The 144,179-nt window shown below is 37.8% G+C and overlaps 1 protein-coding gene across 1 annotated transcript; it reads right to left on the reverse strand.

The window, feature by feature from the left end:
- Positions 1-25,415: 25,415 nt before the first annotated feature.
- On the reverse strand, positions 25,416-111,296 carry MANEA (mannosidase endo-alpha). The gene is made up of 5 exons (XM_004011265.6): positions 111,162-111,296; positions 102,250-102,828; positions 63,374-63,483; positions 31,673-31,749; positions 25,416-30,829 (listed from the first exon to the last, which is right to left on the reverse strand). Exons 2-5 carry the CDS (start codon positions 102,788-102,790, stop codon positions 30,160-30,162), a joined length of 1,398 nt encoding a protein of 465 aa, XP_004011314.2. The 5' UTR covers positions 102,791-102,828; positions 111,162-111,296; the 3' UTR covers positions 25,416-30,159.
- Between the last annotated feature and the right edge of the window lie 32,883 nt (positions 111,297-144,179).

The raw sequence follows: 144,179 nt of genomic DNA on the forward strand, positions 1-144,179 counted from the left end.
GTTAATTCATTTTAACAGAAGAGAAAATTGAATTATCAAGAAAAAAAATGTAGGTAGATTGGAATACATGATGATGGAGGTAGAAATTCTCTTCTGATGACCCCTATTTCCTCAGTGAGCTCCTGAAGACACAGACAAGGAACTGGGGTTTTAAGTGTCAATTTGTGGCTCAGCTGGCAAAGAATCTGCCTGCAATGTGGGAAACGTGGGTTTGATCCCTAGGTTGGGAAGAGCCCTTGGAGAAGGGAAAGGCTACCCACTCCAGTATTCTGGCCTGGAGAATTCCATGGACTATATGGTTCATGGGGTTGCAAAGAGTTGGACATGACTGAGCAACTTTTGTTTTCACAAGTTGCTTAATGCTGGAAAACATCATCATAATTTAGCAGCTTTAAACAATGAATATTTATCATATTCCAATTTCTGTGGGTCAGGAGTCTAAGCATGGTTAATATGATTCTCTGAAAGTCTGCAATCAAGGTGGCAGCCAAAACTATGTTCTGTTCTTATGACTTGACAGGGGAAGGATTCTTTTCCAAACTCCTGTGATTGTTGGCAGAATTCAGACTTAAAGACCAATGGATTCAGAGCCTTTGTTTCTCGCTGCCTGGTCGCCTGAGGTCACCCTCAGTTCTTTGCCATATATTTCAAATGAAGCAGCTTGTTTTATCAAAACCAGCAAGGGGACTTCCCTGGTAGTTCAGTGAGTAAGAACTCACCTGCCAGTGCAGGGGGACACTGCTTTGATACCTGGTCCAGGAAGATTCTTCATGTCTAGTGGGGCAAATAAGCCCATGTGCCACAACTCCTGAGCCTGAGATCTAGAGCCTCTGCTCTACAACATGGGAAGTCACTGCAATGAAAAGCTCACACACGGCAACTAGAGAGTAGCCCCTGTTCCTTGCAACTGGAGAAAGCCCACGTGTAGCAACAAAGACCGAGCAAAGCCAAAAATATATAAATAAATAAAATCACAGAATGGGATAAAATTTTAACAAACAGAAAAACCAGCCAGGGAGAGAGTCTTCTAGAAAACCGGACAATACAATCTTGTATATCATATTCACAGATGTGATATTTAGTCACTATGAAGAATCAAGTCACAGGCCACATCCACACTCAGGGGGAACAGACTATAGGACAACTTGAGTACCAAGAGGTTAGGAAAACTAAAGTTGTCTTAGAGTCTGTCAACTACGAAAAAGAATGATAGCTTGAATAACAGTGCCATATGAATTCAGAAAGGCTAGAACTGTATAAAAAAGATCTTCATGACCCAGATAATCATGATGGTGTGATCACTCATCTAGAGCCAGACATCCTGGAATGTGAAGTCAAGAGGGCCTTAGAAAGCATCACTATGAACAAAGCCAGTGGAGGTGATGGAATTCCAGTTGAGCTATTTCAAATCCTGAAAGATGATGCTGTGAAAGTGCTGCACTCAATATGCCAGCAAATTTGGAAAACTCAGCAGTGGCCACAGGACTGGTAAAGGTCAATTTTCATTCCAATCCCAAAGGAAGGCAATGCCAAAGAATGCTCAAACTACCGCACAGTTGCACGCATCTCACATGCTAGTAAAGTAATGCTCAAAATTCTCCAAGCCAGGCTTCAGCAATATGTGAACTGTGAACCTCCTGATGTTCAAGCTGGTTTTAGAAAAGGCAGAGGAACCAGAGATCAAATTGCCCACATCTGTTGGATCACAGAAAAAGCAAGAGAGTTCCATAAAAACATCTATTTCTGCTTTATTGACTATGCCAAAGCCTTTGACTGTATGGATCACAATATACTGTGGAAAATTCTGGAAGAGATGAGAATACCAGACCACCTGACCTACCTCTTGAGAGATCTGTATGCAGGTCAGGAAGCAACAGTTAGAACTGGACATGGAACAACAGACTGGTTTCAAATAGGAAAAGGAGTACGTCAAGGCTGTATATTGTCACCCTGCTTATTTAACCTCTATGCAGAGTACATCATGAAAAACACTTGGCTGGAAGAAACACAAGCTGGAATCAAGATTGCTGGGAGAAATATCAATAACCTCAGATATGCAGATGACATTATCCTTATGGCAGAAAGTGAAGAGGAACTCAAAAGCCTCTTGATGAAAGTGAAAGAGGAGAGTGAAACAGTTGGCTTAAAGCTCAACATTCAGAAAACAAAGATCATGGCTTCTGGTCCCATCACTTCATGGGAAATAGATGGGGAAACAGTGGAAACAGTGTCAGACTTTATTTTGGGGGGCTCCAAAATCACTGCAAATGGTAATTGCAGCCAAGAATTTAAAAGATGCTTACTCCTTGGAAGAAAAGTTAGATAGCATATTCAAAAGCAGAGAGAATACTTTGCCAACATAGGTCCGTCTAGTCAAGGCTATGGTTTTTCCTGTGCTCATGTATGGATGTGAGAGTTGGACTGTGAAGAAGGCTGAGTGCCGAAGAATTGATGCTTTTGAACTGTGGTGTTGGAAAAGACTCTTGAGAGTCCCTTGGACTGCAAGGAGATCCAACCAGTCCATTCTGAAGGAGATCAGCCCTGGGATTTCTTTGGAAGGAATGATGCTAAAGCTGAAACTCCAGTACTTTGGTCACCTCATGCGAAGAGTTGACTCATTGGAAAAGACTCTGATGCTGGGAGGGATTGAGGGCAGGAGGAGAAGGGGATGACCCAGGATGAGATGGCTGGATGGCATCACGGACTCGATGGACATGAGTCTGAGTGAACTCCAAGAGTTGGTGATGGGCAGGGAGGCCTGGTGTACTGCGATTCATGGGGTCGCAAAGACAAAGAGTCGGACACGATTGAGCGACTGAACTGAACTGAACTGAATGGGGTTTGGACTTACTATCAGAAAGACTAACATAAACAGGAATGTAGCACACAGTGTTTTTCATAATGCTAGTATCTTATGGAGAGATGGATGATTAAATTGAAATGTAAACCCTTCTTGGATCTGGTTTAAGATAAGGTGGGGGTGATTTGAACTTGGAAACTCATGGTCATAGTGAAAGTAAGCCAAGCTCTGTCACCTTCCTCATAATTCAATTGAGAGGGAGAAGTAAAAGAGCTAGTGAAAGGTGTTCTTTCCAGCTGCAGTTAGCTTACAGTATGTCATTATAGGACAAGTATATAAGCTCTAGAGTTTTATGAGTCTGGGTTTAAATCCTGATCCTATCCCTCGTGAGCTTTGCAACCCTAATTAGGTTGCTGTCACTTACTTTAACTAATAGCACATAATTCTAGGAATTAAGTGCTACAATTATTTGCATTTTATAGATGAGGAAACTAAAAGTGGAGCTAAAATTAGCTCCTTTACTCTACAAGGATATTCTGAAGGTTTATGAAACAATACAGTTAAAGCAAAACCATAGACACTCAGAAAGTATTAGCCAGAAATATTATCCTTATCTATGATTAATTAACATTCTCTAATCAAAAATATATTTAGGGAGTGATGCAATTTCAACTATTCTTATTTAGAGCTTGTAATTCATGAAAATATGTTGTAGACTACTCATAGTCCATACAGTTCAAAGCATATTATAAAATTTAAAATATGAAAATTATTGTGTTTAGATTTAAGAAATTGAAAAGAGAACTTTATTTTTCTTCTACTTTCAATTCTTCTATTAATCTTTTAAAATTAATTTTATTAGATTATTGTTGCTTTAAAATGTTTTGTTAGTTTCTTCTATACAGCAAAATGAATCCCCCACACATGTGCATATGTATATCCCATACCTCTTGGACTTTCTTCCCATTCAGGTCACCACTGGGCATTAAGATGAGTTCCCTGTGTTATATAGTATATTCTCTTTAGTTATCTGTATGTATCAATACCAATCTCCCAGTTGTTCCCCCTTTCCCTTTTGGTATCCATACATTTGTTCTCTACATCTGTGTCTCTATTTGTGCTTTGCAAACAAGATCATCTATACCATTTTTTCAGAGAAGGCAATGGAACCCCACTCCAGTACTCTTGCCTGGAAAATCCCAAGGATGGAGGAGCCTGGTAGGCTGCAGTCCATGGGATCGCGAAGAGTCAGACACGACTGAGCGACTTCACTCTCACTTTTCACTTTCATGCATTGGAGAAGGAAATGGCAACCCACTCCAGTGTTTTTGCGGAGAATCCCAGGGACGGGGGAGCCTGGTGGGCTGCTGTCTCACAGAGTTGGACATGACTTAAGCAACTTAGCAGCAGCAGTAGCATACCATTTTTTTCTAGATTCCACAACTACGTTAATATATGATACACACACACACACACACACAAAATATTTGTTTTTCTCTTTCTTCATTCTGTGTGATACTCTTTAAATCCATCCACATCTCTACTGATGACTCAGTTTTGTTCCTTTTAATGGCTGAATAATATTGCATTGTATATACGCACTAAATCTCTTTATACATTCCTCTGTTGATGGACATTTAGGTTGCTTCCATGCACTGATTATTGTAAATAGTGCTGCAATGAACATTGGGGTGCATGGATCTTTTTGAATTATGGTTTTCTCCAGGTATATGCCCAGTAGTGGAACTTCTGGGTCATATGATAGTTCTATGTTTAGTTTTCTAAGGACCCTCAATACTGTTGCCCATTCTGGGTGTGTCAATTTACATTCCCAACAACAGTGCATGAGGGTTCCCTTTCTCCACACCCTCTCCAGCATTTATTGTTTGCAGATTTTTTGATGTTGGCCATTCTGACTGGTATGAGGTAATACCTCACTGTAGTTTTGATTCACATTTCTCTAACAACTAGTGATGTTAAGTACCATTTCGTGTGTTCATTGACCATCTGTATGTCTTTGGAGAAATGTCTATTTAGGTCTTCCACTAGGTTTTTATTTTTTTGTTGTTTGTTTTTGATTGGGTTTGTTATCTTGATATTGAGCTGCTTGTATATTTTGGATGTTAATCCTTTGTCAGTTGCTTTGTTTGCAGATATTTTCTCCCATTCCAGTGGTTGTCCTTTTGTGTTGTCTATGGTTTTCTTTGCTGTGCAAAAGCTTTTAAGTAGGTCCCATGTGTTTTTATTTTCATTACACTAGGGGATGGGTCAAGAAAGATCTTGCTGAAATTTATGTCAAAGAGTGTTCTGCCTATATTTTCCTCTAAGAGACATTACTTTGCTGAGTAAGGTCCGTCTAGTCAAGGCTATGGTTTTTCCTGTGGTCATGTATGGATGTGAGAGTTGGATTGTGAAGAAGGCTGAGCACCAAATAATTGATGCTTTTGAACTGTGGTGTTGGAGAAGACTCTTGAGAGTCCTTTGGACTGCAAGGAGATCCAACCAGTCCATTCTGCAGGAGATCAGCCGTGGGATTTCTTTGGAAGGAATGATGCTGAAGCTGAAACTCCAGTGTTTGGCCACCTCATGCAAAGAGTTGACTCATTGGAAAAGACCCTGATGCTGGGAGGGATTGGGGGCAGGAGGAGAAGGGGACGACAGAGGATGAGATGGCTGGATGGCATCACCGACTTGATGGACGTGAGTCTGAGTGAACTCTGGTAGTTGGTGATGGACAGGGAGGCCTGGCGTGCTGCGATTCATGGGGTTGCAAAGAGTTGGACACGACTGAGTGACTGAACTGAAATGAAGAGTTTTATAGTGTCTGGCCTTACAGTCAGGCTTAATCCGTGTGTGTGTATTTGTGTGTGTGTGTGTGTGTGTGTGTGTGTATGTAGCAGAGTTTTATTAAAGTATGAAAAGGGACAGAGAAGCTTCTGACATAGACATCAGAAGAGGGGCGGAGAGTGCCCCCAGGCTTAATCCACTTTGATTTTATTTTTTTGCATGGTGTTATGGAGTGTTAAAAAAAGATATGTCATCCTGCTTTTTTTAAATTGAAGGATAGTTGATTTACAATGTTGTATTAATTTCTGCTGTACATCAAAGTGATTCAGTTATACATACATACATAAATATGCATAAGTATTCTTTTTTATATTTTTTCCATTATGGTTTACATAGGATATTGAATATAGTCCCCTGTGCTAAATAGTAGGACCTTGTTGTTTATCAATTCTATATGTAATAGTTTGTATCTGTTCACCCCAAACTCTCAGTCCATCCCTCCTCTGCCTCCTTTTCCAGGAACCACAACTCTGTTCTATATGTCTGTGAGTCTGTTTCTGTTTTGTAGACAGATTCATTTGTATTATTCTTTTAGATTCCACATACCAGTGATATCATATAATATTTGTCTTCCTCTTTCTGATTTCAGTTAGCTTGACAATCTCTTGGTGCATTCATGTTGCTGTAAATGGCAATATTCTGTTCTTTTTATGACTAATATTTCACTGTATGTTTGTACCTCATCCTCTTGATCCATTCATCTGTCCGTTCAGTTCAGTTCATTTCAGTCGCTCAGTTGTTCATCTGTCAGTGGACATTAATGTTGCTTCTGTGTCTTGCCTATGGTGACTAGTGCCAGTATGAACTCGATTTCATTTTGTTGAATTAGAGTTTTGTCCAGATATATGTCCAGGATTGGTATTGCCGGATCATATGGCAACTCTAGTTTTTTTTGAGGAACCTCCATACTGCTTTCCATAGTGCCTGTAGCAACTTACATTCTCAGCATCAGTGTAGGAGGGTTCCCCAGGATTTTTATTGGTAGACATTTTAATGATAGCCATTCTGATCAGTAGGAGGTAGTACCTCATTGTAGTTCTGATGGCATCCACTCTGGATCCTGATAGTTCTGCCTATAAAAAAATCTGATCTGTAGAAATGTCATTTGCAACAGTAAGCTTTTTTTTTAAAGAAAGGAAAAGAGGGAAACTAGGAAGAGAGGAAGGGAAAGAAGGGGCAAAAGCATAAAGCAAGGAAGAGACAAAGAGAAAGAAAGTAAAATATAAAAGATAAAATTTTTAAAGTTTGAAAATACATTTAAGTTTATTTCCAAAGTGCTGATTATTTTTTTAAAGTGTTAGTGTCACTAATGAATTGTTAGCTCACTTGAAGCTAGTTAGGTAAAATACGTTTCTCATATTCAGAGTAGAAAATATTTTATTTCCTAGAGCACAGTAATTATCATTAAGAAGGCATGATGCTACTAAATGGTGAATAAAAACACATTTTCTGGAGTTCTTGGAAATCTGTGCACAATAAAGAAGAGTTATTTCAGCTTATGAATTCTTGGATTTATGCCTACAAAAGTTAAAAATTCAAAAAGACTGAAGTGTTGCAGGGTATCATTAAAGAAAATAGGTATTTTCTCAGCTATTGTAATAATATATGATGCCATAGTGCTAAGAAACAAAATAACACTGTCAATTACTGAGAGACATCTTAATTAGAGAAAAGTTTTGGGAGTTTCATTAATGATAAAGAGATGACTGAAATCAGTCTATATGGCATTATAATCATGTCTGCAGAAAAGCAGATATTATTTAAATAAAATGAATATTTTATAAGGGCTATTTAGGAGAGAAGTTTAAGAAGCTGTAGCACATAGAAAAAAAAAAAAACTATATCAATCGGTATTAGATTTTACTAGATTCTGTGAGCAAATAAATCTGAAGCTCTCTCAAAACTGTCAGCTCTTATAAGACCATAAGACATCCTCAGAAATACTTACTTTTCTCCATAGAAATTAAAATTGTTGTAAAACACCCTACTACTACTCAGACATAAGGCATTTGGAAATATCACACTACCATGTCTCAGTTTATTTTCCTTTGCTTGACTAAATTGCATTCATGGAGAGAACGCCTGCAAACCCATCCATGCAGTTGTCAGGAGTACTATCTGATTCCATGGTTCAGCCACAGTAGGGGAAATCCTTGATTCTCATAAGAAACTGTACAAAATTGTATATTTTGTTGTGCAGTTGCTCAGTCATGTCTGACTCTTTGTGACCCCATAGATTGCAGCACGTTAGGCTTGCCTGTCCTTCACCATCTCCCGGAGCATGCTCAAGCTCCTGTCCTTTGAGTCAGTGATGCCATTCAACTGTCTCATCTTCGGTCATCTCCTTCTCCTGCCTTCTATATTTCCCAGCATCAGAGTCTTTTCCAATGAATCAGCTCTTCGCATCAGGTGGCCAGAGAATTGGAGCTTCAGCTTCAGCACCAGTCCTTCCAATGAATATTCAGGATTGATTTCCTTTAGGATTGACTAGTTTAATCTCTTTGCAATCCAAGGGAGTCTCAAGAGTCTTCTCCAAAACTATAGTTCAAGCATCAGTTCTTTGGTGCTCAGCCTTCTTTATGACCCAACTCTCATATCCATACATGACTACTGGAAAAACCTAGCTTTCACTACAGGGACCTCTGTCAGCAGGGTAATGTCTCTGCTTTTGAATATGCTGTCTAGGTTTGTCATAGCTTTTCTTCTAAGGAGTAAGAGTCTTTTAATTTCATGGCTACAGTCACCACCCACAGTGATTTTGGAGCTCAAGAAACTAGAGTCTGTCACTGTTTCCATTGTTTCTCCATCTATATGCCATGAAGTGATGGGATGAGATGCCAAGATCTTAGTTTTTTGAATGTTGAGTTTTAAGCCAGCTTTTTCACTCTCCTCTTTCACCTTCAAAAAGAGGCGTTTTAGTTCCTCTCTACTTTCTGCCATTGAGATTGGTGTCATCTGCATATCTGAGGTTATTGTATGTACTCAGCAATAATAGTTTCACTCAGGCATTAGCAGCCCATAGATAGTAGACTTATAGTCTTATACAACCTTATAGTTATTTTTCTCAAGCCACATTTCTTTTTTACCCATTGGTCTCTAGTATATTGTTTATGTTAATTAAACCAAAGTTCGATGATTTCAGGCCCCAAATTGTACCCCTTTATAAGGAAACGTGGGCTTCTCAGGTGGCGCTAGTAAAAAACCCGCCTGCCAAGCCAGGAGACATAAGAGACAGGGATTCAATCTTCAATCTCTGGGTCAGGAAGATCCCCTGGAGAAGGAAATGGTAACCTACTTCCAGTGTTCCTGCCTGGAGAATCTCATGGACAAAGGTGCCTGGAGGGCTACAGTCCATGCGGTCACAAAGAGTCAGAAACAACTGAAGCGACTTAGCACACGCACATAAGGAAATCCAATCCACAATTAATAAACTATGTATGAGTTTGAATTCTCAGAACACATGGCAAAAATTTCAAGACCTACATATCATTAAACTTGTTTTCCTGAAATGAAAAAAAAAAAAAAGCATACTGTGGAATTCAGCTGATGTAAACTTGGGCAAGGTATTGCTTTCGACCTCAAAACTGGTGAAAATACTAGAATCTGTTTCATAATGTATGTAATGTCCTTAAAATAGTGCTTGGCACATAGTGAGAACTCTGTTGCCTATATGTTGGGCCCTTAGACTTTAAGACTTCAGTGACTCCTCTGTGAATGTCTCTGTAACCCTTCAGAAGGGATTGAACTTTCTCTTCCTAATGCCTTCTTCATGCGTACATGTGTGCTAAGTCACTTTAGTCCTGTCTGACTCGTTGCTACCCTATGGACTGTAGCCAGTCAGGCTCCTCTGTCCATAGGATTCTACAGGGAAGAGTACTGAATGGGTTGCCATGTCCTCCTCCAGGGGATCTTCCCAAATCAGGGATCAAACCCGGGCCTCATATGTCTCCTGCACCGGCAGGTGGGTTCTTTACCACTAGTGCCACCTGGGAAGCCCATGCCTTCTTCATATCAACCTCTATTTTGAGACTCATGTGACTATATGCAGTTATATTAATCAGGACTCTTTCTGTTCCATGAAATAAACCTAACTAAAATTAACTTGATAAAGAAGATTTACTGGCTAACGGAGTGGAGCCAAAAGGCAAGCATGGTTCAGGGTAGAACTTGAGGGTTCAAAACACATTATCAAGGCTTTATTTCTTTACCTGTTTCTTCTGTTTTCTTCCATGTGTTACCTTTTTGCTCAGACAGAAACTTTCCATGTCAGACAAAATATATCTATGAAATGTTCCCCGCCTGTATTACTAGAGCTCAGCTGAGCTTGGTTCACATGCCTAGCCCTGAAGCTATCACTTAGCAAAGGGAGGAAACTCACTTGCCAGTTGATATCATATGTCCAACTCCAAAATATAGAGATTAATAATCCTATGAGGAATATACAGAGTGGTTCTTCAAATATAAAGGACAGAATTTTTATCAGTGGGGTTCAGGGACACTAGGCAATCAGAAACAACTGATAACTTGTGAAGAAATGATTCTTTCCTTTTAAGTTTGTGAACTCCTTGGACATGGACATATCACATTAATTTCATTCCTCATCATCTAAAAATAAGCACTCTGTGTATGTTAAATGGAAATAGTGGGGCATAATCTAAAGCAAAATAAAGTAGTCAAAAGAGGCTTCATTGGGAAGATAATATTTGAGCAAAGATGTCAAGAAGGTGAGGAATCACCATGGTATATGTATCAAAGCCAAGAACTAAAGTAGCTTCTGACTTTATTCAGATTTCCGCAGTTGTTTCCTGAATGTCTTTTACTGTTCCAGGATCCATCCTAGATACCATTTTCATTTCATATCTATGTGGTCTTAGTCTTCCCTAGTCTATGACAGTTTCTCAGTCTTCCTTTGTTTCATGACCTTGACAGTTTTGTGAAGTTCTGATTATTTTTCAGAATGCCCCTCCATAACAGTGAGTATGTTATGGTTTCTCATGACTAGACTGGGGTTATATATTTGGAAAGAATAATACAGAGGGAGCATGCTTTTGAAAGTTGGAAGAAAGATCCTGTTTGGTGATGGGAATGATTCACTAGGAGAGGGTAGACTTAATGATATAGAAGTGAAAGGGGACAATTGCCAGAGGAATGCCTTTGAGCAAACAAGAGGAAATAGATTTTAGAAGATACTCATAGTTAAAAGAAGGGTTGACAGAGCTTCTGAGCACAGATGATACAAGTAAGACTGTGGTGCTGGAAGACTGGGCCTATTTTCCTTTGATCAGGTATTAGTTTTCTATTGCTGTGTAACAAATTATCACAAATTCAGCAGTTTAAGACAACATATTTTTATTATCTCGGTTTCCACGAGTTAGGATACCTGGCATAGCTTAACTTGCTTCTCTGCTCAGGGTCTCACCTGCTGTAATTGAGGTGTCAACTGGTGCTGAAGACTCATGTAAAGTTCAGAGCCCTCTTTCCAGCTCCTGTAGTCTTTGGGGAATTTCATTTCCTTGAAGCTCTAGACTCATGGTGGTTTGCTTCTTTAGGCCAGCAAGAGAATATCTCTGTCTTCTGTCTTTAACCTCTGGACTTTCTTTTAAAGGTTTCAAGTGATTAGGTAGGTCCACCAAGGATTATCGACTTTTCGATTAACTTAAAGTCAACTATTAGCAATCTCAAATTATCATCCTCAAAAGCTCTTCACCTTGGCCATTTAATAAGCATAGGAATGATAACTCATTAATGTTGCCTTCTTCTTTAGAGGTAAATTATAGATCTTACCCATATACAAGGGAAGATGATTCTATAAGGGCATGGCTCATTGGAATCATCTTCAATAGCTTCTACTTTCTTAGGTAAGCAAGAAGCACGATCACACATTGTTTGGACGGAGGAGAAAGTAGTGGAGGTTTGAGGAAATGGAAAAAAGTATGAAATATATCTAAGAATGTGTGTACTCTGACTCTAAACAATCTCTTCAAGATTTGTAGGGCTTCTCCAGAATGTAGTTTTCTACTGTAACTGCTTATCCAACCCAATCCTCATACTGTAGCTAGCTACTAAATATTCCAAAAGATATTTGTGGGGCTTTGTCATAAATAGTAAGAATTAATTTTACTGTCCCTAAGATTTAGTGATCTAGGAGAAATTATGACTAATGGAGAAATGAGGTTAATAGTCAACTCATGGTCTTCTAAATCTTAATACTGATTGATATGCATGTTAATATTTACTTAAAAAAATTTGTGGTCCATGCTGTTTTAATAGCTGTGTTAAATTTAGCAAAATGTTTGGTGGAAGGAGCACAGGGATTATGCAAATAACCCAGAAACTATGACTCTCTCAAGCATTATACTGTTAAAGTAAATGACGGATTAAAAGTCTGTTTAACTAGGACACTTCTAGAATTTCTCCCACTAATATGTTAAATCAATACAATAGCCTTACTTTTATGGAAGGAGTAGAGTTTTTGCATATTGCTTCTGTTTGCTTTATAGAACGTCCCTAAAATTTACTTTGTATAAAAGGCTCATTAAAAATAATAACATATGAAATAGAGCAACAGTTTTATTTTTAATATCTTAATGAATAAAATGAAATTACATATGCCAATATTATTTGGTTACAACAATCAAATATGGAATGCATTTATAGTCTTCTTACAAGAAGCCCAAGAGGAATAGAAAAACAATAGGAAATGTTCAACACAAACATGTGGATACCATGTTTTGTATATGCAGAGCTTCATATGAATCTTTCTTCAGTTCAACAAACATCTAATTCACACCTACTCAGTGTCAAGTACTGGCACCGTAATGGTGGAAAAGATACTCACTAATTAAGGCCAGTTTTAAAAGCTCCAGGGAATGCTGCATTTCATTAAACTTAGTGTTGAATCCATGACTGTATTTTTTTTAACTTCTATTTTATTATGTTCTGTTTTCTGTATTATATATTCTTAAAAGAATTGAAACCAAAGGTATTTTCTACCCTCAAGGTGCTTATGGTAAGAGATACACATGTATGAAACTTCTTTCAAAACCAAGTAGTTAAAGTTAGACTAGAAGTGTAATCTGAGTGCCTAGCCTGGTGCATGTAGGAAAAAGGTTGGGTGTAGGGAAATAATACCACTAAAATTGAATGACAGAGTTTGTTCAGCTCTGTCTCGATTCAACTGTGGGACATTGGCAACTTCGGTACATATATTTTCTTAATTTATGAAAGAAAGCCAACTAAGAATGTTGGATGAATTGTTGCTGTTGTTGTTCAGTCGCTCAGTCATGTCCAACTCTTTGCAACGCCATGGACAGCAGCACACAAGGCTTTCCTGTCCTTCACCATCTCCTGGAGTTTCCTCCAACTCATGTCCATTGAGTCAGTGATGCTATCCAACCATCTTATCCTCTCAGCCCCTTCTCCTCCTGCCTTTAATCTTTCCCAGCAGCAGGATCTTTTCTAAAGAGTCGGCTCTTCACAGCAGGTAGCCAAAGTATGGAGCTTCAGCATCAGTCATTCCAATGAATATTAGGATTGATTTCTTTTAGGATTGACTGGTTTGATCTCCTTGTAGTCCAAGGGACTAAGGGTCTTTTCCAACACCACAATTCGAGCATCAATTCTTTGGTGCTCAGACTTTTTTATGCTCAAACTCTCACAGGAAAAACTATAGCTTTGACTATACACACCTTTGTTGGCAAAGTAATCTCTCTGCTTTTTAATATGCTCTGCAAATGTGTCATAGCTTTTCTTCCAAGGAGCAAGCATCTTTTAATTTCATGGCTGCAGTCATTGTCCACAGTGATTTTGGAGCTCGGGAAAATAGTCTGTCACTGTTCCCATTTTCTCCCCATCTATCTGCCATGAAGTGATAGGACCGGCGGCCATGATCGTAGTTTCTTAGTGTTGTTTGAAGCCTGCTTTTTCATTCTCCTCTTTCACCTTCATCACAAGGCTCTTTAGTTCCTCTTTCCTTTCTGTCATAAGGGCGGTGTCATCTGCATATCAGAGGTTATTAATATTCTCACAGTAATCTTGCTTCCAGCTTGTGCTTCATCCAGCCTGGAATTTCGCATGATGTACTGTGCATATAAGTTAAATAAGGGTGACAACATACAGCCTTGGTGTACTCCTTTCCCAATTTTGAACCAGTCTGTTGTTCCATGTCCCTTTCTTTTTCTTTTTTTTTTTTAATTTTTTTATTTTTTAAATTTTAATATCTTTAATTCTTACATGCGTTCCCAAACATGAACCCCCTCCCACCTCCCTCCCCATAACATCTCTCTGGGTCATCCCCATGCACCAGCCTCAAGCATGCTGCATCCTGCGTCAGACATAGACTGGCGATTCAATTCTTACATGATAGTATACATGTTAGAATGTCATTCTCCCAAATCACCCCACCCTCTCCCTCTCCCTCTGAGTCCAAAGGTCCGTTATACACATCTGTGTCTCTTTCCCTGTCTTGCATACAGGGTCATCATTGCCATCTTCCTAAATTCCATATATATGTGTTAGTATACTGTATTGGTGTTTTTCTTTCTGGCTTACTTCACTCTGTATAATCGGCTCCAGTTTCATCCATCTCATCAGAACTGATTCAAATGAATTCTTTTTTACGGCTGAGTAATACTCCATTGTGTATATGTACCACAGCTTTCTTATCCATTCATCTGCTGATGGACATCTAGGTTGTTTCCATGTCCTGGCTATTATAAACAGTGCTGCGATGAACACTGGGGTACATGTGTCTCTTTCAATTCTGGTTTCCTCAGTGTGTATGCCCAGCAGTGGGATTGCTGGGTCATAAGGTAGTTCTATTTGCAATTTTTAAGGAATCTCCACACTGTTCTCCATAGTGGCTGTACTAGTTTGCATTCCCACCAACAGTGTAGGAGGGTTCCCTTTTCTCCACACCCTCTCCAGCATTTATTGCTTGCAGATTTTTGGATCGCAGCCATTCTGACTGGTGTGAAGTGGTACCTCATTGTGGTTTTGATTTGCATTTCTCTAATAATGAGTGATGTTGAGCATCTTTTCATGTGTTTGTTAGCCATCCGTATGTCTTCTTTGGAGAAATGTGTATTTAGTTCTTTGGCCCATTTTTTGATTGGGTCGTTTATTTTTCTGGAATTGAGCTGCAGAAGTTGCTTGTATATTTTTGAGATTAGTTGTTTGTCAGTTGCTTCATTTGCTATTATTTTCTCCCATTCATAAGGCTGTTTTTTCACCTTGCTTATAGTTTCCTTTGTTGTGCAGAAGCTTTTAATTTTAATTAGATCCGATTTGTTTATTTTTGCTTTTATTTCCAGAATTCTGGGAGGTGGATCATAGAGGATCCTGCTATGATTTATGTCTGAGAGTGTTTTGCCTATGTTCTCCTCTAGGAGCAGGATATAAAATCAACACACAGAAATCCCTTGCATTCCTATACACGAATAATGAGAAAGTAGAAAAAGAAATTAAGGAAACAATTCCATTCACCATTGCAACGAAAAGAATAAAATACTTTGGAATATACCTACCTAAAGAAACTAAAGACCTATATATAGAAAACTATAAAACACTGATGAAAGAAATCAAAGAGGACACTAATAGATGGAGAAATATACCATGTTCATGGATTGGAAGAATCAATATAGTAAAAATGAGTATACCACCCAAAGCAATTTACAAATTCAATGCAATCCCTATCAAGCTACCAGGCACATTTTTCACAGAACTAGAACAAATAACATCAAGATTTGTATGGAAATACAAAAAACCTCGAATAGCCAAAGCAATCTTGAGAAAGAAGAATGGAACTGGAGGAATCAACTTGCCTGACTTCAGGCTCTACTACAAAGCCACAGTCATCAAGACAGTATGGTACTGGCACAAAGACAGACATATAGATCAATGGAACAAAATAGAAAGCCCAGAGATAAATCCACACACATATGGACACCTTATCTTTGACAAAGGAGGCAAGAATATACAATGGAGTAAAGACAATCTCTTTATCAAGTGGTGCTGGGAAAACTGGTCAACCACTTGTAAAAGAATGAAACTAGATCACTTTCTAACACCGCACACAAAAATAAACTCAAAATGGATTAAAGATCTAAATGTAAGATCCATGTCCCTTTCTAATGGCTGCTTTGTGACCTGCATACAGACTTCTCAGGAGGCAAGTAAGGTAGTCTGGTATTCCCATCTCTTGAAGAATTTTCCACAGTTTGTTCTGATCCATACAGTCAAAGACTTTAGCATTGTCAATGAAACAAATGTTTTTTTCTGGAATTCTCTTGCTTTTTCAATGATCCAACAGATGTTGGCAATTTGATCTCTGGTTCCTCTGCCTTTTCTAAATCCACCTTGGACATCTGGAAGTTCACAGTCCATGTACTGTTGAAGCCTGGCTTGGAGAAGTTTAAGTATTACTTTGCTAGCATGTGAAATAAGTGCAACTGTATAGTAGTCTGAACATTCTTTGGCATTGCCCTTCATTTGCAATTGGAATGAAAACTGACATTTTCCAGTTCTGTAGCTACTGCTGAGTTTTCCAAATTTGTTGGCATATTGAGCGCAGCATCATCATGAAGGATTTGAAACAGATCATCTGTAATTTGATCACCTCCACTAGCTTTGTTTGTAGTGATGCTTCCAAAGGCGCACTTGACTTCGCATTCCAGCATATCTGGCTCTAGGTAAGTGATCACTCCATTGTGATTATCTGGGTCATGAAGATCTTTTTTGTACAGTTCTTCTGTGTACTCTTGCCACCTCTTCTTAGTATCTCCTGCTTCCATTAGGTCCATACTCTTTCTGTCCTTTTTCTTTGCATGCAATGTTCCCTTGGTATCTCTAATTTTCTTGAAGAGATCTCTAGTCTGTCCCATTCTATTATTTCCCTCTATTTCTTTGCATTGTTGACTGAGGAAGGCTTTTTTATGTCTCCTTTCTGTGCTTTGGAACTCTGCATTCAGATGGGTATATCTGTCCTTTTGTCCTTTGCCTTTCGCTTCTCTTTTCTCAGCTATTTATAAGGCTTCTTCAGACAATCATTTTGCCTTTTTGCATTTCTTGTTCTTAGGGATGGTTTTGATCACTGCCTCCTGTACAATGTCATGCACCTCTGTCCACAGTTTCCAGGCATTCCATTAGGTCTAACCCCTTGAATCTATTTGTCACTTCTACTGTATAATTGTAAGGGCTTTGATTAGGTCATACCTCAGTGTTCTAGTGGGTTTTTTTTTCCTACTTTCTTCAATTCACATCTGAATTTGGCAATAAGGAGTTTATTATCTGAGCCACAGTCAGTTCCTGGTCTTGTTTTTGCTGACTGTATAGAGCTTCTCCATCTTCAGGTGCAAAGAATATATTCAATCTTATTTCTGTATTGGCCATCTTGTGATTTCCATGTGTAGAGTAGTCTCTTGTGCTGTTGGAAGAGGGTGTTTGGTATGACCAAGTTTCTCTTGGCAAGACTATGTTAGCCTTTTTCCTGCCTCATTTTGTACTCTAAGGCCAAACTTGCCTGTTACTACAGGTATTTCTTGACTTCCTACTTTTGAATTCCAGTCCCCTATAATGAAAAGGACTTCTTTCCTGGGTGTTAGTTCTAGAAGGTCTTATAGGTCTTCTTTGAACTGGTCAACTTAGGTTCTTAAGCATTAGTGGTTGAGGCATACACTAGGATTACTGTGATACTGAATCGTTTCCCTTGAAAATGAACAGAGATCTGTCTGTCATTTTTGAGATTGTACCCAAGAACTGCATTTTGGACTCCTTTGTTGACTATGAAGGCTACTCCATTTCTTCTAAGGGATTTTTGCCCACAGCAGTAGATATAATGGCCATCTGAGTCCATTTCAGTTCACTGATTCCTAAAATGTCAATGTTCACTCTTGCCATCTCCTTTTTGACCACTTCCAATTTGCCTTGATTCATGGACCTAACATTCCAGGTTCCTATGCAATATTGTTCTTTACATCCTCAGAGTTTACTTTCACCATCAGATACATCCACAACTGGGCATTGTTTCCACTTTTTAAATCAGCCTCTTCATTCCTTCTGGAGTTATTTCTTCATCCTTCTTCAGTTGCATATTGGGCACCTACTGACGAGGAATTCATCTTTTAGTGTCATACCTTTCAGTGTCGCTGGAATAACATGGACAGAACTTAACACAGTTGTTGATACACATTAGATATTTGTTAGAAATATTTATTTCCTTTCTTCCTTTGCTTTTCTGCTCCATTCTCATCCTCTTTCCAGTAGAAGTCAAGAGAGTCAATATCTCCATTCAAGAGATACCTGGAGTAGCAGGCAAATTTGGCCTTTGAGTACAAAATGGAAGCATGGCAAAGGCTAACAGAATTTTGCTAAAGAGCGCAGTGGTCATAGCACACATCCTCTTCCAACAAAACAACAGAAGACTCTACACATGGGTATCACCAGATGGTCAATACCAAAATGAGATTGATTATATTCTTTGCAGCCAAAGATGGAAAAGCTCTATACAGTCAGCAAAAGCAGGACCCGGAGCTGACTGTGGCTCAGACCATGAACTCCTTACTGCCAAACTCTGACTTAAACTGAAGGAAGTAGGGAAAACCACTAGACCATTTAGGTATGACCTAAATCAAATCCCTTACGATTATACAGTGGAAGTGACAAATAGACTCAAGGGATTAGATCTGATAGACAGAGCACCTTAAGAACTATGAATGGAGGTTTGTGACCTTGTACAGGAGGCAGTGATCAAGATAATCCATAATAAAAAGAAATGCAAAAAGGCAAAATGGTTGTCTGAGGAGGCCTTACAAATAGCTGAGAACAGAAGAAAAGCTAAGGCAAAGGCAAAGGAGAAAAGGATCGATATACCCATTTGAATGCAGAGTTCCAAAGAAAAGCAAGGAGAGATAAGAAAGCCTTCCTCAGCAATCAATGCAAAGAAATAGAGGAAAACAATAGAATAATTTGAAAGACTAGAGATCTTTTCAAGAAATTAGAGATACTAAGGGAACATTTCATGCAACGATGGGCACAATAAAGGACAGAAATGGTATGGACCTAACAGAAGCAGAAGATATTGAGAAGAGGTGGCAAGAATACACAGAAGAACTATACAAAAAAGATCTTCATGACTCAGATAACCACGATGGTGTGATTACCCACCTAGAGCCAGATATCCTGGAATGCCTAAGTGGGCCTTAGGAAGCATCACTATGAACAAAGCTAGTGGAGGTGATGGAATTCCAGTTGAGCTATTTCAAATCCTGAAAGATGATGCTGTGAAAGTGCTGCATTCAATATGCCAGCAAATTTGGAAAACTCAGCAATGGCCACAGGACTGGAAAAGGTCAGTTTTCATTCCAATCCCAAAGAAAGGCAAAGCCAAAGAATGTTCAATCCTCCACACAACTGCACTCATTTCACATGCTAGCAAAGTAATACTCAAAATTCTCCAAACCAGGCTTCAGCAGTACGTGAACTGTTAATTTCTAGATATTCAAGCTGGATTTAGAAAAGGCAAAGGAACTAGAGATCAAATTTCCAACATCTATTAGATATTCGAGAAAGCAAGAGAGTTCCAGAAAAACATCTACTTCTGCTTTACTGACTATGCCAAACCTTTGACTATATGGATCAGAAGAAACTGTGGAATATTCTTCAAGAGATGGGAATACTAGACCATGTGACCTGCCTCCTGAGAAATCTGTATGCAGGTTAGAAGCAACAGTTAGAACTGGACATGGAACAAGAGACTGGTTCAAAATCGGGAAAGAAGTATGTCAAGGCTGTTTATTCTCACACTGCTCATTTGACTTATATGCAGAGTATGTCATGCAAAATGCTAGGCTGGATGAAGCATGAGCTGGAGTCAAGACTGCCTGGAGAAATATCAATAACCTCTGATATGCAGATGACAACACCCTTATGGCAGAAAGAGAAGAAGAATTGAAGAGCCTGTTTATGAAAGTGAAAGAGGAGAGTTTAAAAGCTGGCTAAAACTCAACATTCAGAAAACTAAGATCATGGTATCTAGTCCCATCACTTTATGGCAAACAGATGAGGAAACAATGGAAACAGTGACAGACTTTACTATATTGGGCTCCCAAATCATTGCAGATGGTGACTTCAGCCATAAAATTAAGACACTTGCTCCTTGGAAGAAAAGCTATGACCAATCTAGACAGCATATTAAAAAGGAGACATTACTTTGCCAACAAAGGTCCCTCTCATCAAAGCTATGGTTTTTCTAGTAGTCATGTATGGATGTGAGAGTTGGACTGTAAAGAAAGCTGAGTGCTGAAGAACTGATGCTTTTGAACTGTGGTGTTGTGAAGCCTCTTGAAAGTCCCTTCTACCACAAGGAATTCCAACCAGTCCATCCTCAAGGAAATCAGTCCTGAATATTCATTGGAAGGACTGATGCTGAAGCTGAAACTCCAATACTTTGGCCACCTGAGGCAAAGAACTGACTCCTTGGAAAAGACCTTGAAACTGGGAAAGGTTAATGGCAGGAGGTGGAGGGGACAGAGCGTGAGATGGTTGGATGGCATCACTGACTCAATGGACATGAGTTTCAGCAAGCTCTGGGCGCTGGTGAAGGACAGGGAAGCCTGGTATGCTGCAGTTCATGGGGTCGTGAAGAGTCGGACACAACTGAGCAACTGAACTGAATTGAACTCCCAGTAGGAGTAAACTAAATGAGGAACAATAGAAAAGGTATCACTTTAAAAAAAAAAGGCCCCCATTCTTCATGCGGTTATGACATAACAAGTTTTTATTTGGCTATCCCTCTGAAGGATAATATTATTGTAGCAGAAACTCTGAGGGAAAAAAAAAAGAACCAGAAGATAAACTGTTTATATAGGCATGGAACATCTTATATACCTTGTGAAAAACTGCCGGGGTCCAGCCCCGGTGGATCCAGGGAATTCGAAGAGTGGACGGAGTCGGAGAGGAAAACTTACTTATTAATGTAAGATTAGATTAGGAAGAAATAGTGTAGTAGGAAGATTAAGTGGAGAAAGAAGGCTGAATAGCTTGGTTTACGCGGAAGACCAATAAAATTCCAGACAAGGAATTTGCACCATCTACGATGGGCCACCGGCGCTCGCTTGAATATCTAAGGGTGCCTCGCCTTAGGGTCCCTTTCGCGCAGATCTTAACAGCCAGGGCAGGTAAGTAGACTTGGCGAGCCTCCGTGCCCCAGATGGAAATTCAGCCTGAAATTAAAGTAAAGAGGAGAAGGAGAGAGACACGGGGTAAACCAGTCCAGCGACTGGCTCCGTCCTCTATTGTACAGAAGGCCTTTTATACTTTTGATAAAACATGGAGATCAATGGGTAACACAAAGTTATGCAGCATTAGCAGTCCAGACTCTCATCAAAACCAGGCTTTTCTCTCTGCATACCTAACTGTATACACAAGTCTTAGGTAATTTACATCATCTTCCAGCCAAAAGGGCCAATTAACATTTTACAGCCTTTTTTCTGATAAGGGTTTGTCAGCCAGAAGACTTATTTGTGTTGATCTTCCCAAGGTCTGGAGCCACTCTGAGAAAGCACTAAATAAAGTTACATTCTTACACAGCAAAGATAACAAGTAGAGGGAGTAGTGATTTACAGCAAAAGAGAAGCAATTAACTCGAAAGTCTAGTGTTGCTAACATCAAAACTACTATGTATCTTTTTCTACATCCTGCTTACATTGAGTAACATCCTTCCAGGTGCCTAAAAGATAAAGAATATGGAGGTCTGGCAGCAGTCATTGAGTCAACAGTGAAAACCCTCTACCAATATAATTTTTAACTCTTTAGAAAAGGCTCTGTATCTTTAAGATGCTTTTAAGCTTTGTGCCTCTCGCGGTTGGGGGGTTGTAAGCAATTCACAAGCTCTAAGAGGTCTGGGGAACCTGTTAGGCAAGCTAGAGAGCTATCAGAGGGGGTTTAACTGAAACATCCCTTTCAAATGCAGAAGACTAAAGCCCTAAATTGACTTTTTCCAGAGAATATTAGAAAAGTGGAAAAGCAGAGCACAAAAGCCGGAAGATTCTTATTTTTGAGGGGGTGGATCAGGAAATTCCAGGGGGAAAACCTGAGGTCTGATTAGCCTTGCCATCAGAGCTCTTGCTTCATGACCTTGTCACGGGTGGAATTCCTCACGCTGGCTCCCGGCAAAAAAGTTTGTGCTTTATTGTGTAGACAGGAAGCTGGGAATCACTAAATAATTTGAAGCATGAGAATGGCCTAGACTCTGACTTTGGAGGTTGATTTGAATCAGATGATACTGCAGCTTTATACACTAGTTGAGATGATATAATAGGCCAGGTGAAAAATGATGATGTCCTGGGTATGATAAGAAACAGTACACATGGAGAATAGCATAAATACTTACAAGATATCCATAGAAAAAAAGGAAGGAGTACTTAATGTCTGATGGGACTTAAGGCACAAGAGTGTGTGAGAAGGCAAAGAATGACCCCGGGTTTCTGGTGGTGTGGCGTGAACGACAGTGTGGTGAACTGAGAGGATGAGAAGGTGGGTTGAGAAATTGTACTGTTAGTGGAATTGTTGGTTATATGGTAAAGATGTGATTAACTTAATAAGAAATTGCCAAATGGCTTTTAAAGTAGGTAAAATATTTTTTGCTACTACCAGAGAATTATGAGAACTTTAGCATTGTCAGTCGTTTCAATTTTAGCTCTTGTGCCAGTGTGTAGTAATACCACATTTGGGTTTTTTAAAAAATTTTAATATATTAGATAGTTTATCTGTTTTTGTGTATGTTGGTGGAGATGTATAGCTGTGAATTTTGGCTGATGTAGAGACTCAGGTAATCACTATCCAGTTAGGATACAGAGTAGTTCTCACTCCTAAACCTTGGTGACCACTAATTTAATCTGTTGGTAGACTTGTCTTTTCCAGAATATCATATAAATAGAATCATAAAACACATAATCCGTGGAGGCTGACTTCTTCTACTTAATGCATTTGAGATGCATCCATGTGGTTGTATGTATCAGTGCACTGTTATTTATTACTGCCAAGCAGTACTGTATGAATATACCAGAGTTCACTTTTCCTTTGACCCACTGAAAGACATTTGGGTTGTTCCTATTTTGAGTATAAAAATGACAGTAATGGCCAACATTTGTTGAACATTACCATGTTTCAGGACTGTTTAAGGCACTTTATTTGTATTAACATATTTAATATTCACAATGGTAATTGAAAGGAAAAGATTAGGGTAATAAAATATAGAGTAGAAGACAAAAATTAATTTTAAAGTTGGTATAATTTTATAGAATTCTTCCCCCCATGGCAGATTTTATTTCTTGATTATAACAGAAATGAAGACATTTTCCTTTTCTTGATGCTGTTGATAACATTAACATAAGAATAATTTTAGTGCTGATTAGCGATCTTAGCCATCATCTAAACCAATCCTTTCATTATAAAGATATGGAAACTAGGCTGATCAGTTTTTAGTAAACATTTTGGTTTATTTTTGTTAAAGAATGATGAGCCATGGTTAATATACTACTGATGCAGCAAATGGAAATCTTTTTCTATATAAAATTCTGAGCTATATAATTTCACTTTCCCTTCTGGAACTAATGTATATTTGACTCAGTTCCTCTCATTTTGATTATGAGAAAAGTTCTGTCATGGATATAGCTGATCAGACATAAGGAATCAGAAAATGTAAACTGCATCACTTGAAATATAATGCTTTGTAAGTTAAAAACGTGTTTAACTTATAAGTTTTAACTTATAAGTTAAAAACTTATCATGAAAGAAAGCTAGCACCACTACACTCTCTTGATAGAAAGTCAAGAAATATTTAATCAGTGAATACTCAAAAATAAATTACATGAAGCACTGCTTGAGGCCCATCCACTCCTTGGGATGGATATAGACGGAAGGAGACATAACTGCTATCAGTAAATGGTGCATGTAATCACATACTATAATCACATGCTGTAATCACAAACTATAAAGATATTTGTAAAATTCTTATGAAACTTGATCTTCATGCATTTTAGGGATGGTGCTGATAAATACATCATATAGTAATAGTATCCTCTTTATGAGAATCCTCAGGAGGAATTCCTCTAATAGCAAAGCACCTGTAGTTTTCTCTTGAGAAATTAATTGCTGTCTCATACTATAGACACTGCACGATGTGTAGATGATTACATGTCCTTTTACATACTGGCCACTTGAAAGCTTAAATTTGTGACCACCAGTATAGCAGTGTATTTACATTATTTAGTTTTCATTTAATGCTAGGTTCAATACTTTTATTCTTGCTCTCTTTTGGGGAATATATTGCTACATGTTAAATATTCCAGCAAATCACTAATATCCTTTTGGAAACAAAGCAGATAAGAAAGGCAGATGAGTTGAGACTAAGATAGGAAGGCTGAATGGCAGGTAGGTAGGCAGAGGCAGACAGGCAGCAAAAGGACAGAAAACAGGCTTCACAAGTGGTGCTCCTGGTGGTGGTGTAGTCACTCGGTCATGTCCGACTCTTTGCAACCCTGTGGACTGTGACCCATCAGGCTCCTCTATCCATGGGATTCTCCAGGCAAGAATACTGGAGTGGGTTTCCATGACCTCCTCCAGGGCATCTTCCCAACTCAAGGATCCAACCTGTTTCTCCTGCCTTAGCAGGGAGATTCTTTACTGCTGAGTCACCTGAGAAGTAGAGACTAGAATTAAACTCAATTACCTATAGTTGTTTTTTTTTTTTTTTCCCCTACCTACTTGCCAGACATCAACAATGGATCCATATCTAAATAGCAACAGAATAAAAGCATTCCAAGTTTGTCTCAGTGAATACTTATTCAAATCAGCTATTTAGAAGTCAAATTAGGAGGAATAATAGATGATTGGCTGAGAGATATGTACCTAACTCACTTTTTGATGCTTTAATTTTTGATAAGACCTAGGGAAAGCTATCGCATAATCAGAGCCATAAGGATTCAGTTTCACTGACTTGTGTTTTGCTGTTATATACTTGGAATCTATTGTGTAATAATCATCACAGTAACTAGTCTTATGGAATTCCCTTGAGTGTTATAAAATGTTGAGGACATTTTTCGTGATACAATTTTACCTCCTTTACATCAGAAGTCACAAATTAGTGACCAAAGAACTGGTCCAACCAGAAAACATTTTTAAAATATTTTGCAATATTTGCCAACAGGTATAATTAGAAAAATCCCCAAATATGCAGACATACATCCTCATTTTAGGGACGCAAAGCTACAGCAGGGGCAACACAGACAGGAGCTGTTAGCATCTACTCCTATTAGGTTACAATTGTCCACAGTTGCTAGTACTCTATGAGGTATAAATCACATGCATTTACTTACATTACCTGGTAGTTTCCAGTAGGTTTCTGCAGTTTTGGTCCTAGGTATAATGCCTGTTTGAGAAATGTATTTTAAAATGTATTGACAAGGCAAAGTCTGTCTTCAGAGGGGAGTGGGTGCTTCTTTTCTGGCAAGAAGAGCCATTTAACATCTTGCATTCACTGCTTAGAAGCTCTCTCACTACCAAATGTGTAGTCAACCATATGCACTAGTATCATATACACATTCCTTTTAAACTTTCATCATTGATTATATATTAATTTTGTAACTATTTCTTAGAAAAAATATGTCAAATCCTTTCTGCAGAGTCAGTGTGTACATATTCTTATAAGACGAAACATTAAATAAATTTTAGTCGAGGATGACTCACGTAAAAAAATGAAATGACAAAATACTGTGTTAATGGAATATTTTATTTGCAAATTAAATTAAGCCTTAAGCTACAAACACATAATACTCATATGAAGAAAAATAAAATTTGAGTTCAACTACTATTCATATAATGACTGTCACTACATATTGTTCTACACGATATCTGAAAAACCAAGAACATAATTTTCAAGAATGTACTTTGAATAAACATAACAACATAGCAAATTTTCAAGGAAGAATTTAGCAATCAGATTTGCAGTTGACTTTTACATGATGTCAGATTGGACTGCTCTATCATAATAATAGTAGCTTAACAGTCTGCATATGGATAATATGGGTGATTAAAAAACATTATATAGAATGGTGGTCAAGAAATATAAATTTAGCGTGTATAAACTGAAGAAGTATGGCAGCTACTCTTAAGTGACTCTGTTCAAATATATATTTCTAAAATGTACTGCATGTATTACAACTGAATTTCCTTTAAAATATTTTCTCTTTTGGATTTGATATTTTCAAGATCAAGATAAAGGTCACTTTAGATACTATAATCAAATTAACATGGTGATATATAGTGTTTTCAAAATAGCTTTTGTAAAACTGACTCAAAAATACTTTTATCCATGGACATAATTCCTTAATTATTTATTTTAAATGCTGTTAAGCAGCTGAAGACTGCCACTTTGTGTTGTTTATGATTGTTGTTCAGACTTTTAACCGATTCTTTTAAAAAATCAAAAACACAAAAGCATGATGATACAATCATTAATTATAAATGAATTGTATATAGAATTATTGCTACCATGGTACATCATTATTTTGTGTAGAGAAATAATTATTTCAATGGGATAGACTCTAAAAGGCATTTTAACTTTATGGTTACATTTATGGTTATATAAATTCAATATGTAAGCTACCTTAAATGAAGTTTAGAACATACAATATAAAAGGTGCTACAAGTTTTCAGCTTAATAAATTTTCGATCTGTGACTACTTGCTTATTAGGTCTTAAATTATTCTTCCTTTTGATTCATAAATAGTAATTATAACAAGAGCAAAATCTAGTCATTCACACTGAAAACTGTTCTTCCCTTCACTGATAGTTGGAATATAACAGCACTACCACTAAGTTCTTTGATTTGACTAAGGATGAATGAGTCTCTGTAAGTAAACCAGAGTAGTACTTCAATTTTCCAGGATAGTAATCTTATATTAAGCATACAGTAACATTTAGCTTTTATGTGGATATATAATAATCAGTATACAATTTAAAGTACATTAAAAAATAAAAGAAATAGCTGAGCCAAAAAATTCTTTTTGGTTCAAGTTTTCATTTTGAAATTTTAAATATTTGTAAAAACAACTGAAATTTTGCTGGTAGTAAAAAAAAATATTGCTTCTACACTAGGGGACATAAGTGTCCACCCTTAATTCAAAACTTAGGTAAAAACTTTTAAGGACTGCTTCCACATCTAAGCCCTGTAGAGTTTATGAGCAGTCATTATGTTTAAATTTCATAACTCTGGTCAGTTTCAAAAAAGGTTTGGTTATGGCTCAGTCAGTAAAGAAGTGAAGTGAAGTGAAGTGAAGTCGCTCAGTCGTGTCAGTAAAGAATCCACCTGCAATGTGGGAGACCTGGGTTGGGAAGTTCCCTTGGAGGAGGGCATGGCAACTCACTCCAGTATTCTTGCCTGGAGAGTCCTTATGGACAGAGGAGCCTGGTGGGCTGCAGTCCATAGGGTTGCAAAGAGTCCAACATGACTGAGTGACTACGTACAGCACAGCACAGGAACTTAGTAGGTTCTCTAGTGGTTTGTTACTTTGATGTTTTAAAGTGAAACTGAAAGTGTTAGTCACTCAGGCTCCTCTGTCCCTGGAATTCTCCAGACAAGAATATTGGAATGGGTTGCCATTTCCTTCTCCAGGGGATCTTCTCAACCCAGGGATGAAACCTGTGTCTCCTGCATTACAGGCAGACTTTTTACCAACTGAGCTGGTTCAGGAAAGATCAATTTCCTAAAGGATGTCAGAGCAATACGATTATGTCCAAAGAATATAAAATAGAAAATTTTTAAATTTGGGAAATGGTTTATTATTTTTCTGTATATAACACAAATTCACAGATTTTAAAATTATGTACAGTTAAAAGATGTCTTCTTTTTAAATGCTATATAGAGTGCTGACTGAATACTACTTTTTAACTGTTAATCAGAAAGTAAACATTTCATAAATAATTTTTTATATCTAAAATTTATTCTGTGCATGCTCTTGTAAGATGAAAGTTAACTATTTTACATAACAAAAGTCATTTTTAAATTGTACTGTTAAAACAAAAAAATTAATATAGAACTGAGATCAACATTAATAACAGCAATTTTTTACAGTATCAGTCCTTAAAAAGGGAGTAAAAGAAAGACTTGGTTTTTATACAGTCAAAAAAATTAGCCTGATTAAACCTTAAAATAATAATAATTCATTTTAATCCACGCATTATATATATTACACTACTTCTCCCTTTAAACAGTTCCTTTAGTTTATTAAATTAAATAAAAGCAAATAATTTTTGTGATTATACAATCTAAACTTGTTGTGAATTAAATGGTAATGAATACCTGAGGAAGATTTTGAAGTGTTCTTCCCTAAGAATAACACAATTATTAGAGAAAATTCTTTCAAATAACTTTTTTAAAAAAAGAAAATAAACATATTCAAAGAATTATGTGTTAGTAAACTATCTTTAGAGCTGATTCCAAACATTCTTCCCTTGAGAATTAACTTTCTGTAATGAAGACAGAATCTATTTTATCTTAATTTGAAATCTGACTGTTAGTGGCTGGTTGGGGTAGTGTGTTGGGAACCACAACAAAGCTCAGAGGTGAGTCTGCGATCCTAGATGATCTATATCTGTAATGAGAGCAGGAGAGAAATGGTGGTGTCCGTGCTGAGGATTTGCTGACCTTGTTTTTTATACTTTCTCTTAACCTCAGAACTGTTTCATAAAATTGTCTATTATGGGTTCAAGCATATAACATAAGCAAAGACAAAAATTCCTGTGTGGTAGATATCTCTCTAACTAAACTTTAATAAAATATAGTAAGTAATAAAAATTATTAGGTATGACATATTTAGAGTTTATCCCTAATAAAACATTTAGTGGCAAACTGTAATAAAAACAAAAAACTTCCACAGGTTATATCAGCATGAGTGTCCCTATGAATATGGTTAGTTATAATATAGGGAGTTATTCTTATAATTTCCTCTAGAAAGTGAATTTACTAATCACTACTGTACTAATTTCCCATGGTCTGAATATTCTGAGATATGGCAAATTCTCAAGTTATAAATCAGTTTAACATTAATCATGCCTCTTTTCAAAGACATGCTAGTTTGCTTTGAAAGCACTGCTGAAAAATAACTCATTAGACAATGACATTTATGACAAATTCCACTATTTGTTTCTGAATGAACGTCCTTATATTCTGACTATATGTATTCTGTATTGCTAACATTTAATAAATATCTAAAAAATATTCATGTAAGAGCATATATATTAGTTTTTTTCTATAGTTCTAGTTACAAATATTAACTAAAATAACAGAGCTTCTTTTATTCTCTAGTTTTTATTTAAAGAGATTCATTTTTTACAGGTGATCAATTTGTCACAATATGACAACAGACCACAAGTCTTTATCCCGTTAGGTAACATAAAAGTATAATGTTTTTAGATGGGGATATTATTATATACAAAAATTTAGTCTTTTAAATAAAATATTTCCATTATTAAATGTTACATCTAATAAAAAGTCAAACAGGAATGAAATTTTATTTCGATTATCCTTAAAATCTGAAGTGCTACGTAAATTTTCTCTATTAATTTTAGTAAAAATAGCTTAAAAACTTAAAAGGTGGCAATCCAATGTTAGTATCAACTTTTTCTTAACAATTCATCTCTAATTAATATTAAATTTTAAAACATGAATAACAAAGTTAAAGATTGACAAGATATCATAAAAATAGTATTTTGGGCATTGTATTTCCATAATAATTGTAAATTGGCTATGTTTTTTTCAATAACTGAGAACTTCCTTAACTTTTATGAAAAGCCTTTATGAAAAGATTTTCCTTCTGAAGTCTGGAATTCATCGTTACAAAGTAGAAACATTAGACATGCAAAATACCTAGCAAGCTCTAGGAAACCAGAAACCTGCATATGATGATATATACTGTGTTACAGAAAGCAGGCCTTCATCTCAGTAAGGCGTAAGGCATATTTTCTTCTGAAGAATTATTGCAACGTTTTCCAGAGTCTGAATGCTAATAGGACAAAGTTGATCAGATCATTAAAATATGAACCATGTGTATTATCTTTTACATCTTTGTTCTTCAACAGACAAATCAAATATATACACGGTTCTATTTCTTTGGGTGCAGAATATTAGTTGGATTAATTGTGTGCTAACTACTCTATGAAACACAAGCAATTGACTATTGTGAAATATAAACAGCTATCAAAGCAAGATTTCAATTCCAGTCACAGATTCAGCAAATTTATGCCATAAGGAATATTATTTGCCCAACTTTTCTCTCAGTGTAACACTGTGAAAGGTGGTAATGATATTACAATCCTTAACAATGTACAAATTATTTTTATTAGAGATAATGGTAACAGTACATATTGATTTTGACAGTTTCCTTCCCATAACTGAAAACAAAAGGAATGTATTGAAATTAGGTAATTTCTATAATTATTAAACTTAAATCAATCCATTAAGAAACAGGTTGTCTGCTAAGTTCCTGGTGACCTAATGCATAAATTGCTCTTTCCTTTCTGTATTTTTCAGACCACTTGCGAGTTAGCTCTAGATAAAGACTTGGTTTATGAGGCCGGTAATCCAGGTACACGATGTTACCGGTTCTTTTGGGAACAGCTCTTTCAATCTGAGTTCCTTCATGCCACTCATTAAAAGAGGTGATGGAAATTATACTGGGGTGGGCTTGGAGTGCAGCACTCAGAGCAGTCTCATAGTATTTCCCGTTGATTCGGTTACGAGTGTTATGAGAGTTCCACGGTCGGATGCTGGTATCTATGTATCCTGGGCCCACACTTGGGATGAACATTAGGTCGAACTGATCACAAAAATATTTTATCTTAGCCCAGTTTTCATAGGATGAGCCATAAGTAAAGCCATTTGTGGCAAAGTATGTGTAAATTCCATCAAAACCACCTCGAAGAATTCCATATCTATGCTTTTTATCTACTAGAAGTGCAATAAACAATGCATCATAAGGAGAGTTGCGAATGCTCTGAGACCCTGAGCTGGTTAACAGATTGGCCCATTTTTGAGATGCTGTGATATAGGAATCATAGATATAAAACATTGGAAGAGCATTGCCGTTCTTAGTCTTGTACCTGTAAAAGGCAGGATGATTTCCATATCTAGAATATAAACATATATGAAAATAAAATGAAAATTCATGTCTTATTTCCCACGGCCAATTATTTATGTACTGAAAATGAAGGTAAGTAGTACAGTTTAAGTGTATTGTTCACCTTCTTTGTGGAATTAGCTATGTAAGTGTAATCATTAAAAATACATTTTTAATTTTACACGTTGGGAAATGAGATACTGGATATATTAAGACATTAACAAACAAGACAGTAATTACTTATATGGAGGTTTAAAAATGATGACTAACACAATAAAAAATCCATTTTTCTACATGAAGATACTGCTTTTGTGTGTGCGTGTATTCTAAGTGATGCATGCCCCAACTGTTGCTGACATGCTTCTTAATAAGAGTACGGCATCTGTCACAGACTATTATCAGTAAACTCTTAAACAAAATGAAACTGTACTAATAAATTCTTTCCCTGTAAACATACTGAAACATAAATGAAAATATTAGATGTGAATCTACCATATCTAACAGCAATTCCCATTTCATATTCTGAATTTCTTTTTTAAAAAAAGACAACTTTATATTCATAAAATTTACAGAATTTGGTAAATTATTTTTACAAATATATTACAATTTTGTAACATTTTAAAATGCTAGATGACAAACATCATAGTCTAATATACACATAAGAGTAAAAACAGCAACTTGTAATTATTCATAGAGAAATTGAATTCTAAGGAAATTCAGAAAAGTTCCTAAAATGATTGCAACATTCATTACAAAATTAAATTGATATTAATGTCATACTATGTCATTCAAATCCCTCAAATATAATTTAAATATACTTAAAACAGGAATTATAGGAGAAAAGATTTCTTACTTGTCTATAATGTACTTGACATTTTTGTACATGTTTTTATCATCTCGATTCTTATATGGTTCAATGTGAAAAGTGACCTAAAACAAAAAATATTGATAGAGAAAAAATTATGATTAAACGTAAAAATGAAATAATAATAAACTGACTTAACCTTAAGATGAATACCTTATTGAAGTTGACTTAAATAGTTGAGTAACAATGTGTTAATTATTGCTGTAGAGCAAAGTGACTCAGTTATTGCTGTAGAGCAAAGTGACTCAGTTATACATATATACACTTTTTTAATATTCATATTCTTTTCCATGGTGTATCATGGGATATCAAATATAGTTCTTTGTGCTATACAGTAGGAACTTGTTGTTTATCCATTCTCTATATACTAACCCCAACTTCCCATTCCATTCCTCCCCACCCTACAGCACCCAACAGGTCTGTTCTCCATGTCTGTGATTCTGCTTCACAGATGGTTCATTTGTGTCATGTTTAGATTTCACATATAAGTGAACAGCATGTGGTATCTGTCTTTCTTACTTCATTTTGTACGATAATCTCTAGGTCCATCCGTGTTGCTGCAAACAGCATCGCTTCATTCCTTTTTAATGGCTGAGTAGTATCCCATTGTGTATATGTTCCACATCTTTATCCATTCATCTGTTGATAAGACATTTAGGTTGCTTCCATGTCTTGGCTATTGGGAACAGTGCTTCTATGAACATAGGGGTGCAAGTATCTTTTTGAATTATAGTTTTGTCTGGATATAAACCTAGGAGTTGTATTGCTAAATAATATAATTATATTTTCAGTTTTTTGAGGAACCTCCATAGTGTTTTCCACAGTGGTTGCACCAAGCCACATTCCCACCAAGAATGCAGGAGGGTTCCCTTTTCTCCACACCTTCTCTAGTATTTGTTATTTGTAGACTTTTTAATGTTGGTCATTCTGACTTGTGTGAGGTGGCATCTCATTATAGCTTTCATTTATATTTCTCTAATAATTAGTAGGTTGAGCATCTTTTCATTCAACTACTTCCATCTGTATTTCATCTTTGGAGAAATGTCTAATTTAGGCCTTCTGCCCATTTTTGGATTGGTTTGCTTGTTCTTCTGTTACTGAACTGAATTAGCTGTTTATGTATTTTGGAAATTAGGCCCTTGTTGGTTGCATCATTTGCAAACACACACTTCCATTCTTTAGGTTTCCTTTGCTATGCAAAAGCTCATAATCTGACTAGGTCTCATTGTTTTGTTTTCATTTCTATTGCCGTGAGAGACTGGCCCAAGAAAATACTGGTACAATTTACATGAGAGAATGTCTTGCCTATGTTCTCTTCTAGGAGTTTTATGGTATCATGTCTTAAGTCTTTCAGCCATTTTGAGTTTATTTTTGTGTATGGTGTGAGGGTATATTCTAACTTCTTTGATTTACATGCACCTTTCCAACGTTACCAGCAACACTTGCTGAGGAGATTTTTCTTTGAATTATCTTCAGTTTCCTTTATTAATGTTTTACAGTTCTCAGGGTATAAGTCTTTCTTGGCAAGGTAAGATGAATACTTACTGAACAAAGAAGTTGCTAGAGAATTCTAACAAACAGTAATAATGTTTACCAAGTGCGTTCTCTTTTAAATAATTCCCTAAATATTTTATACTTTTTAACTTCAGTTAATTCTCACAACTCTATAAGGTAGTTACTATCTCCATATGAAGCAATCAAAGATAAGGCAGCTCAATGAGCTGTCACCCAGCCAGCTGGAGGCAATATAAGCAATCTGAATTCAAAGCTCAAATGTTTGATCACTGTGCAGTGGTCCATCCTATATGCTTATTCCTTTTAAAGAGTAAATAGGAATATATTCTATATTCAGAAATATCTTTATTTAAAAAAAGGCAAAACAAAGTATGATCTAGAAAAACCTGGATTCTTTTTTCATGTGGGAACATTAAGTTTACATTTAAATGAAGTCAATAGCAAATGTCTTTAAATGACAGATTCTCCTATACAATTAAAATAGCATTTTACAAAATAATATACATTTAATATGTATTATTCAAATAATTTATAACAAAATTACTTAAAAACACACTATACTGAACAATAATTTTCAGAATACTCATTATTAAATACTCATTATTGATGTGGCTTATACATCACTACAATGATGATAGAAACAGCAACCAAAAATACTTTTAAAATATTGTGCACAGAAAAATTCAATTTTTCTAATGGAAAAAGGTTATATACAAATCAAGAAAAACTAATTTTGGCTACCAAAACCGTTCTGTAGGTCATTTATTACTAGCGGAATAGATTGTCATTTAAAGGAAAGATCATGTGTACTATATCTACTTAAGATGTGCAAAACAACTATGAGAATTTTCATTTTTATTACTAATTTTACTGACTTACCATTAAAAATCTTTATGGAAATCTAATGAACATTGATAATATTTTAAGTTTAGAGTGGTTCCTATGAAGCATGTATGGAATTAGAGGCTTATGTGCTACTGCAATATAAAATATCTTTGTTTTCAACTACCTTAATTAAAGTGAAATGTATTTTGCATTAATCAGTGCTACTGTTCTCATAGAATTAATTTTAAAGTCAGACAACATTCAGTGTAACTCACTTCCCACTTTTAATAAAATTTCAGTAATATTATACAAAGAAAGGTTTTGGTAGTAACAAAATATATTCATTTCTGCAGTATACTCTAAGTCCTGCTAGGGCAGATTTTGCAGTAGCTCTGATATTTGCTTTTTAACTTCAATTGAAAGAAAATTGACAAGGATATTTGTATTTTCATACTCTTACATAATGTAACCTTGGATAATCTTCCTTTAGATGCAACATTTTCTAAGTAAGTTTTATTTTATATATAAAGATACCATATTTAAACAAATATCCTACATTAAAATGAATTTGCTTGTAAAGTTGCAAACTGTAAATGGCTTTCTTTCTATAAAATGCAGATCAATACATTTATAGTAATTCAAAAAGCTATTATTGATATACAACACAATATTATCCTTCATATTTCTAACTCATTAATGATAATGATATTTATTTGTAGGTTTAATTAATAATGTGATGTATCACCATTTCACTATTCTGTTTGGAAAAAAAATCTATTAGACCAATACTACAACTTTAAAAATGACAGAATCCTATACGTGTTTTAATCAGATGTTTGCAATACCTTTATAAGGGGAAGTAAGAGTCATATCTCTTTAAATTCATGTCTCATTAAATGGTGTTTTTCCCCCATAGCAGTAAGTTGAATTGGTGTATCACTATGCAGTTACAGGAGAAGGCAATGGCAACCCACTCCAGTACTCTTGCCTGGAAAATCCCATGGATAGAGGAGCCTGGTAGGCTGCAGTCCACAGGGTCGCACAGAGTCGGACATGACTGAAGCGACTTAGCAGTAGCAGCAGCAAGAGTCATATAGATGTTTCCTCATTTCATGCTTCTAATTTTAACCATGCACCCAAAGTGAACCTCTTAAGTGAAAACCTGATGATCCTGGAGAGTGGGATTAGAAACATGATGGCGTAAAATGCTCCTATTACTTATTCCCTTTTAAATCAACATATGAGATATTCATACATGAGCAAAAGTGCCTCCGTGGTGTTTTAGGACCTAGTGTCTTACGCCAAGGAACCTAGGAGTTGTCTCACCCACCACGAAGATGATAAGAGACAAACTTCTATTTGAGCTAGGAAACAGAGGAGTCAGCCAAACTGCCTAGACTTTTGCTCCTGTCAGGCAAACACTCGGTCAGTGAAGACCAAGGCAGGCACTCACATATGAGACAGAGAACCTGCTGAAGTCTAATCCTCCCAAAGAGAGACTTCAGCACATAACTGGAGACCAAAAGTAAGTAATTAAGTAAACAGATAAATGCTAGTTTGGTGGCAGTAGACAAACTTTCTAAGCATCAAGTTCTGCCTAAGGAAACACTGAGAGGGGAAGTGCCTGGCTAAGCCAGCTGGACTGGAAAGTGGCTGAAAAGATCCATTCTCTCCACCAGTACCTAGAGTACTAAGATATGAAATTTATAACTAGGGGAAGGGAGGATATTAGGAAAGATGCAAATAAGAACTTCACTTGGTGGGAAAGGGACTGTTCTTAGCAGCAGTCCACCTAGGAGCCACTGGGATTACCCTGTCGGAACTGCAGACACCCCCCATGTACCCAGTGCTAAACTCACTCTTTACTGCCACTCTATGTTGGCTCCATATATGGGTTCCCAAGGGCCACTGCCAAGAGAAAGCTCCAGTAGAGTGAGGGCGTGCTCAGAAACTACAAACTGGAGGTATAGCAACCCTTTAAAAAGAAAGAGAGAGGGCAGAAAAGTTTAAAAATTCACTCAAAAGAGGAAACAAAGAAGACTAAAGCAGATACAAATTCACAAAAACAAAGTAAAAACTCTAATATCAACACTACAAAAACATACCATCTGCTGAAGGCAATAAGAAAAGAGTTAAGGAGGTATCTACTAATTCATATGCAAAAACAAAAGTGCAAATCTAAAATAAATATGAAAGATCAAGGAAACATGGCATTACAAAAAAATTATCTATTTCTAGTGGTCAAACTCAGAGGCACAGAATACTGCAAACTACCTGATAGTTGAAAACAGATGTTAATCAACAGGTTACAAGAAAACTCAAGACAATTCAATAAAATCATGAATAAAACAATTCTTTATTAAAGAGAATGAAGTTTTCAAAAGAACCAAAGAAAAATTCTAGAACTAGATAGTATGCAGTACAGAGAATATTTAGCAGGGCAGAGAACATGAAGATAGAATGACTGACTTGGAGGAAAATTTTGAAATCACACAAAAGAGAAGAGAGAACTGAAAAAGAAAAAAGAGAAAAAGATTAAAGAAAGCCTACATGGTCTACAGATATTCATCCATATATTCTGAAAAATATCAGGATAAACAGGATTTTAGACACAGAAGGCAGGGTCAGGGAGTTAAAGAAATAATAGATGAGAACTTTGAAAATCTGAGGAAAGATTTGGACATACAAGTCCACAAAACTGAGTAGAGTATCCTATTATCTCCACACAAAAAGACAGTCTCCAAGATATTAAAGGTAAGCAGGGAAAAAAAAAAAAAAAAAAGAATGAACCCTACAATGGACTGCCATTAGGCTATCAGAAGATTTATCTGTAGAAACTCTAGGCCTCAGGGCAGTGGAATGACATATTTGAAGAACTGGAAGATAAAAATGGCCAGCCAAGAATACTTTATCGAGCAAAGTTATCCTTCAGCTAGAAAAGACAAGTAAAGGCTCTTCCAGAATAAACAAAATCTGAGGGAGTTCACCATCACTATACCTGCCATGCAAGAAATGCTGAAAGGAGTTTTTCAAGCTGAAATAAAAACATAAAAAATTACACAGTACTCTGATAAAGATGAGAAATACACAATTAGACTTAAAACACTGTAACTCTGTAGTAGGATGGTGTGTTAACACATTATTGTCTGGAAATGTATTAAAGGCCATAGGCAGTAGTTTCTGTAAAAATCGCCCAGTCAATGATGTGTTAACAGCTTCCCAGGTGGCTCCAGTGTTTAAGAACCCACCTGTCAATGCTGGAGATGCAAGAGATGCAAGTTCAATCCCTGGGTTGGGAAGATCCCGTGGAGAAGGAAATGGCAACTCACTCCAGTATTCCTGCCTGGGAAATCCCAGGAACAGAGCAGCCTGGTGGCCTACAGTCCATGGGGTTGCAAAGAGTCGGACATGACAGCTGCCACACAAACACTCAACTATAGTCTAAAGGTTAAACGAAAGTAGGAAAAATTACTACTACAAATTGTTAATAAATGTACAATAAAAGAGGTAAAACTTCCTTGGTGGCTCAGACAGTAAAGTGTCTGCCTACAATGTGGGAGACCTGGGCTCAATGTGGTCCACTGGAGAAGGGAATGGCAAACCACTTCAGTTTTCTTGCCTTGAGAACCCCATGAACAGTATGAAAAGGCAAAATGATAGGATACTGAAAGAGGAACTCCACAGGTTAGTAGGTGCCCAATATGCTACTGGAGATCAGTAGAGAAATAACGCCAGAAAGAATGAAGGGATGGAGCCAAAGCAAAAACAATACCCAGTTTTGGATGTGACTCGTGATAGAAGCAAGGTCTAATGCTGTTAAGAGCAATATTGCATAGGAACCTGGAATGTCAGGTCCATGAATCAAGGCAAATTGGAAGTGGCCAAACAGGAGATGGCAAGAGTGAACATCAACATTCTAGGAATCAGCGAACTAAAATGGACTGGAATGGGGGAATTTAACGCAGATGACCATTATATCTACTACTGTGGGCAGGAATCCCTTAGAAGAAATGGAATAGCCATCATGGTCAACAAGAGAGTCCAAAATGCAGTAGTTGGATGCAATCTCAAAAATGACAGAATGAGCTCTGTTCGTTTCTAAGGCAAACCATTCAACATCACAGTAATCCAAGTCTATGCCCCAACCAATAACACTGAACAAGCTGAAGGTGAACGGTTCTATGAAGATCTACAAGACCTTTTAGAACTAACACCCAAAGAAGATGTCCTTTTCATTATAGGAGACTGGAATGCAAAAGGAAGTCAAATACCTGGAGTAACAGGCGAATTGGCCTTGGAATATGGAATGAAGCAGGGCAAAGGCTAATAGAGTTTTGCTAAGAACACACACTGGACATAGCAAACACCCTCTTCCAACAATACAAGAGAAAACTCTACACATGGACATCACCAGATGGTCAACATCAAGATCAGATTGATTATATTCTTTGCAGCCAAAGATGGAGAAGCTCTATACAGTCAGCAAAAACAAGACTGGAAGCTGACTGTGGCTCAGATCATGAACTCCTTATTACCAAATTCAGACTTATACTGAAGAAAGTAGGGAAAACCACTAGATCATTGAAGTATGACCTAAATCAAATCCCTTATAATTATACAATGGAAGTGAGAAATAGATTTAAGGGACTAGATCTGATAGATAGAGTGCCTGAGGAACTATGGAATGAGGTTCGTGACACTGTACAGGAGACAGGGATCAAGGCCATCCCCATGGAAAAGAAATGCAAAAAAGCAAAATGGCTGTCTGGGGAGGACTTACAAATAGCTATGAAAAGAAGAGAAGTGAAAAGCAAAGGAGAAAAGGAAAGATATAAGCATCTGAATGGAGAGTGCCAAAGAATAGCAAGAAGAGACAAGAAAGCCTTCTTCAGCGATCAATGCAAAGAAATAGAGGAAAACAACAGAATGGGAAAGACTAGAGATCTCTTCAAGAAAATTAGAGATACCAAGGGAACATTTCATGGAAAGATGGGCTCGATAAAGGACAGAAATGGTATGGACCTAACAGAAGCAGAAGATATTAAGAAGAGGTGGCAAGAATACACAGAAGAACTATACAAAAAAGATCTTCATGACCAAGATAATCATGATGGTGTGATCACTTACCTAGAGCCAGACATCCTGGAATGTGAAGTCAAGTGGGCCTTAGAAAGCATCACTACAAACAAAGCAAGTGGAGGTGATGGAATTCCAGTGGAGCTATTTCAAACCCTGAAAGATGATGCTGTGACAGTGCTGCACTCAATATGCCAGCAAATTTGGAAAACTCAGCAGTGGCCACAGGACTGGAAAAGGGCAGTTTTCATTCCAATCCCAAAGAACGGCAATGCCAAAGAATGCTCAAACTACTGCACAATTGTACTCATCTCACACACTAGTAAAGTAATGCTCAAAATTCTCCAAGCCAGGCTTCAGTAAACATGAACCGTGAACTTCCTGATGTTCAAGCTGGTTTTAGAAAAGGCAGAGGAACCAGAGATCAAATTGCCAACCTCTGCTGGATCATAGGAAAAAAACAAAGAGTTCCAGAAAAATATCTATTTCTGCTTTATTGACTATGTCAAAGCCTTTGACTGTGTGTGTCACAATAAACTGGAACATTCTGAAGGAGATGGGAATAACAGACCACCTGACCTACCTCTTGAGAAACCTATATGCAGGTCAGGAAGCAACAGTTAGAACTGGACATGGAACAACAGGCTGGTTCCAAACAGGAAAAGGAGTACATCAAGGCTGTATACTGTCACCCTGCTTATTTAATTTAAATGCAGCGTGCATCATGAGAAATGCTGGGCTGGAAGAAGTACAAGCTGAAATCAAGATTGCCAGGAGAAATATCAATAATGTCAGATATGCAGATGATACCACCCTATGGCAGAAAGGGAAGAGGAACTAAAAAGCCTCTTGATGAAAGTGAAAGAAGAGTGAAAAAGTTGGCTTAAAGCTCAACATTCAGAAAACGAAGATCATGGCATCTCGTCCCATCACTTCATGGGAAATAGATGGGGAAACAGTGGAAACAGTGTCAGACTTTATTTTGGGGGGGATCCAAAATCATTGCAGATGGTGACTGCAGCCATGAAATTAAAAGACACTTACTCCTCAGAAAAAAAGTTATGACCAACCTAGACAGCATATTCAAAGGCAGAGACACTACTTTGCCAACAAAGGTCCATCTAGTCAAGGCTATGGTTTTTCCAGTGGTCATGTATGGATGTGAGAGCTGTACTGTGAAGAAAGCTAAGCACCAAAGAATTGATGCTTTTGAACTGTGGTGTTGGAAAAGACTCTTGATAGTCCCTTGGACTGCAAGGAGATCCAACCAGTCCATTCTGAAGGAGATAAGAAGGCTGAGTGCCAAAGAATTGATGCTTTTAAACTGTGGTGTTGGAGAAGACTTTCAGAGTCTCTTGGACTGCACGGAGATCCAAGCAGCCCATTCTGAAGGAGATCAATCCTGGGATTTCTTTGGAAGGAATGATGCTAAAGCTGAAGCTCCAGTACTTTGGCCACCTCATGCAAAGAGTTGACTCGTTGGAAAAGACTCTGACGCTGGGAGGGAAGGGGGGTAGGAGGAGAAGGGGACGACCGAGGATGAGATGGCTGGATGGCATCACAGACTCGATGGACGTGAGTCTGAGTGAACTCCGGGAGATGGTGATGGACAGAGAGGCCTGGCATGCTGCTATTCATGGGGTTGCAAAGAGTTGGACACGACTGAGCGACTGAACTGAACTGAACTGGACTGCAAGGAGATCCAAGCAGTCCATTCTGAAGGAGATCAGTCCTGGGTGTTCTTTGGAAGGAATGATGCTAAAGCTGAAACTCCAGTACTTTGGCCACCTCCTGCGAAGAGTTGACTCATTGGAAAAGATTCTGATTTTGGGAGGGATTGGGGGCAGGAGGAGAAGGGGACAGCAGAGGATGAGATTGCTGGATGGCATCACCAACTTGATGGACATAAGTTTGAGGGAACTCCGGGAGTTGGTGATGGACAGGGAGGCCTGTCGTGCTGCAATACATGGGGTCGCAAAGAGTCGGACACGACTGAGCGACTGAACTGAACCGAAAAGAGGTAAATTGTAACATCAATATACAAAACGGAGGAGCAAAATAGTGGATAACTTACGAGGTTATAGATAAGTTTGTATAAACCGAAAATGGACTGTGATATCTGAGAGATGCTTTATATAACCTCCCTTGATAACCACAAGCAAAAATTTAGAGCAGATCAACAAGAGGGGGATAAAAGAGCATATCACCATGAAAAATAATCCAATTTACAAATGTAGGCAGGAAGAGATAAGAAAAAAAGAAATAAAGACAATACAAAACCAGAATGCAATCAATAAGACTACATATAATAATTACTCTGAATGTAAACATATTGACCTCACCAGTCAAAAGGCACACAGTGACTAGATGGATAAAAAAATAAGACCCAATTGTGTGGTGTGTTATCAAGAGACCCAGTTAAGCTTTAAGGATGCACAGAGACTCAAAGTGGAGGGATGAAAAATATACTACATGCAGGTGGAAATTATAGTGGAATATCAATTTCAGAATGTAAATTTAAATAGGACCAAGTAGAAGTTGTTTATGGAAAAGTTTCCATGTGCTGTAACAATTGCGATGTTGTATTTTAAAATTATTTTTTGTGTTTCTTCTGGTTACTTTCCTTCATATCAACATCTTTACAATTCATTGTACTTATGATTACTGTTATCTTTCTTGTTTACAAAACTCAGATAAACTCAGTGATCAAATATTTTTGTTTCTTTGTAGTTTTACTGTATAATATTATTGAAATAACTATATCTCTGTTCTATTAGGAAAAATAAAATGGTTCTGCTTCAAGAGGGTGATGTAGGAAGATTATGACTTACCTCCCTCCACAGACAAACCAAATCTACAGCTTCCTCCAGAAAGAACCTGCTGGAGTGACCTCATCACATCTGGTAAATGAGAGGGAAATCAAACCAAAGCAGGTACGAAAGGCTGAGACAGAATCTCGTCATAAACCCCATCCCCAGTAGTGACATACAATCCAGAGGGAACTCAAAACCAGAGCTTCTCCCTGAGGAATAAATAGTTTGTATCCCATATCTGGCATACCAATTTCTAAGACCAGCACATGAAAGATGAGTCCCCAAGATATCATCTTTGAATATCCAAAGAGATGTAGCTCTTAAAGGGCTTGCATGCAGACACACTAAGTCCAGGGACCAGTGCAAAAGCAGCCCTAATGAAAAGTCCCAAGATTTTATGTAAAAGAAACCCATTTGCTAATTTTAAAAGCATTGGTCTGAGAGGCAAAGGCCTGCTGGGATATTCTATGGGGAAAGAGGACCAGCTACTAAAGCCAGCAGGTGCCATCCTTGAGCTCCACACCTGCCTCACTCCAGGTAGTGGGTGGCATCACCGGGGTCTCCCTCTGTCATGCTCCAGAGCACAGTATTTCCAAGAGAGGAGCTTCTAGATTTTGCAGGTGCCATGAAGGAACACTTGTTGATCACATGGATCTGGAGGCCAGGGGAGCTTAAATTGTGGTCCTATAAGACTGAATATATTCATACTTTTTAAAACCTGCTGCCTGAAGGTTTGAGTTTCAGTCAGCCACATTCAACAGAAGGCTTTCAGGTAGCACCTAAAGGACACTAGTCTTGGCATACCTTCAACTATTCAGTTCAGTTCAGTTCAGTTCAGTTCAGTCACTCAGTCATGTCCAACTCTTTGTGACTCCATGAATCGCAGCACACCAGGCCTTCCTGTCCATCACCAACTCCCGGAGTCCACCCAAACTCATCTGCATCGAATCGGTGATGCCATCCAGCCATTTCATCCTCTGTTTTCCCCTTCTCCTCCTGTCCCCAATCCCTTCCAGCATCAAGGTCTTTTCCAGTGGGTCAACCCTTCGCATGAGATGGCCCAAGTATTGGAGTTTCAGCCTCAGCATCAGTCCTTCCAATGAACACCCAGAACTGATCTCCTTTAGGATGGACTGGTTGGATCTCCTTGCAGTCCAAGGGACTGTCAAGAGTCTTCTCCAGCACCACAGTTCAAAAGCATCAATTTTTCGGTGCTCAACTTTTTTCACAGTCCAACTTTCACATCCATACATGACCACAGGAAAAACCATAGCCTTGACTAGACAGACCTTTGTTGGCAAAGTAATATCTCTACTTTTTAATATGCTTTCTAGGTTGGTATTAACTTTTCTTCCAAGGATTAAGCATCTTTTAATTTCATGGCTGCAGTCACCATCTGCAGTGATTTTGGAGCCCCCCAAAATAAAGTCTGACACTGTTTCCCCATCTACTTCCCATGAAGTGATGGGACTGGATGCCATGATCTTAGTTTTCTGAATGTTGAACTTTAAGCCAACTTTTTCACTCTCCTCTTTCACTTTCATCAACTATTAGGATCTATTAAAAACAAAATAGGCTGCTTAAACAACCACAAAGGTTTGAGACAGTTAGGGAAGTATTAAATGATAAGATTCATCTTATATACAAGGTCAGTGCTTCAAGACAGAGAAAGGTGAGTATGTCATTAAATGCACAGAAACTAACACAGAGAGTCAAGCAAAATGAAGAAATGTATTCAGAGGAATACGCTCCAAATGAAAGAACATAAGATAAAACCTCAGAAAAAGAAAACAAACTTTAAAGAGTCAGAGATAAGTAAGTAACCTGATAAGAGCTGAAAGTAATGGCAATAAAAATGCTAACCAAATTCAAGGGGGGAAGAAAGGTTGAACACAGTGAAAATGCAACAAAGAGAAAATATAAGAGGTCACAGAGCTAAATATAATAGCTGTACTGATAAATATACTAGAGAGGTTCAACAGTGGACCAGAAGCAGAAAAAAAGGGCAAGAGGCTCTTACGCAATCTGAGCAGCACAAAGCATGACAAACAGTGAAGACAAATTAAGGGACTTCTGGGACACTTACCATGTGAATGCTTACTTGATGCTATCCTATAAAGAGCAGAAAGAGAGAAAAGTGCAGAAAACTTATTGGGAGAAGGGTTAACTGAAAAATCCCCTAACACAAGGAAGAAATTACATCCAGGTCAAAGAAGCCCAAGAATGCCAAATAAAATGAGCCCAAAGAAAACCACACCAGCACATGTTATAATTAAAAGGTTAAGAACCCACACACATACAGTCAAGTAATCTATAACAAAGGAGCCAAAAACATAAAATGGGTAAAGGACAGTCTTCAATAAATGGTATTAGAAAATAGTGTTAGAAATACCATGCCCCGGAGCATGACAGAGGGAGACCCCAGTGATGCTGCCCACTATGTGGAGTGAGGCAGGTGTGGAGCACAAGGATGGCACCTGCCCTGCTGGCTTTAGGAAGTAGAGGGGGCACAGAGATCTCCGGCCTCTTTCCCCACAGAATATCCTAGCAGGCCTTTGCCTCTCAGACCGACGCTCTTAAAATTAGCAAATGGGTTTCTTTTACATAAAATCTGGGTGCTTTTCAAAGGCCTAGACAGAATACACAAGAATGAAACTAGATCACTCAAACACAACTAAGAAAACAAAAGAGAACACACACAAAAAATCAGAAATGAAAGAGAATAAACTATAACTGACAGTACAGAAATACATGGGACAAGAAGCTACCAGGAATAATTATAAGCCCAAAAAATTACATAACCTAGAAGAAGTATACACTTTCCTAGAATCATTCCAAGACTGAACCAGGAAATGACCATAACATTTAAGGAGATTGAGTTCATGAACTGGAAGAGTTAATACTGTTAAAATGTCAATACTGCCCAAAGCTAATTACATATTCAACAAAAATTGCATCAGAATACAATGTCATTTTTCACAAAAATAGAAAAAATAATCCTCAGACTTGTACAGAACCACAAAAGACCCTGAATAGCCAAAGTCAATCTTGAAACAAGAGAACAAAGTCAAAAAGGGATTAATCTCCAAAATACACAAACAGCTCATGCAACTCAATATTAAAAAACCCAACTGAAAAAATGGGTATAAGATTTAAACAGATAATTCTCCAAGAAGGCATACAGATGGCCAAAACACACATGAAAAGATGTTCAACATTGTTAACTGTGAGAGAAATGCAAGCCAAAACTACAATGAAGTATCACATCACATTGCTTAGAATGGCCATCATCAAAAAAATCTATACAAAATAAATTCTGGAGAGGGTGTAGGGGAAAAAGAACCCTTCTACCCTGTTCAGGGGAAAGTAAATTGGTACGGCCACTACAGAGCACAGTATGGAAGTTCCCTAAAAAGTTAAAAACAGAACTACCATATGACCCAGTAATCCCACTCTTAGACATATACTGTAGGAAAATCATCATTTGAAAAGACACATGCACCCCAATGTTCACTGCAGCTCTGCTTACAATAGTCAGGGTATGCAAGCCACCTAAATGTCCATCAACAGAGGAATGGATAAAGATGTGGTGTATATTAATACATACAATGGTATATTACTCAACCACACACACAAAAAAATAATGCCATTTGCAGCAACATGGATGGACCAAGATTGTCGAACTGACTGTAGAAAGTCAGACATATTAATAGACAAATATATGATGTCATTTATATGTGGAATCTAAAAAAAAAATAGTACAGGTGAAACTTACTTACAAAACAGAATCACAGATGTAGAAAGCTAACTTATGGTTACATGGTATATGAGGGGGAGGGATAAACCGGGAGACTAGGATTGACATAAACAAACTACTATATATAAAACAGAAAGCTAGTAAGAACCTACTGTTTAGCACAGGGAACTCTCATTCAATACTCTGTAATGACCTATATGGGAAAAGAACCTAAAAAATGAGTGGACATGTGTACGCCTGACTCGTTGGAAATGACTCTGATGCTGGGAGGGATTGGGGGCAGGAGGAGAAGGGGACAACAGAGGATGAGACGGCTGGATGGCATCACTGACTCGATGGACGTGAGTCTGAGTGAACTCCGGGAGTTGGTGATGGACAGGGAGGTCTGGCGTGCTGCGATTCATGGGGTCTCAAAGAGTTGGACACGACTGAGCGACTGAACCAAACTGAAACTAAGACAGCAAAATCAACTATACTTCAATGAAAATTTAAGAGTTATCAATAAATAAATGAATAAATAAAACGTGCACACACACCATGAAAATATATTCAGTCATGAGAAAAAAGGAAACACTGCCATTTGTTTACAACATGGATAAACATTATTATCATGATGTGAGACAGACCCAACAATGAAAGACAAGTATTTTATGTATCTCTTATAGTGGAATCCAAAATAAAATGAACTTGAAAACACAGAAAGGAATGATGGCTACCAGAGGCTGGAAGGAGGGGGAATGAAACAGATGGTGTTTAAGAATATATTTGGGCTTCCTTGATAGCTCAATTTGAGCATTCTTTGGCATTGCCTTTCATTGGGGTTGGAATGAAAACTGACCTTTTCCAGTCCTGTGGCCACTGCTGAGTTTTCCAAATTTGCTGGCATATTGAGTGCAGCACTTTCACAGCATCATCTTTCAGGATTTGAAATAGCTCAACTGGAATGCCATCACCTCCACTACCTTTGTTCGTACTGATGCTTTGTAAGGCCCACTTGACTTCACATTCCAGGATGTCTAGCTCTAGATGAGTGATCACACCATCGGGATTACTCAGGTCATGAAGATCTTTTTTGTATAGTTCTTCTGTGTATTCTTACCATCTCTTCTTAATATCTTCTGCTTCTGTTACGTCCATACCATTTCTGTCCTTTATCGAGCCCATCTTTGCATGAAGTGTTCCCTTGGTATCTCTAATTTTCTTGAAGAGATCTCTAGTCTTTCCCATTCTGTTGTTTTCCTCTATTTCTTTGCATTGATCACTGAAGAAGGCTTTCGTATCTCTTCTTGCTATTCTTTGGAACTCTCCATTCAGATGCTTATATCTTTCTTTTCTCCTTTGCTTTTCACTTCTCTTCTTTTCACAGCTATTTGTAAGTCCTCCCCAGACAGCCATTTTGCTTTTTTGCATTTCTTTTCCATGGGGATGGCCTTGATCCCTGTCTCCTGTACAATGTCACGAACCTCATTCCATAGTTCCTCAGGCACTCTATCTATCAGATCTAGTCCCTTAAATCTATTTCTCACTTCCACTGTATAAGCATAAGGGATTTGATTTAGGTCATACCTGAATGGTCTAGCGGTTTTCCCTACTTTCTTCAATTTAAGTCTGAATTTGGCAATAAGGAGTTCATGATCTGAGCCACAGTCAGCTTCTGGTCTTGTTTTTGTTGACTGTATAGATGTTCAAGCTGGTTTTAGAAAAGGCAGAGGAACCAGATATCAAACTGCCAACATACGCTGGATCATGGAAAAAGCAAGAGAGTTCCAGAAAAACGTCTATAACTGCTTTATTGACTATGCCAAAGCCTTTGACTGTGTGGGTCACAATAAACTGTGGAAAATTCTGAGCGAGATGGTAATACCAGACCACCTGACCTGTCTCTTGAGAAATCTGTATGCAGGTCAGGAAGCAACAGTTAGAACTGGACATGAAACAAAAGACCGGTTCCAAATAGGAAAAGGAGTACATCAAGGCTGTATATTGTCACCCTGCTTATTTAACTTATATGCAGAGTACATCATGAGAAACACTGGACTGGAAGAAACACAAGCTGGGATCAAGATTTCCAGGAGAAATATCAATAACCTCAGATATGCAGATGACACCACCCTTATGGTAGAAAAGTGAAAAGGAACTAAAAAGCCTCTTGATGAAAGTGACAGAGGAGAGTGAAATAATTGGCTTAAAGCTCAACATTCAGAAAACAAAGATCATGGCATCCGGTCCCATCACTTCATGGGAAATAGATGGGGAAACAGTGTCAGACTTTATTCTTTTGGGCTCCAAAATCACTGCAGATGGTGACTACAGCCATGAAATTAAAAGACGCTTACTCCTTGGAAGAAAAGTTATGACCAACCTAGATAGCATATTCAAAAGCAGAGACATTACTTTGCTGACTGAGGTCCATCTAGTCAAGGCTATGGTTTTCCTGTGGTCATGTATGGATGTGAGAGTTGGACTGTGAAGAAGGCTGAGTGCCGAAGAACTGATGCTTTTGAACTGTGGTGTTGGAGAAGACTCTTGAGAGTCCCTTGGACTGCAAGGAGATACAACCAGTCCATTCTGAAGGAGATCAGCCCTGGGATTTCTTTGGAAGGAATGATGCTAAAGCTGAAACTCCAGTACTTTGGCCACCTCATGTGAAGAGTTGACTCATTGGAAAAGACTTTGATGTTGGGAGGGATTGGGGGCAGGAGGAGGGGACAACAGAGGACGAGATGGCTGGATGGCATTACTGACTCGATGGACGTGAATCTGAGTGAACTCCGGGAGTTAGTGATGGACAGGGAGGCCTGTCGTGCTGCGATTCATGGGGTCGGAAAGAGTCGGACACAACAGAGCGACTGAACTGAACTGAACTGATACCTCAGTTGGTAAAAAATTCGCCTGTAATGCAGGAGACCCTGGTTCAATTACTGGGTTGGCAAGATTCTCTAGAGAAGGGATAGGGTACCTACTCCAGTATTCTTGGGCTTCCTTTGTGGCTCAGCTGGTGTAAAGAATTTGCCTGCAATGCAGGAGTCCTGGGTACAATCCCTGGGTTGGGAAGATCCCCTGAAGAAGGGAAAGGCTACCCCCTCTAGTGTTCTGGCCTAGAGAATTACCTGGACTGTACAGTACAGGGGGTCACAAATAGTCAGACATGACTGAACAACTTTCACTTTTCACTTTTACTAAGAATATATACTTGCAACTAGTAGATAATTAAGTTATGGAGAGCGAATCTAACCGTGATTATAAACAACAAAACTGTATTATAGTAAACTTGCTAAGAAGCTAGGTCTTAACTGTTCTCATCACAAAAAGAAGTGATAACTGTGTGTCATGATAGAGAGGTATTAGCTATCAATGACAGTGATATTACAATATAAATAAATCAATGTTATAATTTTAAACTTACACAATTTTATGTCAATTATACCTCAATAAAATTTTTTAAAAAAGCACAAATCTGATATGTTTTTCTGCTTCTCAAAGTCCTCTACTCCCTGCTTCACTCCTGCAGGCCCTCCATCCCCCACTGCAGTTAAAACGAGGCAGACCTTCCTACTCTCATGTGCTGCCATTGTACTCCTCCTCCAATTACTTGTGTTTGTCTCTGACCACCAAGAGATTGCAAGGTCTCAAGTATAAGGAAACTGCCTTTCTTCGTACTACCAGCATCTCCAACAGTACCTGCCACATCGCAGACCCTGAATGATTTCCATGAAACAGACAACCATCAAATTAAATTCTAGGTTTGCCATTTACATACCCATTTAGGTAACATTCATCAAGTTTTCACCATAAATTTACTTTATTAATTTAAGAGCAATAAGGTAAAAAAAAAAAAAAGGTCATAAACAGTAAACTGTTTTCCAAATGAAGCTAAAAAATCATTTAGAAAAGAACCATAGATGTAATACTCCTAATTTTAAGTTTCACATGATCAAAAATCTGCGGAAGCCTGAGTAGCAGACATTACGATGACTCTCGAGCAATAGGTCAAATAAATAATGGACAGTGATAAATCAATAGTGTAAGAAATATGATTTATATATAAAGTAGAAAAAACTTGCTCTTTTAAAATATGATACTAAATTCATTTAAATACAAGAACATCACTAGTGGCTGAGTTAGTTCTTTCCCCTATAACTCTGATTTTCTTTCTAGTTGGATAATTTAATTCAGTCAGGTTTACGGTAATGATGTTTTATAGTAATAACAACCCACAATCTGAGTATCTTCAAAGACAAACATTTGTTTACTACACATAGGTCTATGTACTGGCTAGGCTGGTTTTGTTCCAGACTATGGGTCAAGTTCAGTTTTGCTCCATATGTCTGTCATTCTGGGTCCCAGACAGAAGGAGCACCTGGGGCATGCTGTTCACATGGAAGAGGAACACAACCATGGAAACACATAATACTACCACTCAGACATGGCATACATGAATTTTTTTAACATCTCATTAGTCAAAGCAAGCCATCAGGCCAAGCCCAACATCAATGGGACAAGCGATATACTTGCTCTTCCCACAGAAAAGGAAAACAGGAATAGTTGTTGAAAATCTACCAAAACTATCTATTGTGCTTCATCAAAAGATTATTTCACTGCTGTGTTATTAATGATATAGTGGTAAATACCCAGCTGTGAAATTTATAGTCTCTACAAAACCAGACTACTCAATAACAGTTAAAACTGCTATAATACTTGTTCTAGTGAATATGCAGGCAAGTATATAAAAGAGCAGATCTCTAAATCTTTTTGAAAAATCATGATTTATATTTCAGTACTGAGCGACTTTCACTTTTACTCAATTACTCTTCCAAAAGAAATTAGTGTACATTTGCAAAATATAATACAGAATAACATTTTTATTATTGTCATTTTTATTTTTCTTATGACTTAAAAGGCACTCACTAAATGACTTTCAGTTGAAGTTAATAAATCAAAATTGCAATCACAATGTATTTAGAGATGAATATTAGTTAAAGCATTATGTAATAAAAACTAATGAGCTATGACAAAAGCTTAACTGTGAGGCTAATTTCTTAAAAACTCTCTATTCTTAAACAAACAAAGAATGAAAATAAAAACATTTTCATCTCAAAAAATAGAAAGAGTAAAACAAACTCAAGCAAAGAATGAGAAGCACATTAATCAAGAATGAAGCAGATATAATCATTAGAATACTTTAAAAGTAAAATCATTGCTTGGGGCTGGTGCACTGAGATGACCTGGAGGGATAGTAAGGGGAGGGAGGAGGGAGAGGGGTTCAGGATGGGGAACATGTGTATACCTGTGGTGAATTCATGTTGATGTATGGCAAAAAAAAAAAAAAGAAAAGAAAAGAAAAAAATATAAAATGGCAGTCAGTGTAAAAAAAAAAAAAGTAAAATCATTGATAAATTGAAGGGCCATTTTGGGGGGAAAAGGGCAAAGTAAATCTATACTAATCAAATTGGGGGAAAGGGCAGATTATTTCCTTAAAGATTAGCAGGCAAAAAGTGTTAATAATGAACCCATCTGTTTTACATTTAAGGTTTCAGGTGTGAACAGTTATGTGAATTTAGACCCAAGTTTATCAGCACAGAACTCATAACACTATTATTCTTCTATTTGTATCATATTGCCTTAGAAGTTTCAGTTATTCTAGTAATTTATTATCATTAATTAAACATTAACTTTTCCTCATATTTAGAAGCAAAGCTTTTCATTCTTTACAAAAACAAAATTTTACTACAAATAAAATTTTTATCAAATTATAAAAAATGTTATGCTGAATATCAACACAACAGAAATTACACAAAAGTATAATAAATAAAACCACCTTATCACTTCATCCTGTCATTCTACAAATGAAGCAGATAAGCCAAAAAGATGAAGTAAGTAATTGAAGATTCCAGAGTACTCAGCTGGGACAAGAACTCCAGTCTTGTGGTTCCTGGTCTATTTTTTGGCACTGGATAGAGTTCATTACCGGACACAAGGCCAAGAAATGTTTCTAAAATTTTTGCAAATTATTAGCCTGACTGGTTCCACATTTTTCTGATCATGATATATACAATCTGAAGCACAGAGAAATTAAGTATGCTGGTGACTACACCTCTTGGCCACATTCTCCTTCTGCACAGAGGCTTTAAATAGAACCAGCCAGCTATTTATATGCATCAGGACATTTCACTTTACCTTTAAGAATGTCCTGAAAGTACTAAAATTGCCAGCTCTCTTGAATTGCAGAGGCTTCTTACTTCCCATCTCCCAGGATAACAGTAGAGCCTGGACAAAAAAAGTGGCCTTTGGATCTGTTTTATGGAAAATAAATCATGTTTCTCCAGAATCGACGGACTTCCCTGTAGCTCAAATGGTGCCTGCAATGTAGGAGACACAGGTTCAATCCCTGGGTTGGGAAGATCCTCTGGAAAGGGGAATGGCAATCCACTCCAGTATTCTTGCCAGAAGAATCCCATGGACAGAGGAGTTTGGCAGACTACAGTCCATGGGATCGCAAAGAGTTGGATACGACTGAGCGACTAACACTACACTACTAACCATCCAGACTCAGACCTGATGCCAGAACCTATAGGTCTGTCTACTCACAGATTTCAAGCACCAATAAGAGCTCACTGAAAGAAACTGAGGACATGGCATATGACAGCTCTTGCCAGTCAGCTAATTTAAGAGATGCTTCCTTACCTTCAGGATTATAAAGTAGGAGGCTTCATTGACAAGAATAAAAAATTCTTGCCTATTTAGCTATTTCTCTTTCTCTAGAGTTCCATTTATATTCTGCAGTAGCTACTGAGTCTTTAAGCTGCAAAAGGAATATTAAGACTAATTTTCCACATTTTAATTTGGACATTATTATTTCAACTTGGATCCATATTATCTCTTAAAAGAACTCACTCAATTACTTGTATTGGACAAATCAGCCTATGTTCAATTTAGCTATATAAACTGCAAGAAGTTTTTAAGAGTGAGAGCAACCTGAGGGCACATAAGTCTCTAGTTAAAAGATATTCTAATTCATGTTTTCAGTAAGATTTGCAAACACACTGCATTGAAAAAGAATAAACTTGAAGAAAGAACAATCTGAGAAGTAGAATTATTAGACATGTAAATTAAGGCCCAAGGACACAAAACAGCAGGGTAGATAATTCAAAAAACTAAACCAGCATCATGAAGTTAAGATCATTAAAAAACATTCCTTTTATACCTCACTCTCAATGATTCTTGAATTATGTTAGATCTTCATATGAAATGTCTTGTTTCTAGACCCGCTATTATTTTCACTGATCTCTGTGTGTATACTGATGCTAATGCCATACTCTTAATTTCTGTCCTTTTAAAACACATTTTAGTATCTGGGAAGACAAGTTTTAAATGTTTAATAAACACTTTCCTAGCATTTATAAACTATGGAATAGACTGTCAAATTCTTCATTTAAAATCTCACTGAAACTTTTATCTGGGACTGTGTTCAATTTATAAATTATACTGAAAATGAACTACAAATGTCAGAGAGAATGGTTACTTTTGAAATTTTGAATCTTTCCATAAAATTCATGTTTTCCCATTTATGTAAATCTTCCATTTCCTTCAATAAAATGCTAACAAATCTTTCTATATCTACTGCTAATATTATTCTCAATGTAGTTTTCCCTATATTTTCTCTTGTAATATATGAATCCTATTGACTTGCATATTTCTTTGGTTCTAGTTACCCTATTGGACTTATTAAATCTAAACAGGTTTTGTAAATATTTTCCATGTACAAAAATGAAAATTTTACTTAGAATACATTTTGATACTTAAGTTAAAACCACTTTGTTCAGACTTTCTATTACAATATTAAGTGACATTGACTATCGAGGGCATTCTTGACTGATTGTGGTTTATTGAGCATTAATGTTTATCCATTAAGTATGGTATTTGATATAGGTTACTAAAGAATATCCTTTATCAAATTAAAGAACTTTGGTTATTAAGAATTCTATCAGTAAAGAGTTTTTATTCCCTCAAAAGTTTAATATCAAGATAATCATGTTTTATCTTCTTTAAATAATCAATAAAACTTGATTTACTTAACATGTGCCAGTAACTAAGTGTTTCACATGTATTGCCTTATGTAAGGTATTAATAGATTTTGTTACTTTTTCCATTGAGAAATGAGGAAACTGAGGCAAGGCTAGTAAATGGTTGAACTCGGACTGAATGCAGGCGATTTCGATTAAGATTTCATACTGCTGAATCCACTCAGATTCTTGTTAATAAACACTTCTCATATAAATTTTCCTTGGAAATTTTGCATATATTTTCCTTAAAGAGGTCACTCTATAAATTTCTTGTGCAATCCTTGTTTATTTTTTGAATCAGAATTATGTTATCATTACAGAATAAATTTGCAAGTCTTCCTTGGTAACCAGTCTCCAACACGGCCACCAATGATCCCCATCTCCTGATATTTCAAAACCCATGCATTTGTCTTGCACACTGTATGAGGATAGGTTTATCAGCAGAAAAACCAATAAAATAGGGCATACGTGACAATCACTTCCTCAGTTAGATCACAAAACACTGCACCTTCTACACTGAACTCTCTCAAGCCATCATTATGGGAGAAGCCAGCAGCCATAAGGAGACACAGGGAGTCTTGTGGACAGGCTGTCCACAAACTAAGTCTCATATGCCTGAAACATTGTAAATCAACTACACTTTAATTAGGAAAAAAAAAAAAAAGGACCGAGTCTCATTCCAACAGCTAAAAGAAACTAAGGTATGTCAACTACCACATAAGAAAACCTGAAAGTAGATCCTCTAGCTTCAGATGACTACAGTACCAGCCAACAGCTTGATTACAACCTTCTAAGAAATCCTGAACCAGACTCACCAGGCTAAACCACTTCCGGATTTCTGATCTTTAGAAACTGTGCGAGATATAAAGTCTTTGTTATTTTAAACTGCTGAGTTTTGGGGTAATTTGTTATAAAGCAATAGATAATGAGAAAACCTTCCACTGTATTTCACTACAACAAGCATCAACTGGTTCTGAAAGGTTGAACAGAATTGCTAGGGAAGATCTGGTATTTGAGGAAGATGTACATTCAATAAAAGTTTTCTAGGATACAAGTCAATTCAGATTTTTTTAAAGTTCTCGCTGCAAAAAACAAACAAAAAAAACTTTGTGTTTTCCAAGAATACTATTCATTTTTTATATATTTTAAATATGGACGTGTTGGTCACTCTGTTGTGTCCGACTCTTAAGACCCCAGGGACTGTAGCCCACCAGGCTCCTTTGTCCATGGAATTGTCCAGGCAAGAATACTGGAATGGGCTGCTGTTTCCTTCTCCAGGTGATCTTCCCAACCCAGGGACTGAACCTGGGTCTCCTGCATTGCAGGCAGATGTTTTACCATCTGAGCCACCAGGGGAGCCTATATTTTAAACATGGCAATATACAATCTTAAATGCGCTTGTATCTCTATAGGGCTAGTATTCCCTTTCAATTTTTGATATCATGTTTTGTCTGTTTTTCCTTTTTTTAATCTTCCTTATGTCATCCTTATTAATCCCTCCTTGTAATTTTCATTTATTTCATCATCCATGTCACACATTGGTATTGATAATCTTAGTGCTGTTTATTTTTATATCATACTAAATTTTCACTTTTGATCTTTACTTTAAAAGAAGTGTTATTTTCAGTTATAATGTTTTAATTAAAATTTTAGACAATTTTATACTAAAAAGTTGAAAAAAATGTTTGAGGGCTTCCCTGGTGGCTCAGACAGTAAAAAATCTGCCTGCAATGCAGAGACCCCAGTTCGATCCCTCCATCAGAAAGATCCACTGGAGAAGGAAATGGCAACTCACTCCAGTATATTCTTGCCTGAGAAATCCCATAGACAGAGGAGCCTGGCAGGCTACAGTCCATGAGATCAAAGAGTCCAACACAACTTAGCAACTAAATGATTAATGAAACGTTTATTTTGGCATTACTTTTAATGTTCAGTTGAACTGAATATGGACAGAGAATGCAGCCTGTATGGCTATTTTTTTGTGAATTTATTAAGATTAATGTTGGAACTACTACATAATCAATTTTTAAAAAGCACCCCTGGATTTTAAAAATAATTTCTATTCTCTTACTTGCTATTCATTATAAAAATTTTCTTTATAGTGCTATTCAAAATCCTTTTAATTATTACTTCTATTTGTTTCCATGATTCATTAATTTCTGAAATAAATGAAATTTTCCCACAGTTGTAACACATCTTACCATATGGGTAGAATATACTTGATCTTATGACTGCCTTCAGACTTTCCCCCCTGCATTTTTTAGGTACATGAGTGTGTGAGTGTGTGTGTGTGTGTGTGTACATGTATATATGTGCTATACAAGGTTTAAATTAAAATCTAATTTTGACAGATTTTTAGACAGTAGTTTGTTTTCAAACTATCTTAGAAATATTTAAACTCATATGGTTAAAAAAATTTATTTTTAGTAAATCTTTGCCATCGAAGATACTTAGATATGTAGATCTCACTAGATGGTTTAGTCATTTAGTTGTGTCTGACTCTTGCGACCCCATTGACTGTAGCCTGCCAGGCTCCTCTGTCCATGGGATTCTCCAGGCAAGAATATTGGAGTGGGTTGCCATTTCATTAGCTTTATAAAAGAACACTGCAATTCTCTCTTTTCTGCCATAATGAAAATAGAACATATGTAGAAACATATTAATAGAATGGAACCATTGGCAAATTATACTCTAGATGAGGTTTGGACTCAGAAATTTTTCATGAGAAAATATATTATTATAAAAGATTCTAAGTCATTATTTTCACATCAAGTTTTAATCAAAATGACTACTCCAAATATTGCAATTACTCTCCTCATATCCCAAAGAATAATCCATGAGTATTTTATTACCATATTGTCAATAATTTGATAATAAAATACCTTTAGAGGTTCTAGTTCTTGATGGCAATGTAGGGGGATCCATAACTTACCTACCAGGGACACACCAAATCTACAACTATACAGGGAACAATTTTCTCTGAAAGAAATCCAAAAACTAGCTGAGTGACTCCCACATACTAGTGGGAAAAAAAAAAAAAAAAGACTGATATTGAAATGGGTAGGAGAGGCTGAGTCACAATCTAACTATAAATTCCACTCCTGGTATGGAGACCCACAAATAGGAAGAAAACACACAACTCTTGAGCTTCTTTTTGAGGAGCAAACAATTTGAACTCTGTATCTGGTACCCCAACTTTTAAGACCTGCACCTGAGCAACAAATAACCAAAACATTTAACTTTGAAAGTTAATAGGGCTTCTGTCCATGACACACACAAGGCTATAGTGAGCTCAGAAACATTACACAGACAGTCCATGAGGATTCACTATGCCAACACCCAGGGCCCAGCCAAAAGGCAGATAATTAAAATTGCCTAGTCTTTCTGTAAAAGAGACTTGGACACTTATATTAAAGCTTCAGTTTAAGTGTCAGGCATCTAATTTAGGACATACCTAGAAGCTTACTGAATACTCTCCAAAGACCAAGAAGGCTGGCAAAAGCCACCTTGGTGTCCTCCTCTGTCTCACTCCAGGTCACCAGTATCTCCCAGAAAGAGACTTGTGCACATGTCTGGTGGCCTGGTTTTTGCTGCTGCAGCTAAGGAGGTACTACCTTGATCATCTGGCTCTGGCTGTCACAGTGGTTAGCGTTTGTCAGCCCCACAGGACTGAAACAAATGGAGAAAGAGAACATAAGCAGCAACAACTCAGTGGACAAAGCAGAGAGGTAACAGACAGGCACCCAATCTTTCTGTGAAAGAGGACTATTGTCCTATTTTCATAGATTTGGCCTGAGGGGAGGGCATCAAATTAAACACAAGTCTAGGGCCAGCTGCAATCTTGGGAACTAATTGGACATCAACTTCGCAAAGACCCTGTGCCCAGCCCCAGGTCACTGGTTATCTCTGAGAAAGGAGCTTCTGCCCATGTTTGGTGTACCAACTTTTGTGGTTGCTGTCCAGAAGAAATAAGCCTTGATGCCTGGCTCTAGTGGCTAGTGGGTCTTGAGTTCATGGATCTATTTGGATGACACAAAGGAAGAAATGGTTTTTAACTATCATGCTGGACTCAGTACACAGAGAGCAGAGTGAAAGGTCCATCTCCCAGACGTCCATGGAAAGAGGTATCTATGTATAACTTAAAAGCTGCTGCCCAAAGTCTGGCTTCCAATAAGCCCAAATTTAGGTGCTGACTGAGACCCTCCCTTTTAGGATACAGGCAGGTCTTGGTAAACCCTCAACTGCTGGGAGCCTAAGAACCAAGTAGGCAGTTTGGACAATCACAAGGATATGGGAGACAACCAAGAAATAGGACAGGGTTAAACATTAAGGTTTATCTTCTATATGAAGTAACACCTTCAAGACAGGGAGAAGAGGTTGTTTTATCTAATATAGCAGTCCCCAACCTTTTTGGCACCAAATTCTGGCTTTGTGGAAGACCATTTTTCCATGGACTGGGGGTTTCAGGATGATTCAATCACATTACATTTCCTGTGCACTTTATTATTATTATGTAAGTTCCACCTCAGATCATTAGGCATTAGATCCTAGAGATCGGGAACCCCTGATCTAATACACAGAAACCAACAGAGAATGTTAGGGAAACTGAATAAACAAAGGACAAGTTCCAAATAAAAGGGCAAGATAAAAACTTCACAAATATACTTAATGAAAATGAGATTATCATAATGTAAACGATTTACATGACAAAAAGTTCAAAATAACTAATAAAGATGCTCACCAATGTCAGGAGAACAAACCATGAAAAAAGTGAGAATTTCAACAAATAGAAAATATAGCAAAGTACTCTACAGAAATGATGAAGTTAAAGAATACAACTGTACTGACAAACATGAGGGCTCAAAATCCCTCATTAGAAGATTAGAAGCAAAAGAAAGAATCAGTGAATTCAAATACAGGGCAGTTGAATTCTTCCAACTGGAGCTGCAAAAAGAAAAAGGAACAAAAAAGAGCAAAGATAGTCTAAGGAATTTATGAGAAAACATCAAGAACACAATTATTTACATGAGTCCCAAAATGAGGAGAGAAAAAGGGGAAGAAAATTTGTGTGAAGACATAACGACTCAACACTTCCCTAATCTGGAGAAAGAAACAGACATCCACATCCAGGAAGCCCTGAAAGTTCCAACCATTATGAATTTAAGAAGACCCACACCAATGTATAATATAAATACTCAAAAGTTAAAGGACAGACTCTTTGAAGAAGCAAGAGAAAAACAATCTCTTATATAAAAGGGAACCCCTATAAGACTATTAGCATATTTTCTAGCTGAAAAATATATAGAAGGGCGTGGCATTTTAAAACTCTGAAAAAAATTAAACAGCCAAACAAGAATATTCTGCATGGCAAAGTTATCACTCAGAGTTGGAAAGAGATTTAAAGAGTTATCCAGAAAAATAAAACATAAGAGTAATGACCAATAGCTCAGTCCTACAAGAAATGTTAAAGGGACTTTTGAACATGAAACAAAAGGAAAAAATATAAGCATATATAAACCTCACTGGTAAAAATTAACATATAGTAAAATTAGAAAAAGCTAATGTTGTAAACAAGATTAATCACTTATATAAAGTGCTAACATGAAGGTTTAAAAGACAAGCAGTAAAAATAATTATAAGCACAGTAATTGTCAGTGAATAAGCAAGGTAAGATGATGTAAATGGAGACTTCAAAAATATAAAATATGAGTAAGTAAAAACATAGAGCTTTAGACTGTTACCAAAGTTAATTTGTTGTCAACTTAAAATAGACTATTATAAATATAAATTGTTTTATGTAGGCCTTATGGTAACTATAGAGCAAAACCTAGAATAGGGACACAAAAGATAAAGAATATAGAATTTAAGAATGCCACTACAGAAAATCATCAAATTACAAAGAGTAGCAAGAAAAGTAGAAAGAAAAAAAAAAAGAAATTATGAAACAGCTATAAAATTATTAACAAAATGGCAAGAACTTCATACCTATCAATAATAAAAAGTCATCTTTATCTCACCCACAAGATTCTCACTTAGATGTACAAACACACAGACTGAAAACAAAGGGATGGAAAAGTATATCCCATACTCTTGGAAACCAAGAGAAAGCTGGCGTGGCAACACTTGTAAGAGACAAAGAGGAACATAAAACAAAGACTGTAATAAGAGACAGAGGAGAAAGAAGGTCGTTACATAGTGACAAAGGGATCAATATAACAAGAGGATAGAACATTTGTAAACATGTTAGCACCTAACATAGGAGCATCTAAATATAAATACAATATTAACAGACCTAAAAAGTAAAACAGCCATACAATAATAACAGAGGACTTTAGTACTCCACAGACATCACAAATAGATATATTTCTAGAAATACAACCTTCCAAGACTGAATCATTAAGAAACAGAAAAATCTGAACAGACTGGTAAGTAACTTGAAAGGAAATAATCAGTAATCAAAAATCTCCAACAAACAAAACCCAGCATCAGACAGCTTCACTGGTGAATTCTACCAAATATTCAAAGAATTAATACTAATCCTATCAAATTCTTCCAAAAATTTGAAAAGGGAACACCTCCAAACTCATTATATGGGACAAGCAATATGCTGATACTAAAAGCAGTCAGGACACCACAATAAAAAATAGTTAAAAGCCAATATCCCTGATGAACAGAGATGCAAAAATTCTCAACAAATATTAATAAGCTGAATTCAACATGCAACAAAAGGATCATACACTGTGATCAAGTGGGATTATTTCCAGGATGCAAGGATGAATTGACACCCTCAAATCAATGTGATACACATTAACAAAATTAACCATATAATTCATATGATCATCTCAAAAAAAAAACAGAAAAAAAAGCATTCAACAAAATTCAACACCCATTCATGATACAAACTCTCAACAAAGTGAGTATAGAGAAAAAGTACTTCAACAAAACAATGGCCACATATCACAATACTGCAGCTAAAATCAGACTCAAGGGAGAAAGCCAAACATTTTTTCTCCATGATCAGCAACAACTTGGGGATACCTACTCTCACCACGTTTATTCAATACAGCACTGGAATTCATAGCTAGAGCAATAATGTAACGACAACAACAACAACAACAAATGAAAGGTATCAAATTCAGAAAAGAAGGAGAAAAATAGAAACTGTGTTGTCTCTATTTATAGACAACAATATGTTGTCTCTATTTATAGTCCCTATTTACAGACAACAATATGTGACATCCTGAAAACTCTTAAGCCTTCATCGAAAAACTTAAAATGAACAAATTCAGTAAACTTGCTGGATATAAAAATCAATATACAAAAATCTCTTACATTTCACTAAGAATGAATGAAGAAAGATAAATTTATGAAACAATTCCATTTATCACTGCATCAGAAAGAATAAGCTACCTAGAAATAAGCTTAACAGAGGAGGTGAATGATCTGCACCCTGAAAATTGTATGTTAATGACAGACATTAAAAAAACAGAAGTAGACGTTAAGCTATCCCACACTTGTGGATTGGAACAGTTAATATTATTAAAATATCCATATTACCAAAAGCAATTTATAGATTCAATGTGATACTAAAGGTATTTGTCACAGAAATAGAACAATTCTAAAATTTGTATGCAACCACAAAAGCCCTTAAAGCCAAAGCAATCTTGAGAAAAAGGAACGATGTTGGAGGCACCATACTTCATTTCAAACTATATTACAGAACTATAGTAATCAGAATAGTTTGGTAATGTCATAAAAATACATAGATCAATGGAATAGAATGCAGAGCCCAGAAATAAACCCAGGCACCTGTGGTCAACTAATCTGCAACAAAGGAGCTAAGAATATTCAATAGGGAAAGGACAGTCTCTTCAATAAATAGCATTGGAAAAACTGAACAGCCACTTGCAAAAGATGAAATGGAACTACCTTACACTATACACAAAAGACCCTGTATGCAAGACAGGGAAGGAGACGCAGCTGTGTATAACGGACCTTTGGACTCAGAGGGACAGGGAGAGGGTGGGATGATTTGGGAGAATGACATTCTAACATGTATACTATCATGTAAGAATTGAATCGCCAGTCTATGTCTGACGCAGGATGCAGCATGCTTGGGGCTGGTGCATGGGGATGACCCAGAGAGATGTTATGGGGAGGGGAGGTGGGAGGGGGGTTCATGTTTGGGAACGCATGTAAGAATTAAAGATATTAAAATTTAAAAAATAAAAAAATAAAAAAAAAATTAAAAAAAATAAAAATGGACTAAAGTCTTAAGCATAAGATCTGAAACCATAAAACTTAGAAGAAAACAAAGGTGTAAGCTCCCTGAAACTGGTGTTGGCTGTGATTTTTTTGGATTTGACACCAAAACCAAAAACAACAAAAGTGAAAATAAACAAGTGACACTACATCAAACTACGAAGCTTCTGTACAGCAAAGGAAACCACTAACAAATGAAAAGGTAACATAATAAATGGGAGAACAAAGCTGCAAACCATGCATCTGAAAAAGTGTTAACATCCAAAATATATAAACAAGTCCTATTAACACATCAGCAAAAAACAAACAGTTTGAAAAACGTGCATCACTTCTGAATAGACATTCTGCCTAGAAACATATACAGATAGCCAACACTTGAAAAGGTGCTCAATGTCACTAATCATTAGGGAAATGCCAATCAAAACCACACTGAGATATTGCCTTATACCTGTTTGAATGGCTATTATCAAGAACTGTTAGTGACCATGAGAAGAAAAGGGAACACTTGTTCACTTTGGTGGGAATATAAATTGATGAAGCTACTATGAAAATAGTATGGAGCTTCTTGAAATAATTTAAAATAGAAATATACTATCCTGCAATTCTCCTTCTGGGTACTTATCCAAAGGAAGAAAAAGCACTAACTTGGAAATACACCTGCATCATTATTTATAATACCCAGGAAATGGAAGTGCTTATGCTGGAAGCATCCATAATGATGAATGAATGAATAATGAAAAATGGGATGTGTATACACACACACACACACACACACACACAAATATTATATTATTCAGTCAAAACAAACAAACAAACCAGGAAATGTTGTCACTAGTGACAACATGAATTAACCTTGAGGGTGTTATGCTAACTGAAATAAGTCTGTTATGTCAAATATAAGTATATTATGTCTGTTATGACAAATATCATATGATCTTGCTTATATACGGAATCAAAAACAAAACAGCAATCACACACACACACACACACACACACATGCACACAAAACATAAAACAACCAACTCATAGATACAGAGAACAGGTTTGTGACTGTTTGAGACAGGGGGTGGGTAAAGTGTGTGAAGATAGTTAAAAGGCATAAACTTCCAGTTATAAAATAAGTAAGCTTCCAGGATGTAAAGTACAGCTTCGTAACTACAGTTGATAATACTGCATGGTATATTTAAAACTTGCTAAAAGAATACAACTTAAAAATCCTCATCATATCAAAAAGACAAAAAAATGGAACTATGTGTGGGGATAAAAGTTAACTAGACTAATTGGGACAATTATTTCACAATATATACATATATCAAGTCATTATGCTGAATACCTTACACTAATCTAATATTATATCTCAATAAAATAAATTAAATACCTTCAGATTATATTTATGAGCTTTATCCAAAATAGTTGGTACCAAGTTATCAGTAGGTTCTCCATTCTCATCATTCAAATCAGGTGGGTACCAAGATAGGGCTAGTACACCTAATAGAAACAACCAAAAAGAAAATAAAAATAAACATAGGAACAGAAAAGACTACAGGTTTTCTTAAAAAAAAAAAAAAAAGGCAGACAAGGACAGTATTAACAGTAAAAAGAAACATATTCAAATAATGTTATTTTGTTACTTTACTTAAATACCACTTACAGTTATTCGATTACTTTTATACTCAATACTTTAACCTTTTTCTCAGGTATTAGTATCTTTTAATTAATAGATTTTAGTTTTTAAAATAAGTTATAGATTTACTGAAAAGCTGTACAGAAAATAAGAGTTTCTGTATTCTCCTCTCCTACTCACCATCCTCCCATGCCATACAGTTTCTCCATTAATATTAACATCTTACATTAGTGTGGTAAATTTGTTACAACTGTGATGAACCAATGTAGATATATCATTATTAACTAAAGTCCACAGTTTACATTAGGGTTCCCTCTTTGTACTGCACAGTTCTATGGCTTTTGACAAATGTATAGTGTCAGGAACCCACTATTTATTACAGTATCACACAAGGATAGTTTTACTGCCTTCAAAACCCATTGCACTCCACTTAATAACTCCTCTTTCTTCTTTTCAATCCCCCAAAAAATAACTGATCTCTTTACTGTCTCTATATATTCTGCCTTTTTCAGAATGTTATATAGATAGAATCGCAAAGTAACATTTTCAGACGGCTTCTATACTGTGAAATGTGCATTGAAGTTTCATTCATATCTTTTTATGACTTGACAGCACATTCTTTTTATTGCTAAATAACATTTCACTCTATCAATATGTCATAGTTATCCATTTACCTGTTGAAGACATCAATGTTTCTTAAAAATTTTGGCAATTATAACAATAAAGTTGCTATAAACAAATAAGTGCAAATTTTTGTGTGGATCAGTATCACTTAACAGAAGACTCAAGTGATTTTAAAATTACAGTTTATCCCTATAATACCTACTTGCTTTTGAACTAATAAACTACAAAAAGAAAGTTTTAAAAACAATAAGCTTGCAAAGAATTATTAACTAGGGGAAGAAATCTTTGAAATCAACTAATTCAAACCCTCATTACCAACATAAAGCAAGAGGCCACTGAGAGCATGGTGAAAAGTGAAAGAAAGTGAAAGTGTCAGTAGCTCAGTCATGTCTGACTCTTTGCCACCACATGGAGTGTAGCCCACCAGGCTCCTCTGTCTGTGGAATTTTCCAGCAAAAATACTGGAGTGCATAGCCATCCCTTTTTCCAGGGGATGTTCCTGACCCAGGGATCGAACCCAGGTCTCCCACATTGTGGGTAGATTCTTTAGTCTGATCCACCTCTAAATCATATAACAGACTCTTTAGGACAAGAAGAAAAGTACAATGTTATCAAAAGACAAGCATGTGGAAATGAAAATAGAAAACAAAAAGGCAAAGTTAGAAACTGGCAGAGAACTAAATTTAAGTCTTAAACCTTGTGTTACCTATGTCATGTACAAACAGAAGAGCTTCCCCAGTGGCTCAGTGATAAAGAATCTGCCTGCCAATGCATGAGACATAGGTTCAATCCCTCGGTCAGGAATATCCCCTGGTGAAGTAAATGGCAACCCACTCCAGTATTCTTGCCTGGGCAATCATGTGGACAAGAAGCCTGGCAGGCTATAGTTTATGGGGTCACAAAGAGTTGGAAACAACTTAGCAACCAACCAAACAAAGCAAATACAAGAAAACCAATACAAACAGAGCAGTCCCACCTACAGAAACAAAACAGAACTTGGAGGTTAAGTTAACAGAAAAAAAGGTATCTGTCTCCTACACAATTTTATTTCATGAAAAATATAAAAACAGCAACAAGAACAGTGAGACAGAAAAAAATTATAATACGTGGGGCTTCAGGGGAGCTTTTAGTTAGCCATGAAAGCAGTCATTAAAAAAAAAAAAAAATTGATCAGGAAACTCTGTAGACAACGGATCAAACATTTAAGCTGCCAAAGTTCCCCGCTTATAAGAAGTACATCAATTTCATGCAATGTGATTGTAAACTTCATATAAATTGATTGTAAAGTGTCACCAATGAAAAGCGACAATACGAATTTTCTCAACATGGGACCTATCAAAAAAACCTGAAAAAAAAGAAATGAGAAAGAACATGAGAAAACAATATAAAGGAGAAACATACAAAAGAAAGTTTATGCCACAGAGTTCAGAAAATTATGAACATGGCATGTTTCCATGGAATTAAAAGCAAAACAAGATTCCTGTTTCTAATAGTAGATTAGGATACTCAGACCAAAATTTCCAACAAAAACAAATTATTAGATAAAAACGGGAAAGAAAAACTTCCAAAAGTCAAAGAGCTGAAGAGAGTAAAGAACTAACTACATGTCTAGAATGAAGTGAAAATGTGAAGTCAGAGAGGTAACTGAGCAAGGAAGTCAGTCTGCCCTAAGCAAAACTGGCAGAAGTAAACCAGCCCTCAAAAGCAGCAGGTGAAATCCCACATGGATAATGCACAGGAAGTCCTCTAACTCCACAGAGAATGTAAAGTAGCTAGTATTTCCTACTGTATTGGTAAACACAGATATAGAATATTTTCATGATCACAGAAATTTCTATTGTATAGCATTGCTAATACACTGATTCTCCAAACAACTTAGCAACTGGTTCTCGTCCAGTGATTTCTTCCTCTTTATCCTTGCTGAAGATACACTCTAAGGCTTAGGGAAAACGTTCCTTGTTCTTCCTTATCCTATTATTGTGTTTCAGCTGTTTTATTGTATTATCACTTCTACATGTTGAATTATATCCCCATATCGTGCTCCATAATCCAATTTATCTTTGTACAGTGTATTTTGGGCTGTGTTACTCATGAGCTTTGAATAAGTAATTGCCTGGGAACCAAGCCAATGATGGTCCTACTTTGGGAGGGGAACTGGCCCATTTAAAATGTTAATGAATCCTTCAGAATAACCTGAAAGGTTTCTCTAAAATATGTCGACCAAGTATCATTTATACGTAAAATCTACTACAGCATATTTCTACCATTCCAATTGCTAAGTGAGAAAGGATATTCTTTAAAGTCCATTCTTGGAACATTAGTATATTAAATGCAGATCACTTCATAATGATCACATCCTCCCTCCACATCACTTATCACAAGACCTTCAATATAAGTGAAACCCAACAATATTATTTTTGTTAAGCTAAGTGATTCTAAACAGGATAATACTTAAGAATACTGGTAGGAAACAGATAGACACAGAAAATCCAGTCCAATTTTGTCATCTGATAGATGTTTATCTTTAGGTAAGTTAGCCTACTGAAGTCTTCATATTTGTAAATGGGAATAAATTTAGTTCATAACCTAAAAGTCTGTTTTAAAAATCATACATGAGAGAATGCATTATGTGGAGTGGCATTCTTCCAAAAAGTAATTTAAAAAATTAATAAAAAGAATTATTAAATGAAATATGTAAGACAGTAAAATGGTAACTAAATTTGTTTTTGTTTACCTCAACAGAGCTTGTGATAGTTTCTCTTATATATGGGGAACATACTTAGTGCTTCTTTCAAACATCTCAAACATTCTTTCAAATTAAAGATTTCATAGAAAGACAGGCAAAATGGAAATGCCATTTCCATACATAAACACTTACAACTACACAGGATGACAATAAAAAAAAAAGACATTATAAAAAGCAAGAAAAATAATGCACAGTCAAAGCATTCAGTAGAGAAAGACTGGCTCAGATCTGAAATAGATGCTGATATCATTAAACAAGGAATTTAAAATTAATATTATGATTTAACATTAAAAGATCTAATAGGAACGAAGAGATGAAAACTAGAAGAACTAAATAGAAATGCTGGGGGGAAAAAAAAAACAAGCAAAAAAAATCACTAAAGGTAATAATAAAAAATGCCTTCAAAAGATTCATGAACGTCAGAGCTGAGGAAAGGGTCATGTAACTAGGCAAGTCACAGAAATTACCAAAAAAAAAAAAAAAAAAGATTGGGGCAAAAAATACAAAGCAAATGCATCCAATACCTCTGGGGTAAATTTCAAAGCTCTACCATACATATTTTTAACCTTACCATTTGAGACTGGAGAAGGGAATGACAGACAAACCACTTCAGTATTCTTGCTTTGAGAATTCTGTGAACAATGTGAAAAGGCAAAAAGATATGACAACAGAAGATAAGCCCCCCAAGTCCTTAGATGTCCAATATGCTATTTCAGAAGAGCAGAGAAATAGCTCCAGAAGAATGAAGAGGCTGGGTTGAAGTGGAAAAGACGCTAAGTCGTGGATGAGTCTGGTGATGAAAGTAGAGTCCGATGCTGTTAGTAACAATATTGCATAGGAACCCAGATTGTTAGGTACATGAATCAAGGTAAATTGGATGTTGTTAAGCAGGAAATAGAAAGAGTGAACATTGAAATCTTAGGAATCAGTGAACTAAAACGGATGTGAATGGGTGAATTTAATTCAGATGACCATTATATTCACTATTGTGGGCAAGAAACCCTTAGAAGGAATAGAGTAGTTCTCAGAGTCAACAAGAGAGTCCGAAATGCAGTACTTGGGTGTAATCTCAAAATCAACAAAAAGATCTCAGTTCATTTCCAAGACAAACCATTCAACATCACAGTAATCCAAGTCTATGCCACAACCACTGATGCTGAAGAAGCTGAAGTCATATGGTTCTAAGAAGACCTACAAGACCGTCTAGAATTAACACCAAAAAATATGTCCCTTTCATATTAGGGACTGGAATGCAAAAGTAGGAAATCAAGAGATGCTTAGAATAACAGGTAAATTGGCTTTGGAGTACAGAATGAAGGAGGGCAAAAGCTAAGAAGAGTTTTCCCAAGAGAACACACTGGTCATGGCAAACACGCTCTTCCAACAACAGAATGATTCTACACGTGGACAGCACCAGACGGTCAACAATGAAATCAGACTGACTATAATCTTTGCAGCCAAAGACAGAGAAGCTCTATACAGTCAGCAAAAGAAGACCTGGAGCTAACTGTGGCTCAGATTATGAGCTACAAATTGAAAAATTCAGACTTAAATTGAAGAAAGTATGGAAAACCACTAGGCTATTCAGATATGATCTAAATCAAATCCCTTATGATTATACAGTATAAGTGACAAACAGATTTAAGGGATTAGATCTGAGACACAAGAGTGCCTGAAGAACTGTGGACAGAGGTTCATAACATTGTATAAGAGGTGGTGACCAAAACCATCCCTAAGAAAAATAAAGGCAAAAAGGCAAATGGTTGTCTGAGGAGGCCTTACAAAGAGCTGAGAAAAGAAGAGAAGCAAAAGGCAAAGAAGAAAGGTACATATATACACAAACGAACGCAGAGTTCCAGAGAATAGCAAGTAGAGATAAGGAAGCCTTCTTAAGTAAACAATGCAAAGAAACAGAGGAAACAGTAGAATGGGAAAGACTAGAGGCCTCTTCAAGAAAATCAGAGATACCAAGAGAACATTTCACACAAACATAGGAATGATAAATAACAGAAATGGCAAGGACCTAAGTGAAGCAGAAGAGACTAAGATGAAGTGGCAAGAATACACAGAACTCTACAAAAAAGCTCTTAATGACCTGGATAACCATGATGGTGTAATCACTCATATAAAGTCAGAGATCCTGGAATATGAATCATGTGGGCCTTAGAATACACTACTAGGAACATAGCTAGTGGAGGTGACAGAATTAAAGCTCAACTATTTCAAATCCTAAAAGATAATGCTGTTGAAGTGCTTTACTCAATATGCCAGGAAATATGGAAGACTCAGCAGTGGTCACAGGACTGGAAAAGGTCATTTTTCATTCTAATCCCAATTCTAATGCCAAAAAATGTTCAAACTACCAAATGATTACCCTCATTTCACACACTATCAAGGTACTGCTCAAAATCCTTCAAGCTTGGCTTCAACAGTACATGAACCTACAGATATAAAAGCTGGATTTAGAAAAGGCAGAGGAACCAGAGATCAAATGGTCAACACTTGCTGGATCATGGAATAAGCAAGCAATCCCCGCACCCCCCCAAAAAAAAAAAATCTACTTCAGGTTCATTGACTACATTAAACACTTTAACTGTGTGGATCACAACAAACTGTGGAAAATTCTTAAAAAGAGAGAGGAATACCAGAGCACTTTACCAACCTCCTGAGAAACCTGTATTCAGGACAAGAAGCAACAGTAACAAGTGGACATGGAACAATGGACTGGTTTAAAATTGGGAGAGAAATACATCAAGGCTGAATACTGTCACCCTGCTTATTCAACTTATATCACGTGAAATGCTGGGCTGGATGACTGTAAAGTTGGAATCAAGATTCAGAGGAGAAATACCAATAACCTCAGCTATGCAAATGATACCACTCTAATGGCAGAAAGTGAAGAGGAACTAAAGGGCCTCTTCTGAGAGTAAAAAAAGAGAGTGAAAAAGCTGGCTTAAAACTGAACATTCAAAACACAAAGATCACTGCATCCTCTAGTCCCATCACTTCATGGCAAATATATGGAGAAACAGTAACAGATTTTATTTTCTTGGGCTGCAAAATCACTGTGGATGGTGACAGCAGCCACGAAATTAAAAGATTCCTCCTCCTTGGAAGAAAACCTATGACAAATTTAGAGAACATATTAAAAAGCAGAGACATCACTTTGACAACAAAGGTCTCTATGGTCAAAGCTAATTTTTTTTCCAGTAGTAATGTACAGATGTGAGAGTTGGACCATAAAGAAGGCCGAGCATCGAAGAATTAATGCTTTCTATTATGGTGCTGGAGAAGACTCTTGAGAGTCCCTCGGACACAAGGAAATCGAGCAATCAATCCTAAATGAAATCTACATTGAATATTCATTGGAAGGACTGATGCTGAAGCTCCAATACTTTGGCTACCTGCTGCGAAGAGCTATCGAACTGGGAAAGATTCTAATGCTGGGAAAGACTGAGGGCAAGAGGAAAAGGGGGCGACAGAAGATGAAATGCTTGGATGCCATTGTCAACTCAATGGACATGAGTTTGAGCAAGCTCTGGGAGATAGGAAGGACAGGGAAGATGGCGTGCTCTAGTTCACATGGTTGCAAAGAATCGACATGTCTTAGTGACTGAGTAACAACAACAAAGCAAATAGCAGGCACTAAATGCAATCATAAAAAGTTTAATTAACCCAAAGGAATACAGAATAAGAGACATAAAGAAGGGAAGAAATACAAAGACTGAAAAGATAGATTTCAATCAGTCCAACAACATAAATAAACCATATTATGAGAAAGGAAGAGAAGCGAAAGGCAAAGGAGAAAAGGAAAGATATATCCACCTAAATGCAGAGTTTCAAAAAATTACAAGGAGAGATAAGAAAGCCTTTGTCAGTGATCAATGCAAAGAAAAAGAGTAAAACAATAGAGTGTGAAAGACTAGAGATCTCTTTAAGAAAATTAGAGATACCAAGGGGATATTTCTTGCAAAGATAGGCAAAATAAAGGACAGAAATGGTATGGACCTAACAGAAGCAGAAGATAGTACGATGAGGTGGCAAGAATACACCAAATAACTATATAAAACAGATCTTCATGACCCAGATAACCATGATGGTGTGATCACTCACCTAGAGCCACACACCCTGGAGTGTGAAGTCAAGTGGGCCTTAGGAAGCAACACCACAAACAAAGTTAGTGGAGGTGATGGAATTACAGCTGAGTTATTTCAAACTATTGTACAACTGCATTCATCTCACATGCTAGCAAAGTAATGCTCAAAATTCTCCAAGAGAGGCTTCAATAGTATGTGAACCGAGAACTAGAATTAGAAACGGCAGAGGAAACAGAATAAATTACCAACATCTGTTGGATCATAGAAAAAGCAAGAGAATTCCAGAAAAACATCTATTTCTGCTTCATTGATTATAATAAAGCCTTTGACTGTATGGATCACAATAAACTGTGGAAAATTCTTAGAGAGATGGGAATACCAGACCACTTTTCTTGCTTCCTGAGAAATCTGTATGCAGGTCAAGAAGCAAGAGTGAGAACCAGACATAGAACAAAAGACTGGTTCAAAATTGGGAAAAGAGTATGTCAAGGCTGTATATTGTCACCCTGCTTATTTAACTTATATGCAGAGTACATCATGAGAAGTACCAGGTGGATGAAGTACAACCTGGAATCATGATTGCCAGAAGAAATAGCAATAACTCAAGATATGCAGATGACACAACCCTTATGGCAGAAACCAAAGAAGAACTAAAGAACATTGTGATGAAGATGAAAGAGGAGAGTAAAACAGCTGGCTTAAAACTCAACTCTCAGAAAGTGAAGATCATGGCATCTGGTGACATCACTTCATAGCAAATAAATGGGGAAACAATAATAGACTTTATTTTCTTGGGCTCCAAAATCACTGCAGATGGTGACTGCAGCCATGAAATTAAAAGACACTTGCTCTTTGGAAGAAAAACTATTACTGACCTAGACAGCATATTAAAAGGCAGAGTCATTACTTTGTGGCAAAAGTTCATATAGTCAAAGCTATGGTTTTCCCAGTACTCATGCATGGATGTGAGAGTTGGACCATAAAGAAGGATGAATGCCAAAGAACTGATGCTTTTGAACTGTGGTGTTGGAGAAGACTCTTGAGAGTCCTTTGGACTGAAAGGTGATAAAACCAGTCAATCCTAAAGGAAATCAGTCCTGAACATTCATTGGAAGGACTGATGCTGAAGCTGAAGCTCCAATGCTTTGGCCACCTGATATGAAGAGCCGACTCATCAGAATAGACCTTGTTGTGGAGAAAAATTGAAGGCAGGAGGAGAAGGGGATGACAGAGGTCAAGATGGTTGGATGGCATCACCAACTCAATGGATATGAGTTTGAGCAGGCTCTGAGAGTTGGTGAAGGACAGGGAAGTCTGGCATGCTGCAGTCTATGGGGTTGCAAAGAATCAGACATGACTGAGTGACTGAACAGAACTGAACCATATGCTGTGTCCAGGAAAAGCACTTTAAGTATAAAGACAAAGATAAGTTAAAAGCTAAAGAATGATAAAAGATACAGGAGACAAAAGTTAATCAAAGAGAGGAGCAGTTGTTATAAAAATGTGAAATAATGTAGACTTCAAAACAAAGAATATTACCATCATAAAGAGGGATTATTTTATAACAGTATAGGTTTCAATTATCCCCAAAGATATAACAGTCCTAAATGATTATGTACTTAAAAAAGACCTCAAAATATATGAAGCAAAATCTGACAAATCTGGAAAGAGGAATAGATGAATCCACAATTTTTTTTCTGAAGACTTGAAAACTGCTTTATCAGTAACTGATAAAACAAACAGAAAATAGGCAAGGATAAGAAGATCTGAACAATACCGTCAAGAACGTGAACTAACTGTCTTATAAATGGACATTTATAAGATAATCCATTCAATGGCAGCAGAACACACATTCTTTTACCAAGGAATCAATGAAACCAAAAGTTGGGTCACTGAATGACCCAACAATAATAATCATACTCTACAAACACTGACCAGAAAAGAAGGCGAACAGAAACGGATTATCAAAAGCAGATGTGTAAGAGGCTTTAAAAGCATTAGAAAGAAATAATACATACAACTCTATGTCCAAGAACTAAAACTATTCAATGATATAGACCAGTTCTTTAAAAAATGAAAGTATCTTAAGTCATTGTAGAATAAATATTGTGAACAGTCCTATGTCTATTAATGAAATTCATTTTGTAGTTAAAAAAAAAAAAAAAGAATCTACCAGCCCAAAAGAATTTCACAGGTGAATGCTATCAAGTAAGAAAGAAAAACAAACAAAAAAAAAAGTTCTATGACATCTCTTCCAGAATATGAAAGAAGGAAGACTTCCTGAATAATTTCATGAGATCATAAACTAATCTAATAACAAAAAACAAAACACATCAAAAAAGGAAAACCACAGACCAATATCTCCAATATTTCACATGAAAAAGGATGCAAAATACTTTAAAAAGATTGTAGGAGACAGGAAGAATAAAAGAAAAGCAGGCCCTGGCAAGGGCCGCAAAAGAAATTTATAATTTTTGATAAACTGGATGCTATAAGGCATGAGACTCTTGGAACAAGTCCAGAGGGCACAGTTCATAATCTTGAAAACAAGATATGATCCTCGGGTCGGAAAACCAACCCCAGACTGTTTCTCAACTGGCATCTCAGAGTCACATGTTTTACGTATCTGGTGGAAAATCTATAGATAAGAATATTAGTCTTACTCAATGGTTAATGATCATTTGTTCTTTGGCCCTGAAAAGGCCACATGAGTTATAGTTTAACTCCCCACTTATTCTTTCATTCATGGCTGAAAGTATAATAAAGCTGGCTTGGATTCAGTTTCAGCACCTTCACCTTGGAGCAGTGTTGGTCCCCTGATCCTTGCTTTTCTCTGAATTCTTGTGTCTCGTTTCTCAGTCTCTCGCTGGATCACACTTTTGGAAACCCTGCTTGTCGAGCTGGTCTCGACAAAAGATGAGCAATAGGATTTAGCAATATACAAATAGGATAACAAATCATCACCAAATAGGGTTTATTCTAGGAATAAAGAATGAGATTCAACATTTGAAAATTAATCCATATAAGTAACTATGTTAAGAGTAAAGATTAAACTGCCAAAGGATTAAAGAAAAAAAAAATAAAGGGGAAACTGGAAAACACTTAAGAGATGAATAAAACAAAAATATGATATAACAAAACTTATGATATGTGGCCAAAGTGATACTAAAGGGTAAACTAATAGCTGTAAATGCTTACGTCTATAAAACAATGAAAATCTCAAACAAGTTAACTTTACAAACTTAAGGAACTATTAAAAGAACAAAATAATTCTAAAGCTTAGAAGAGGAAGAAGATAATAAAAGCTTAGATAAGACACATATGAAACAGAAAATAGAGAAACAATGGAGAAAATCAATGAAACCAAACTTTGGTTTTCAGAAGAGGTCATAAAATTAACAAACCTTAGCTGGATGAACTAAGAGGAAAAGAGACGGTGGAAATTACTAAAATCAAAGATGACGGTGAGAGTATTACTACTGATTCTACGGAAGCAAAATGATTATTATAAAGTACCAGGAACAATTTTATACCAGCAAATTTGATAGCCTAGATAAAATGGGCAAATTCCTAGAAGCTCAAAACCTACCCAGACTGAATTATGAAGAAATAAACAATTTGAATAGACATCACTATTCAGGAAATTGAGTCAATAAACAAACATCTCCTGGAAAAGGAAGAAAAAGCCCTAAACAAGATGGCTTTACACGGGTGAATTTTACTAAATATTTAAAGAAGAAATGAAACAATCATTGTCAAACTGTTCCAAAAGCCAAAGAAGAGAAAACATTTTCGATCTCATTCTATGATATCTGTATTACCTTAATAGCAAAGCAAGACCAAAACACAAGAAAACTATAAACTTCTATCCCTTATGAGCACTGATGCAACTCTTCAACAGAATGTTAGCAAGTTGAATTTGGCAGCACACTAAAAGGATTACATAACATGACTAGGTATGGTTTATCCCTGGAGTGCTAGGATGATGTAACGCATGGAAACTGATCAATATAATATGCTCCCTTAATAGAATGAAGGGAAAAATAAATGGTCATCTCAAATGATGCAAAAAAAGCAACTGGCAAAATTCAATACTTTTTCATGAAAACGCTGAAATACTAGGCATAGAAAAAATAAAATAAAACTACCATAAGAGAAATTTCATATGAAATAGCCACAATGAACAGCATACTCAATACCAAAAGACTAAAAGCTTTTCCTCAAAGATTAAGAACAAGGCAAGGAGGTCTACCTTCACCACTTCAATTTAACACAATACTAGAAGTTCTAGACAGCAATTAGGAAACAAAAAGAAGTAAAAGGCATTCACATTAGAAAGAAAGCAAAATAATCTGTTTACAGATGATATGATCTTATATGTAGAAAATGCTAAAGATTCCACACACAAAAAACAAATATTAGAATAAGTGAATCAGTGAAAGATGAACTCCCCAGGTCAGTAGGTGCCCAATATGCTACTGGAGATCAGTGGAGAAATAGCTCCAGAAAGAATGAAGAGACAGAGCCAAAGCAAAAACAACACCCAGTTGTGGATGTAACTGGTGGTAGAAGTAAAGTCTGATACTGTAAAGAGCAATACTGCATAGGGACCTGGAATGTTAGGCCCATGAATCAAGGTAAACTGGAAGTGGTCAAAAGGAGATGGCAAGAGTGAACATTGACATTTTAGGAATCAGCAACTAAAAGTGACTGGGATGGGTGAATTTAACCCAGACAACCATTATATCTACTACTATGAGCAAGAATCCCTTAGAAGAAAGGGAGTAGCCAACATAGTCAACCAAAGAGTCCAAAATGCAGTACTCGGATTTAATCTCAAAAACAACAGAATGATCTCTGTTCGTTTCCAAGGCAAACTATTCAATATCACAGTAATCCATGTCTATGCCCCGACCAGTAACGATGAAAAAGCTCAAGTTGAACAGGTCTATGAAGACCTAAAGACCTTCTAGAACTAATATCCAAAAAAGATGTCCTTTTCATTATAGGGGATTGGAATGCAAAAGTAGGAAGTCAAAAAATACCTGGAATAACAGACAAATTTGACCTTGAGTACAGAATTAAGCAGGACAAAGGCTAATAGAATTTTGCCAAGAGAACGCACAGGTAAGAGCAAACACCCTCGTCCAACAACACAAGAGAGGATTCTATACATGAACATCACTAGATGGTAAATACTGAAATCATATTGAATTACTCTTTGCAGTCAAAGATGGAGAAGCTCTGTACAGAAAAAACAAGACCACGAGCTGACTGTGGCTCAGATCATGAACTCCTTATTGCCAAATTCAGACTAAATTGAAGAAAGTGGGGAAAACCACAAGACTATTCAGGTATGACCTAAATCAAATCCCTTATGACTATACAGTAAAAGTGACAAATATATTCAAAGGATTAGAGCTGACAGACAGTGCCTGAAGTACTATGGATGGATGTTTGTGACATTGTACAGGAGGCAGTGATCAAGACCATCTCCAAGAAAAAGAAACACAAAAAGGCAAAATGGTTGTCTGAGGAGACCTTACAAATAGCTATGAAAAGAAGAGAAGTGAAAGTCAAAGGAGCAAAGAAAAGATATACCCATTTGAAGGTAGTTTCAAATAGCAAGGAGAGATAAGAAAGCCTTCCTCAGTGATCAATGCAAAAAAATAGAGAAAAACAACAGAATGGGAAAGACTAGATAAGTTCAAGAAAATTAGAGATACCAAGGGAACATTTAATGCAAAGATGGGCACAAAAAAGGACAGAAAAGGTGTGGACCTAACAGAAGCAGAAGTTATTAAGAGGCTGCGGCAAGAGTACACAGAAGAAAGATACACAAAATATCTTCATAACCCAGATAACCATGATGTTGTGACCACTCACCTAGAGCCACATTCCATTCTGGAATGCAAAGTCAAGTGGGCCTTAGGAAGCATCGCTATGATCAAAGCTAGTGGAGGTGATGGAATTCCAGTTGAGCTATTTCAAATCCTAAAAGATGATGCTGTGAAAGTGCTGCACTCAGTATTCTGCAAATTTGGAAAAACACAGCAGTGGCCACAGGACTGGAAAAGGTCAGTTTTCATTCCAATCCCAGAGAAAGGCAATGGCAAAGAATGCTCAAAATACCGCATGATTGCACTCATCTCAAATGCTAGCAAAGCAATGCTCAAAATTCTCCAAGCCAGGCTTCAATAGTATGTGGACCATGAACTTCCAGATGTTCAAGCTGTATTTACAAAAAGCAGAGGAACCAGAGATCAAATGGCCAACATTCACTGGATCACTGAAAAAGCAAGAGAGTTACAAAAAAAACATCTACTTCTACTTTGTTGACTATGCCAAAGCCTTTGACTGTGTGGATCACAAGAAACAGTGGAAAATTCTTCAAGAGATGGGAATACCAGACCACCTGACCTGCCTCCTGAGAAATCTGTATGCAGGTCAAGAAGCAACGGTTAGAACTGGACATGGAACAACAGACTGGTTTCAAATCGGAAAAACGAATATGTCAAGGCTATATATTGTCACCCTGTTTATTTAGTTTATATGCAGAGTATGTCATGAAAAATGCTGGGCTGGATGAAGCACAACCTGGAATCAAGATTACCAGGAGACATATTAATAACCTCATATGCAGGTGACACCACACTTATGGCAGAAACCAAAGAAGAACTAGAGAGCCTCTTGTGAAAGTGACAGAGAGTGAAAAAGTTGGCTTAAACCTCAATATTCAGAAATCGAAGATCATGGCATCTGGTCCCATCACTTCATGGCATATAGATGAGGAAACAGTGGAAACAGTGTCAGACTTTATTGTTGGGGGCTCCCAAATCACTGCAGATGGTGATTGCAGCCATTAAATGAAAACAGATGCTTGCTCCTTGGAAGAAAAGTTATGATCAACCTAGAGAGCATATTAAAAAGCTAGACATTACTTTGCCAACAAAGGTCTGTCTAGTCAAATCTATGGTTTTTCCAGTAGTCATGTATGGATGTGAGATTTGGACTATAAAGAAAGCTGAGTGGCAAAAAATTGATGCTTTTGAACTGTGGTGTTGCAGAAGACTCCTGAGAGTCCCCTGGACTGCAGTGAGATTCAACCAGTCCTTCAAAAAGGAAATCAGTCCTGAAAATTCACTGGAAGGACTGATGCTGAAGATGAAACTCCAAAACTTTTGCCCTCTGATGCAAAGAACTGACTCATTTGAAAAGACCCTGATGCTGGGAAAGATTGAAGGAGGGAGGAGAAGAGGACGGCAGCGGATGAGATGGTTGGATGGCATCACTGACTCAATGGAGATGAGTTTGAGTAAACTCTGGGAGTTGGTGATGGACAGGGAGGCCTGGCCTGCTGCAGTCCATAGGGTTGCAAAGAGTCAGACATGACTGAGTGACTGAACTGAACTGAATTAATCAAACTTGCAGAATACAAAGTTAATACATAGGAACTGGTTTCATTTCTATGCAAGCAATCTGAAAATGAAATTACAAAAACAATTCCAACATAACATGCAAAATAAAAAAAAAAAAATACTTCAGATGTAACTTAACCAAGGTGGTGAAAGACCTGTGCAATGAAAGCTATGAAACATTGCCAGAAGAAATTAAAATATGAAAAATGCAAGCACATCCCATATTCATGGACTGAAAGAATTAATTTTGCTAAAATGCCACAGCTATTCAAAGTGATACATAGATTCAATGTGATCCCTACCAAAATCTCAATGACTTTGTTTTGCAGAAACAGAAAAATGCATTTTAAATTCATATGAAAATGCATTTGAAATTCATATCGAATTTCATGTGATCCTAAAAGCCAAAATAATCATGAAAAAGAACAAAATTAGAGGATTTATACTTCCTGACTTCAAAACTTATTACAAAGTAATATTAATCATCCTCATGTGGTACTGGGATAAATACAAACATATAGACTAATGGAATAGAATAAAGACCAGAAATATACCCTTGCATATACATTCAAGTATTTTTTGACAAAAATGCCAACACCATTCAATGGGGCAAGGACAGTCTTTTTAACAAACCCTGTTCGGAAAACTAGACTCTCACATGCAAAATAATTAAGGTGAACCCTAACACCATACACAAAAATTAACTCAAAATGGACCATAGATCTAAATTTAAGACCTAAAACAAAACTCTTAGTAGAAAACATAGTGTAAAAGTTTTATGACATCACATTTGGTAATGACAACTTGGATATGACAGCAAAAACACAGGCATCAGAAATATAAACAAACAGGACTTATTGAAATTTTTAAAAATGTGTACATCAAAAGACACTATCAAATGAGTAAAAATGCAACTCACAGAATGGGAGAAAACGTGTAAATCACTTATTTGCCAAGGGATTAAAACATCCAGGGTATAGAGAAAACTCCTAAAACTCAATAGTTACAAAAATAAACTACCAGACATAAAAGAAAAAGAGAGCAAAGGACTTAAATGAAAAATTTTCCTAAGAAAAAATATAATGGCCAATGAGCACATGAACAGATATTCAACATCACCAGGGCACATATTAAATCATTAGGGAAAAATAAATCGAAGTATAATGGGATACTACCTCACACCCATAAGGCAAGCTCTTACCAAATAACAAAACAACAACAAAACATAAAACAATTGTTGGCAAGAATTTGGAAAGATTGGAATCTTTGTGCATTGTTGGTAGGTATGTCAAAAAGTAGAGTTGCTGTGGAACACAGTAGGGTGGGTTCCTGAAACAATTAAAAATAGAATTAGTACCTAGTCTAGTAATTCCACTTCTGAGTATACAACTAAAAAAACTGAAGGCAGTTTATTAAAGAGATATTTAAGTCCTTACACTTATGTCCATAGTAGCATTATTCACATACCTAAAATGTGGGAGCAACTCAAGTGTCCATCCATAAACAGATGAATATATAAGCAAAATGTGGTATCTACATACAATTCAATGTCATTCAATCTTTAAAAAGAGTGAAATTCTGCAATATGTTACAACATATGGATGAATGAATCCACTGGATGAATCCACTGAAATAAACCAGTCACAAACAGATAAATACTGTATGAATTACTTGTATCAAAAATAATAGAGAAAGTATAATGATTGCTGCCAAGTGTGGGGTGGGGAGGATAGGGAATTATTATTTAATGGGTAAAGTTTCAGTTATGAATATGGATGGGGGTGATGATTTATAACATTATGTATGCTTTAATATCACTGAATTTCACATTTAAATATGCTTACAATGGTAAATTTTATGTTGTATGTATTTTACCATAATAAAAAGAACTTGAAAATTAAAAAAAATTTACAGATCAATGGATACGAAAAAAAGCATTTGCTAAAACTCAACATGATAAAATGCTCATAACTAGTAATACAAGTGAACTTCCACGACTTGACAAATGACATTTATAAAAATCCTACAGCTCATATAATACTTAAAGAAGAAAGACTTCCTCTAAGACCAAAAACAAGTGAGGTATGTCCTCTTCTCTTAACAGTTTTATCCACATAACATCAGAAGTTCAAACCAGTGTGAAAAGAAAAAGAAACAGAAGTATGCAGATTAGAAAGGAAGACATAAATATGTCTTTATTTTCATTTGTCTATAAAGAAAAAAAATCCATAAAAAATGCTCCTAGAATCAATAAGCTGAGTTTATTAAAATCACAAGACATAAGATATAGATATACAGTATTCCTATATACTTTTGATGGGCAAAAATAAAAATTTAAGAAATAGTATTATTTACAATAACAAACCTCCCCAAAATACTTAAAAATAAGTACAGGACCTATATGTGGTTAAATAATAAAAACCTAAAGTAAGTTAAAAAAATTAAAGCCCTGTATAAACGGAAAGATACACCATGCTTATGGAATAGACTATTCAACTTGTTATTGTTCAATAGTGGTATTATATTATTTTTAAAATATCAACTTTCCCAAAATTTATCTATACATTCAAGGTAATCCCACTCTAAATTCCACCAGGATATTTTAAAGATATGGAATAGTTGATATGGATAGGCAAAGAAATTATATAGCAAAAGAAATTTTCAAAGAGAACAAAAAGGAATAATATTACTTGCTTTCAGGAAGCTAAAGCAATCAAAACAGAACGGTATTGATGAAAGGAATAGACATATAAATTAATAGATTAGGAAAGAATCCTGAAATAAACAAATATAGTCATTGGACATCTGATAAAAGTGAAAGAACACATAAATGGAGATGCTACAGTTTTCTTAATAAATAAAGTGAGAAATTTCCATACTACATTATTATCATAAAGAGAGCCATGCCCATTTTCCAGAGATGAAAGCCCTAATAGTCAACACAAGAGACCAAAATGCAGTACTTGGGTGCAATCTCAAAAACGACACAATGATCTCTGTTCGTTTCCAAGGCAAATCATTGAAGAGCAGAGTAATTCAAGTCTATGCACCAACCACTAATGCTGAAGAAGCTGAAGTTGAAAGGTTCTATGAAGACCTACAGACCTTCCACAGTGAACACCAAAAAAAGATGTTCTTTTCATCATGGGAGGAGGCAAGTTTGGCCCTCGAGTACAAAATGAATCAGGGCAAAGGCTAACAGAGTATTGTCATGAGAACACAGGGGTCATAGCAAACACCCTCTTCCAGCAACACAAGAGAAGACTCTACACATGAACATCACCAGATGGAAATAATAAAATCTGATTACATTCTTTGCAGTCGAAGATGGAGACGCTCTATACAGTCAGCAAAATCAAGACCAGGAGCTGACTGTGGCTCAGATCATGAATTCCTTATTGCCAAATTCAGAATAAATTGAAGAAAGTAGGGAAAGCCACTAGGCCATTAGGTATAACCTAAATCATAACCTTTTGATTATACTGTTGAAGTGATAAACAGATTCAAGGGGTTAGAACTACAGATGGTGGTTCATGACACTGTACAGGAGGCAGTAACCCCGACTATTCCCAAGAAAAAGAAAAGCAAAAAGGCAAAATGGCTGTTTGAGGGACTCCTCAAACAAATAGCTAAGCAGAGAAGCTAAAGGCAAAGGAGAAAAGAAGAGATATAAGATCAGAATGCAGACTTTCAAAGAATAGCAAGGACAGGTAAGAAGCCTTCCTCAGTAATCAGTGCAGAGAAATAGAGGAAAACAATAGAATGGGAAATACTAGAGATATTTTCAAGAAAATTAGAGATAGCAAAGGAATATTTCATGCAAAGATAGGCACAATAAAAGACAGAAATGGTAGGGACCTAATAGAAGCAGAAGACATTAAGAAGAGGTGGCAAGAATACACAGAAGAACTATACAAAAAACATCTGATGCAGATAACCACGACGGGTGTGATCATTCACTTAGAGCCAGACATCCTGGAGTACAAAGTCAGTGGGCCATAGGAAACATCATAACAAACAATGCTAACAGGGGGATTGGAATTCCAGTTGAGTTATTCCAAATCCTAAAAGATGATGCTGTGAAAGGGCTACATTCAATATGCAAGCAAGTATGGAAACTCAGCAGTGGCCACAGGACTAGCAAATGTCAGTTTCATTTCAATCCCAAAGAAGGACAATGCCAAAGAATTTTCAAACTATCACACAATTGCACACATTTGACACACTAGCAAAGTAATGCATAAAATTCTCCAAGCCAAGCTTCAACAGTACATTAAACAAGACCTTCCAGATGTTTAAGCTGGATTTAGAAAAGGCAGAGGAACCAGAAATCAAATTGCCAACATCCATTGGATCTTGGAAAAAGAGTGTTCCAGGAAAACATCTACTTCTGCTTTACTGACTGTGCTAAAGCCTTTGACCTGGTGGATCACAACTTTTGGATCAATTTTTCACAACTGTGGAAAATTCTTAAAGAAATGGGAATACCAGACCACCTTACCTGCCCTCTGAGAAACCTGTATGCAGGTTAAGAAGCAACAGTTAGAACAAGACATGGAACAACAGAATGGTTCCAAATTGGAAAAGGAGTTCATCAAGGTGTATATGGTCACCCTGCTTATTTAACTTATATGCAGAGTACATCATACAAAATGTCATGCTGGAAAGCACAAGCTGGAATAAAGATTGCAGGGAGAAATATCAATAACCTCAGATATGCAGATGATACCACCCTTATGGCAGAAAGTGAAGAGGAACTAAAGAGCCTCTTGATGATGGTGAAAGAGGATAGTGAAAAAGCTGGCTTAAAACTCAACATTCAAAAAACTAAGATTGTGGCAAACAGTCATATCGCTTCATGGTAAACAGATGGGAAAACAATGGAAACAGTGACAGACTTTATCTTCTTTTGCTCCAAAATCATGACAGATGGTGACTGCAGCCACGATATTAAAAAATGTTTCTTCCTTGGATGGAAAGCTATGACAAACCTAAGTGTTAGTTGCTCAATCATGTCTGACTCTGTACTACTCCATGGGCTATAGCCTGCCAGGCTCCTTTGCCCATGGGATTCTCCAGGCAAGAATACTGGATTGAGTTGCCATTTTATTCTCCAGGGATCTTCCCAACCCAGGGATTGAACCTGGGTCTCTTACACTGGTAGGCAGATTCCTTACCATCTGAGCCACTAGGGAAGCCCATGACAAACCTAGACAGTGTATTAAAAGGCAGCATCATTACTTTGTGACAAAAGCCCATATAGTCAAAGCTATAGTTTTCCCAGTACTTATGCCATGGATGTGAGAACTGGACCATAAAGAAGGCTGAATGCTAAAGATTTCATGCTTCTGAACTGTGGTGATGGAGAAGACTCTTGCGAATCCCTTGGACTGAAAGAAAACCAAACCAGTCAATCCTAAAGGAAATCAACCCTGAATATTCACTGGAAGGATTGATGCTGAAGCTCCAATACTTTGGCCACCTGATGGGAAGAGCTGACTCATTAGAAAAGACACTGTAGCTGGAACAGATCAGAAGAAGGGGACGACAGAGGACGAGATGGTAGGGTAGTATCACTCACTCAGTGGACATGAGTGTGAGCAAGCACCAGCAGATGGTGAAGGAAACGGATGCCTGGCGTGCTTCAGTCCCTGGTGTTGCAGAGTCAGACACGAGTAAGCAACCGAACAAGAACTCTGAACCTACAAAAAATAATATGCTTTCAAGAAAAAAATGGCGAGGCAATTGGAAAAACAAAATCCTGGCACACTCCCAAGAGAAAGTTATCAAAAGAATTAAACTCAGGTGTCTATAGCAATATGAAACTATCATCAATCTACATTTAAATATGAACTTTAAACTTAATACAAAAATAGTTATTCTAAAAGGAAATTTTATGACATTATGTTAGGTCCGTCTAGTCAAGGGTATGGTTTTTCCAGTGGTCATGTATGGATATGAGAGTTGGACTGTGAAGAAAGCTGAGTGCCGAAGAATTGATGCTTTTGAACTGTGGTGTTGGAGAAGAGTCTTGAGAGTCCTTTGGACAGCAAGGAGATCCAACCAGTCCATTCTAAAGGAGATCAGTCCTGGATGTTCACTGGAAGGACTGATGCTAAAGCTGAAACTCTAGTACTTTGGCCACCTCATGTGAAGAGTTGACTCACTGGAAAAGACCCTGATGCTGGGAGGGATTGCAGGCAGGAGGAGAAGGGAACCACAGAGGATGAGATGGCTGGATGGCATCACTGACTCGATGGACATGGGTTTGAGTGAACTCCGGGAGTTGGTGATGGACAGGGAGGCCTGGCGTGCTGAGATTCATGGGGTCACAAAGAGTCGGACACAACTGAGCGACTGAACTGAACTGAATGGAACGGGTTCATTTAAACTTCAAAAATCTAACTTGTCTTACTAAAGGAGAGGCCCCAGCAAGATGGTAGGAGGGGCAAAATTGTGTTTAGAATCAAACCCCATACCTGCCAGAGATGCCTGGAGGGCTCAAACAAAACTTTGTGCACACCAGGACCCAGGAGAAAGGAGCTGTGACCCCACAAGAGACTAACCCAGACCCGCCTATATGTCCAGGAGGCCCCAGTGGAGGTGTGGGTCAGCAGTGGCACGCTTCAGGGCTGGGGACACTGAGTGCAGCAGGCATGCACGAAACCTGGGAAGAAGGTCGCTGTCATCTTCACTACCTCCACCACAATTTGGTCTCAGGTCAACAGGGAGGGATCACAGCTGACAGAGAATTGTATTACACATTTACTGAACTTATCCCCACCCATTAGAACAAGATCCAGTTTCCCCCACAGCCAGTCTCTTCAGGAAGCTTCCATAAGCCTCTTCTCCTTATCCTTCAGAGGGCAGACAGAAGGAAAACCACAATTGCAGAAAACTAATCAAACTGATCACAAGGCTCACAGCCTCGTCTAATTCAATGAAACTATGTGCCATTACATGTAGGGCCACACAAGACAAACAGGTCATGGTGGAGAGTTCTGACAAAACGTGGTCCACTGAACAACGGAATTGCAAAACACTTCAGTATTCTTGCCTTGAGAACCCCACGAACAGTATTAAATGGCAAAAGATAAGATACTGAAAGATGAACTCCCCAGGTCAGTAGGTGCCCAATATGCTACTTGAGAAGAGTGGAGAAATAACTCCAGAAAGAATGAAGAGGTGGAGCCAAAGCGAAAACAATGCCTGTGACTGGTGATGTAAGTAAAGTCCAATGCAGTAAAGAACATTTAACATAGGAACCTGGAATGTTAGGTCCATGAATCAAGGTAAACTGGAAGTGGTCAAACAGGAGATGATGAGAATGAATATCAACATTTTAGGAATCAGTGAACTAAAACGGACTGGAATGGGTGAATTTAACTCAGATAACCATTATATCTACTAATGTGGGCAAGAATTTCTTAGAAGAGATGGAGCAGCCCTCATAGTCAATAGAAGAGTCCTAAATGCATTACTCAGTTGCAATCTCAAAAACAATACAATGATATCTGTTCATTTCCAAGGCAAACCATTCAATATCACAGTAAATCAGTCTATGCACCAACCACTAATGCTGAAGAACCTGAGGTTGAACGATTCAGTGAAGACCTACAAGACCTTCTGAACGATTCTATGAAGACCTATAAGAGTTTCTAGAACTAACACTCAAAAAAGATGTCCTTTTCATTATAGGGGACTGGAATGCAAAAGTAGGAAGTCAAGAGATATCTGGAGTAAAAGGCAAATTTGGCCTTGGAATATAAAATGAAGCAAGGCAAAGGCTAATAGAGTTTTGCCAACAGAATGCACTGGTCATAACAAACACCCTCTTCCAACAACACAAGAGAAAACTCTACATGTGAACAGCACCAGATGGTCAATACCGAAATCAGATTGATTATATTATTTGCAGCCGAAGATGGAAAAGCTCTGTACAGTCAGAAAAAACAAGACCACGAGCTGACTGTGGCTCAGATCATGAACTCCTTATTGCCAAATTCAGACTAAATTGAAGAAAGTAGGGAGAACCACTAGACCATTCAGGTATGACCTAAATCAAATCCCTTACAACTATACAGTACAAATGACAAACAGATTCAAGGGATTGGAGCTGATAGACAGAGTGCCTGAAGAACTATGGACAGAGGTTCATGACATTGTACAGGAGGCAGTGATCAAGACCATCCCCAACAAAAAGAAATGTAAAAAGGTAAAATGGTTGTCTGAGGAGGTCTTACAAATAGCTATGAAAAGAAGAGAAGCAAAAGTCAAAAAAGCAAAGAAAAAATATACCCATTTGAATGCAGAGTTTCAAAGAATAGCAAGGAGAGATAAGAAAGCGTTGCTCGGTGATCAGTGCAAAGAAATAGAGAAAAACAACAGAATGGGAAAGACTAGATCATTTCAAGAATCAGAGATACCAAGGGAACATTTCACGCAAACATGGGTACAATAAAGGACAGAAATGGTAGGGACCTAACAGAAGCAGAAGATATTAAGAAGAGGTGGCAAGAATACAAGAAGAACTATACAAAAAATATCTTCATGACCCAGATAACTCACCTAGAGCCAGGCATCCTGGAATGCAAAATCAAGTGGGCCTTAGGAAGCATCACTACGATCAAAGCTGGTAGAGGTGATGGAATTTAAGTTGAGCTATTTCAAATCCTGAAAGATGATGCTGTGAAAATGCTTCACTCAATATGCCAGCAAATTTGGAAAACTCAGTAGTGGCCACAGGACTAGAAAAGGTCAGGTTTCATTCCAATCCCAAAGAAAGGCAATGCCAAACAATGTTCAAGCTACTGCACAATTGCACTTATCTCACAGGCTAGCAAAGCAACGCTCAAAATTCTCCAAGCAGGCTTCAACAATTCGTGAACCATGAACTTCCAGATGTTCAAGCTATATTCAGAAAAGACAGAGGAACCAGAGATCAAATTGCCAAAATCCACTGGATCACTGAAAAAGCAAGAGAGTTCCAGAAAAACATCTACTTCTGCTTTATCGACTATATCAAAGCCTTTGACTTTGTGGATCACAACAAACTGTGGAAAATTCTTAAAGAAATAGGAATACCAGACCACCCACCGGTCTCCTGAGCTATCTGTATGAAGGTCATGAAGCAACAATTAGAACTGGACATGGAACAACAGACTGGTTACAAATCGGGAAAGGAGTACATCAAGGTTGCATATTGTCACCATGCTTATTTAACTTATACGCAGAATACATCATGCAAAATGCTGGGCTCAATGAAGCACAACCTGGAATCAAGATTACTGGGAGGATTAATTAAAAAAAAAAAGATTGCTGGGAGAAATATCAGTAACCTCAGATAAGCAAATGACACTATGCTTATGGTAGAAAGGTAAGAACTAAAGAGCCTCTTGATGAAAGTAAAAGGAGAGTGAAAAAGTGGCTCAAAACTCAACATTCAGAAAACAAAGATCATAGCATCTGGTCCCATCACTTCATGGCAAATAGATGGGGAACAATGGAAACAGTGAGAGACTTTATTTTCTTGGGCTCCAAAATCATTGCAGATGGTGACTGCAGTCATGAAATTAAAGGAAGCTTAAGAAACTATGACCAACCTAGACAACATATTAAAAAGCAGAAACATTACTTCGCTGACAAAGGTCCATATAGTCAAAGCTATGGTTTTCCAGTAGTCATGTATGGATGTGAGAGTTGGACTATAGAGAAAGCTGAGCATGGAAGAATTGATGCTTTTGAACTGTGGTGTTGGAGAAGACTCTTGAGAGTCTCTTGGATTGCAAGGGGATAAAACCAGTCAATCCTAAAGATCGATCAGTCCTGAATATTCATTGGAAGGACTGATGCTGAAGCTGAAACTCCAATATTTTGGCCACCTGATGCAAAGAACTGACTCATTGGAAAAGACCCTGATGCTGGGAAAGATTGAAGGCAAGAGGAGACAGGGACGACAAGAGATGAAATGGTTGGATGGCATCACTGACTTGATGGACATGAGTTTGAGCATGCTGTGGGAGCTGGTGATGGCCAGTGAAGCCAGGCCTGCTGCAGTCCATGGGGTCGCAAAGAATTGGATATGACTGTGTGACTGAACTGAACTGTCTTCCTATAAGTTCTGTTTCTTCTACTTTTATGTACAACTTTTAAAGACAGGAGTTTCAGAAATACAAAGTGTTGCCTTATAAAAACTGATAATCTTCAGCTTTGTTTCCATCTAGCGCTTTTCAAGTACTGATAAAGAAAACAAAAGGAAATCCAGGAGATGTGACTTATTCATCTTGAATCTAGCACAAGGCTGGGACATGGTAGAAATTTAATAAATAAATAGTGCTAAACTGAAGGAAAGGGAAGATAATTTTAAAGATATAGAGTAAATTATGTTTTGCTGAAATATATTAGTTTTCTATTACTGCTATAATGAATTAACAAAAATTTAATGGCTTAAAACAATGAAAATTTATAACCTTACAGTTTTACAGGTCAGAATTTGACATGGGTCTACTAGGCTAACATCAAGAGGGTCCACTGAACTACATTCCTTTCTAGAGGTTTCAAGAAAGAGCTGTTTCCTTGCTGTTGTTAGCTTACAGAAGACACCACATTATGCGGCTGTTGACTTTTCAAACCCCATTTTCAAAGGCAGGCCCCACAAACTAAATCCTTTTTAGATCACTTATCTCCAACTTAGATCACATCTCTTATTTAGATCACTTATCTCTCTTTTTCCCTCTTCTACTTTTAGGGAATCTAGTGATTATATTAGTCCTATTTCAAGGTCAACTGATTAGCAACCCTAATTATACATCTGCAACCTTAATTCCTTTTGACTTGTAAGACAACATATTCAAAGATTCCAGAGATTAGAATGTGTACATCTTGGGGGCCATTATTCTGAATACCCCACTATATTTTTTTGAACATTTTATAGAAAATTAGAAAATGGAAAGTACTTGCCTATGGTACTTTAGACTTGAAAAGGATATATATCTATCAGTGGCTACTTCTATCTGATACATTATTATTATGGTTAGAGTTTAAATATTGCATTAATATTTCATTTTAATTTCATCATTCTTTTCTCGGGGAAAAAAAAAGGTTAGACCACTAATATTTAAAACACATAACACTTTAATTGCAAAACAAATAATTAACCAGCTTGTACTGGGTGATACAAAAGTATAATTATTTCACACAGCAATTTCAATAAAAGGAAAAACAAGGATATTTATATCAAAGAAAAATATGAATTTTAAACAAGTCAAAGCACATTCATATAGCAATTTAAATAGCCTTCACTGACTATCTTCTTCAATTCAAAAAATGCCAGTGTCAGCAGGAAAAGTCCATGGACCAAAATAGTGTTCCATGTCCACAATTTTTATAACAAGTCCAGTTATTCTTTGTCTAATAATGATAAGTATAATAGGAATTGACATCAGCAACATGGTACCATAAGATGGTCAGCGAATGAGACATCCTTACATTACTTTTGTGGTTATTTCGGGATCTAATACCTTACTCCAGTACCTTACTCCAAGGGACCTGTGAGGAATCTCTTCCAATAATATGGCAAGGAAGAAACAGACAAACAGGGCTACCAAACCAGTGTGTGCTCAGTCACACAGCCGTCTCCAACTCTTTGCAACTCCATCGACTGAAGCCCACTAGACTCCTCTGTTCATGGGATTTTCCAGGCACGAATACTGGAATGGGTTGCTATTTCCTCCTTCAGGGCATGTTCCCAACCCAGGGATTGAACCTTCCCAACCCAGGGATTGAACCCGAATCTCCTGCACTGCAGGTGGATTCTTTACTAGGCCAGTAAATCTGCCTAGACCTCCACTGGCTGCTATCAGGCAAAAACTGACAGAATGCTGTCCTGGCAGGCACTTAGGCATGAAAGAAAACTTGCATAAGTCCAGCTTTCACCAAAGGATCTGAATTTGGTCAGAGAGTATGAAGTATGAAAAACTTCCTGGTGCTGCAAACACTGAACAAGGCTGATTTATCCAGTGGAGGCAACTCCTCCCTTACGGGATAAAGAAAGCAGCTGGGCAGGATATGGCTGGAGAAATCCATTTCTCTTCACCTGGAGTATGAAAGTGGGAGCTTCACAACTCAGGAAAGGGGGGATGATGGCAAAGAGGAGGAAAGGGACACCACTGAACAGCAAGTCCACCCATGAGCCTACTGGAAACCACCCACTGATGTGGCTCACCGGGCCTATTGGCACCCTCAATGCACCTCAGTGCTATAGCCCACACCTCACCGCTGAATGCACCTCAGCCCTACAGCCCACACCTCCCTCCTCAATGCACCTCAAGGCTACAGCCCACACCTCCCCACCTCAATGCACCTCAGCCCTACAGCCCACACCTCCCTGCTCAATGCACCTCAAGGCTACAGCCCACACCTCCCTCCTCAATGCACCTCAAGGCTACAGCCCACACCTCCCTCTTCAATGCACCTCAAGGCTACAGCCCACACCTCCCTCTTCAATGCACCTCAAGGCTACAGCCCACACCTCCTCCCACTTTGCCATGAGTTCCTTGTGCTTGCTCCTGTGTAAGCCTCCAGAAATGTATTCTGGCAAACAGGAAGTCCACTAAGATAACAAACCACCACAATCAATAACGCATGAGTGAGAAACCACAAAAACCTTGATCTATAGTGGCCACTTTCTGGATAACAAGAGGTTTCCAAAAGCCAGCCTGGGAAAATGTTAAAAACTGAGTAGGCATTTATGCTTAAAAATTTTCCTCAAAGGGTAAGAAGTATACTGGAGCAGATACAGCTTTACAAGGGAAAAAAACTCAAATATCAACATTATAAAGATACCAATGGCATATGCAAAAGGCACAAGCAGAGTTAAGGAGATATCGACTACTTCAAATGTGACAGCATCAACATATATCCACAAGAACAATAAAAAAAAAATCAAGGAAATACAGCATCACAGAAAGAAAATAGTATTGATATTTTCCAGCAAGCAAGCTAGAACATGCCAAATATACAATCTAATAAAGAATTCAAATTAGCTGTTCTAAAGGAACTCAACAAATTACAAGAAAACTTAGAAAGTCATCAATGAATTCAAGAATAAAAAGATGAACAAATGATTCTTTATTAAAGAGAAGGAAATTATTAAAATTGTTAAAAAGAACCAAACAAAATTCAATGAATGACCTGAAGTATGCAGTGCAACATGGCTGCCCACATGGAAGAAAAAAAATGTAACTTAGAGGGTAGGAATTTTAAAATGATAGAAGAGGGAATTTAAACTAAAAGAGAACAAAGAAATTCTATGTGATCAATGGAAATCCATCAAAAAGACAAATATCAGTATAATCAGGATTCCAGACAGAGAAGGGGGAGGGCAGGGAGTTAAAGAAATGAGAGGTGAAAATTTCCAAAATCTGAGGAAAGACTTGGACATATAAGTTTACAAAGCTAATAGATCATCCTGCTATCTCAAAGCAAAAAGACACCCTCTAAGACTTTAAAGGCAGGCAGGGGCGGGGTGGGGTGGAGAGAGAGAAAGGAATGGAAGCTACAATGGACTACCATTAGGATTTCTCTGCAGACACCCTTTAGGCCAGGGGACACTGGAAAGACATGTTTGAAGAGTTCAAAGATAAAAATGCCCAGCAAAGAATGGTTTATCTAGCAAAGTTGTGCTTCCCTGGTGGCTTAGATGGTAAAGAATCTGCCTGCAATGCGGGAGGCTTGGGTTTGATCCATGGGTCAGAAAGATTCTTCTGGAGAAGGGAATGGCTACCTGCTCCTGGAGAATTCCTTGGACAGAGAAGCCTGGTGGGCTACAGTCCATGGGGTCAAAAAGAGTTGAACATGACTGAATGACTAATTTCTCTGCAAAAACTCTTCAAGCCAGGGGGACAGTGGAATGACATATTTGAAGAGGTGAAAGATAAAAGTTCCCAACCAAGAATGGTTTATCTAGCAAAGTTATCCTTCAGATACAAAGAAGTAAAGACTTCCAGACAAACAACATCTAAGGGAGTTCACCACCACTACATCAGCCTTGTACTTAACGCTAAAAGGAGTTCAATCTAAAATGAAAACAAGCTAATCAGTCACATGAAAGCACACAAAATTACACAATACACTGGGAAAGAACAGAAATATACAGTTAGACTTAGAAAACTGTAACTATGTAGTAGGATGGTGTGTTAACCACTCAACAAGAGTACAAAGTCTAAATGAAAGAAGAGGAAAAGAAGAGCTACTATAAGTTATTCATAAATATGCAACAAAAAGAGGTAAACTGTGACATCAATAATATAAAGGGAGGAGCGAAATGGTAGACACTTTATTGTTGTTCAGTCCCAAAGCTGTGTCTGTCTCTCTGTGGCCCCATGGAATGCAGCACGTGAGGTTCTTCTGTCTTCCACCATCTCCTGGAGTTTGCTCAAATTCATGTCCATTGAGACGGTATTACTATATAACCATCTTATTCTCTACACACGAAGGAAAAACTTTGCAAGTTAAAAAGAAATTGTTATTAGCCTAAACTGGACTGTTTTATCTGTAAGATGTTATAACTCACTCTTTGGTAAAAATAACAATATACAGCCCTGAGGTACTCTTTTTCCTATTTGGAACCAGTCTGTTGTTCCATGTCCAGTTCTAACTGTTCCTTCCTGGCCTGCATACAGATTTCTCAGGAGGCAGATCAGGTGGCATGGTATTCCCATCTCTTTCAGAATTTTCCACAGTTTGTTGTGATCCACACAGCCAAAGGCTTTGGCATAGTCAATAAAGCAGAAATAGATGTTTTTCTGGAACTCTCTTGCTTTTTTCCATGATCCAGAGAATGTTGGTAATTTGCTCTCTGGTTCCTCTGGCTTTTCTAAAACCAGCTTGAATATCAGGAAGTTCACAGTTCACATATTGTTGAAGCCTGGCTTGGAGAATTTTGAGCATTACTTTACTAGCATGTGAGATGAGTGCAATTGTGCAGTAGTTTGAGCATTCTTTGGCATTGCCTTTCTTTGGGATTGGAATGAAAACTGACCTTTTCCAGTCCTGTGGCCACTCTGAGTTTTTCAAATTTGCTGGCATATTGAGTGCAGCACTTTCACAGCATCATTTTCAGGATTTGAAACAGCTCAATAGGAACTCCATCACCTCCACTAGCTTTGTTCATAGTGATGCTTTCTAAGGCCCACTTGACTTCACATTCCGGGATATCTGGCTCTAGATGAGTGATCACACCATTGTGATTATCCGGGTCATGAAGATCTTTGTTGTACAGTTCTTCTGTGTATTCTTGCCATCTCTTCTTGATATCTTCTGCTTCTCTTAGATCCATACCATTTCTGTCCTTTATCGAGCCCATCTTTGCATGAAATGTTCCCTTGGTATCTCTAATTTTCTTGAAGAGATCTCTAGTCTTTCCCATTCTGTTCTTTTCCTCTATTTCTTTGCATTGATCGCTGAAGAAGGCTTTCTTATCTCCTCTTGCTATTCTTTGGAACCCTGCATTCAGAAGCTTGTATCTTTCCTTTTCTCTTTGCTCTTCGCCTCTCTTCTTTTCACAGCTATTTGTAAGGCCTCCCCAGACAGCCGTTTTGCTTTTTTGCATTTCTTTTCCATGGGGATGGTCTTTATCCCTGTCTCCTGTACAATGTCACGAACCTCCATCCACAGTTCCTCAGGCACTCTATCTATCAGATGTAGGCCCTTAAATCTGTTTCTCACTTCCACTGTATAATCAAAAGGGATTTGATTTAGGTCATACCTGAATGGTCTAGCAGTTTTCCCTACTTCAATTTAAGTGAATTTGGTAATAAGGAGTTCATGATCTGAGCCACAGTCAGCTCCTGGTCTTGTTTTTGTTGACTGTATAGAGCTTCTCCATCTTTGGCAGCAAAGAATATAATCAATCTGATTTCAGTGTTGACCATCTGGTGATGTCCATGTGTAGAGTCTTCTCTTGTGTTGTTGGAAGAGGGTGTTTGCTATGACCAGTGCGTTTTCTTGGCAAAACTCTACTAGTCTGCCCTGCTTCATTCCGCATTCCAAGGCCAAATTTGGCTGTTACTCCAGGTGTTTCTTGACTTCCTACTTTTGCATTCCAGTCCCCTGTAATGAAAAGGACATCTTTTGGGGGTCTTAGTTCTAAAAGGTCTTGTAGGTCTTCACAGAACCGTTTAACTTCAGCTCCTTCAGTGTTACTGGTTGGGGCATAGACTTGGATTACTGTGATATTGAATGGTTTGCCTTGGAAACGAACAGAGATCATTCTGTCGTTTTTGAGACTGCATCCAAGTTCTGCATTTCGGACTTTTTTGTTGACCATGATGGCTACTCCATTTTTCCTGAAGGATTTCTGCCCACAGTAGCAGATATAATGATCATCTGAGTTAAATTCACCCATTCCAGTCCATTTTAGTTTGCTGATTCCTAGAATGTCGATGTTCACTCTTGCCATCTCGTTTGACCACTTCCAATTTACCTTGATTCATGGACCTGACATTCCAGGTTCCTATGCAATATTGCTCTTTACAGTATCAGACCTTGCTTCTATCACCAGTCACATCCACAACTGGGTATTGTTTTTGCTTTGGCTCCATCCCTTCATTCTTTCTGGAGTTATTTCTCCACTGATCTCCAGTAGCGTGTTGGGCACCTACTGACCTGGGGTCTGTATACTGTCACCCTGCTTATTTAACTTATATGCAGAGTACATCATGAGAAACGCTGGACTGGAAGAAACACAAGCTGGAATCAAGACTGCCAGGAGAAATATCAATAACCTCAGATATGCAGATGACACCACCCTTATGGTAGAAAGTGAAGAGGAACTAAAAGCCTCTTGATGAAAGTCAAAGTGGAGAGTGAAACAGTTGGCTTAAAGCTCAACATTTAGAAAACGAAAATCATGGCATCTGGTCCCATCACTTCAGGGGCAATAGATGGGAAAACAGTGGAAACAGTGTCAGACTTTATTTTTGGGGGCTCCAGAATCACTGCGGATGGTGACGGCAGCCATGAAATTAAAAGACGCTTACTCCTTGGAAGAAAAGTTATGACCAACCTAGATAGCATATTCAAAAGCAGAGACACTACTTTGCTGACTAAGGTCCATCTAGTCACGGCTATGGTTTTTCCTGTGGTCATGTATGGATGTGAGAGTTGGACTGTGAAGAAGGCTGAGCGCCGAAGAATTGATGTTTTTGAACTGTGGTGTTGGAGAAGACTCTTGAGAGTCCCTTGGACTGCAAGGAGATACAACCAGTCCATTCTGAAGGAGATCAGCCCTGGGATTTCTTTGGAAGGAATGATGCTAAAGCTGAAACTCCAGTACTTTGGCCACCTCATGTGAAGAGCTGACTCATTGGAAAAGACTCTGATGCTGGGAGGGATTGGGGGCAGGAGGAGAAAGGGATGACAGAGGATGAGATGGCTGGATGGCGTCACGGACTGGATGGACGTGAGTCTGAGTGAACTCCGGGAGTTGGTGATAGACAGGGAAGCCTGGCATGCTGTGATTCATGGGGTCACAAAGAGTCGGACACGACTGAGCGACTGAACTGAAGTGAACTGAAGTTGGTAAAAATAAAACAAAAATCAAGAACAGATCAATAAAAGACAAAAAAGGAGGAGAAAGAGCATACCTCATGGAAAATAACCTTTACAAATGCAGGCAGAAAATACAATAATGGAAATACAAAACCAACACACAATGAGGTAGCATTAATAAATCTTTTAATTTAATGCCGTTAATAAGAGAAGCTAAAGGCAAAAGAGAAAAGGAGAGATATACCCATTTGAATGCAGAGTTCCAAAGAATAGAAGGAGAGATAAGAAAGCCCTCCTCAATGATCAATGCAAAGAAACGGAGGACAACAGAATGGGAAAGATTGAAGATATCTTCAAGAAAATTAGAGATACTAAGGGAACATTTCATGCAAAGATGGGCACCATAAACGACAGAAATGGAATGGACCTAACAGAAGCAGAAGACATTAAGAACAGGTGGCAAGAATACACACAAGAACTATACAAAAAAAAAAATAATGACCCTGATAACCATGACCGGCGTGATCACTCACCTAGAGCCAGATATCCTGGAATGTGAAGTCAAGTGGGCCATAGGAAAAATGACGAACAAAGCTAGTGGAGGTGATGGAATTCCAGTTGAGCTATTTCAAATCCTAAAAGATGATGCTGTGAAAATGCTGCACTCAATATACCAGCAAATTTGGAAAACTCAGCAGTGGCCACAGGACTGGAAAAGGTCATTTTTCATTTTAATTCCAAAGTAATGCAATGCCGAAGAATGTTCAAACTACCACACAATTGTATCTATCTCACACACTAGCAAAGTAACGCTTAAAATTCTCCAAGCTAGGCTTCAACAGTATGTGAACTGGGAACCTCCAGATATTCAAGCTGTATTTATAAAAGACAGAGGAACCAGAGATCAAATTGCCAACATCCACTAGATCACTGAAAAAGCAGGAGAGTTCCAGAAAAACACCTACTTCTGCTTTATTGACTACATCAAAGCCTTTGACTGTGTGGATCACAAGAAACTGTGGAAACTTCTGAAAGAGATGGGAATACCACACCACCTTAGCTGCCTCCTTAGCTATCTGTATGCAGGTCAAGAAGCAACAGTTAGAATTGGACATGGAACAACAGACTGGTTCCAAATCGGGAAAGGGATACGTCAAGGCTGTATATTGCCACCCTGCTTATCTAACTTATATGTAGAGTACATCATGCAAAATGCCGGGCTGGATGAAGCACAAGCTGAAATCATGATTGTCAAGAGAAATATCCATAATCTCAGATACATAGATGACACCACCTATATGGCAGAAAGTGAAAAGAAACTAAAGAGCCTCTTAATGAAAATGAAAGAGGAGAGTGAAAAAGCTGGCTTAAAACTCAACATTCAGAAAACGAAGATCATGGCATCAGGTCCCCTTACTTAATAGCAAATAGAGGAGGAAACAATGGAAACAGTGACAGACTTTGTCTCGTGGGCTCCAAATTCACTGCAGATGGTGACAGCAGCCATGAAATTAAGATACTTGCTCCTTGGAAGAAAAGCTATGACCAATCTAGACAGCATATTGAAAAGCAGAGACATTACTTCGCTGACAAAGGTCCATCAAGTCAAAGCTATGTTTTTCCAGTAGTCATGTATGGATGTGAGAATTGGACCATAAAGAAAGCTGAGCACTGAAGAAACTGTGCTGTCAGAGAAGACTCTTTGAGAGTTTCTTGGACTGCAAGGTGATCAAACTATTCAATCCTAAAGGAAATCAGTCCTGAATACTCATTGGAAGAACTAATGCTAAAGCTGAAGCTCCAATACTTTGGCCACTTGATGTGAATAACTCACTCATTGCAAAGACCCTGATGCTGGGAAAGACTGAAGGCAGGAGGAGGAAGGGACAACAGAGGATGAGGTGGTAGGATGGCACCACTGACTTGACAGACATGAGTCTGAGCATGCTCCAGGATTTTGTGATGGACAAGGAAGCCTGACATGCTGCAGTCCATGTGGTCACAAAGAGTCAGAAACAACCGAGTGACTGAATAAGTCCTTAAGTATTAATAACTATTCTAAACAAAAGTGGATTGAATTCAGCAAGCAAAAGGCACATAAGGGCCTGGAAGGATGAAAAACAAGAGCCAACTCTATGGTTCCAACAAGAAAGCTTTAAGGATCCCCATAAACTCAAAGTGAAAGGATGAAAAGGCATCCCATTCAAGTGGGAACCAAAAGGAAGCCATGACAGCTATACTTCTAACAATCAAAAGAGTTGGAAAATCTAAAGATACATGAAAAATAAACAAGAAACTCCTGAACAACCAATGGGTGAAAGAAGAAATCAAAATAGGAACCAAAGATTACCTTAAAACAAATGAAAATAAAATCACTTTCTACTAAACCTATCAGTTCAGTCACTCAGTTATGTCTGACTCTTTGTGATCCCATGGACTGCAGCACACCAGGCCTCCCTGTTCACCACCAACCCCCGAAGCCACCTCAAACTCATGTCCATCGTGTCGGCGATGCCATCCAATCATCTCATCCTCTGTCATCCCCTTCTCTTCATGCCTTCAATCTTTCCAAGCATCAGGGTCTTTTCCAATGAATCAGTTCTTCACATCAGGTGGCCAAAGTATTGGAGTTTCAGCTTCAGCATCAGCCCTTCCAGTGAATATTCAGGACTAATTTCCTTTAGGATTGACTAGTTGGATCTCCTTGCAGTCCAAGGGTCTTCTCCAACAGCACAGTTCAAAAGCATCAATTCTTCAGTGCTCAGCTTTCTTTACAATCCAACTCTCACATCCATACATGACTACTGGAAAAACCAGAGCTTTGACTAGACAGACCTTTGTTGGCAAAACAATATCTCTGCTTTTTAATATACTGTCTAGGTTGGTCATAACTTTTCTTCCAAGAAGCAAGCGTCTTTTAATTTCATGGCTGCACTAACCATCTGCAGTGATTTTGGAGCCCCCCAAAACAAAGTCTCTCACTGTTTCCACTGTTTCGCTATCAATTTTCCATGAAGTGATGGGACCAGATGCCATGATCTTAGTTTTCTGAATGTTGAGTTTTAAGCCAACTTTTTCACTCTCCTCTTTCACTTTCTTATGGGATGCTCCAAAAGCCATTCTGAAAAAGATATTTGTAGTCATAAAATAAAGATGTTAAGAAATGGGAAAACTTACAAAGAAACAATCTGGCTTTACACCTCTAGGACCTAATACATGACAAGAGGACCAAGAACATCCTTTGGTGCTAGGAAAATTGGATAGCTATACACAGAAAAGAAAGTTGGGTCTATCCTATACTACTCACAAAAAGCACCTTGAAAGAGATCAAAGACTTAAAATATAAGATAGACCTGATATAAAACTCCCTGAAGTAAACACAGGAAAGATCTTTGACACTGGTCTTGCTATTGATAGTTTGCATATGACACCAAAAGCACATATAACAAAAGAAAATATCTTAAAGTAGGACTATGTCAATCTTAAAAGCTTCTACAGAGCAAAAGCAACAATAACACAGTTAAAAGATATATACTGAATAGGAAAAATTATATTGCATATCATATAATGAATAAGGGGTTAATATCCATCATTTACAAAAATTCATATAACTCAGTAACAAAAGGACTTTTGCCTGGAAATCCCATGGATGGAGGAGCCTGGAAGGCTGCAGTCCATGGGGTCACGAAGAGTCGGACACAACTAAGCGACTTCACTTTCACTTTTCACTTTCATGCACTGGAGAAGGAAATGGCAACCCACTCCAGTGTTCTTGCCTGGAGAATCCCATGGACGGCGGAGCCTGGTGGGCTGCTGTCTATGGAGTTGCACAGAGTCGGACACGACTGAAGCGACTTAGCAGCAGCAGCAGCAGCAGCGGTAACTAAAACCAGGCCTTTTTCCAAAGAAGACTTACAAATGGCCAATGGGCAAATGAAAAAATTAGTAATCACTTGGAAAATATTTACAAGTCAAAACCACAGTGAGATACCCTTTCGTACCTATATCAACAGCTACCATCAAAAAAACAAGAGATAACAAGTGTTATTGAAGATATAGAGAAAACAGAATCCTCTTATACTATATCAATGTACAGTCACTATGAAGAACGGTATGGAGGATCCTTAAAAAAACTAGAACTAGAAATACTAGATGACTCAGTAATCCAACTCCTGGGCATACACGTGGAGAAAATGATAATTCAAAAAGATACATGCATCCAGTGTTCACTGCAGTGCTATTTACAATAGCCAGAAGATGGAAGCAACCTAAATTTTCATCAACAGAGGAATGGATAAAGAAGTGGTACATAAACACAATGGAATATTACTCAGCCATAAAAAGGAACAAAACTGTGCCATTAGTGGAGACATGGATGGACCTAAAGACTGTTGTAGAGAGCAAAGTAAGTCAGGAAAACTAATATTGTATATTAAGGCATATATGTGCAATCTAGAAAAATGGTATAGATGCACTATTTGCAAAGTAGAAATAGAGACACAGACATAGAGAACAAATGTATGGATACCAAGAGGTGAAGAGGGAGTGAAACTGATTGGAAGATTGGGATTGACATTTATACACACTATGTGTAAAACAGGTAACTGAAGAGACCTACTATAGCACAGGGAACTCTATCCAATGCTCTGTGGTGACCTACATGGGAAGTAAATCCAAAAATGGGGGAATATATGTATAGCTATGGCTGATTCACTTTGCTGTACAACAGAAACACTACAAAACAACTATACTCAATTAAAAAAAGAAAAACAAGTCATCTTGCACAAAGTTGATATATAATAGATTCACAGGTCTCTGTATTATTTTGTTCATGAAAAAATCTTGTATGTCTCTCTACCCATAGCAGCTTAACAGTGAGTTGGCATCTTTTGAAGAATCAGAAAAATTTAAGAACACTCAGTTTCTCCTTTTGGCCCTAGTGGTAGAGACACTAAGAAGACGGAATCAAAACAGGGACAGTTTTATAAAGGGTGTATTAATGAGTTGAATTTTCATATACTCAATTACATATTTTTCTATATTATTTATCTGTGGGACATGATTCTATGTAAATACATGTTAACTGAAGGGACAGAAATTAGAGGGAAGAAAAAGTTGAAGGGAAGAGGGGAAAACAGTAGGAATACTTTGTGACTTCCCATCAGATAAAGGTGCAGATTGTAAATGTCAGACCAATCATAAAATGAAGGAATATATCTAACAAGTCAGAAAAGAATATAAAATGGACTAAACATTTTCAATACAAGTAGAGGCAGAAAAAATTGGGGAAAAGGACTAGAACAGATGCGATATATGGAAAACAAACAGCAAAATGAAACATGTAAAATCAACTATATCAATATTAAAATAAATGAAATAAACAGGTGTTAAAAAAGAAGAGATTGTCAAACTAGTTGTTTTTTTTTAAAGAAAAGACCAAATTATATGCTACATGCCTAAAATTTGAAACAGTACAAACGTGCACCAAGATGAATGCAGAAACAAATCGCTATAATTATACATGGAATAAGACTGGCAATAATGACTAAATTTCAGAACAGCATGCTGAGTAAAAGACTCCGCCCTACACACATATATACACACAAATATTTAATGATTCTATTTTTATTTAATAGTAAAACATTTACAACAGCTACTCTACATGATACATAGTTTCCTTGAACGTAGACAGAGCTAAACAGCAGACAAAAATGTGGGGGCTACAGAATATTTTACTTCATATTGGGGTGATATTTAAACAGATGTATAACATAAAGTGAGAGAATTCATTGTATCTTATGTCAATCAGAATTTTATAAAATTCACAGAGTATTAAATTAGAAATCAATAAAAATAATATACCCAGAAATGTTAGTGTTAACATGTTATAACAACAGTTTAATCTAGAATTTGTAAGTTTAAAATTATAAACTTATAATGCAAGATTAATTAATAATTTCTGACCCTATGGACTGTAGTCCGCCAGGCTCCTCTGTCCATGGGATTTTCCAAGCAAGAATACTGTCATGGGTTGCCATTTCCTTCTCCAGGGATCTTTCCAACCCAGGGATCGAATCCCTGTCTCCTGCATTGCAGGTGAAATGTTTGCTGCTGAGCCAGCAGGGAAGGTCAATTAGTAATTAATGTTCTACAAAAATTTACTGATACATTCACATACATATCTAAAATACTTACCAATTGAAGCTGAGTACATTTGTTTCATGTGAGTTTCGATGACAGAAGGATCCCGAGAGCTGTAACTTCCCAACTCAGGATAAAACCTGGAGCCAATGTCATCAGGGGGGTTGTGCTTCCCTTTGGGATATTTCTTGGTTATCCTAGGGTCCCAGTGTGAGAGAACTGGATGGTCCCAATGTATATATTTACCATCAAATTGTGGATTTCCATACCAACTGTAATAAAATACATGTAAGTAATAATTCAGAGGTGGCAGTTGTTCTGGATGAGCTTCAGAGGCTACGGAAGCTTTCACAGTGATTTCCTCAGTTTTTAAGTTCTTGATGTTTGTTTTACTGCTGATTTTGTCACTCTTTTGGGAATCAAAACCTTTCGTCAAATGAGTTCGTTGCCGAATTTCTGGAAGAAGCTCAAGTTCAAAAGGATCTCCAAAAGCTGCTTTGTTTGGTCTCAGCATTTTTAAACCCATCATCAGAGAGAAAATAAATAGAATAAAAAGTGACAAAATGAAGCAAGTCCTTCTTCGAAATTTTGCCATGATGTCATCCTTTAAACTCCAAAACGGTAAATGTTTAGCTGTAACATATTGAAAAACAACTATTAGTAACTGGTATTAAAAATATTTTCCAATGTATTCAAAAGGAAAACTAAAATCCATAAAGTTTGTTACACTGAAAAATTTTAAAGAGTATTATGATGTTTAACAATTAATAGCTACAGAAAGAATCTATACATAATTAGACTGAATAGCAGTATTTATTTGGAAATATCACAATTACATTTTTGTCAGATAAAGATTTTAAGCATGTTTTTTAAGAAAGTGAATATATTCTTCACCCTTTGGACAGATTTTACATATACTGCTATAGAAAAGAAACATTCCACCCAGAGACTAAAATTTTCTAAATATAAAATAAAAACTTCAGATTTAAAAAGGAAATATTTATGAATATATAAAAAGCCTAGTCATTCAACAAACTTAATTTCAACAAACTTATTATTTGACTGCATCAATTATAATCACCATTTTTTCCCCACCCCATTTCACCAACTCAAGTGTTATACTCAATTTTGATCTTGTCTCTCATCTCGCATTATGGAATAAATTACACACATCAGAATTTTATGTCCCATGTGTTCCTTAAACATTTTTAAAATTTTCCTCCTTTTGTCTCTCTATGGTTCAGTCTGAATATTTTCTTCTGAACTATCTTCAATTTCCTGACTCTCTTCAGTGGCAACTAATTTCAGTTATAAATTTAGTCTTAAAATTTTCATTTAATTCTTCTCTAAGATATCAGTTTTCTGCTAAAATTTCCTATTCCTTGAATTTTGTAACCCCATTTATTTAAAGTCTACCTCTAATAACCTGAATTTGAATCTTAAGATTCTGTTTCTATTGCCTGTTTGGTTTTTTCCTCTTAATATCCAGACAGTAACTATTTTTTTATAGGTTAAATTATTATTTTTACTAAATGCTACACATAGAATATGAAAAGTTTCAGAGATAATGTGAGGCTCTACATGTTATCTTCCCTCAAAGAAAGCTTATTTTTATTTCTTGAACACTTTTAGGGTAGAGGAAGATTATCTTAGTATAATCACATTGGAAGGGCTGGTGCTGAAGCTGAAGCTCCAATTCTTTGGACACATGATGCAAACAGCTAACTCTTTGGAAAAGACCATGATGCTGGCAAAGACTGAGGTCAAGAGGAGAAGGGGGCAACAGAGGATGAGATGGTTGGATGGCACCACTGACTCAAATAGACATGAGTTTGGGCAAACTGAGGGAGATAGTGAAGAACAGGGAAGCCTAGCGTGCTATAGTTCATGGGGTCGAAAAAGTCGGACACAACTTAGTGACTGAACAACAACAATCACAGATGGAAATCTTCAAAACTGGGTTTAAGTCCTTGCAAATATTTGGTGTATTTCTGATTCATCTTTACTCCATTATACTTACAGGTTCTGAAATCAAAGTCACAAGTATTTACCAAGATTTAATATTTGGTGTATTTCTGATTCATCTTTACTCCATTATACTTACAGGTTCTGAAATCAAAGTCACAAGTATTTACCAAGATATCTCCTCTAGGATGGGCTTTAGAAGGGCCCTGAATTCCAATTTTGGTCCCCAAAGAGCCATGAAACTACTGAAAGCTCTGTTCATTTTCTCAGCTGCCATTTTTTCCTTATATTCTCAGCTTCTCTGATGCTACTTTTGAAGCAGAGGTTTTAAATAATGCCCCTATTTCCCACCTTAATCTCTCAAAGAATAATGTAAGTTATAGGGTTCAGAATCATTCAAATATTCATATAATCCCTCCTGAATTCACTTATATCCTTAGTGTAACAAAAGACTTTCTATACCTAAGACTCAAAATTCAGATGCAATAAATTAAAAAAAAAGATTAATACATAAATTTTTAAATATATATGTCAAAAAACACTACAAAATAAAGTGAAAAGACAACTGACAATCTTAATGAAAATATCTGAAAGATCTTCTGTATCATTCAATATTAGAAAAATGTAAATTAAAACCATACAAATATATCATTTCTTATCTATGAGGGTGGCAAAAAATAAAAAGCATGAAACTACATCCTGTTGGTAGGAAAAGTGAGAAAATAATCACTTTTATGCGTTGATAGTGAATAAAATCTCTTCAACCTTTTTTGGAATTTGGCAATATATAACAAAATTACACATCCATTTTCCTTTGATTCAAGAATCCTACTTCACAGAATTTACCTTGAAAATACACAGCCAATAGTAAGTACATAAGTTAACACGCAGCACTGTTTGTAAAATACTGAGTATTCAGAAAAAATGAGGAAGAGCTTTGAGATGAAAGAAAGTGATTCTGTGGATAAAGTGCTAAGTGAAAAAAGCAAAACGACAATAAGAAAAAATAGATTTTCCCAAGTGAGCAAAAGAAACAGAAAAACAAGAATCTAGTAAGGTTGATTATCTACAGAGGGTAAAGAGAAACTGAAAAATATGGGGTGATTAAAACAGGGTAGAACTGTGGATAAAGAAAGTAACTGAGTATAACCTTTCATATAGGTTTGTCATTTTAAGTTATGTTTCATTTCACATACTCAAAACAAACAAAATATATTAGAGGTTAAATTCCAGTTAACAAGTAGGTTATTTATGCTATGATGAAGGTTAGCAATTCTTAAAATATTTAATGTACATTGTGAAAATAAGCAAAATAAGCCAGAAAATGGGGCTCAGGTTGTTTACTGACCAAAAAAAATAACAAAAAAACAAAAAGAAAAAAGTGTTACAAACACAGAAAGTAGGAAGCTAAAATGAAACTTGTATTGTCAAACTGCAATTGGCAGTATCAATATGGATGCATGGCTTTTAAAAGATAAACAAATTCATGTGTGGGGGTGGGTAAATGGGTGTGTACACATACAAATACATGCACATTATTTCCTAGTTCTGTCCCCTGAGAGTCTAGAACCAAAGAAATCCTTGCAGCAATAAACCCATCTGATGACAACATTGTGAATTTTACATACCCTTCTATACTGAATAGAACCAGGTTGATTTCAAGAATGTGGCTAAGAAAGTACAAGATGAGCTTGGAACAACTTGTAAAGGAAAATCAGCCTGAAATGAAAACCAGTATGGCCTGAAAATCAGGAATTACTCAAAAAATGTAGAGATATCTTCATAGGACACAGAAGTTAGCTTAAAGAGGCAACTACTGACAAAACATGGGCTGATTTCAACATCAAAATTATGAATAAGAATAATAAATTACAGATATAAAATAAGGCTTTATTTATTTTTTTTAAAAAATAAGACTTTATGAATCCATACTGATATTTTAAAAATGTGAAAATAAATAAATGGAATAAATAAAAACATAATGGAATACCAATTAATAAATTTAGATGGAATAACAGAATTAGACTATCACCACTTGGCTACTACTATATCAAGAAAGAATCATTAATGGATATTAATGAGGGGTTCAAAGAAATAGGGTTTATGAGAATTAGGATATCTACATATTGGCAGAGTGTCCCCCCCAAAAAAAAAGTATACCAAATTAACTACAAAGGGAAATATATACAGCAACTTAACAGTGCAGAACCTAGCAGACACCACCTTACACAAGTGATCAAAATTAATTTTATCAGTTGATTTGAATAAATAGATTAACATGAGTCTATACAATGAATGCCCTAAGAAAAACATACAATCATTGCTGCAGTACTTCTGTCAGCATTAATCTGGATCTAATCATGAAGGAACATCAGACAACATATTAAGATATGCATACGTATACATATTATATACAATGTGTATGTAAAATTATATACAATGTAATATATGAAGGTATGTGTCTATGTCACAATAAAGCAAATGTTTTATGGCAAAACAGTATCATTTGGTGAATTTACAGGAAAAATATACAGAGATTTTCAAGTTGTTTATTTTTTGAAACTTTTAAGTCTAAAATCATTTAAGAACAGGTAAGAAAGGAAAAAAGCTATCACCAGCAAACTGGAGGACCTGAACTGTTAATATAAACCTGCTTATTTCCAGGAAGGACCAACCCATACAGTCTTTCAACTCTGCACTGCAGGACTCCAGGGAGTAACATTACTTTGTACGGAATGTGACAGTCTCGTGCACAGGAATAAAGAGGTGATATAACCAAGTTCTGACCTGCCTCTATGATTTGTTGCCCTAAAATTTCAAAGTTGACAAGATAAGGAAGAAAAATGTATATGGAATAGGTATTTTATAAGGAAATAATCAATGGTAATGAATACTGACAAATCATAGAGAATGGGCACAATAACTACTCAATTTAGAAATTATAAGATGGATTTTTGAAACACTGATTAGCTGAATAGGGTGAAATTCAAGGAAGAGTCAGGATACATAATGGAAGGAATACTGATTCAGGAATTTGAAGATGTACATTCAAGTCAACTATGTCAACCTAACTGTGTGACCCTGAGTTTTTTTTAAAACTGGTCTAAAAAACAATTAACTGTTCTGTTTTCTGACAAAGTTGTTCTGTAAATCATGCAAGATAATATATGCAAAATAAAATATAAAAGGGTAATGTTTTAATCAAATAATACCAATTAGATTTTAAAAAAAGAAAAGTGAAGAAATATGAAACAGTTCTGAGACATTTATATATTTGTAAGACCCACTTTTTAGAGCAATAGATGAACACAAAACACAAAATATCTAGTTAAAAAAGCTGCTGCTCTCTCCTTTACCTCTAAATCTATTTCTCTTTTCCTTTCATATTATTTCCAATAAATCTAATCTACCTAAATAAAGACAGGCCTCCTGTGCTTACAATTTGGACTCTGCAGTTAAAATTCTAGCTGGGCTTTTCTTAGCCATTTCATCTATATAAGTGACTTGAAAATTTCCTTTCCTTTCTCATCTTTACAATGAGTTATTACCTCACTCAAAGGATTTTTATGAGGATGAAATAAGTTAATATTCCAAAACCCTTGGAATCTTTTTTGGCTTAGTGTAATATTGAATGAATACAAACAATTATTTATTTTGATGACGGTTGTTATTAAAGATAGGTGTCTAGCAAGCAATCAGTTAACACACAGTTTACTCTCTCTAAACACTATTCTCCATATGGCTAATTTCTGGACTACTACACTAATCCATCAAGACAAAGCTAAACTGTTGCCTCTTCTTGATACTTCTCCCAATGATTCCAGACTGAAAAATACTCACTTTCCCATATAGTCTATTATGACATTATTATCTACTTTTTAAATTGGCATCTCTTTATCTATTGCACCATGCTATTTAATGTATTATACATCCTACTAGATTGTTCCATAAGATCCAGAAATGGAGTCCTTACCTTTACACTATAGTAGAACCCAACATATCTTATATTTGCTGCTAAGTTGCTTCAGTCGTGTCCGACTCTGTGCGACCCCAGAGATGGCAGCCCACCAGGCTCCCCCATCCCTGGGATTCTCCAGGCAAGAACACTGGAGTGGCTTGCCATTTCCTTCTCCAATGCATGTAAGTGAAAAGTGAAAGTGAAGTCTCTCAATCTGGTTGACTCTTAGCGACCCCATGGACTGCAGCCTACCAGGCTCCTCCGTCCATGGGATTTTCCAGGCAAGAGTACTGGAGTGGGGTGCCATTGCCTTCTCCAATCTTATATTTAGTCAATGACTATTAAATGTTCAACTTAAAAAATTTAATTTCTGGCCCTTTTGTTTTTGACATTGGTATCTATTTGGGCAGTATGTGTACAAACAGGTTCTACAGACTATACATACAGTTGACATGCCCAGTCTATACTGAACATATTATATAGGAAGAATCATAGCTAAATAGATAGATCCAATAATTTTTAAAATCCATTTTACTAAAAACTATTGTGTCCAAATTAGCAAAACAATGAAACTTGAGATGCCTACCAGGTCTAATGATCTTTAGTAGAAAAAGTGTGGTGGAACTACTTAGTTGGTTTCAACACAAAAAAGTTCCAGAAGTCACCTCAGAGGAAAAAAGTTCCAAGTTAATTATAGATGTATAGATTTCCAGAGGAGTCACCTACTCAGTACTTAGGGTATTGGATAAGAGAAAATCTAGCATCTTCAAAGGGCACATGATAAACTAACACACAGAAGTAATATATTTGTTCTTTTGAAACTCTATGTCTTCTACTTTTGCTTTTTGTGATTTGGAGGTCTTTCAATCTTTGAAATGATTAACTTTAACTTGTAGATCTAGCAAGATACGAGAGATCCAGAATGAGTGTGATACTATGATTTCAAAAAGGATTAGCTCCCATCCTGCTATGCAGAAAGCCCCCCAAAATTTAATTTTTTAATTTTTATTATTATGTTATACAGATTTTTGATTGCTTTCTTTTTCTAGCTGTTTTCCTGACATTATCTTCTGAGAAACCACTGAAGAGAAATATAACTAATTCTAGCTTTTGACTGTAGTGTTGAAGAAGACTCTTGAGAGTCCCTTAGACTGCAAGATCAAAGCAGTCAATTCTAAAGGAAATCAGCCCTGAATATTAATTGGAAGGACTGATGCTGATGCTCCAATACTTTGGCGACCTGATGCGAAGAACTGACTCATTGGAAAAGACCCTGATGCTGGGACAGAGTGAAGACAGGAGGAGAAGGGGACGACAGAGGATGAGATGGTTGGATGGCATTATTGACTCGATGGACATGAGCTTGAGCAAGCTCAGGGGGATGGTGATGTACAGGGAAGCCTGGCGAGCTGCAGTCCATGGGGTCGCAAAGAGACAGACACAAATGAGCAACTGAACTGAACTAAACTGCCAACAGAGCAGTTGCCAACTTCTTCCCAGTACCTGGGCAAACAAATGGCTGAGTAACCTGAGGTTAAGCAATGAGCAAAGAGCAAAGAAATTCAGTTCTAGAACTCAAGCTCCTCCTGTTATCACATCCTTCCTACATTTTAGACAAAGCAAGCTTAGAGAATACACCACCATAAATTTTGTGACAGATGAAAACTGCCAACATGTGATTATGTTTTCACTTAAAGATGATTATGTTATTACTTACTCATAAACTGTAGTCCAGATTAAATCTGAAGAAAGTTTATTTTCTTACATACTCAATATTCACCGTGTGACTGACAGCAACAGCTCTGGTAATGTTTTATCCATAGAACCTAGAAATCCGCAAGATTCCCTACACAATACTATTTTTCCAAGGTTTACATATAGTTCAATACGAATGGAGTAACACACTGTCATGAAAATGATGTGCAATCGTGTGACTTAATATTGCAATACCTTGATTTTATTTTGTATTTTTCTTTCAACTATTGTCTAAATTTGGTTGTTGTTGTTTAGTTGCTAAACATGTCTGACTCCTTGCGACTCCATGAACTGTATGTAGCCCACTCCGCTGTCCATGGGATTTCCCAGGCAAGAATCGTGGAGTGAGTTGCCATTTCCTTCTCCAGGGGATCTTCCCAACCCAAGGATCAAACCAGGATCTCTTGCATTGCAGGTGGATTTTTACCACTGAGACACCCAGGAAGCTCCTGCCTTAATACTTTAACATAACCAACTCATTCCAGTCTTACTTGCCTTTTTCTGAAGTCATATAATTAACATTATCTTCCCTTGTTTTATTTTTTTTTAAGTACTTCCACATTTTTCCTTAACTTGTATCTGCAAGGTCTCTAACTGTTGAAACAGAAACCAACAGTCCTAACTGCCTAAATTTTCATTGGTTCCTCTGGAAAATCGTAAAAGATACTATTCCAGCAGAGTTGCATCCTTCAATTCAGCAAACGGTAACAGTCTAAAATGATAGTGCCAAACGCGGAACAGGTGAATGGAAAACGCATCTATGCGTTGGCCTCGCCACCCTCGCTCTCCTCTCCCCACGCCTCGGCGTCCGGAGACCGGAGCCTGCCACCTTCCTGCTGCAGCCCAAGCCAGGTAGGCCTCAACCTTCCCACTTGCCCCTGAAGCACAAGGCCGAGTTTGGGGACAGAGGGTAAGGCGGTGAAAGGCTTTTCCATCACTCCTAAAAGTCGCAACTTCCCGGGAAGCGAAAAATACCGAGGCGACAAGAGGTTCGGCTGCAAAAAAGTGGCGGAAAGGAGGCCGACAGGTTCGGGATAAAGTAGGATAGAAGACAACAAAACTAACCCTAGCAAAATTAGGTATAAAAGCGAAGGAGTGGGGTTCCCAAGTTCTCGAGGCTCGCAGCGAGACGCAGCCCGCCGCGGCCGCCGCAGGGCGTTGGGGCGCAGGGTCAAAGGCCATCTGCAGGCGAGCAGATTGGCTGGCGGGTAAGAGCGCAGGCGCCGAGGGTGGCCCCAGTGCCGGCCACAACTGAGCCAGCTGGGCCCAGAAATCTACAGCTACTCACCAGGGTCTGGGAATCCAGACACCAGTAGAGGATCAGCCGGCGGAGACGCTGAAGCTGAGAGCAGAGGTGGCCCGCTGCTGCCGGGCAGTGAGCCTGAGCAGCCCCGCCTCCCGAAGGGCGCGCGCACCGCGTACTGGGAGCCCCTAGGGGCGGGGCCAGAGTGGGGTAGGGCTCGCTAAGTGGGCGGGGCTCTGGTTTCCCGGCACAGGTCCTTCTGGTCTGTAAGGGAGGGAAGGGGTGTAGATGCGTTCAGGGAGAGATTTTTTAGAGTTGAGTTAAGCTGGACTCCCCCCGCCCGCTTTCCCCAAATAGAGGAAACCCATTCCTTAGAAACTAGCGTTCTAAGGTTTTGCTGGAAAGCTTTGAAAGTGAAAGTGAAAGTCGCTCAGTGGTGTCCATCTCTGTGAATTCTCCAGGCCAGAATACTGGAGTGAGTAGCTTTTCCCTTCTCCAGGGGATCTTCCCAACCCAGGGATTGAACCCAGGTGTCCCACATTGCAGGTGGATTCTTTTTCAGCTGAGCCACAAGGGAAGCAGAGGTATCCAAAACTTCCTTTTAACTGGATTACACTGGCAATTTTCGAACATTGTAAATTAGAGAACATCTTGCCCTCCAAAAAAAAAAAAAAATATATATATATATATATATATATATGAAACTTTACTTGGAAGCTAAAAGACAGAAATGACACTTTTTATTTGCAAACAAATTGCGTAAAATCACGTGTTGGAATACTTTTAGAAATAACTGAGAACAATGAGGCAGCTGTGAAGAAAAAGAACTTGTGAAATAGCGGTTACAGCTGAAGGTTTTCACCTTAAGTCAGAAACCAAGAGAATTCTCTCTTTTGTTTGGTTACCTAGTAGCAAGGAAATCCTCACTGGCAGTCTAGAAGTTGCTGATATGAGCAATTTTGTAAGAGTTCTTCTTTAAATCTCACTGGATTTTCTAAACAAATGTTAATTGCGAAATATGTATATGTGAATGTACCCCATATGCACACATTTTAGAGAATAATAATAAAAAACAATACCCAGGTACTTACTGCAGACCTGAAGATCCAGAAAAGTGCCAGCATTTTTGAAGCCAACTCATTGGAAAAAACCCTGATACTGGGAGGGATTGGGGGCAGGAGGAGAAGGGGATGATGGAGGATGAGATGGCTGGATGGCATCACTGACAGGATGGACTTGAGTCTGAATGAACTCTGGGAGTTGGTGATGGACAGGGAGGCCTGGCATGCTGCGATTCATGGGGTCCCAAAGAGCTGGACACGACTGAGCAACTGAACTCAACTGAACTGAAGAGGCCTCTTTAAAATTTTTTCCATCCCAGCCCGAAGTAATTATTACTCTAAATTTTATATTATTCATTTACATGCTCTTTTTGAAAATATTTATGTGTGTGATTCCCTAAAAATACAGCTATCCTGGTATTGTATTTTGATCTAATAAGTTTACACTACATTTTTTCCTCCTTTTTTTCACTGCATATTCAGTTTTTGAGGTTCATCTACATATAAATCCATTTCACATGAACTGGACTGTCACATCATTATTTGTAACACCCACACACTATTGTAATCAACCCACACTGATTGTTATAATCAGATGGTGGTAGCATCTGATTGATCTTTTAATTTGTATTTTCTGTCTTGCTAATATGGTTGTGCATCTTTATATGTTTAGTGGCTATTCGGGTTTCTGTGAAATGCCTGTTATCGATTTTGGCTCATTTTTTGGTTGACTTGTTTTTTTAAATTAATTTTCAGATAATCTTGATATATTTTTAAAGTTTAAATACTCCTCTTTTGTCAGATGTATGTGTTACAAATAGTGTCTCTTAGTTTGCAGGTTGTCTTTTAATTTTTTATGGTGTCTTTTGATGACTAAATGCTATATATTTTAAGGTACTGTTAGCTGAATTGAACAGCTTTTTAGGTTATATTTTGTGCTCTCTACAGTCTTGTTTGCAAGAGTTTTAACAATCAGAGACTATAGCTACCCTCTTATTTTCTTCTAAATTTAAGTTAATTGTGAAATACTTTAGACAGACACAGGAAGATACAGATAAAATAATGAACTCCCATGCACCCTAGCCAAACGTTTTGCAAGTCCCGCTTCCATATGATTCTTCTCTAAAATTGCCTTGGCTATTCTTGGCTCTTTGCTTTTTCACATAAAGATTAAGATGAATCAACCAAGACCCAAAAATTCTGCTTGAATTTAATTGGAATGGAATTGGCAAAGGCCTACTGAGCTCTATGTAGATAATGACTGGAGTGTGCCACCAGACTCCCAGAGTTCCTAGAGAGACTAGTGAGTATTGGTTCTGCCTGGTGTTTCCCATCCTTGTTCATATTTTGCCAAACAGATAAAAAGAATATTTTCATAAAGCTATGAGGCAAACGGCCTGCTTGCAGTGAACATGATGGATCTGTGGCTCTGAATATCCCAGACTCTATGGGGTAAATCCTAGAGTCAAGGAGACTGATACTTTGGCACACACATTGATGGCACCCTAATGAGAAGCTCTTCCATAACTAATTAATTTCACTTCACCAAAAGACACCGCTATATAGAGTCTCAGGAAACTGGGGCTCCAACAGTTATGCTGGCAGAAGACCACAGTGTATGCCACTGTGGCTTGTGGATAGACTGGGAAACCATCCATTAGTAACATCCATCTATGAGGGAGGACTAGGTTTGCACAGTTTCCGTATCAGTGCTCTGTGTAAGTAAACCCCTGTGAATCTTCCATGTACTCGTGTTATTTCCCAGCTCTGCATCATGTAATTTTGTTTTATAATTTAGTGCATGCCTTTATTTTCTCTTGAAGTAAAGGGGGACTTGGAAAATGGTGAGACATCAGTGTCATTTTGGTCCTGAGAGATACATTTTGTCTTTTTCCTTTTCTGATTGGCTAGTGAGTTTATACCAGTTCATGCTTTAGACTCCCTATTCTATTCAATTACAGAAATATCAATAACCTCAGATATGCAGATGACACCACCCTTATGGCACAAAGTGGGTGAAGAGGAGCTAAAAAGCCTCTTGATGAAAGGGAAAGAGGATAGTGAAAAAGTTGGCTTAAAGCTCAACATTCAGAAAACGAAGATCATGGCATCCGGTCTCATCACTTCAGGGGAAATAGATGGGAAAACAGTGGAAACAGTGTCAGACTTTATTTTTTGGGCTCCAGAATCACTGCAGATGGTGATTGCAGCCATGAAATTAAAAGATGCTTACTCCTTGGAAGAAATGTTATGACCAACCTAGATAGCATATTCAAAAGCAGAGACATTACTTTGCCGACTGAGGTCTGTCTAGTCAAGGCTATGGTTTTTCCTGTGGTCATGTATGGATGTGAGAGTTGGACTGTAAGGAAGGCTGAGCACTGAAGAATTCATGCTTTTGAAGTGTGGTGTTGGAGAAGACTCTTGAGAGTCCCTTGGACTGCAAGGAGATCCAACCAGTCCAGTCTGAAGATCAGCCCTGGGATTTCTTTGGAAGGAATGATGCTAAAGCTGAAACTCCAGTACTTTGGCCACCTCATGTGAAGAGTTGACTCACTGGAAAAGACTCTGATGCTGGGAGGGATTGGGGGCAGGAGGAGAAGGGGACGACCCAGGATGAGATGGCTGGATGGCATCACTGACTTGATGGACGTGAGTCTGAGTGAACTCCGGGAGTTGGTGATGGACAGGGAGGCCTGGCGTGCTGCAATTCATGGGGTTGCAAAGAGTCGGACACGACTGAGCGACTGAACTGAACTGACAGTTTCAAGAGGGCTATTAGAATTGTAGCAATTGAATTTTAATCCAAGCCTGGGTATCTCAGGAAGAAGGACTTTCTGAGAGTCCAAGTTTATATGTGCCTCTGGGCAGCTGGGTCAAGTGGTAACTAGCAGGGCAGAGTTGATGGCACCAGCCTTTCTACTGTCATATGTGGAATCTCACTTCCTTATTTTCTGTACTGTATTATTTTACATAAACTTTAAAATTTAAGATTAACCATAACTAGCAAATAGATATGTATTCATAAAATAGAGAGTGTAGCCCTTAGGATCCACACTCTTTTGCTTTCATTCTTCTATTATTATTTGATATAGGAAATATTACTTAGTTTCTATTTCTGTCAATTTTTAAAAGTAATAAATGGATTACAATAATTTGCCCGAGAAAGAGAGTTATCTAAATAGTCAAATTAAAACTGAAAGGAAGACTTCCCTGGTGGTTCAGTGGTTAAGAATCTGCCTGCCAGTGTAAAAGATGCACATTCAATCCCTGGTCTGGGAAGATCTCACATGCTGTGGGGCAACTAATCCCATGTGCTACAACTACTGAAGCCCATGTGCCCTAGAGCCCATGCTCTACAACAAGAGAAGCCACCACAGTGAGAAGCCCACGCACTGCAACTAGAGATTAGCCCCCACTTGCTGCAACCAGAGAAAGACTGCACACAGCAATGAAGACCTAGCACAGCCAAACAGTCATGCCAGTCAGAATGGCTGTGATCCAAAAGTCTACAAGCAATAAATGCTGGAGAGGGTGGAGAAAAGGGAACCCTCTTACACTGTTGCAAACTAATACAACCCACTATGGAGAACAGTGTGGAGATTCCTTAAAAACCTGGAAATAGAACTGCCATATGACACAGCAATCCCACTGCTGGGCGTACACACTGAGGAAACCAGAATTGAAAGAGACAGGTGTACCCCAATGTTCATTGCAGCACTGTTTGTAATAGCCAGGACATGGGAGCAACCTAGATGTCCATCAGCAGACAAATGGATAAGAAAGCTGTGGTACATATACACAATGGAGTATTACTCAGCCATTAAAAGGAATACATTTGAATCAGTTCTAATGAGGTAGATGAAATTGGGCCTATTATACAGAGTGAAGTAAGCCAGAAAGAAAAACACCAATACAGCATACTAACACATATATATGGAATTTAGAAAGATGGTAACGATAACCCTGTATGCGAGACAGCAAAAGAGACACAGATGTATAGAACAGTCTTTTGGACTCTGTGGGAGAGGGAAAGGGTGGGATAATATGGGAGAATGGCACTGAAACATGTAAATTATCATATGTGAAACGAATCGCCAGTCCAGTTTCGACGCATGAGACAGGGTGCTCGGGGCTGGTGCACTGGGATGACCCAGAGGGATGGGATGGGGAGGGAGGTGGGAGAGGTGTTCAGGATGGGGAACACATGTACACCCATGGTAGATTCATGTCAATATATGGAAAACCAATAAAATATTGTAAATTAAAATAAATAAAACTGAAAAAAAGAAAAAATTGAAAAAAAAATTTTTTTAGTGAAAGAAATTTGTGCCTTGAAATTCACTACTGCTCTGGAAAAGACTAGTGTCTCCTTGACTACATAGATTTTTGCCATTTTATCTTTAAGTGTCCAGAGCCAACAAAATTGTTGCCATATAACAAGAATTCAACAAACAGTTTTTGGGAGTGATAAAAGAGTGAACAATTAGGAGGTCACTCAGTCATTATTGGGCTCCCCAGGTGATGCTAGTTGTAAAGAATCCACCTACCAAGCAGGAGACATGGTTCAAAACATGGGATTGGGAAGATCCCCTGGAGTAGGAAATGGCAACCCACTCCAGTATTCTTGCCTGGAAAATCCCCTGGACAGAGGAGCCTGGCAGGCTATAGTCCATGGCCAACAGAGTCAGACACAATGGAGTGCACACGCGCGTGCACACACACACACGTAATTATTATTTAACCCTACTTCCCGACATGTACTATTTGTTCTAGTCCCCAAACTGTCCTTATTACCTGTCTCCTGAATACAGTTGTTGTTCAGCAGTATCTGCAGAGGATTGATCAGTTCCAGAACCACCCCACCCCATGCCAAAATCTTAGTATGCTCAAGAACCTTATATAAAATGGTGTAGTATTTACATATAACCCAGGAACATCCTCCCCTATACTTTAAATCACAGCTAGTTTGTTTATAATACCTAATTCAATGTAAACGCTATGGAAATAGTGTAAATACAATTTAAGTGCTCTGTAAATAGTTGCCGGAGTGTGGCATATTCAAGTTTTGTTTTTTTGGAACTATCAGTAATTTTAAATTTTTAAAATGTGGAACCTGTGGATAGAGAAGACCAGCTATATTTCAAGTCTGTGTTTCCCCTCCAGTCTTGGAAGTTTTATTAGAATCTCTTAGATTAAATCATGCCATTTTATTGCCATTCACTTGAGATGTCTTTTTGGTTCATTTTCACATCGTCTCCATTCCCACTGGACTTCCCCGGTGGCTCAGTGTTAAAGAATCCTCTGGTCAATGCAGGAGATGCAAGAGACCCAAGTTCGACACCTGGGACAGGAAGATCCTCTGGAGTAGGAAATGGCAACCCACTCCAGTATCATTACCTGGGAAATTCCATGGACAGAGGGGCCTGGTGGTCTACAGTCCATGGGGTTGCAAAGAGTCAGATACAACTGAGGATACATGCATGCCACTTCCATTAGTCACAGTTACTTTTTGCAGAGAACAGAAGCTGAATCTGTCAGCTAAAACAGATAGACTTTATATGAAAAGCTATCCAGTACTGCATGAAGGTAAAGGCTAGTATCAGTACTTAGGCAATGGCTAGTATCAGCCCCAGAGGGGCTGGGCGTTGGTAGCACAGCCTCATACCACAGTACAGATTAAGGCACTGATAATTTCAGGATGTACTGAACCCTCAAAGTTGTTGATACCACAGTGAATAATTTCTCAATTCTGCCTGTATTATTTCTCTCATTTCTTCAAGATTTAAATTTTGGATGGGAATAATCTGCTTAGCTAAGCCTAGGTTATATGTGTGTATCTCCTTAGCTTCCCCAAGTGATGGTATTGTTGTAGGAAGGGGGGACCCCTACAGAGCCCCACGAGCGAGCTCTTGTCTAACACTCAGAAAAGAATTGTCCGAGGAGACACGTGCTGACCAAGCAAGAGATTTTATTGAGAAAGGGCACCTGGGTGGAGAGCAGTAGGGTAAGGGAACCCAGGAGAACTGCTCTGCCTATGTCGGGTTTTATGATGATGGGATTAGTTTCTGGGTGGTCTTTGACCAATCATTCTAATTTAGTCTTTCCTGGTGGTGCACGCATTGCTCAGCCAAGATGGATGCTAGCAAGAGGGATTCTGGGAAGTGGACGGACACGCAGTGTCTCCTTTAGACCTTTCCTGAACTCTTCAGGTTGGTGGTGGCTTATTAGTTCCGTATTCCTTATCAGGATCTCCTGTCATAAAACAACTCATGCAAATGGTTACTATGGTGCCTGGCCAGGGTGGGCGGTTTCAATCAGTGTCCTTCCCCTAACAGTATTAGAAAGTGGGGCCTTTTGGAAGTTATAAGGTCATGAGAGCAGAGCCCTCATGAATGAGGTTAGTGCCCTTATAAAAGAGGCTTCAAAGAGATGCCTTGCCCCTTTCTGCCATAGGAGGATAAAATGAGAATTTTACAACCCAGAAGAGAATCATCACCTGACCACACTGGCACCCTAATCTTGGATATCCAGCTGCCTCCAGAACTATGAGAAATAAATGATATTTATACAACATCTTGTCTATAGTATTTGGTTATAGCATCCCTGAGCAAATTAAGACACTAACTAAACAGGTTAAATCCCTTGACAAAAGCATTTTTCATTCTCTGATTCAAGCACTATCCTGGGTCCTGGTAGTCCTGACTGATGGAGATAGGAGAGAGTTCCAGTGTCGTAACTTCCCATATAGAGGTGGCAGATTGTTCACCTCTGGGTATCTGGCGATGCTAGATGTGAATGCACCAATGCCTGGGTATGGACCAGCTCTTCTGAGGGAGACCCTGTTCCTTTCACAGGAATGGTGGGAGTTGAGACAGATATATGCCTTTAGTTGAAAGCTGAGCCAGCCTGGAGATGCAGCACTTCCTGAGTGAAACTGCTCTATAGGTTGATCCAGAACCTCTTGGTGTTTTGAGGGGAGGAAGTTTCATGTATTGTGATAGTGTATTAGCTTCATATCCTAATCAGCCAAACTCCCAACGTTACATCACTGAAATCTAGGTTTTATAGAGTCATTTCCTAAGCCATTAGTGTTTGGGTTTCTTCCTTTTTAGAATGCCTTAGTTTCCTTAACCAAATTGACCCAACTTGTCTTCTTCCATAACACTGTCCTCTCCTTACATAAAACAGGAGCGGTTTATAAAGTCACTGAGAGGTGGGGGTTGGTGGAGACAGGCTTGCCATTTCCTAAGATAGATGAGCCCACTTATTCTCTATTTATACATGAGACTCCACAAGTAATTCTTCTCAACAGTATCTGCTGCAAGGTGATTTTTTCTGTGCCTGCTTATTCTAAGAAGTACCTGGCAATTTCTCTTGTTAAAAGAGAAAAGGAAACAACATGCATTTACTCTCTGATAAAACATTTTTTCTGTTAGAGAGCTCAATCAAAAAGCAGGTCGGTGCCTTGTATAATACATTTTGTCTACCTCCCACTGTATTAAGCTCCATCTCTGCAGGTGCAGAGATATCTGACTCACAGCAGTGTCTCCTACATCCAGCATATAGTAAGTGCTTTTTGGAAGATGAATTGATTGGTTGGTTGGTCACTCAGTTGTCTCCAACTCTTTGTAATCCATGGACCGTAGCCTGCCAGGTTCCTCTGTCCATGCGATTATCCCAACGGAAATACTGGAGTGGATTGCCATTTCCTTCTCTGGAGGGGATCTTCCCAACCCAGGAATCAAATCCACCTCTCCTGCAAGTCTCTTGCATTGCAGGCAGATTATTTACTATTGAGCCACCAGGGAAGCCCAAGGAACTCTACTACGTCGAGTGTGTTCTCACAAAATCATAGGTGGCCCTCTACCATATCACATTAGAATACATGTGAGAATCAAAAAATGAATCAGTTCAGTTAGGTTCAGTCGCTCAGTCATGTCCGACTCTTTGCAACCTCATTAACCGCAGCATGCCAGGCCTCCCTGTCCATCACCAACTCCCGGAGTCCACCCAAACCCATGTCCATTGAGTCAGTGATGCTATCCAACCATCTCATCCTCTGCCGTACCCTTCTCCTCCTGCCCTCAATCTTTCCCAGCATCAGGGTCTTTTCCAGTGAGTCAGGTCTTCTCATCAGGTGGCCAAAGTACTGGAGTTTCAGCTTCAACGTCAGTCCTTCCAATGAACACCCAGGACTGATCTCCGTTAGGATGGACTGGTTGGATCTCCTTGTAGTCCAAGGGACTCTCAAGAGTCTTCTCCAACCACAATATTTATATTACACTTAATATACGTGTGTGTGTGTGTGTGTGTGTGTGTGTGTGTGTGTAGCTCAGTTGGTAAAGAATCTGCCTGCGGTGCAGGAAACCTGGGTTAGATCCCTGGGTCAGGAAGATTCCCTGGAGAAGGACATGGAAAACTCCAGTATCCTTGCCTGGAAAATCTCATGGACAGAGGAACCTGGCAGGCTGCCATCCATGAGGCTGCAAAGAGTCTGCATGACTGACTGACTAACACATACATATGTATACCTTTCTGTGTATGTACATTTTTGTTGTTTAGTCACTAAGTCATGTCACACAAATATATATAAGAACCACAGGGATGAGGGAAGAGAAAAATAGAGAACAATATCGATAATAATAAAAAATAAATATGTGTGCATATTGAACAATTTTCTGGAAATACACATACCAAGCACTTTTTAACAGTAGTTATTTCTTGGAATTAGAGTTTTAGTTTTTATGTGTACTCTTAAGAATGGTTTGCATTTTTACAATAAGCACACATTAATTTTGCACTTCAAAAGTAAAAGAATAGCAAAGTGATGAATGAGGCTCAAGACAATCAAAATCACCAGAGTTATCTCCTAATATAAACATCCAGGGAAAGAAATGGTCTCTGAATAAAATATATATTTCTTGAATTATTCATGAAAATCAATTGACAGATACTTTCCCACAGGTGTTATATGCTATGAATTGAAGAAATTAACCTTTAAACTACTAATTGGCTGAATTGTTACATAACTAAATAGACCAGCCATTTTTAGCATAGAACAATCATATTGGTATCACTATAATAATAATTCTAATAACACTATTATGCCACAGTGATAGTAACAGTGTAAATAATAAACTGTTTATACCTTAATGGGGTATATGCTACCATTTTTAAAGCATTTTTAAAAGCGTTCATTTTGTAAATTCTCAAAGTCATTCTACAATATTAATAGGCAGAGCAGATAATATTATCATCCCTTTTTGGAAGAAACAATATTCAGAAGACTTAGGAGTTGCCCAAGGTCCAAAAGTTCAAAATTATACAGAAACAAAATAAGTACTTAAATGTTCTGTTTAAGGAACTATGCCCAATTTAAAAATAAGTATGACTTCTGTTCTAATGAAGTTAACACATAGAAACGGAGAGAAGACATGTATGTGGGTGGTCATACTCAAGGCTGAAAGCTGTGAAAACCACAAAAAGGGTACCTATGAAGCCTTATAAGAGTTTAGAGAAAAGTTGATTGCTTGAGTGTGAAATTATTTGTCATATAAGCAGCATTTGAACTAGGCTTTAAATAGTAACTGTGGTATGATTTTACCTAAACAGGAGCTGAATTTGAGGTGCGGGAGTATGAGACCAGGATTGAACAACAGTGGCCCTCTTAGCGTCAACGACAAGGAGAAGCCTGAGAGAAGCAACAGTAATTGTGCAATTAGAATTAATATCAGAAAACAAATGAAAGAAATAGATCCAAAATGAAGACAAGTCTTCAATTCTGGATATGCAGAATAGCGAGCTTCCCTGGTGGCTTAGAGGGTAAAGTGACTGCCGATAGTGTGGGAGATCTGGGTTTGGTCCCTGGCCTGGGAAGATCCCCTGGAGAAGGAAATGGCAACCCACTCCAGTACTCTTGCCTGGAAAATCCCATGGACTGTAGCGGGGTCACAGAGTCAGACATGACTAAGCGACTTCACCTTCACTTTTCACTTTTAGCAGTAGTCGTTGGAAAAGACCCTGATGCTGGGAAAGATTGAAGGCAGGAGGAGAAGGGGAGAACAGAGGATTAGATGGTCAAATGGCATCACTGACTAGATGGACATGAGTTTGAGCAAGCTCTGGGAGTTGGTGATGGACCAGGAAGCCTGACATGCTGCAGTTCATGGGGTCTCAATGAGTTGGACACCACTGAGTGACTGAAGTGAACTAGCAGTAGTCATAAGAAACATTTCCTTGCCCTTCTTTACTTCCTAGACCTAATGTCAGATGGTTATTGCTTCTAATACTTTTCAGAAATTGCTTTCCTCAAGTTTTCCAGAGGTTTCCTTACACTAAATACAATAAACACACGGCAGTCTCTACCATAATTAATGTCTTGGTTGTATTCAGCTCTACAGTTGGTTTCATCCATATTGAACAATTTCTTCCTTTGACTTCCGTGACTCTACTCTCTGTAGTTTTACATAAACCAATCCATGCAAAGTGCTTACTGCATTCAATGCTCAGTGAACATACACACTCAAAATATATTAGCTTAATCCTGATTCTTCCTGTTATTATTTTTTTTTTTTGATGACTTACCTTCCCCATCTTTGCAGGCTTCCATTTCTTGTTTGAGCCCTTGAAGAATCTGGAGCCTCTCTCTCATGTGGTGTACTCACTGTTGGCAATCTTCATTTAGTTTCATGCTTTTAACAACCATTCATGCCCTAAGGCTCACTAAGGCAAAGTTTCCCATTTAAAGTTTTCTCTTAAACTCCAGAACCATTCACTTTCTACTGATTATTTATGCTTATAGTTAAAGAAACTCAAGTGCAACACGTTTAAGATTGAACTCAAATTTTTCCTTTCTAAACCTGCTATTCTTCTCAGCAGAAGGCTGTAGTATAACAAACTTAAATATTTGGTCTTTGTTCCCCATTTCTGACACTCAGCTCCTAAAATCCTTGAAATTTCCTGACTGATAAGGATTATAGAAGCATCTTTTATTCTAATGAGGTAACTCTGATGAAACCTCCATAAAACCCCCTCAACAACAGAGTTCAGAGAGTTACTGGGCTGGTGAACATGCCAAGGTGTTAAGAGGGTGGTACACCTGGAGAGGGCACAGAAGCTATGTGTCCCTTCCCATGTGCCTTGCCTTATGCATTTCTTTCATTGGCTAATCCTGAGTTTCATCCTTTATAATAAAGCAGTAGTAGTGAGTACAGTGTGTTCCTGATCCTCATGAGTTATTCTAGGAAATTATTGAGACTAAAAAATAGAGGATATGCATACTGTGGAAACCCCGACTCTCTAGCTTAGTGAGACAGAAGTGAAGATAACGTGGTAACTCAATACTTGAAACTGGCATTTGAAGGGAGGGCAAACTTGAGGACTGAGCCTTTAGGTTTGTGGAGTCTGCTGCTACCTCCAGGGTAGTCAGTATCAGAATTTAACTGAATTGTAGGACACCCAGCTGGTCAGAAGAAAACACACACACACACACACACACACGCACACACACACACACATACACACACAGATATCCTTATACATCCTATTACTCAAGATAGAAATCATTGAATTTTCTCCCTCTAAATCCCCAGTTAATGAAAACACCATGACCTCCAAAATATATTTAAATATTCTTAGCTTTTCTCCATTTCTAATGTCACTGCTTTAATCAAAGATTTCATCATCTCTCATTTCATTCTAATTGTTCTTTCCTCTGTCTTTGGCCTTTTGCTGTGACTGTAACCTTCACAGTGCAGTCCAAATGATATTTGTAACTTCAGATTTGATCAAATTATCCTTCCTTTTAATCCTCCAATGTTTCCTCTGTCCTTTTGAATAAAGTACAAATTCTTTAACAAGACATAAAGAGACCACCTGACCTGCCTCTTGAGAAATCTGTATGCAGGTCAGGAAGCAACAGTTAGAACTGGACATGGAACAACAGACTGGTTCCAAATAGGAAAAAGAGTATATAAAGGCTGTATATTGTCACCCTGCTTATTTAACTTATATGCAGAGTACATCATGAGAAACGCTGGACTGGAAGAAACACAAGCTGGAATCAAGATTGCCGGGAGAAATATCAATAAACTCAGCTATGCAGATGACACAACCCTTATGGCAGAAAGTGAAGAGGAGCTAAAAGTCTCTTGATGAAAGTGAAAGAGGAGAGTGAAAAAGTTGGCTTAAAGCTCAACATTCAGAAAACGAAGATCATGGCATCCGGTCCCATCACTTTATGGGAAATAGATGGGGAAATAATAGAAACAGGGTCAGACTTTATTTTTGGGGGCTCCAAAATCACTGCAGATGGTGACTGCAACCATGAAATTAAAAGACATTTACTCCTTGGAAGAAAAGTTATGACCAACCTAGATAGTATATTCAAAAGCAGAGATATTACTTTGCCGACTAAGGTCCATCTAGTCAAGGCTATGGTTTTTCCTGTGGTCAAATAGGAAATAGATGTGAGAGTTGGACTGTGAAAAAGGCTGAGCACCAAAGAATTGATGCTTTTGCACTGTGGTGTTGGAGAAGACCCTTGAGAGTCCCTTGGACTGCAAGGAGATACAACCAGTCCATTCTGAAGGAGATCAACCCTGGGATTTCTTTGGAAGGAATGATGCTAAAGCTGAAACTCCAGTACTTTGGCCACCTCATGCAAAGAGTTGACTCATTGGAAAAGACTCTGATGCTGGGAGGGATTGGGGGCAGGAAGAGAAGGAAACGACAGAGGATGAGATGGCTGGATGGCATCACTGATTCGATGGACATGAATCTGAGTGAACTCCGGGGGATGGTGATGGACAGGGAGGCCTGGCGTGCTGTGATTCATGGTGTCACAAAGAGTTGGACACGACTAAGCGACTGAAATGAACTGAACTGAAAGAGCCCTTATGGATTTGGCTCCTGATTCCTTTTCTAGTGTGAAAACTCACTGTTTCATACCCCCTAAGAAGCATCCAGATATAATGAAGATCCCCTGGAGAAGGAAATGGCAATCCACTCCAGTACTTTTGCTTGGAAAATTCCATGGATGGAGGAGCCTGGTAGGCTACAGTCCATGGGGTCACAGAGAGTGGGACACAACCAAGCGACTTCACTTTCTTTCTATTTCTAGTCTTGCTGTGTGCCATGATTTTTTTTTTTTTTTACTTTTATACTCACTGTCTTCCTTACCTGGGACACTCTCTTCTCTCTTTTACATGGATAAAATAGTACCCAAGCTTTAGCACTTAACTTAGATGTTACTTCCTTTAAGAAGCTTTTCCTGACACCCAAGTCAGGATTAGGTGCTCCCTTTGTTTTTTCATTCTATCCCAATATCATCATGACTTGGTACTTCTTATGCCATCCCATACTGCTAACTTTATGCTGCGTGCATGTCTCTTGATTCTATGAAATCTCCTCAGAGGACTGAACTTGTCAGTTATTTTCACTAACATACATCCAGCAACGAGACTTGATAGAAAGGAAGTAGTCAATAAATACAACAATGAATAAAGTTACAAATGAACAGATAAGTGAGCATACAGAGAGATAGATATGGAAAGGCAATGGATATGGAAAGATGTAGAGTTTTGAACATGTTGCTTTGACTTAAAAACATCATCATAATATCCAAAGTAGGAGTAGACACTCGTCTGAATGGTGGAACCAGAGCCTATGGGAAAAGCAAAAGTAGGTAGTGAGATCTGGGTGTATGTGGGTGGATGGCTGTGCGTGTGTGCGGTGTGCATGGGTGCTCAGTCATGTTGGGTTCTTTGTGACCCCATGGACTGTAGCTCACCAGGCTCCCCTGTCCATGTGATTTCCCAGGCAAGAATACTGGAATGGGTTGCCATTTCCTCCTCCAGGGGATCTTCCCAACACAGGGATTGAACTGGAGTCTCTTGAATCTCCTTCATTGGCAGGCAGAGTCTTTACCACTGAGCCACCTGGGAAGCCAAGATCTGGGATTTATCCATAAAGTAGAGATGAGAAACTGGCTGAAATTATATATAAGAAATATAGAAAAAAAGATGAGAGCTAAAAATGAAACAGAACCCACTAGTACATTAAAAATAATAATACAGCACAACACACTTAGATTCATCTTCACAGTGGAATAACAGTTTGACATTAGGGAATTAATTAAAATAGTATGCCCTATTAATTAGTCAAATGAGATAAATATAAAAGTGCCAAAAATTTAGATGGACTCGAAGTAAAAAAAAAAAAAGTAAGACAAAGGATAATCAAAATACTAATTTCAAATCCTATAAAAGTCTCTGTACGCTAGGTTTCAAGGATTTGGGCTGAAGATGTGTGCTATAATTGATGCCTTACTCCCTACCACAGGTCAATAATCAGAGACTACTGACTCAACACAGTTAAGAGTAGACAGGAAAGTATTCTAAGGGACACTCTTTGTCATACTTCTCTAATCTGGTGGTTGACTAAGAGCAAGGAGTTTCAATAGAAAAGGGATGTGTAAAGTCCGAATACAAAGGTACATCCCAATTGCTTAGACCAGAGTCCATAAATGAAGGCCTATAGAAAAAGGTACAAGTGCAGGTAAAATATAATGCATGCAACAAAGAGAAAGCCAGCAAGGAGGTTTTTGTTTGTTTGTTTGTTTTCAGTCTCTTTAAAATTTTTTCCAATGTGGCAAGTTCACAACAAAATGAAAGAGCAATCTATACTAAACACTTTCGTAATAGGTAGTTGATACTGTCCTGGATGAAGTAATTTAAGAAATAAAATTCCCTAGACTTTCATGGTCTGAGAGTATAGTTCTCGATTCTCTCTCTTTAGGCAGCTAAACAAATGAGTAGGTGAATAGGTAATAAAATCTTACACCCGGCCAATCTGTTAAACTGAAGTTCTAAGCGAATGATCAAATGGGGCCCGCTGAATAGAAAACTTGAGAATTCAACCAAATTCTTCTAGCAGAGAAGTCACTCATCTGCAAATTGTTAATGACATTCTGACAAAGTACTTGAAGCTATCCTTTTCTTATGAATTCAACCAGCAGCCAGAATACAAGAACCTGATACAGTCCATGGTGGGCTTTCCCTTTGGCACAGCATGCAAAAAGGTGAAAAACAGACCTCTAGAAGAAAGGACATGATGACAACGAACACAGCTAACATGAAAAACAGCCTTCATGTTTGTTTTTTTTTTCCCTTTGAAAAGATCAAATCTAAAAGAATAGACTTAAAAATATGTGGGGCCCATAAGAAAAAAAATATATATGTTAATGAAATATATGAGTAAACACAAATATGGAGGTTTACATCTTGTTTTCATGTGTGAAACATTAGTGTTTGAAGACACTGATGTGTAAAGAAGACAGCTAGTGGAAGCGCAGGGAGCTCAGCTCAGTGCTCCATGATGAGCTAAGGTTGTGATGAGGGGTGGGAGGGAGGTTCATGAGGCAGGGAATATATGTACATGTATAGCTGATTCACAATGCTGTATAGCTGATTCACAATGCTGTACAACAGAAAGTAACGCAACATTGTAAAGTAATTATACTCGAATTAAAAATAAACAATAAAAAGGCATTCGTTTATGCAGTTGGGTCAACATATTCACTGCTTTTGCAATCAAAATCGAAAGGTTCCATTACCGACTCATCTGATGAAACAAAAAATAAAGGTTAGAAAATTAACAAGAAAATAAATGAATACTATTGAAAGTAGAGGAATAAAAGGAATCATAGAGCTACAGTAATTAAAATAGCATGGCTTGGGGGAAAAACAAGTTAGATCAATGGAACTGAATAGAAAATCTAGAAATTTGTTCCTATGTTTTTATTGGCATGGGAAAATAATGTAGCATTTCTAATCGTTGGGGGAAATATAGATTACAAGATAAATGATATCAGGTCTACTGAATAGTTTGGTGAAAAGAAAGTACAGTTAAATTCTGACCTGAAGTAAAAAAAGACATATAACAAGATTAAATATTTACATGCAATTTAAGTATAAACAAAAAATTATATACATATAAGAAAAATTAGATAATGCTTCCATAATTTAGGCATGAGACTCTAAATTTTTTACAAGTAACTGAAAAGATACACTGGTCATAGCAAACACCCTCTTCCAACAACACAAGAGAAGACTTTACACATGGGCATCACCAGATGCTCAACACCAAAATCAGGTTGAATATATTCTTTGCAGCCAACTATGGAGAAGCTCTATACAGTGAGCAAAAACAAGACCAGGAGCTGACTGTGGCTCAGATAATGAACTTCTTACTGCCAAATACAAACTTAAATTGAAGAAGAAGGGAAAACCACCAGACCATTCAGGTATGACCTAAATGAAATCGCTTAGGATTATACAGTGGAAGGGACAAATAGATTCAAGGGATTAGATCTAATACACAGAGTGCCTGAAGAACTGTGTGAGGAGGGTTGTGACATTGTACAGGAGGCAGTGATCAAGACCATCCCCAACAAAAAGAAATGCAAAAGGCAAAATGGTTGTCTGAGGAGGCCTTGCAAATAGTTGAGAAAGGAAGAGACGCAAAAGGCAAAGGAGAAAAGGAAAGATATACCCAAGTGAATGCAGAGTTCCAAAGAATAGCAAGGAGAAATAAGAAAGCCTTCCTCAGTGATCAATACAAAGAAATAGAGGAGAACAATAGAATGGGAAAGATTAGAGACCTCTTAAGAAAATTAGAGATACCAAGGAAACATTTCATGCAAAGATGGGCTCAATACCAGACAGAAATGGTATGGATCTAACAGAAGCAGGAGATATTAAGAAGAGCTGGCAAGAATACAAAGAAGAACTATACAAAAAAGATCTTCATGACTCAGATAACCATGATGGTGTGATCACGCCCCTAGAGCCAGACATCCTGGAATGTGAAGTCAAGTGGGCCTTAGGAAGGATCACTATGAACAAAGGTAGTGGAGGTGATGGAATTCCAGTTGAGCTATTTGAAGTCCTAAAAGATGATGCTGTGAAAGTCCCGCACTCAGTATGCCAGCATATTTGGAAAACTCAGCAGTGGCCACAGGACTGGAAAAGGTCAGTTTTCATTCCAATCCCAAAGAAAGGCAATGCCAAAGAATGCTCAAACTGCTGCACAATAATACTCATCTCACACGCTAGCAAAGCAATGCTCAACATTCTCCAAGCCAGGCTTCAAGAGTACCTGAACCATGAACTTCCAGATGTTCAAGCTGGATTTAGAAAAGGCAGAGGAACCAGATATCAAATTGCTAGCATCCTTTGGATCATTGAAAAAGCAAGAGAGTTCTAGAAAAACATCTACTTCTGCTTTATTGACTATGTCAAAGCCTTCAACTGTGTGGATCACAACAAACTGTGAAAAATTCTTCAAGAGGTGGGAATACAAGACCACCTTATCTGCCTCCTGAGAAATCTGTATGTAGGTCAATAAACAATAGTTAGAACCAGCCATGGAACAACAGACTGGTTCCAAATTTGTAACAGAGTATGTCAAGGCTATATATTGTCACCCTGCTTATTTAATTTATATGCATAGTACATCATGTGAAATGACAGGCTGGATGAAGTACAAACTTCTCCTGGAATCAAGATTGCCAAGGGAAATATCAATAACCTCAGATATGCAGATGACACCACCCTTATGGCAGAAAGTGAAGAACTAAAGAGCCTCTCGATGAAAATGAAATCGGAGAGTGAAAAAGTTGGCTTAGAACTGAACATTCAAAAAACTAAGATCATAGCATCTGTTCCCATCACTGCATGGCAAATAGGTGGGGGAAAAATGGAAACAGTGAGAGACTTTATCTTTTTGGGCTCCAAAATCACTGCAGATAGTGACTGCAGCCATGAAATCAAAAGACCCTTACTCCTAGAAAAAAAGCTATGACCAACCTAGGCAGCATATTAAAAAGCAGGGACATCACTTTGCCAACAAAGGCCCATCTAGTCAAAGCTACGGTTTTTCCAGTAGTCATGTATGGATGTGAGAGCTGGACCATAAAGAAAGCTGAGCACTGAAGAATTGATGCTTTTGAACGTGGTGTTGGAGAAGACTCTTGAGAGTCCCTTGGACGGCAAGGAGATCAAACTAGGCATTCCTAAAGGAAATCAGTCCTGAATATTCGTTGGAAGGACTCATGCTGAAACTCCAACACTTTGGCCACCTGATGAGAAGAACTGACTTGTTGCAAAATACCCTGATTTGGGGAATGATTGAAAGCAGATAGAGAAGGGGACAACAGAGGATGAAGTGGTCGGATGGCATCACCAATTTCATGGACATGAGTTTCAGCATGATCCAGGAGTTGGTAATGAATGGGCAAGCCTGGCATGCTGCAGTCTATGGGGTTGCAAAGAGTGGGACACCACTGAGTGACTGAACTGAACTGGAAAAAATACAGTAGAATTTTAAAAACTTGGTTAAAACCATTGTCAAATAGCAGTCAGAAACAGAAATCTAACTGAAAGGGCTAACATCCATTTAAAAAGCCCAGGCCATGTTATGGGGAGGGATGTGGGAGGGGGGTTCATGTATGGGAATGCATGTAAGAATTAAAGATTTTAAAATTAAAAAAAAAATGAAAAAATAAAAAAAATAAAAAGCCCAGGCTAGAACCAGATTCCTGAGTCTGAACTTTCAGTCACAGTGTGTCCCAAGCTTATAAAGGCATCATGCTTGATATAATATTTTTCTGTCACAGGCTTGAAATTCTTAATATTTTTTTCAACAAAGTCCTTGCACTTTCATTTTGCATCAGGTTCTGCACATTATGTACCCAGTTTCAATTAATCTTCACATATGGTCAACAAAATACAATTCAAACTCCAGAAGTCAAAAATTGTTTTCAGATTGAAAAAGATAAAATATCTTTATAGATTATAATATCCATAGTATAGATAAAGCAGCACTCTCCTACATTTTTTTCAAACATGTGTGAACATTCTAAAGTATATGCCACTCTTTAAAATAATACCTTGGTCCAATTTTTCCTCCAGAATTGGATCTACGGAAGTTATTAGATCTACGGAAGCCTATCACATCTCCTCTGTACATGGGATTTTTCCAGGCAAGAGTGCTGGAGTGGGTTGCCATTTCCTTCTCCAGAGAATCTTCCCAACTCAGGGATCGAGACCGGGTCTCCTAAATTGCAGGCAGACGCTTTACCGTCTAAGCCACCAGGGGCATTAATGAGCTCATAGTTCTATTAAAATCAAGAAAAAGCATTTTTTTTTAAATCAATATGATTTAGGGCATTTAATTGTGCCTGGCATCACTAAAAATTTAATTATATAATTGTAAAAATAATTCTAATTTGATATAAAACAAGGGAAATGACAACATTTTGAAAGAAAAAATAGGCAAAATTAAAAATTATAGTGTTTTAAAAATTGTAGTAAATTGTTTCAATCATGTAGATTATACAATTAAAAATTAGAAGGGTAAGCCCAACCTATACTTATTTCCTCATCTTGAAGTAAATAAATACACACTGCCTTAGTTTTGACATAGGTAATTAAAGAAATATAGATTAAATTTTGTTTTTGCAAATCATAAAGGTAGAATTTATAAGGATTTCTAGAAGTATGAAAAATTGTACTGAAGATCATGTACTTACATGATTTTGAGATAGAATATAAGGTTATATGTCTTGACCTGGAGTAAAGAATAGTATTTAATGTGAAAAATAATAATTGACTTAGACTCAAATTTAATTTAAAAGAGAAGAAATTATATCATACTGAATGAATTGCAGGAAAATTAGGTATTTCATCTATAACGAAAACATAGACTGTAACTGAATCCAGATAATGTATTACAGTCATTGAATTAATTCTCTATGTTGATTAAAGACATAATCTCCAACAAATTGCTTCCTGATAGTCCTTTAAGCTGTTTTGCTTCAAAGAAGTTTAAAATGGAGAAAAATAAATACATCTAAAGTAAATTCTGGAGCATCTGCAGTTTGACTCTTAGAAGTCTGATGAGTAAAGATATTTTAGTCAAGTGTTTGACGAAAAGTCGTATTTCTATCACCATTTCTGATTGGAAAGGGGATTCTTACAGGTAATCCAGCACAATATGTCCATGAAACTGTAGCAATATTTGCTTTGAGCTGTTAATGTTAAAGAAAATTAATGAACATTTACTTTTCTTGCCAAATTCATTTACAGTTTATTAGATCATGCTTTCATTCTTTGAAAATATTTGAACCTGTACCGTCAAAGCGGTAGAATAAAAAATTTATATACAAATTCAAAAATTGAATCCATTGTGTCTGTATTCATTAAGTTGATAGTTGAATAAAAGAATTTAAGCATTTTAAAAAGTTAATTGAAAAATTAATATGAGTTCTCAAAAGTAATACTAATTTAATGAATGCTAATTTGTAGAAACCAATATTTCTTTTAAATAAGGCTGACCCTGTACAGCTGGAGAAGGCAATGGCACCCCACTCCAGTACTCTTGCCTGGAAAATCCCATGGACGGAGGAGCCTGGTAGGTTGCAGTCCATGGGGTCGCTAAGAGTCGGACACGACTAAGCGGCTTCACTTTCACTTTTCACTTTCATGCATTGGAGAAGGAAATGGCAACCCACTCCAGTGTTCTTGCCTGGAGAATCCCAGGGACCGGGGAGCTTGGTGGGCTGCCATCTATGGGGTTGCATAAAGTCAGACACGACTGAAGTGACTTAGCAGCAGCAGACCCTGTACAGCAGCAACTAGCTTTAGTGAAAATTTGGTGACCTTAAGCCAAAGAATGCTTGTGCTAACTTCAGATAATAGAGGATTAGATGAAAAACAACAGAAGTTACTGATGGATTTTTAGTCAGCATGGACCATCTGCATAAGGAGGACCAGATGTGACCTTTTAGTGAAAGTGATCATTCAGATATTTAGGTCCTGGTTCAGGATGAACAAACTCAAATTTGTGAGGTGAAACCCAGGAATCTGCATCTTTGGCAAAACCTTTCCAACACCTTCAAGAAGTCTCAAAACCAGTACTCAGAGGATGAGAAACAAGAATCTATAGTAGGGGAAAGGGAAAGCACAGGGAGCTAAACACAGGTCACTAGCTGATTCTCTGAGAGCAGCTGACAACACACCTCTCATACCTGTGATGCATAACTCCGCAGATTCTTTGGAAATTGCATTAGAAAGATAGATATCAGGAGAGTTATTCAGACTTATTTAGATGTCTCAGAATAAATTGAGAGAGGAGGGTGAAGGAACCTGCTTTATCAGCAGTTTTGCAGACAAAATTTGGGAATGAAAATTAAGAAATGTACTCATCTTCTTACTTGTTATATGAATTTTGGTAAAATATGTTTTTATATCTATTTCAATATCATGTATAAAGAATAAAAATATTTACATTCTCCCAACTACAGATAAAATTTTTTATGAAAATTAAGTATTTTAAAAGCTTTGGTTATGTTTACAGAACTGACTTAACTAGGCCCACTACTTATTAAATCAACTGTTTCCTTTCACTAAACTATATCCCACCCCCAATACTCGCCCCCCCTCTCTTCTTTTTTTTCCCTATATAAAAGAAAATACTGATAGACTTCCTTGTGGACTAATATTTTAATGCTCATGCTTAGTCGTTTAGCCCTGTCTGACTCTTTTCGACTCCATGGACTGTAGCCTGCCAGGCTCCTCTGTCCGTGAGATTCTCCAGGCAAGAATACCGGAGGGGGTTGCCACTCCCTTCTCAAGGGGGTCTTCCTGACTCAGGGATCAAATGTGGGTCTCCTGCATTGCAGACAGGTTCTTTACCATCTGAGTCACCAGGGAAGCCCCGTCACTAAGTACATAATTTTTTAATAAAAAATAGTTAATGTTATTGGTAAATTGCTGACATTTCATTCACATTTCACATTCATCTATTTTTTTGCATTCATTGACCAAATATTTTGAGTCTCTACTTGTACAAGATACTGCTAGGGCGAGTCTGGAACTGATGAACCAAATAGCATCATGAAGTTTACAGGATAATGGCAGAACCAAATATCAGACTAGTGTTGAAACTAAGAACTTTTTTAAAAGCTGGAAGTGCTACTAACAAAAAGTACAGAGTGCTCTCAGAGAATATAACAGTAATCCAACAGAAAGTTCAGTCCTATATGAAGAGATATTGGGCCTAAAGGATAGATTTACTACTATTTGTCCACAAGAGTGAAGGTGAAAGTGTTCTGAGGACACAGAGCTACAAACCACACATTCACAATCCAGAAAGCAGTCCAGTATGGCTGGAACTTAATGAGAGAGAAAGAGTAACTGGAAAAGAAGTTGAAGCTGAAGGTATTAGTCAAAGAAAAGGCTCAGAAAGCCTAAGTGAAAACAATGAGGAGGACCCTGAAGGCTTTGAAACAGGGGGTGATTGTATCCTCTTTGCTCTCCATGCAGAAGAGATGGGGGAAGAGATAATAGTGAACTTGGGGAGCACCTTAGAGGCTATTTTATTCTAGGTAAAAGATAATGGTGACTTCATCCTGGGTCTTCTAATGGAATTAGAAATGTATTTCGTGATGGACTAGCTATGGATTTGGCTGGAAGGAGAAAGAAGGAAACATCAAGCATATCCCAGAGATAAGAATATGTTATTTATGTGGCACATTCTCATTTTTTAATATGACCAAGTATGGCCCAGGAAATAGAGTTCGGATAATCCTAGAGATATCTCGACCTTGACCCAGGTATAATGATAATTTTGAAACAGAGCTTGTTTCCAGGAGTCAGGAAGAGTGCATTTTGGGAAGTAGATTATAATGTTGAAAAGAAATCATAATAGATGACAACTTTAGAAGCTGTGGTGTCAGAGGAAGCCTACTGAGAGGACCAGATTTAGAAATTCCAGCCAGAAGGCAGAGAGGCAGACAGGCAGCTGCTGAATGTCCTCCTCAGACCAGGCAGCAGACCTTGAACAGGGCAAGATTACAGCCCTTCCCATTGTTTCAGGAGGTAAGTAAACCCAGAGGATATAAAATACTGGGTAAGTAACCGAGAGAGGGATTTGAGGCCTCAGGGGAAAACACAGTGACCAATTGTTGTAACTCATATGTGAGAATGAAACAAAGGCAAATTTTTCAAAACTGTAGCATAACAAGCGGCACAGGTGACAGAGGTTACTGTGAGAAGCTGGGGCTAGAAGTCATTAGAAAAGGCTTGTTCTGGAAACTGCAGTGTTGTGGGTGGGGGTTAGGAGACACCAGTTGTAGGAAAATGGGAAACAAGCTGATAGGGACCTATAGGTAAAAAAAAAAAGTTCCATTTTAAATCACTGGGTGATGATAGTGTCATGCAAATTATTGGAGTAAATGCTACAGAAACCTAAAATGTTGTAAGGATTTGTGCTGTGTATTTAAAGTAATGAGCATAAGCATCAGAATCAATTCTGTTAGCAATGCTTGATGAAGTCTTCCCAAATTCCAAGTATGATATCCATAAAAATATTAATATATTCATAACCCCCAAATCAAGACAACCAGTATTATCTTTACAAACTGCAATTTTCTTTGAGCTTAAAAAGGAAGCATAAGTAATGAGTGATACTTTGCCTTTGGAAGGAAGTAGTCTCCAGGGAAACAGAGCCAGTAGGTTAGATAGGCATAGATACATGGACTGATTGTAGGGAAATGTCTCATGAGATTATAAAGGTTGAGAAAACTCACAGTCAGCCATCTTACAAGGCGGGGATCCAGAAAAATAAGTGGTGTAATTCAGTCTAAATGTGAAGACCTAAGACTCAAGGGAAGTTGGTGCTGTAAGTCCCACTCCAAGAGTAAGAGAAGATGAAATGAGATGCCCCAGCTCAAGCACTGAGGTAGAAAAGAAGCAGCAAATTCCTCACTACTCTTATGTCCTATTCCAGTCTTCTGTGTATTGGATGATGCCAACTATGGGGAAGTTTATCTACTCTACTGAGTTCACAGATACAGATGCTAATCACATCTGGAAACAACCTCCCAAGCACACCCAGAAATAAATTGGCATCTCCTGATCCAGGCAGGTTGACACATATAATCAACTATCACAACAGATAACTAATGTGTAAACCTAAATGTCATTAGTCTTAGCTTCTAGGTCTCAATGCTCAATGTCTGCACTGGTCACAACACTAAACTGATTTTCCTGTAACATGAAGGAAAGAGCTGCTTTCTAGAATATACAAAACCACTCAGTTCAGTTCAGTTCAGTTCAGTCACTCGGTCATATCCAACTCTTTGTGACCCCATGAATTGCAGCACACCAGGCCTCCCTGTCCATCACCAACTCCCGGAGTTTGCTCAAACTCATGTCCATCGAGTCGGTGATGCCATACAATCATCTCATCCTCTGTAGTCCCTTTCTCCTCCTGCCCCCAATCCCTCCCAGTATCAAGGTCTTTTCCAATGAGTCAAATCTTCACATGAGGTGGCCAGAGTATTGGAGTTTCAGCTTTAGCTTCAGTCCTTCCAATGAACACCCAGGACTGATCTCTAGAATGGACTGGTTGGATCTCCTTACAGTCCAAGGGACTCTCAAGACTCTTTTCCAACACCACAGTTGAAAAGCATCAATTCTTTGGCACTCAACTTTTTTCACAGTCCAAATCTCACATCCATACATGACCACTGGAAAAACCATAGCTTTGACTAGGCGGACATTTGTTGGCAAAGTAATATCTCTTCTTTTTAATATGCTATCTAAGTTGGTCATAACTTTCCTTCCAAGGAGTAATTTTTTTTTAAAATTTCATGGCCGCAATCACCATCTGCAGTGATTTTGGTGCCCAGAAAAATAAAGTCTGACACTGTTTACACTGTTTCCCCATCTATTTCCCATGAAGTGATGGGACTGGATGCCATGATCTTCATTTTCTGAATGCTGAGCTTTAAGCCAACTTTTTTACTCTCCTCTTTCGCTTTCATCAGGAGGCTTTTTAGTTCCTCTTCACTTTCTGCCATAAGGATGGTGTCATCTGCATAGCTGAAGTTATTGATATTTCTCCCGGCAATCTTGATTCCTGCTTGTGCTTCTTCCAGCCCAGTGTTTCTCACGATGTACACTGCATATAAGTTAAATAAGCAGGGTGACAATATACAGTCTTGACATACTCCTTTTCCTATTTGGAACCAGTCTGTTGTTCCATGTCCAGTTCTAACTGTTGCTTCCTTACCTGCATATAGCTTTCTCAAGAGGCCGGTCGTGTGGTCTGGTATTCCCATCTCTTTCAGAATTTTCCACAGTTTATTGTGAGCCACACAGTCAAAGGCTTTGGCATAGTCACTAAAGCAGAAATAGATGTTTTTCTGGAACTCTCTTGCTTTTTCAATGATCCAGCAGAGGTTGGCAGTTTGATCTCTGGTTCCTCTGCTTTTTCTAAAACCAGCTTGAACATCTGGAAGTTCATGGTTCACGTATTGCTGAAGCCTGGCTTGGAGAACTTTGAGCATTACTTTACTAGTGTGTGAGATGAGTGCAATTGTGCAGCAATTTGAGCATTCTTTGGCATTGCCTTTCTTTGGGATTGGAATGAAAACTGACCTTTTCCAGTCCTGTGGCCACTGCTGAGTTTTCCAAATTTGCTGGCATATTGAGTGCAGCACTTTCACAGCATCATCTTTTAGGATTTGAAATAGCTCAACTGGAATGCCATCACCTCCACTAGCTTTGATCATAGTGATGCTTCCTAATGTCCACTTGACTTCACATTCCAGGATGTCTGGCTCTAGGTGAGTGATCACACCATTGTGATTATCTGAGTTATGAAGATCTTTTTTGTACAGTTCTTCTGTGTATTCTTGCCACGTCTTCCTAATATCTTCTGCTTCTGTTAGGTCCATACCATTTCTGTCCTTTATCGAACCCATCTTTGCATGAAATGTTCCCTTGGTATCTCTAATTTTCTTGAAGAGATCTCCAGTCTTTCCCATTCTGTTGTTTTCCTTTATTTTTTGCATTGATCATTGAGGAAGGCTTCCTTATCTCTTCTTGCTATTCTTTGGAACTCTGCATTCAGATGCTTGTATCTTTCCTTTCTCCTTTGCTTTTCACTTCTTTTCTTTTCATAGCTATTTGTAAACCCTCCTGAGATAGCCATTTTGCGTTTTTGCATTTCTTTTCCATGGGGATGGTCTTTATCCCTGTCTCCTGTACAATGTCATGAACCACCATCCATAGTTCATCAGGCACTCTGTCTATCAGATCTAGTCCCTTAAATCTATTTCTCACTTCCACTATAGTCATAAGGGATTTGATGTAGGTCATACCTGAATGGTCTAGTGGTTTTCCCTACTTTCTTCAATATAAGTCTGAATTTGGCAATAAGGAGTTCATGTTCTGAGCCACAGTCAGCTCCTGGTCTTGTTTTTGCTGACTGTATAGAGCTTCTCCATCTTTGGCTGCAAAGAATAAAATCAGTCTGGTTTCAGTGTTGACCATCTGGTGATGTCCATGTGTGGAGTCTTCTCTTGCATTGTTGGAAGAGGGTGTTTGCTATGACCAGTGCATTCTTTTGGCAAAACTCTATTAGTCTTTGCCCTGCTTCATTCTGTACTCCAAGGCCAAATTTGTCTGTCACTCCAGGTGTTTCTTGACTTCCTACTTTTGCATTCCAGTCCCCTAAGAAGGTCTTGTTCATCTTCATAGAACCATTCAACTTCTTCAGCCTTACTGGTCAGGGCATAGACTTGGATTACTGTGATGTTGAATGGTTTGCCTTGGAAACGAACAGAGATCATTCTGTCATTTTTGAGATTGCATCCAAGTACTGCATCTTGGACTCTTTTGTTGACTATAATGGCTACTCCATTTCTTCTAAGGGATTCTTGCCCTTAGATATAGTGGTAGATATAATGGTCATCTGAGTTAAATTCACCCATTCCAGTCGATTTTAGTTCGCTGATTCCTAGAATGTCAATGTTCACTCTTGCCATCTCTTGTTTGACCACTTCCAATTTGTCTTGACTCATGGACCTAACATTCCAGGTTCCTATGTAATATTGCTCTTTACAGCATCAGACCTTCCTTCCATCACCAGTTACATTCACAACTTGGTGTTGTTTTTGCTTTGTCTCTGTCTCTTCATTCTTTCTGGAGTTATTCTTACTGATCTCCAGTAGCATATTGGGCACCTACTTACCTGGGGTGTTCATCTTTCAGTGTCCTATCTTTCTGCCTTTGCATACTGTTCATGGGGTTCTCAAGACAAGAATACTGAAGTAGTTTGCCATTCCCATCTCCAGTTGACCATATTTTGTCAGAAGTCTCCACCAAGACCCATCCAAATAATAATAAAAAGATAAGGAAAAAACCTGCCAAAGGTATATTGTATAAAGGCAACAAAAGAAAGTGGATAATATTGAAATCAGCTATATTAGATTTTGAGGCAAATAAATCATCACAGAATCAGAAGAAATTGACTGTCATTTTATATTGGAAAATGATACATTCACCATGAAGATATTAGATGCATAAACCTTTATATGAGAAATAACTACAAAATATTTGAAGTAAAAACCGTGCAATAAAGCTTTACAAGGAAAAATTGGAAAATTATAATGCAGCTTTGGAGATACATCTTCCAAATTTTAAAGAACCATGTAGCAAACATGGTAAAAATATAAAGGCTACATAATAGTTTCATTTATAATTTATTTAAATGACAGACCAAGTATGTTCTAGATATGTGGTATGTATATTTCCTTCCAAAAGCTAATGGATTAGAGAAGTTAAAACTGACACCACAGAAATAGGAAGGATGATAAGAGGCTACTACAAACAATTATATGCCAATAAAATGGACAACATAGAAGAAAAGGGCAAATTCTTGGAAATCATAGATACTGAAACTGCAATTCTGATTAAAAAACCTCCAACAAATAAAGCTAATGGATCATTTACTGGACAAATAACAGGCCACAAAACAGTTAAATTATAGAAAAGCTGAAATTGTGCATGTTATGATATTAGATCATAATATCAGAATAGTCATTAATACCAAATGCTGAAAATTAATTATTTGGAAATAAACAATGCATGGCTCATTTACATGGATCAAGGGGAATTATTGATTGTTTACAAGGCAATATTAATGATAATATGTTACTAAATATTTGATAGAAGCTCTATGTCCATAAACTCTTTGGTTCAAAATCATAAATTGGGATGTACTAATAACTATGTAGACAGTCAACTACAGAGCAACTCACCTACAATGTTTATGGCCAAATACCAGGTGTGAATACACTTTTATCATGGAGAATAAACAGATTTTAAAAGAGAAAAATGTGCATGGGTATAGCAAAAAATTAATACTCAGTTACAACTCCCTGGTGACTCAGACAGTAAAGAATCTGCTTGCAATGCAGGAGACCTAGGTTCAATCCCTGGGTCAGGAAGATCCCCTGGAGAAGAGAATGGCAACCCACTCCAGTATTCTTGCCTGAAGAATCCTTATGGACAGAGGAGCCTGGCCGGCTACAGTCCATGGGGTCACAATATTTTCACTTCATAGTAGAAAAAATTAATACTCATTCTGCAGCTGAATGGTTATTTTAAAAATGCTTTAAATACAAAAAAATAAGAAAAGGAAGAAAATAAGCCAAAAAACTGAATAAAAATATATCAATCATTCCTAATATATTTTAATTATTTAATATATATTATTTAATCACTTAATATATTAAACAAGTCACCTACTTGTTTTAAAATGCAGGTTTCATTATTTAGTTATGGTTAGGCAAAAAGAAAAGGAGATGATTACCATGAAAAAGATAGCTTATTACTCTCAGTTCCCAAGAGGAGGCACATAGCATGATATACAGGGCCATGTCAGGAAGCACAGGGATGGTCTGAAAGCAGAGGTTACAGGAAAAAAAAACCTGGGCAAGAGCCTTTATTTCCATATCTGTGTGAAGGGATAGTCATGGCAGGGAAAGCAGGTTTAGGATTGGCTAGTTTGAATAATGTCAGAGGCTTTGGGGCTGCCTCAAACTGTTTCTAGCTATGGGGTGAGTAGGGAAAGGAGATAGTATCTCAATCTGGAATGATTAGGGAAGAGAGGTAATGGCCCTGAGAGAGAGAGGAGGGGGTGAAGCATGAGGAGATCCATTGGTTTGCATACAAAAGTGTGCTCCTGAGCTAATCATTTACCATCCCAAAGAACTGGCTTGCACATGCAAAGGGCAGTCTCTCCAGAGTTAGCAAGACTCCAAGATATCAAAGCATTGGAACTCACAGAAAATAAAGAGGCATGATCAATACACTGCTGATCCCAACAGGTGGTCAAAAGCAGGCTTCCACAGACCTGGCAGATGCCATGAGGCACTATTGCATTCCTACTCAGAAACAAATGACGTACCCAGCTGCTGGAAAAGCTGCCAGCAGACACCTCAAAGCTGAAGAGTGTCCTCACCTGCATCACTTTCTCTAGGCTGACCTACATCTAATGACTAATCTGTGCTCTGCTGCTGCTGCTAAGTCACTTCAGTCGTGTCTGACTCTGGGGCGACCCCATAGATGGTAGCCCACCAGGCTCCCCCGTCCCTGGGATTCTCCAGGCAAGAACACTGGAGTGGGTTGCTATTTCCTTCTCCAATGCATGAAAGTGAAAAGAGAAAGTGAAGTCGCTAGCACAGGGTTTTTTAACCTTCGGCTTCCCTGGTGGCTCAGATGGCAAAGAATCCACCTGCAATGCAGGATACCTGGATCGATCCACAGATTGGGAAGAGCACCTCAAGAGGGAAATGGCTACCCTCTTCAGTACTCTTGCTTGGAGAATTCCATGGACAGTGGAGCCTGGTGGGCTTATAGTCCATGGGATCGCAAAGAGTAGGACATGACTGAGCAACTAATACACAGGTATTATTGACATTTTGGACAGGATAATTCTTTATTGTGGAGTTCTGTTCTATGCATTGCAGGATGTTTAGCAGCATACCTGTTCTTTACCCACGAGTCACCAGTGGTACTCATCTTCAGTCACAGTGATAAAAAAATGTCCAGATACTGCTCAATGTCCAGAGGTGGGGGGCCAGGAGGGGATGAATTTTTTTTTTCTGGCTAAGAACTACTGACCTAAGAATATAAAGGCTCACCCACTCATCCTAATGGCTCTAACACGAGTTTCATAGAAACTCTATGAGTTTCATAGAAAGCCCACAACTCTGGTCAAGCTACTCATTCCTCAGGAGTTAATTCACCCATTTCCAAGCATTTGTGGGCATGTATATATAGACAGCTTTCAGATTCATCTTTCTAGCCAGATTTCTTGCCTAAACAACAACTTTGTATATATGTAGAAAGAGAGCTGTTGTGAATAAAGGGTTACTTTCAGTTCTGAATATCAAGCCTCTTTCAGAAAAATCTTCAATTCTCATAGTACTGTTTCCTTGGAAACAGTAGAGTTAAGATAAATCAGGAATATTTTGTCTGCCTCATTTGTTGTCTGGGTTATACACATCTGCCTCGGGTTGCAGGGGGCAGTGGGGGAGAGCTGTGAGTTAACAAAAAGCCTATGTGATAACTGTGATCTAAAACTTGGTGGGAATAGAGCCTCTATAGAAGCCTCTATGTATCAAGGATGTACCCTTGTACACCCTGCACACGTACCTTGGCTCTCATCTGTGGCAGCCATCCTGTCCATGTGGCTGAGGCTGCGAATGAAACCTCTTCTTTTGTATACCTGAGTAGCTGCTTAAATGAGATGAAAATGAGATAGAGATGCTGAATTTACTGCATGTTCTGCGTTATGCCCTTGTATAATGCCAAGTAAGCATACAGTACTATGTTAAATCCTCTTTGTGCCTCTTACATCTGCTTGCCAACTCATACCCACAACCACAACTGTGGTGTTAGAAAATGGTGTTAGAAATAGGTTTGGCTTTCAGATCCTCGAGTCAAAATATAGTGATGCAAGAAACAGAAGGGATTCTGCTGAGAATTTGATGCCAGGGTAGCTGCATTACATAGATTTCTCTCTTGGATTACTGGTAAACAAAAGTCAAAGAGAGGCAAAGTGGGACAGGTTGGGAGAGAGGCAGCTAAAGAATTAAGGAAAGGGTAAATTAGATACACTTATTAGGTGGCAGTTAGGACAAGGAATAAAAAAGAAGAAATTTAAAGTGTTCTTTCAAAAGATTTACTAGCTCACTAACAATAGCTGTAAAGAGGAAAATCTGCTTCATATCTGGACAGCTGCTTTCCTTAGTAAATCCTGTGAGATGTGCTCCCTTTAACCCATCCTGGATGAATTTAGGTCCAGTGATGCTGTTAGGGAACAATAACAGAAATTGTTGATTCAGGCTGCTGAATGTACCCTGTGACTAAGGCAGTAGAAATCATAGAGGATTAACATGAAGGCTAGGATATTTTGCCCTACCCCAGTGGAAATTCCAAGGCCATGTGCTTTGGTTAAAGCAGAATATCCTAGAGTTGGTAAAAACTTTTTGAAATAAGTGGACATTGGTACATAATGTACTGTACATCTCCTTGGAGAAAGAGGACAACACTAAGAGGTCAAAAAAGGAAGCTAAGGAGAGATGGAGATGTTGTGATAGGAGGCGCCATGGCCCGAGTAAGATTCCTGAAAGAAACATGATAAAAGAAGAACTACCCAGTAGTGCCATTCCCTTTGCTTGAATCTATAAATGGAAAGGATATGATACATGAACAAAGGTCTTGCCCTTACTGGTCTGTAGCTGAGTGTTGGGGACACATGCCCGTTGTCAGGTTTGGATCAGCTTAATGTCAGTCCTTACAATTCCCCTAAACATTTTTTGTAGCAAAGAGTAAACTGTACCACCTTCTAGGAAGGCAACAGGAAGTCTTGGTCTTGATTAAAGAAGTCTTGGGATCTAGTGTCCTTAATGAACACTAATTCTTGCCATCTTAGTCCTGTCTGGCCTATGAGAAAACCCAGAAATAAAACAACTCTGCCTAAAGTTTTTATGTGCCAGAGAGGGTAAAAATTATCAGGAAGTTAAGCAGGCCAGTGTTGCTGGCATTTGGTCATAGACTCAGAATCTCCCCAGTATATG

This window comes from Ovis aries, chromosome 8, assembly GCF_016772045.2.
Source record: "Ovis aries strain OAR_USU_Benz2616 breed Rambouillet chromosome 8, ARS-UI_Ramb_v3.0, whole genome shotgun sequence".
In the NCBI taxonomy this organism is placed as follows: Eukaryota; Metazoa; Chordata; class Mammalia; order Artiodactyla; family Bovidae; genus Ovis; species Ovis aries.

What these genes read in the sequence shown, in the direction of transcription:
- MANEA (XM_004011265.6), bottom strand. Translation starts at nt 102,790, where the DNA reads ATGGCAAAATTTCGAAGAAGGACTTGCTTCATTTTGTCACTTTTTATT. An exon ending in AATGTACTCAGCTTCAATTG is followed by an intron (nt 63,484 to 102,249) that starts GTAAGTATTTTA and finishes TGTTTCTATTAG; the next exon opens with GTGTACTAGCCCTATCTTGG. An exon ending in CTCATAAATATAATCTGAAG is followed by an intron (nt 31,750 to 63,373) that starts GTATTTAATTTA and finishes TTTTTGTTTTAG; the next exon opens with GTCACTTTTCACATTGAACC.